This window comes from Siniperca chuatsi, linkage group LG10 (assembly GCF_020085105.1).
Source record: "Siniperca chuatsi isolate FFG_IHB_CAS linkage group LG10, ASM2008510v1, whole genome shotgun sequence".
NCBI classification, from domain to species: domain Eukaryota; kingdom Metazoa; phylum Chordata; class Actinopteri; order Centrarchiformes; family Sinipercidae; genus Siniperca; species Siniperca chuatsi.
In genome coordinates, this window is record NC_058051.1 from 8,237,660 (window position 1) to 8,350,727 (window position 113,068).

Genomic DNA, 113,068 nt, shown 5'->3' on the forward strand with positions numbered 1-113,068 from the left:
AAGTAAATACTCCTTAAAATTTCATACCAGAGTTGAGGAGCGTTGACTGTGAGTGCTGCTTCTGCCTTGGTGCATTCTGTTTGATGCTGATGGAATACCTGTAAAACATAAAAAAGTTACATGGATAACCACCTACAATGTATAAGATTTTTCCAACTATAGAGTGCATATTTTAAATATTGATGTAATGCTGCTGTTACTTTGGAAGTCCACAGTGTCAATACTTGATGCGGCAACTGCAAAACAAAGACAATGAAAAAAATGTTTTTCTCATAGGTCAAATATATGCATTATATTTTCTTTTGGTACAACTATAGTTACATTGTGGAGCCCTTGGTTAGAGCAAAGGTCTTTTGAAGGGGGGCTACAAGTCCATCCAAACCCTGCACTATAACTGTAAATGAATCAACACATATACAGCCGTGTGGTCTTTCAAACATGAAGCAATAAAAGACAATAAAGTGACTTCCCAGCAATGAGGAGTGTGCCTACAAGGTACTTAAAATGCATTTATTCAGGTCAGTTTAAGCTTTTTACTTGTTGTTCAAACACAGAAGGTCCTTGTCTGGCAATGCACATTTTTTGGCCAAAGTGCCAGCATTGTTTTGTGGCCAATAGCAAAACAGAACCTGTAACACAGTGAGATAAGTATATGGAGTTGATATCATAAAAAATCTGAATTGCTCAAAATCTTCAAAAACATCTCACCTCATCGCTCTACTCCAGCCATTTTGAGGGTGTTGCCTCCACTTAATTTTCAGTAATGAAGTGCAGTACATACTGCATCCTGCTTTGTGGCCTGAAAAAAATAAAAATGAATAATAACAATCCCATTTTCCCTGTTGATGTGAATGTCGTAGAAGTTAATAGTTCAAAAGTCACAGTTTTGTCAGGAGGGACAAAATCAGAATAAAGGGGATAAGTGATAACAGGGTGCAAAGTCCCAAATCTGTTCTGTTGACCTAAAAGACTATAAACACTGGAGACATTTTTTCCACTCACTTGACTAACAGCAGCAATTCAATGTGTCTTAGGTCAGTGATTATGGCAGGAGAGAGCTGAGCAGATGGCTGCTGAGATACAGGACAGCTGAGAAACTAGTCTGGCAGACAAGAGGGCTGAGACTGGCAGGAGGTTTGAGGCTGAGGGAGAGCTGAGGGTGAGACCTGGACTGGCATGAGGGCAGAAGGACTGAGACCTGGACTAGCAGCAGGATTGAGGGTGAGACTTGAACTAAGCACAACCCTAGATCTATGAGCTTCCTCCACCATGAATGGCCTCCTCTCAAGGATGCTCTCATCAACAAGCCGCATTCTCAATGTTCTGATGTTGGTACGGAAAGTACACGGGAGTCACAGGGTGTCATCATATATGGCTGCAGGTAGGTGTAAACTCTACACAGGACAGTCCTCTCATTTTCACCACTCACAGACACAACCTCACAGCCTTCCTCACCACTGAGCATGAAGACTATTTTCCTTCCTTTGATTGCTGACCCCTGCATCTCATTTTTTATTTTTACTTTTATGGTTTCCTCCAGGCAGTTGGCAACTTGCATCAGTGGATTTTTCCCTGATAGCACCATTCCCTTGATTTGCTGCAACAATGAGTGGACATTGTAGACAAGAAATCTTTGGCCATACAAAATCCCTCCTTGTTCCACGAAGTACCTCAGGAGACCATGTGCATATGAACTGTGGGTCACAGCCAGTTGCGGTGACACTAAAATGCACATTGCTGTGCTGAAGGCACAGGCACATGAAATGTTCAAAAAGGTCTTCCTGAAGCACACCTTTCAACACACTACACTCTTCCCAGTGTAGAGAGCAAACTATGAGAGTTCTGTTGCTTTCCAGTCACCTTGGCTTTCTGGCAAAACAATCAAGAATTACGGTTTTCAGTGCCTCCAGACACTCGCCGACACTAGTCATTTGGCCTCTTGACATCCAAGTTCCCGTCCTGCCCCTTGTCCACAGAAGCAGCAACGTCCTCATCACCCCAAGGCAGCATTGGTGTATATAGTCAGCTGCAACCTTTGGTGATCTGCCTGACCACTCCAGACCATCCTGCATCACTTTGGTTAATTCCCTCATTATCTCAGTGATGAAACTGGTATCCCTCTGTTTGAAAGAGGCAATGGAGAGGCAGAGGGGGAAAATGCACTTTTGTGTTAACACAGAATTGGCCAGAGCGATTTGTTCGAAGACCTGAAAAGAGGTAAGCCATCAATATTCAGGGAAATATTAATTGATTGTAGGTCTTGTGATGATTCTGGGGGATATTTGTTAAGGTGCAGAGAGAGAGTTGGTCAGCCACATTGTATGTTATGGTCTCCACACCTTCTACTGTTTCGACCTTGAATTTTCTGGCAGTGGGGGGGGGAGCTCCTCATGGCCCTGTTGTTGTTGTTGTTGTTTACGCAGAGCATCCAGTGTGCTATGCTTTACACAAAAGGTAACTCTAACAGCTCTTCTCTCTGTGTTGGCCCAGCCACTTCCTCATTGTCATCCGTTTCTGTATGTGATACCATTTCTGGTCTGTCCTAAAATGTGGTGTTGATGTCAACAACCACATGAGTGCCACCAGAAATTTCTCTGACTGATTTTTCAGTGGTGTGGGATTCTATGTCTCTTTTGTGCTCTTGACAACCTTGCCCACATTCTATTGTACTGTTTATGTCTGTCAATGGGTGTCATGCAGTTACTTTAAAGGGCATTGTATTGGTGTCTCTACAACAAATGGATAATAAATATTAAAATGTAAACATTGAGTTAAATTATTGTAGACTTACCTGTCTCGATAACATCTTGCACAAAGCTCAAAATATTCCTAAAAGACAACAAGCATTGTTAAATTAATTGTGATTAATGACTCATGCAAATTGTGACTGAAATTCTAACTGATAAGACATGCCATTGTTATTGTCAGATAATACAATTTATTGTAACACTATTTTTTGGCTTCAACATGGTGTTTGTACATATTTAAAACATTGCACTTAGAATTTTATTCATTTGCTTATTGCACTGATTCTGGACACAATACAGTGCCATGAGAGTTTTCACCCCCCTTGATTCTATGCACATTTTGTTACTTTTATTTATTTTATCTTAAAATAAAATTCTAATGACAGCATAACAAATGTATTTCACCCCCCTTTCTGGGGTGTATTCCAGAAAGGGGGTTTAGTGAAGTGAGTTAGTTAACCCCGAGGGAAACTGGATTTTCAGTTCCAGAAAGAGAGGTAAACTCAAGTCAGTTACCATGGTAACAGATTTTGTGAGACCTAACCTGCTCACTGGTAGGTTTTTTTTTTTTCAACAAACCCTGAGTTTCTCTGTGTCTCCTCCCTCTTACATTTCCTCATTGCATGTATAGAAACGCATTTGTTAGTGGAGGTTTATAGTCAGGATCAAAATCTTGGATATTAGTTTGTTGCTCAAGACTATCTAAAGTTACCGATTTTATGTGCTGTCAGTAATTTCTTTGAACAGAGGTTTTTGCCCTCACATTTAAATATTACACAGCATCAAGTCACTCAGCTCCAAATAAAACCTCTGCGTGTGTTTTTATAACACTGTGATTGTGCACACAAGACAGCTTTCAGTTTGTTAGAGCAGTTCCCCTGCTACATGTTTATTGCACATAATGTGTAATCTCAGTTTAAATTGTGAAAATCGGAACCCTGAACCCCAAATTGCTCTTGAGAGCTGTGCCTTTGGTGTGTCAGTGTTGTGAGTTTCTTTGTACTGATGAGCAGTTCTGCCATCAGTGTGTGAATGTGATATGTAGTGTGTGAAGTGCTTTGAACACTAGAAAGGCGCTATACAAGAACAGTCCGACAGTCCATTTACTGTCATTTTCCATCTCAGGGTCCATCAGCTCAGAGTTCAGGGTTAGGCTCAGAGTTTGTTAAACCTGCTTTCTGTAATAGACCCCTGTACTTCATTTGGGTTGTAAGAAGAAAAATGTCATGATTTTCATAAATAAACGCATTTTTCAGACCACTATATCAGACTACTATATCCTTTTTGTAAACATTATGAAATTCATGAATCTGATGAAGTTTGCAAAATTTAGCAGAAATTGCATTTAGAGGTTGTGCCACTTAAAGCAGCAGTGTGTAGGATTTAGTGGCACAAAAAATGCGAAAGGCACTATCTACAGCCAGTGTTTGGTTTGTCCGTTCTGGGCTACTGTAGAAACATGGCGATTCAACATGTCGGACTCCGTGGAAGAGGACCTGCGCTTTCTGTAGATATAAAGAGAGGTAATGAAAACAACGATTGTTATTTTCAGATGACTATTGTGGTTGTTTATGGTTTTGTCACTTCCTGTTTTATTTTGTAGTGTGTTCCTTCTCTTGTGTGTCTTGTGACACTAGATTTCTATAATTATTACATTTTATTTATTATACTTTATATGTGTGTGTGTGTGTGTATATATGTGTATGTGTGTATATATATATGTGTGTGTGTGTGTGTAAAGACGCATTGAGCATTGACCATCATCCAGTGTGGATGGCTCAATTGGTAAGTCACAGGACATTCACAACAGGGTTCGAATCCCCCTCGGAGCACAATGAGCAATGACCCATCATCCAGTATGGGTCCTTAGGCAAGACCCTTCACGCTACTGCCTACCTCATGATGATGAGTGACAATGAAATATATGACATGCCGGCTCAGACGTCGCCCGGCCAAACAAGGTCTGCGTCAGGTGTTGGGGAACCAGAGCATCAAGATGACAAATGGGCTACTGGAACAAGACGGAGATGGGCGAGATGCAATAACAAGGCTCTGTTGGAATGCTACTACTCCAGTAACCCTAGTCAGAGGGGTTACATGCAAAGGATGCGGGATGAATGGTTACTTCGAAACCCACAATCAAGGCTTACAGCAAAGCAACTAGTAGTACAGTGTTCCAACATCCTCAAGCGGCAACTGCTATCACAACTTGAGATTGACAAGATACAACACAAATGCTACGGCAAGGGGGAGCCAGGACAACAGGTCGGAGAGGAGCCAGCTCCCCAACCAGAGATACGAAGCCCCAAGTGCAATCACGCTGAACGAGGCAGCGACTGACCTGAAAGATAAGATCATGGCGAGGATGAATGCAAGGCAACCCCGACACCAATTACAACGGCTAAGTGTCAGAACCATCAGAAAGTCTCCTAGAAGATGTGAATGCAGCATTGAGGGCGATCCCTACCACAACCATCACTGAGCAATGAGCTGATATACGCCTTATATACGCTATAAGAGCAACCATGGGTCACAGTACCCACCATGGAAACAAAGGCTGGAGGCAAAAATCAAGGAGGCCCAGAGAGAAGTGAGCCAACTGACAGAGGCTGAGAGAGGTGCAATGAGTACCCAAGAAGTACAACCAGATGCCCTTACCTGAAGCACTCGAAACTGCCAAACAAAGGCTCCAAGTTGCCTAAAGAGGTACACGAAAGATAATGAAGCCAGAACCAGCTGTTCGCAACTCAACCTGCGAAAGTGTACGGTCAATGGCAGGGTAATAACAGCAGAGTAGACCCACCAAAGCTGGAAACTGAACAATACTGGAAAAGTATATGGGAGAGGGAGGCATCACACAACAGTGGCCACAGCAACCTCCCTGAACAGCGGCAGACATCCTAGAAAGAGTCTCAGGTATGAAGAACTGGACAGCACCGGGCCCTGACAGGATCCACACCTACTGGCTAAAGAAGCTCACTGCACTCCACGAGCGCCTAGCAGCACAAATGAACCAGCTGCTAAGAGATGGGACGCACCCTGAATGGCTTACCGAAGGGCGTACAGGGTACAGTCCCATCCAACTATCGACCAATAACCTGTCTCTCCACAACATGGAAGCTCATGTCAGGCATCATCGCGGCTAAGATAAGTGGACACATGGTTCAATACATGAGCAAAGCACAGAAGGGCATTGGCAAAGGGACCAGAGGAGCCAAACACCAACTCCTGGTGGACAGAACAGTCACCCAAGACTGCAGAACCCGACACACCAACCTGTGCATTGCCTGGATTGATTACAAGAAAGCATATGACTCAATGCCACACATGGATCACTGAATGCTTGGAGATGTACAACATCAACAGGACTCTAAGAGACTTCGTTGCAAACTCAATGAGGCTGTGGAAAACCACCCTTGAGGCCAATGGCAAGCCACTTGCAGAAGTGTCCATCAAATGTGGCTTATACCAAGGAGTTGCAAATGGCAACCTCGAAGAGGTAACAAGGAAAACAGCAACTGCCAAATATCTCCAACGAGTAAGGCAAGTCCTAAGAAGTCAGCTCAATGGCAAGAACAAGGCCCAGGAGAGAGAGATAAACAATACCTTCTGTCACTTTTTAATTGATGGATGACTGATGGTGACTTTTGACCTTTGACCCCCGGATATCCTCCCACAGGATCTCCGGAAGTGCGTCACGCCGGAAGTGCGTGGCGTTATGCGTGGACCAATGAGCGTGAAGCAGGTGTGGTTAGCAGGAGCCAATGAGCGTGAAGCATGCATGGTGAGCAGGAGTGAATGGGAGTAAAGTAGGCATGGGACTGAAAAACCCTGTAAATTAAATAATATGATTAAATAATTCAATCATTTAAGTGAAATCAATAGTATCAAAAGTATAAAAATAATTGACAAATTTACCATCTGTAAAATCTAATCTTTCAGGAGCAAAAGACACGTCCTTCTCTGTTGTCTGTCCTGTGCAGAGTGAGGTGTGAATGAATTGGAAAGATGTGGGAGGGTAGCCAATGGTTAAATAGGTTAGGAGGAGCTTGCGTGAGGCGATGATTTTGTGAAAATGTAAACTAAAAAATAAGTGATTAAAGTTTTGAAGCTGAAAAAATGTCCAGATATCCGTTGATGAATGTCTACATGCAGCATCTCTTGCAACTCCTGTGCAGATTGTGTGAAGATCAAGGAATGAGGACAGTTCTCAATCATCTATACATCCTGTGTCCCTAAAAGGACCAATGTTTCCTGCTCTTTCTGAAGGCCCTTTGTATGAGGACAGATCAAGAAAAAAACATTTGTAAGTTTCTGTGTGAAGCTCCGTGTTGGAGGTCTGGATAATAAACATCTCAAATGAGAAGAAAGTAAAATAAATGTTAAATCTCAGAGGCTAATCTCTGCATCAAACAGACACACACAGACACACACACACACACACACAGGAACCAGAGAAGATCAAGAGATTATGTGTTGGCAGGCCGGAGCCGGCACCCTGTTGATATGGGTTGCTTGATCATTGCATTGTTTTCACACAGGACCTTATAAAGACAGGGGTACCTAGTGACTGTGGATATGAAAACTTGGGCTGTGTTGTTATGATTGATAGCTTGTGCTGCGTACACCCTGTATGTAAGATGTTTGTCTCTGTACAGGTCTAACTCATGCATCATCTCAGGCCAGCAGCTGTTCTGCACCATAGACTGCGACTAATTAGGGCTAATTTAGTTAGATAAGAGAAAGTGGGGGGAAATGTATATACATGTGTTGGCAGGCCTGAGCCAGCACCCTGTTGATATGGGTTGTTTGATCATTGCATGGGGGTGACTCGCATGTCCTCACTGACCAGCCGCTCTGATAGCACCCGAGAATGGAATGCAGCGCCTGGAGAGGTCTCTGTGCTGTGTCTCCAGATATATCTGTATTGTTTCATTGTTTGTATTGTTTGTAATATTTGTGGGGATATAAATACTAGTTAAAGACATTTGTAGGTCTCGTATGGATCCCCTCTCATCAACCAACTCGCCTGAGTTAGAGGTTAGCTTACCTCGACATGACGTAGACAGATAACAAAGGGAGGCACAGAGAACAGGACTTCTGAATCTGACAACGGAGAATGGCTCAAGCATCCGGTAAATTACCTATATCTTTAAAGCTAAATTTTACGCGTTTCTACCTTTAGGCAGAAACATAGGGACTTTTTTCATTCTTTGCAGTGACTCTAAACAGAGGGCTGAACCTTCAAGCAGAGGAGTTTGGTAAGTACAGGTCTACATTATGTATTTTTAATACTGAAATATCTAAAAGACTTTTATTTCCTGATTATAAGTTATATCTTTCAGAGTCATCAACTGATACCTCAACATCCGAGACCTCATCTGATACTGACTCCTCATCTGTGCTTTCAGAGGACGTGGTATTACCCGGTGAGTTGCTAAATTTTTTTTTACCATTTTTTTTTTTTACCTAAAACTTACACAGAATATTTATCAAAAACTTTTTTCTCATGCTAGATCTGTGGGGCGATTTGGACCAATATTTCCAAGAAGGACTATGCCATGATCACCGCCACAGGATGACACAACCGGGCATGCCTCAGACCGTCAAAACATTATACATTCTTTAGAGGCTGCCCGGTTAACCGGAGGAGATCCAGGGGATGCGATACTGCATCAAAATTTTGAAGAACAACCGGCATTTCACCAGGAGTCTGTCTCAACCGTTAATCAACCGCTGATGGCCGCAGAGAGGTCTAGGCCTCAACCAGCGGACAGAGATCCAGGATTCTCATCGGGTCGCAACCACAGGTTCACAGAACAGAACAGTTCCAGTTCTGAGAATACACACCTGAGATCCCGCAGGGCTTCCAGCGAAGGATTTCCATCGCTGTAAGTCTATTTGCTTTTTTAAATTGTTTTACAGTGGATTGTGAGACGAATCAATCACGCTGTATAAATGTAATAATTACCCAGAAGGGAACACAATGTACGTTCCTTTTCTCTCATTTTACATCATAAGCATACACGGAAGGTTCTGTATGTGTGACATTAAATAGGCCATGCTTAAAAATGAATTTTCTACAAAGCTGAGTCTCATAAGGTATATTTGACTGTGTGTTGTTATAACCTATTAATGACGTTGGTTGAGTTATAGTATTATCTTGGTGTTTTTTAATATACGAATAAGATGCTATAAATATGACATTCTGGGGTTTTAGCATTTGTTATTCTCATCAGTCTCTCTTAAAGTAAAAACAGCTGTTTTTGGTCCTTACCCTTGTCTTCACAACAACTTGTGACATACTCTGTCTCTCACTCACTCACTCACTCACACACTCCTGTATATGCACCGAAGTGAGGTCCAAATAAATTCACATAGGAGGTGAGGACCACCCTTTCTGCTATAATTGGAGACAAATGAATGCTGCATTTCAGCATTAGGTGGCTCCCTGACCCCAGTTTCCACCTCAGCTTCTTAAAAAAAACAAATAATTTTTTTAAGCATTTTACCACTGTAGTGAGGACCTTTTCATGGGTGTGCTATTGGGTTCGTTTCAGAATAGACTAGTTTATAGTATATAAAATGGACACAATGTCTTTAGCTTGTAATTATTCTTTGCTACCATTTTATTTTTTAGTACAGACAAATAATGTAATAATAAATCAGTCTTGAAGTCTTCCACAATTAATGTTGTGACCATTGATTAGACTGCTGTACAAAAATACACATGTACTTTTAAAATACAATTACTGCTTTACCAAATTGAACCAAACTTTAGCAATTAACATCAGTATCATACAACTTCCAATAAAGCTGCAATGAATGCCATCTCCAGTGTACACAATGTCTTTAGCTTGTAGTTATTCTTTGCTACCATTTTATGTTATAGTACAGACAAAAAATGTAATAATAAATCAGTCTTGAAGTCTTCCACAATTAATGTTGTGACCATTGATTAGACTGCTGTACAAAAATACACATGTACTTTTAAAATACAATTACTGCTTTACCAAAGTGAACCAAACTTTAGCAATAAACATCAGTATCATACAACTTCCAATAAAGCTGCAATGAATGCCATCTCCAGTGTACACAACTAGATTTATTTTGATTTGTTAACTGAGACACAACTCAGGATGTGCACAAAACAACAATGGTAGAAGAAGTTTTACTTAAGAAAAAGTACTAATACCACACTCTGAAAATACTCCACTACAAGTCCTGCATTCAAAACCTTAAGTAACGTATAGAAATATTATTAGCAAAATGTACTTAAGGTATCAAAAGTAAAAGTACTCATTCTGAGGAAAAATGGCTGTGCTAATTGTTAACTACTACTGCTCAGAAAAACACGTAATCCTCCAGTTTATCGGAAAAATTCACATTCCAAATCAACACATCTGGAGACACATGCTGGACAAGAAGTGTATGAAAAATTCTAATCTGCAAAGTAAGTTTCCGTGACGTTGATCTTCGATTAAGAGTCACAATTGTGTTATACACAAAGTTTTTAACATCCTTCCAGGATCTTTGATCCAAGGATTTCTCTTGTGTTATGTATTTGACGCAGTCCTCTTTACCTGGAAACTGCAATAAACTTTCCCAACTGTTTGTTGACAGCAGTCCTCTCTGCGTCACTCCATGGCCTCTTCAACTGTACTTTGGGTCCTTCTACAGATGACAAAAAAGAAAATGTAGATTCTTTAACATCCAGTACATAGACCACAATGTAGATTTCTTGACTTGGCTCATGCATAGCTGGCACACAGTCACAGAAAGCACCTACCTTTAGCTTTGAAGTTCATGCATTTTTTGCCCATTTTAAAGAACTTACCTCTTTCTTTCACCACTGCCTTCTTTTTTCCTCTTTTCTTCTGTGGTAGTCTTTTAGCCAGGCTTGGTCCTGTGCTCTGATCTACAACAATAACAGACAAACATTAGTTCCTGTTAGTTGGTGAAACCTCAGGTATAATGGTTATGAAGGTTCATGTGTATTCAAGCGCTGACATTCAAATCTGACCACCAAGACCTGACAGCTAGCTGCTAACTCTAAATTTTCTGAGATCAAAACTGTAAGTTTACAAACGTTACATGGTTTTCATGTGGCTGTTTTCTTGCTACTATGGGGTATATTCCAGAAAGCAGGTTTAGTGAAAACTATATATCGACGCCATTTGAAATGTTTTCTGTACGGTTTGTGTTGTCATTAGTTGCACTAAACATATGTTTCGTTAAATAGCCAATGTTAGATGTTCCTTACCCATCTAAAAGATAGTTCAGCAAGTTCAGCATCCAACCGCATCTCTTTACTCTCCAAGAGCTGTCTCCAGCGGTGGAAAGCTACGCCAATATTTACTCATTTTTATATAATTTCTTTTCTTTGCCATCTTGGTTTTTCTGTGACACTAACCAGGGGCTGTACCTGTGGGATTTTTTAGCAGGAAGTAGTGCATATTTCATGGACACCACTTTTTCTTTCTTTCAATTGTGGAATTTTCATGGCTCCTCATACAGCATAAATTACTATTTATATTTTGGACGCTTAGATAAAATGGTGCAACATAGAATAAATAGGGAGAGATTTTCTTACACAGCCTTAGACTTTTCTGTCTTCATGGACACCTCATTTATGGAGATCTTTTAATCAATAGTAGTCTTCGTATTTGAGGATTTTAGCACTAACATTTGACGTTTGTTGTCTTTCACAGGTGAAAGTCCCACATCGACTTCTGCTCGTGTCCCACAGAGGGGAAGGAAACAAGGCAGGGAGGTGGATGAGGGTATGTTTTTAAAAATAAGGGTGCAGGCCATTTTAAATATCTATATTAACACACAGTTGCTTTCATTAACCTATACTACACTGCATAGTATGAGGTGTCACTTTTGTCACTCTTTTGACTCTGTTCTTGTTTTTCAGATGGAGGTTCTGAACCCCGTGAGGATTGGAGTTCAGATATAGATGGTGCGTTAAATCGCTTTTATTATTATACTATTGCCTTTTGCCGAAAAAAAAAAACCAATCCCCTCCTGGTTGTTTTTCATATTTTAATAATTCATCAGTAGTAGTTTCAGTGCAATTTGTAGCTCTTTTGAGATGGGTAATCCATCACAGTACATATTTAGTGTTCTTTTGTGGCAGTTTAATTATTGGCACCCATACATTTGTGAACAAGAACTATTTTGTAATGTTTGTAAACTTACAATTTTGATCTCAGAAAATTAAAGAGTTAGCAGCTAGCTGTCAGGTCTTGGTGGTCAGATTTGAATGTCAGCGCGTGAATACACACGAACCTTCATAACCATTATACCTGAGGTTTCACCGACTAACAGGAACTAATGTTGTTATTGTTGTAGATCAGAGCACAGGACCAAGCCTGGCTAAAAGACTCCCACAGAAGAAAAGAGGAAAAAAGAAGGCAGTGGTGAAAGAAAGAGGTAAGTTCTTTAAAATGGGCAAAAAATGCATAAACTTCAAAGCTAAAGGTAGGTGCTTTCTGTGACTGTGTGCCAGCTATGCATGAGCCAAGTCAAGAAATCTACATTGTGGTCTATGTACTAGATGTTAAAGAATCTACATTTTCTTCTTTGTCATCTGTAGAAGGACCCAAAGTACAGTTGAAGAGGCCATGGAGTGAAGCAGAGAGGACTGCTGACAACAAACAGTTGGGAAAGTTTATGGCAGAGCGGCGAGTTCCAGGTAAAGAGGACTGCGTCAAATACATAACACAAGAGAAATCCTTGGATCAAAGATCCTGGAAGGATGTTAAAAACTTTGTGTATAACACAATTGTGACTCTTAATTGAAGATCAGCGTCACGGAAACTTCAGTTCTGAAGACTTCATTTTGCATTATAATTTCTGTGTTCTACTTTTAATGTCTGGTTGAGCCAGTAGTTGGCATGGTTGAACATTGTTAGTTTTCTAATGCCGTTTGGTTAACAGTGGTGAAATGTAACTATGCACATATGTTCAAGTACTTTAATTGAGTATTTCCATTTTTTATGGAATTTCTACTTCTACACCGTTACATTTCAGAGGCAAATATTATACTTTTTACTTCACTACATTTGTCTGACAGTTTTAGTTACTTTGCAGATTAGAATTTTTCATACACTTCTTGTCCAGTGAAAAGTATGTCTCCAGATGTGTTGATTTGGAATGTGAATTTTTCCGATAAACTGGAGGATTACGTGTTTTTCTGAGCAGTAGTAGTTAACAATTAGCACAGCCATTTTTCCTCAGAATGAGTACTTTTACTTTTGATACCTTAAGTACATTTTGCTAATAATATTTCTATACTTTACTTAAGGTTTTGAATGCAGGACTTGTAGTGGAGTATTTTCAGAGTGTGGTATTAATACTTTTTCTTAAGTAAAACTTCTTCCACCATTGTTGGTTTGTGCACATCCTGAGTTGTGTCTCAGATAACAAATCAAAATAAATCTAGTTGTGTACACTGGAGATGGCATTCATTGAATCTTTATTGGAAGTTGTATGATACTGATGTTTATTGCTAAAGTTTGGTTCACTTTGGTAAAGCAGTAATTGTATTTTAAAAGTACATATGTATTTTTGTACAGCAGTCTAATCAATGGTCACAACATTAATTGTGGAAGACTTCAAGACTGATTTATTATTACATTATTTGTCTGTACTATAACATAAAATGGTAGCAAAGAATAATTACAAGCTAAAGACATTGTGTCCATTTTATATACTATAAACTAGTCTATTCTGAAACAAACCCAATAGCACACCCATGAAAAGGTCCTCACTACAGTGGTAAAATGCTTTAAAAAATTATTTGGTTTTTTTAAGAAGCTGAGGTGGAAACTGGGGTCAGGGAGCCACCTAATGCTGAAATGCAGCATTCATTTGTCTCCAAGTATAGCAGAAAGGGTGGTCCTCACCTCCTATGTGAATTTATTTGGACCTCAATTCGGTGCATATACAGGAGTGTGTGTGTGAGTGAGTGAGTGAGAGAGAGAGAGAGAGAGAGAGAGAGTTGTGAAGACAAGGGTAAGGACCAAAAACAGCTGTTTTTACTTTAAGAGAGACTGATGAGAATAACAAATGCTAAAACCCCAGAATGTCATATTTATAGCATCTTATTCGTATATTAAAAAACACCAAGATAATACTATAACTCAACCAACGTCATTAATAGGTTATAACAACACACAGTCAAATATACCTTATGAGACTCAGCTTTGTAAAAAATTCATTTTTAAACACGGCCTATTTAATTTCACACATACAAAGCCTTCCGTGTATGCTTATGATGTAAAATGAGAGAAAAGGAACGTACATTGTGTTCCCTTCTGGGTAATTATTACATTTATACAGCGTGATTGAATCGTCTCACAATGCACTGTAAAACAATTTAAAAAAGCAAATAGACTTACAGCAATGGAAATCCTTCGCTGGAAGCCCTGCGGGATCTCAGGTGTGTATTCTCAGAACTGGAACTGGTTCTCCTGTGGTTGCGACCCGATGAGAATCCTGGATATCTGTCCGCTGGCTGAGGCCTAGACCTCTCTGCGGCCATCAGCGGTTGATTAACGGTTGAGACAGACTCCTGGTGAAATGCCGGTTGTTCTTCGGGTAATACTACATCCTCTGAAAGCACAGATGAGGAGTCAGTATCAGATGAGGTCTCGGATGTTGAGGTATCAGTTGATGACTCTGAAAGATATAACTTATAATCAGGAAATAAAAGTCTTTTAGATATTTCAGTATTAAAAATACATAATGTAGACCTGTACTTACCAAACTCCTCTGCTTGAAGGTTCAGCCCTCTGTTTAGAGTCACTGCAAAGAATGAAAAAAGTCCCTATGTTTCTGCCTAAAGGTAGAAACGCGTAAAATTTAGCTTTAAAGATATAGGTAATTTACCGGATGCTTGAGCCATTCTCCGTTGTCAGATTCAGAAGTCCTGTTCTCTGTGCCTCCCTTTGTTATCTGTCTACGTCATGTCGAGGTAAGCTAACCTCTAACTCAGGCGAGTTGGTTGATGAGAGGGGATCCACACGAGACCTACAAATGTCTTTAACTAGTATTTATATCCCCACAAATATTACAAACAATACAGATATATCTGGAGACACAGCACAGAGACCTCTCCAGGTGCTGCATTCCATTCTCGGGTGCTATCAGAGCAGCTGGTCAGTGAGGACATGCGAGTCACCCCCATGCAATGATCAAACAACCTATATCAACAGGGTGCTGGCTCAGGCCTGCCAACACATGTATATACATTTCCCCCCACTTTCTCTTATCTAACTAAATTAGCCCTAATTAGTCGCAGTCTATGGTGCAGAACAGCTGCTGGCCTGAGATGATGCATGAGTTAGACCTGTACAGAGACAAACATCTTACATACAGGGTGTACGCAGCACAAGCTATCAATCATAACAACACAGCCCAAGTTTTCATATCCACAGTCACTAGGTACCCCTGTCTTTATAAGGTCCTGTGTAAAAACAATGCAATGATCAAGCAACCCATATCAACAGGGTGCCGGCTCCAGTCTGCCAACACATAACCTCTAGATCTTCCCTGGTTCCTGTGTGTGTGTGTGTGTGTGTGTGTGTGTGTGTGTGTGTGTGTGTGTGTGTGTGTGTGTGTGTGTTTGATGCAGAGATTAGCCTCTGAGATTTAACATTTATTTTACTTTCTTGTCATTTGAGATGTTTATTATCCAGACCTCCAACACGGAGCTTCACACAGAAACTTACAAATGTCAAAGTACATTTGACATCAGGCTCAGTGTTAAAGACACTAATTGTAATTTCCTATTATGATATTGTGAAACTTTAAAGTATAATCTTTTTTCAATATGCCTTAAGACCATAAAAGAGACATTTCTTGATCTGTCTTCATACAAAGGGCCTTCTAAAAAAGCAGGAAACATTGATCCTTTTAGGGACACAGGATGTATAGATGATTGAGAATTGCCTTATGCAGCTGTATGGTTTTATTTACTCTGTGTGTGAGGAGATTCACATGCCGATTTCAAACTGTCTTTTGGGGTGATGGTATTACAGAGGAAAATCTGACGCCCTCATTCCTTGATCTTCACACAATCTGCACAGGAGTTGCAAGAGATGCTGCATGTAGACATTCATCAACGGATATCTGGACATTTTTTCAGCTTCAAAACTTTAATCACTTATTTTTTAGTTTACATTTTCACAAAATCATCGCCTCACGCAAGCTCCTCCTAACCTATTTAACCATTGGCTAACCCTCCCTTTGGTTCACGCAAACCCCTCCTACCCTCCCACATCTTTCCAATTCATTCACACCTCACTCTGCGCAGGACAGACAACAGAGAAGGATGTGTCTTTTGCTCCTGAAAGATTAGATTTTACAGATAGTAAATTTGTCAATTATTTTTATACTTTTGATACTATTGATTTCATTTAAATGATTGAATTATCTAATCATATTATTTAATTTACAGGGTTTTTCAGTTCCACGCCTACTTTACTCCCATTCACTCCTGCTCACCATGCATGCTTCACGCTCATTGGCTCCTGCTAACCACGCCTGCTTCACGCTCATTGGTCCACGCATAACGCCACGCACTTCCGGCGTGATCGAGCCAAGATCCTGTGGGACTTCCAGATTCAGACTGACAGAATGGTAATGGAGAACCAACCAGACATTGTGGTGGTGGACAAACAGCAGAGGAAAGCCGTTGTGGTTGATGTGGCAATACCAAGTGATGGCAACATCAGGAGAAAGGAACATGAGAAACTAGAGAAATACCAAGGGCTCAGAGAAGAGCTGGAGAAGGCCTGGAAGGTGAAGGCAACAGTGGTGCCCGTGGTCAGCGGAGCACTCGGGGCAGTGACCCCCAAACTGGAGGAATGGCTACAGCAGATCCCTGGAAGAACACCAGACATCTCGGTCCAGAAAAGTGCAATAATAGGAACAGCAAAGATACTGCGCAGAACCCTCAAGCTCCCAGGCCTCTGGTTCAGAGGGATGAGACCACCCGCGGAGGTATATATATATATATATATATATATATATGTGTGTGTATATATATATGTATATATATATATATATGTATATATGTATATGTATATATATGTATATGTATATATATGTATATATGTATATACATATATATATGTATATATGTATGTATATATGTGTGTGTGTATATATATATATAATGTGTGTGTGTATATATATGTGTGTGCATTATTTATTGATCTCCGAAGGGAAATTCTTTGTTACAGCAGCTAGTAAAAAATATAATACAATACACTATAATACAGGTCATACATATATGTATGTGTATATATGTGTGTGTGTGTGTGTGTGTGTGTATCAATTACATCCCGGTACATTCTCACAGAGAACATTGTGGTGGGGAACAGTCACGAACGTCAAAAATGTCCCGTAAACATTCGGGGGAAGAAACTTTGAATCCTGCATCTCCCAGTTCTCTGGGAGCAGCGACTTGGACCAGACCTTTGCCGTCAGCCCTGAAACGAGACCGCCAGACCGGCCAGGAGACCTCATCAGCTCTGCCTTCACGGAGTCACCTGGGAGCAGCCTCTGGCAGACACGCTGGCACCTTCCTCTGCACAGCGGATTCACCTCGGAGAGCCGGCGGAAATGCCTCATCTTTGCCAGCGCTTCAAAACAATAGGCTAAACCACGGTTTTGCTGTGATAAAGAGTTGATGTCAAATAAAATATATTAATTCCTATTTAGATAAGCTAATTGCCCTAGCTTTACATTAGTGTCTAGTAGTTGTTTGTTTAATCAGCTCACATACCTCTCTTCACTAGGATTGCCAATAAGATCAGGTTTATTTCACCACTCAACAGCTGCTATTTCATCTGTTGTGTTTGTTATTTTCTTTATACCTTATTAACCCTTCATTTATTCAGTTATTAGGCATTTAATAAATACATGTCTCTTAGAGACTGATCAACTTAATGATCCAAGTTTAATTAATTTGATTAATAAACTTAATTTTCCAGATTATATCGGGTGGTGCCCCAACAAGTGAATTAAAGTGTAATTATTTGATTAAAGTGGGTGATTCTCCTATACTTATATGAAATCTGTTTTATAGATTCAACACCAAACAGGTGAAATATTGTGTCCACTGCGTAGCATGTTTTGTATTTGCCGTTCAAACATGAAAACTCATGAATAGAGTCATTCGGTGTTTCCATTACAAAGGGGATTGCACATGCTTTGATGGAGAAGGTACTCTCTCTCTCCCTCTCTAAAACCATAATCATATCTGGTCCCAAGCCTATTTCTGGGACATCAAAGGATCATCTAGCCTAAGTGCTCATGCCACAGTGTGAGGGTACATATTAAAGCCTGTATTTGGAAACTCCCATCATTATCATACTAATGTAAGGAGAGTTATTTTTCCTTATGTGCTGCAAAGAGGTTCACCTGTGAGAGGCTCCGGCGACAAGGACGTCTCTAATGTGAAGCAATGGCGCCATCTTATGGACAGCAGAGGTATAGACCAAGCTGTTAAGGGTTGATTATCTGTTTGAATAAACGATTAAACCACAGGAGACAGAGGAAAGTAAGGCTGATGGAATTAATGCATGGCTGTAGTTAGAAATAGATTTTTGACATGAAATAAATGAGTAATGAGTAAATGAGTCTAGGCAATAACCATCCTTCTCTGACAATGAAATCCTCCCTGCTCTTTGAAAGTCTGAAGAGGACACACTTTCACCTGTTCCACATTTACAACAATATACTGCTGTTGACCTCTGACCTTTTAAGGCATATTTCTCACAGGAATCAATAAAGTGTCATATTTTTGTTGACTGAAGAGAACTAATCAGAGTCATGTCAACTTGTGTTTTTCTGTCATGGGTGGAAAAACATCCTCCAACATCTGCTGCTGGAGGAAGACCAGCATGATCTGTTGCCAAGCAACCACTTTGACTCTTATTTTGTTGTGCAGGACCTCCAACTAGATTTTCAGTCAAGGTTGCACTGGTATGGTTTGATTCCTTTGCAACACTGGAAACATGCAGAAATCAAAGATACATCTGTTTATTATTGATGTGTCTATGTTAGCTTTCATTACCATGACATTATTGATAAGCCTAAAATGTGGAAATGGTCAGTAAGTTAAACTCTCTGTTCTATAATGATGTTTGGTGCAGACTGCTAAACAAAACTGAGTTCTTAACATCATATATCATCACAGAAATCCTAAAGCAGAGGTTTTCAAAGAAGAAGAATTGAAGGGGGACAAGAAGGGAGTGATGTCAGGCAAAGATAATGTGTGAGGTGAAAGGGACAGGTGAATGCATGCGTTCTAAAAACAGGAAGTTAGTTATTGTAGTTTGTCCCACTTACCAAAACAGTCAGTAGTTGGAGCTGGAGTAGTGGCTGTGATACACACGTCATGGAGGCAATTAAGGTACTTTAAAACCCTTAGCGCCCGATTGCCGCAGTTTGCATCATAAAATCGCATTCCTTCTTCTCTGAGTGTGACTTACACTTTCCAAGGATATCATTATCTCAGATGTTCATCGAAAATAAACGTCTATAAGTCCACATAGAAAAAAGACACTCCTTATAACTCCAGAATTTACCCGAGAAAAATAACAAAATAATCCAGTAACAAAATAATCCAGTGATAGTTGTCTGTACATGGGTACATTGCAAACAGGAACTACTAATAGCTAATTCTGCATACTTTTAATGGTGCCAATTTGCCAAAAATGTAAACAAATATATAGTTGTAGCCCACAGCTAACTCACAGAATCCATTGCAACCTTATGCAGTTGTCCCTTAGTGCAGTGGGGTGTCCCACAGTGTCAGACTTTGAAAACTCCTGTCCTAGATCCAATCACTGATGGGGCCTGGAGCAACAGTTTTCCAAAAAGCAGACACAAGTGTTTGCCATCAGTTACTGAAAAGCTTCAGCACAACCTCAAATTCAGAAGTTAAATCCATTTTACAGTATTTTTAATGAAGAACCCCTAACAAGTGGGTGTTTTTATGACCCTACTTATCCTGTCTTTATATTTAAAAATAAAGGTGAAAAATTAATAAAGTAATGGAATTGGTTTTAATCATCTTAATGTGAAATATGTGTGAAATGTGTCATTTTTAGTACTACTACAATACTGCAAGGCTGCTCCAAAGCAGCAGTCATTCTTTCTGAAGATTTTCTGAGGATGAAGATGCCAAAAAGTAGGTTTCACAAATTTGCTTTGTTAGATCTCACAGGCATTACAATTTGGCCTTCTATTTCTGTATGTGGAATTGTCTGACCTCAAACATTTAAAGTATACTTTAAAGCAAGACAGTGGAACTTTTGCTGAACAGCGGCCACTGTGGCCACATGTATCAATTACAGAATAATGGTACACTGAATTTCTCATTTCCCAAGATTCTGTGAGTTAAGTTGCTTTAAAGACATCATCATTAGTGAGTGAAATGGCAGTGAGTGAAAGGAAATAACAAACATGTCCTCTATACAGTGGGTTTACTTCTTGTTTGTAATAAAGCCATTGAAATGTTTATCTGTGACATGTTAAAACCTAGTGTAAAGGTAGCACAAGTAGAGAAATGTCATGCCAGTCAGCAACTGGTCATACTAGACCAAGTAAGGTTGTAGCAGCAAAACCTCTGAGTGCACTGAATTAACCAACGGTGTGTTTTCATTTTCAAGATAAATAATGTGTTATTTCTTCTTTCAAAAGTTGCTTAGTCTTGCTTAAAAAAGATGGTCAAACTCTTGCATGACTTGTGACACCGTATGGATGTGTAAAATTAATTTCAACTTAGTTAATTTATGCTTCTTAATGTAAAACAATAGATAAGCAACAGTGGGATCTATGTGGGATATTATAAGAATGTGAATCAACCCATATTTAAAAGACTGGAGTTTGTCGCAGTTAACACTGATTAACTATTCACTTTCCATCAATGACTACCAGAGTCACAGTTAGCTACTTCTGCAGCTGTGGAATAATCTGGTAAACCTTTGAGCTTCTTCAGGCATTGCAAAGTCTTTATACAGAAAAGAACTGAGTCGAGAATACCATATCTTATGAAGCTGCTGTATGCTGGCTCAGTAAAATGCCCTGGTATAGCCACCCAGAGTATAATCAGAGAACACTAAGAAAGGCAAGTTGTTGATCTTGCACTGTTTACTGTTGCTCTAATTGCTTTGGTCCTTTTTCCAAGTGCTTCTCTCAGTTTTCTTCCACGCACTTTGAGTTTCTTATATCTTCAAACTACAATAAAAAATTAATCACTAAAAGTGGCGTGTACAACAACAGCAAACAAAGGCGCAAAGCCAGTTTTGGGGTCCCCACCTATGTCATCTTTGCTTGCATCTTAGGCTGTCGTGGAACAAAGGACACAGGCACAGAAATAAAGTCTGTATCCACAAAAATAAGTTATATATAAAAACATCCATCTTTACATATAATGTAATCTAATTCTTGTAAAATGCAACATAGCAAAGGTCAATACAATATTTCCAAAAACAGAGACATCTCATAACTGGAGAGCTGTAACATTCTATTATGCTAAGCATGGAAATAAAAATTTCATTTTCAGCATGTTGTTGTTATGTCATAAGACATTAGAACTTTGGTGGCAGGTGTACCAACAAGCCATCGATTGCCGGCCCATTCTACTCTCGTATCTGTTCCTTCATCCCTGACAGACATGCTACCCTGGCACTTTTGCTCGAGGGATTTGGCTCTCAAGCAGCAGAGGTAGTTAGTCACGTCTCTAAAAAGGGATTGTTTGGACAAACCCAGTGTATGTCCTTCGTTTTAGTGCACATGTTTAAGTTAGCGATGAGGTAGAGCGAGGGGTTATCATTGTGGTAGGCAATGGTTGGTGATGTCTTATTACTACAACTAATGTTATAGTCTCCCTGGGAATTACAGCCTGGAGGAGGCCTTGTAAGGCTGGCTTTGGAAGACCCAAGGACCTGGGGGATGGAGGAGACCCAGCTGCAGGGGGACTTGTAGGGGGCCACCCAGTTATGGAGTACCAGGGGCACCAAGTGTCCCATGGAGTACTAGGGGCAAGAACATGTTGTGGGTGCAGCTTTGTAAGGACACGGGGGGTGCTTAAGTGTGGGTCCGTGGTTGTCTCCCCAGGAATGAGAGCCCATCTTGGGGCATGGAGATCCAGCTGGAGGGGAATGACAATTCAGCTGTAGGGGACTCTGGATCCTGGAGGACTCCCAGGAATGAGAGCCATTTCTTGGGCATGGAGAGGCTGCTGAAGACGGCCTGTATCCTGGAGGTCCCAGGGGCATAGTGAGCCTGCTTTCCCAGGAATGTGAGCCTGTCCTTGGGCATTTAGACCCAGCCTGTGGGGGCCCTGGTTGTTGGAGGTCTCCCCAGGAATAGGAGCCTGGCCTGGGGGATGGAGTTCCAACCCTAACCCTAACCAAGCCATATTTACAAGGTCCACTTAGACCTCGGGCATGGAGAGCCTGCTTCCCCTGGAATAAGAGCCCTTAGTCTTGGGCTAAAAAATAAAAGACACAAATCAGGCATTATGGCCATTCTCACTAACAAACTATAGCCATGAACAAGTATAAGACTTGCCCCTGTGTGTACAACAAAAAGAGATGGTTGTGGTTGCTCCACTCTCATCTCTTCATCAGGAGGAGGAACCACATCATCAAGGTGCTTGACTAGAAGAATATAGAGCTTTTAACTTTCAAATTATGTAATGAATGTAATAAATCCAGCACAGTTCAACAAGAAAATTAAAAACTTAAGATATTGGTCTTACAAGGCAAGCCTGAACTTGTGGCTGATCTCCACCTGGAAGCCCCACCAGCCTGGTGGAGATCCAGCTGGTGGGGCCCCTGGTTCCTGGAGATCCCAGAGGCATAGAGAGCCTGCTTCCCCAGGAATGACAGTCTATTCTGGGGCATGTAGAGGTTGATGGATGGGGCTAAGAGCCAGAAATCATAATCGCTGGAATCCTGTTCCAGAAACCTTACTAACAGAGGCTCTCCACAGGCAGGAGAGAAAGTCCTGGGGAATGGATACCCAGCTGGAGGGGGCCTTGTAAAGCTGGCTTTAGAAGACCCAAGGGCCTATGGTGAGCGTCCTTACACAGGGATGAGAGCCTGTTCTGGGGCATTTAGAGGGTGCTTGAGGAGGGCTGGTTTCTGGAGGTCCCAGGGGCGTGGTGAGGCTGCTTCCCCAGGAATTAGAGGTTGTCCTGGTGTATGGAGACCCAGCTAGTTCGAGCTCTGATTCATGGTGGTCTCCCCAGGTATGAGGGCATGGGACATGGAGACCAAGCTGGTGGGGGACCCGGGAGCATAGAACAAATGCTTCCCCAGGTATGACAGCTTGTTCTGGGGCATGGTTGCTAAAAAAGTAACCCTATAGAAGCCCAAACTATTAGATGAGGGAAACTGTTATGCCTAGGGAAGCCATTATTGTTAGTGCACACTTTAAAGCAACCTTTCAATTGCGTACAATGGATCTTGACTCCCCTTGCTGGCAGAACTGCAGAATAGTCGGCTTTCCCTATTAGATAGCAAGGTTCTGGGTTTGATACCGCTTCAGGGCAGTCCATATATTATTGCAGTTAAAGTTGTTTTATACTGTATATTAATCATGTACCATCATTAAATTCAACTCTCTCACTCTTTAACATTATTATTTAGCATTTAAATTGATATGCATTTAAAAAAATAGTCATCTTATACTGCATGCTCAATACAGTGGTTTAAAATATTGCCACTGTCAGATTCCAAGGTTGTGATTTCCAATCCTGCTAAGGGCATGGTAACCAAATTCAGTAAAGTTGTACAGATGGCAGTGCCTAACATGTCTGTAGCAATTGATATAATTTTACCTGTAGGTGGCACTGAAGGTTTTGAAAAATTGCTGCTGGAGCAGCAGCTTGCAGCAGCGCTAGCAGGTGAACCTAACAGCTTCCAGTACTCACACACAATTTCTCCAGAAATTGCACATTCTAGTTATATATTATATATTATTTTGACGTTTTTTGGCGTCTAACTACTCCTGAATTTACTGTTTAGAGTGTTGTTAGGTGATGGGAAACGTTAATTCTGAAATCCATGAGTTAACAGTTTCCCCGGTAAACACACCGATCACCTGACCGAGCTCTGGGTCTGTGCCTGGACCCTTTACCTGCCGCGGTGGTGCTGACCTTTTCTGCCAGGCCTGTGAGCTGGCAGAAGCTCTATCAAGTGACCTATCTCATTGACAAGCGGCTTTTATTTTCCTGTTGACAGATGGTTTAAATTGCTAGCCACCTGAGTGGGCACCAACCTGTCAATCAAAGCGGCCACGTCTTTAATTATGCATAACTTTAAGCCTTAATATAATTTAAACGGGTGAGTTATAAAAAAAATCACCCCCATCACAGTTGTCATGAAGGGGGAAATTAGCTATAGAGACTAAAACCTTTTTTGTAACAGGCTGTAAACATGTTTATTTGTGCTGTAAAGTGGGCATTTTAACATGGGGCTTTTGGAGCCAGCCTCAAGTTCGAGGAACTGCAGTTTTGGCACTTCCGCGGTGGCTTCATTTTTCAGCCCAGGAGGCTGCGGCAAGGCTGTACCTCAGCCTCACAACAAATTGAAATCTCTGTGAACGACTGTAATGCTGCCTTCGAGTTCTTCTCGTAAGCCCATTCTTCTCAGATCGAAAGTCATACGTAATGGAAATGTAGTGGGCGCATGGTAACTTTTGATCATTAGACTGAATCTTGACTTCATTTTCTTTTAACCACAAACTGATGACACATCTTGCTTGTGCTATACATGCTATACATAACATCTGACAGCTGAACATACATCACATGGAAATCCGACTTTCTGACTGTAGTTTTAAAATTTCCGGCACTACCTGAAGACAGCATAACAGCCAATGAATCGGGTAGAGGGCTCGAAAGAGAGGGGTGGGTGTGACGTCATGGCATGGTGCCCCGTCCATGTTTGGCGAAGAAGAAGTTTGTACCTTTAGTGAAACTCTGGACACCATTCGTTTAGGTGACAGCTAGAGCTTAGGAGAAGCCAAAGTATTTATTCAGAACTTTTCATTTTGCTTTAGGGCTTGTCATATCAACGCAGCATTAAATAATGTTTTATGTAAGGTGACCTTGCTTAATTTGTCAGCATTATTAAGTAAACGTCATCTAAAAAACCTGGCAAAGACCAGAGCGGACGGTTCTGAATTAATGTCCCACTCATGTTAAAATGAACCGCGAATTACTGTGTCGCTCAGTAGCCTAGCTAACGTTCCTGGATGGCTTGTTTATTTTTCGTTTCCCACAATTAATAAATCGCCTCCTAATTTTTGGGAGAGACTCGCATCCTCCGCCGGGTGGTCTCGTATGAACCGCGTCGAAGCAGCGACGAGTGGTCGGGGGCTCCGCCAGCAGAGCCGGGCTTCAGGATGAGGATGCCCAGAGGAGGACGCCTGTTCCTGGCGACGTGCCTCGGCTCGCTCTTCGTTCTCGTGCTTTACTTTCAGAGCATCACCAAGTCAGGTAAGACCCCACTCATACTCTACCTCTTGACAAAAAATACTACACTAACCGTATTGTGATATTATTTAAATAACGCTTTTATATTTAAATACAACAGCGATACTGCTTTAGATATACCTTGGAGTGACCATACAGAAAGTAAAACTATAGAGTTTGTAGTACACACAAGTCTGCATTAGATTTACGTTAGCTACACTTGAAAATGGCACACTGGATTTATGGTTAGCAAAAAAGTACAGTATATGAATATTACAGGCTACATAGGCCTACATACAATATACTGTATACATACAATATAGAAGTAAGAACTAGAAGATAATAGAGTATGGTGGTCTTGCATGAAATTTTAATGCAGCATTCGGGCTTTTAAATTGGGCTGTGTGATCTTGCAAGGGTTGTGCATCTTTGGTAAACAATATGTTTGACACAATAGCAACACTGGCACACCTGTGTGTGTGTGTGTGTGTGTGTGTGTTAATGTGCATGTGTGAAACAGAGGGTATGTGCAGAGACAGCATGAAATGTTAATGCAATTAAGTATGAATAAGCTCACTCTGAACAGTGTACTGTTTTGAAAGCCCTCCTCTTAGAGAACCCCTGCATTCCTCTGCTTTAACCTTCCTCTCCTCTTCTTACCTCTCCTCTCCTCTCCTCTCCCTTTGTTTCCTGGGCAGGGCCTATTCTGGACATTGAAAGACAGATTGGCCCCCAGGGGACTGCAGGCTCCCAGGGAGAGGAGTTAGAGAGAAAGAGGTAGAGATAATTTATTTATGCTCACCATACATGCCGAAGAAAATGGCACATAAGCATAGAGGAGAGGGTGGAAGAGGGAGGGCAGGGAGCTCGATCAATGTGGGTTTTTGTTGAAATGAAAAAGTATTGAGATTAACTCTGCACAGCGTGCTTTGGGTGATGTTTCACAGCTTTGGTGAGACACATGTCAAGGCACATCATCTGCAGTTGTCATATGTGTCATAACATATAAAATATAATGATTAAGAGATAGATAGATAGATCATTACACCCATAATTTCACCCGAACTGTCTCAGCACACACCCGATGATGGAACAGTTCAAAAACACACAGCATTAAATCCCCTTTTATAGACCACCACACATTGAATATACGCTATGCATAGCTGTCAGTGGCACAAACCACATGTAGCCAAACGTACAAGCAACACACTTTAGCACTCCCATTGACCCCACCTCCACCAACTACTCAATTTATTTATTTATATAGCGCCAATTCATAACAGAAGTTATCTCATTGCACTTTTCCTATAGGTGCAGGTCTAGATTGTACTCTTTATAATATTATTTACAGAGACCCAACAAATCCCACCATGAGCATGTGTATATACCCTTACTGCTTGACTTGTTTAAGCTTGTCTGCTTTACAGCCCCTCCAGTAGACATACAGGTCACATGAAAATCATGTTGGAGCCACATCAGAGTGGACTAATTCACAGGATGTCAACAAATCACACGGCGTCCTTAATTACTGTGTATCTAGTCAGAGACATACAAAACCAACACCAATTTCTTGTTTAGTTCCGTATTAGCCGAGTCATTTCCATTCCTTTTCATTTCTCACTTCTACTCTGTTTTAATCTGACTGGAGCACAGTGAAGTGAAACAAGATAGAAGGAACCAGCCAGTCGTCCTTAACCAGAATAATCTGTTGAAGTATGTAGCCATATGTTATAGTATTTATGTTTTATTACTTTAAATAATGAAAAAAGAATGCCTAATTGACAAAAATGTGATTTATTCCTTGTTTATTAGTTATTCATGAAATATCAAATTTTTTATGTTTGAGATCCACATCAGTTTGTCAAAATCTCCTGTATAAAGTTATATCTAGTATAAGGATAGATATTGTGATGAATACAGTTTAAGAAGAACTTCTCCCTCATACTTAAGGAACAAAACATTACAACCCCGGGACTACTTTTAAAAGAGGACTTTTAAACACCAGTAGTTTTTAAAATGTATCTTCACAGCGTGTTCATATGCCAAATTTCCATACAGTTAGGATATTTGCACAACTGTGATTAGACAGCGTGATTTAGCATGGTTCAAGTGCTTTTCTTTATTGAGGTGTTGGAGGTTTGATGTTCACCCAACCACCAGAATATAGAGGATGAGAAATGTGAGTTTTATTCCAGTAATGTTGCCTGGTTGTTGATGGAGAGGTGGGTGCTTGGTTGGTGGGTGGGTGCATGACTTAGCCAAACAAAATTAAACTGTTGGCTGTTATCTGGTAAACCAAAATCTGTAACCTTAGCCAAATGTGATTTTTTGGAGAGGGAAACCCCCCTATGAACCATTTCGCTTTTTTAAAAAGTTACAGAGGATTGCAACTTTTTGGTTTTCAAAGAGTGATGGTTGGTTGGTCAATAAACCATCTTGCATTAGCTGTAGGGGTGGGGGGATTTCTTTTCTTAGATGCATCGCGATTCTCTATTGAAAGATTATGTCTTGATGCAGAAAAGTCAATAATCGGAAATTTAACCCCCCCCCCGCCACAGCGACCACTGCTGAGCTGTCATTATGTTACGAGGCAGAGCTCTCAGGATGTCTACTAATAAACCTGAGTTGCAGATCCCCCGGCACATTCAAGTCAGCAGTGATACACTTAAAAACAAACATTCCATTTACGACGGCATCACCTGAATGTGCAAGTTAGCGGAACACTCACATACAGTGACGACACTCGCATATACTGTACGTCATAGAGAATACCAAATTAAAGTATATGTTCAAAGTGCTTAAACCCCACTACAATGTGCCTTCACGTGTGCATTTTAGTCAGTTCGTTGTGTCTGCTCTGTATAACCGAGCGCAAGCTTAAATTAAAAAAAAAAATCTTTTTTTCTGCATTTTTTCTGCATTTACACCCCCAATGCAAGTTGCCTAACTTAACTAAAAGATAATGGAAGTAAATCCATCTGTTTATCTTAATTATGGATTGTTACAAATATGCTATGTTTTAAAAGTAGCAAGTAGTCACACAGTGAGAAAAAACAAATCATGTATAGAAATAAAAAATTTTGATGCATCGATAATTGTTTTATCATCGCATTGTAGCCCTCTGAATCGGAATCGAATCGTGAGATGCCTAGAGATTCCCACCCCTAACTGACTGTACGTGTCATTTTCCAGCCCGGTATGTTATGTTTACCTACTTCATCTACATTTTCTTTTCCTTGAAAGATATATGAGTAAGCTCATTTTCTCAAAAATTGTGCCATTAGATCAGAATCAGAATCAGAATCAGAAATACTTTATTGATCCCCGTAGGGAAACTCTTTCTTACAGTAGCTCGTCTTTACGTCAGTGCACACAGGAGAAAACGATATTATACACTATAAACAGGTCAGAAATAAATTAAGTAACATGTTGGTATAAGTATAAGATAAACTAAGTGTCGAGTACCAAGTGGGTTTACTGGTAGATGGTGAAGTACAGTATAAATACAATGTCACTAATTATGTAATAAATAATAGTAAAAGCGGAGGTGCATGTACTGTCGAGAGTAATTGAGGTATATCTGTAACAGTAAATAAGAAAAACTAACAAGGGAAAACTAATATTGCACTTGAGTAGTAAACAGAATATTGCACAATTATTATTAATTATGGCGGAGATGTAATGCTCAATGTCCAGTTTAGTGACCTAGGGTCAAACAGACTAATCCTTAGAGGGAGGAGTTAAATAGTTTGATGGCCACAGGCAGGAATGACTTCCTGTGGCGCTCTGTGGTGCTCTTTGGTGGGATGAGTCTTCCGCTGAAGGTGCTCCTTTGTTTAGCCAGCACGTCATGGAGCGGGTGGGAGACACTGTCCAAGATGGCGTGTAGTTTGGCCAGCATCCTCCTCTCTGACACCACCGCCAGAGAGTCCAGCTCCACCCCACAATGTTACTGGCCTTACGGATCAGTTTGTTCAGTCTGTTTGCGCCCGCTACCTTTAACCTGCTGCCCCAGCATGCAACAGCATACAGGATAGCACTGGCCACCACAGACTCATAGAACATCTTCAGCATTGTCCGGCAGATGTTGAAGGACCTCAGCCTCCTCAGAAAATAGAGGCGGCTCTGGCCCTTCCTGTAAACAGCCTGAGTGTTCTTGGTCCAGTCCAGTTTATTATCCAAGTGTACTCCCAGGTACTTGTAGTCCTCCACAATGTCCACACTGACCCCTGGATGGAAACCGGGGTCACTGGTGCCTTGGCCTCCGTAGATCCACAATCAGCTCCTTTGACTTTGTCGCATTGAGCTGCAGATGGTTCTGCTCGCACCATGAAACAAAGTTACCCACCACAGCCCTGTACTCCGTCTCATCACCACCGCTGATACATCCCACCACAGCAGAGTCATCAGAAAACTTCTGAAGGTGGCAGGACTCTGTGTGGTAGCTGAAGTCTGTGGTGTAGATGGTGAAGAGGAAGGGAGAGAGGACAGTCCCTGAGGGGCCCCAGTGTTGCTGACCACGCTGTCTGACACACAGTGCTGCAGCCGCACATGCTGTGGTCTGCCAGTCAGGTAGTCCACAATCCAGGACACAAGGGGGCGCCCACCTGCATCGCTGCCAGCTTTCTCCCAGCAGGGCAGGCCGGATGGTGTTGAAAGCACTGGAGAAGTCAAAAAACATGATCCTCACTGTGCTTGCCGGCCTGTCCAGGTGGGTGTGGATGCGGTTAAGCAGGTAGATGATGGCGTCCTCAACTCCCAGTCGGGGCTGGTAGGCGAACTGAAGGGGGTCCAGGAGGGGTCTGACGATGGGCCGCAGCTGTTCCAGCACTAGTCTCTCCAGGGTCTTCATTATGTGGGAGGTCAGTGCCACCGGTCTGTAGTCCTTGGAGCCACTGGGACGTGGCGTCTTCGGCACAGGAACGAGGCAAGATGTCTTCCACAGAATGGGGACCCTTTGAAGACTCAGACTCAGGTTAAAGACGTGTTGAAGGACTCCACAAAGCTGGGGGGCACAGGCTTTTAGCACCCCGGGGCTAACGCCATCGGGGCCTGCAGCCTTGTTCGAGTGGAGCCTCATCAGCTGTCCTCTCACCTGGTCAGCAGTCAGGCACACAGCAGAAGTTACAGGTGGGGAGGGGGAGTCGTCGGTCTGGAGAGGGCCGTTAGCCTGATGGGGAGGGGGAGCAGAGTACTCAGAGGAGATTGAGGGCCGACAGCAGCTGAGTTAGAGGGGGGATGACCAGGAGCCGGTGTGTCGAATCTGTTAAAGAACAGATTCAGTTCGTTGGCCCTGTCCAAGCTGCCTTCAACTCCTCTGCTGCCAGCCGGTCTGAAGCCAGTGATGGTCTTCATGACGCTCCAGACCTCCCTCATATTGTTCTGCTGGAGTTTCCGCTCCAGCTTCCTCCTGTACTTCTCTTTGGCCTCCTGATTTTCACCTTCAGGTCGGCCTGGATTGCCCTCACCTCCTCCCTATTACCATCAGTAAAGGCCCTCCTCTTGGCATTTAGAATGTCCTTGATGTCCTTTGTTACCCACGGTTTGTTATTTGGGTAACAATGGACCGTCTTGGCTGGGACATTGCAGTCCACACAGAAGTTAATGTAGCCAGTGATGCACTCAGTGAGCCCGTCAATGTCCTCTCCATGAGGCTCACAGAGTGCATCCCAGTTTGTCACTTGAAACATTCCTGCAGTGTCTCATAGGCCTCCCCTGACCATCTCCTCACTGTCCTTGTGGTCGCAGGCTGCCTTTTAACTAGAGGCACATAGCAGGGTTTAAGGTGAACCAGGTTGTGGTCTGACCTACCCAGAGGGGGAAGGGGGGAAGAGCTGTATGCGTCCTTAACGTTGGCATACAGCAGGTCCAGTGTCCTCTCCTCCCTAGTAGGACAGCTCACATACTGGGTGAAATTAGTCAGTGTTGTTGAAACACTGACATGGTTGAAGTCACCCGAGATTAAAATGAGTGCACTCGGGTGTTGAGTCTGTAGATGTGCTATGGCGGTGTGAATGGCGTTGCACGCCGATGCCGGGTTAGCAGAGGGGGGGATGTAAACAGCCACAACAATGGCATGTGAAAATTCACGTGGCAGATAACATGGCCGGAGTCCCACAGCTAACAGTTCAATGTCCGGGGTACAGATACTCTGCTTGATGGTAACGTGACCAGGGTTACACCATCTGTTGTTAACTAGAACAGCAAGCCCGCCGCCTTTCCGCTTACCGCTCCCGGTGTGATCCCTGTCGGCCCGAACAGTCTGAAAGCCGTCGATGGAAACGTTATGATCCGGATGAGATGTAAGATGAGCTAACTGGATTTTGTAATGCGTGCATGGGGGAATTGGGTTTCGCGATGGGCAACAACAACAACCGCGTATGTATTGAGGAAGTGGATCAGATGGTTGATCGCGGAATGTTTTGTTTTGTTTTGTGATTTATTTATTATTTTTGCTGTAGCTGCAACAATTTTGCCATGGCTGCCAATTACCAGCAGAAACACTGATATAGTATGAAGAATGTCCTGTACTTGTAAGTTGAACACAAGCATTCTAGATGTAATTTTAAAATACCCTGATGTTTCCAGTCTACTTGTCAGACAGAACCACATCTTCCAATTAAGCCTAGTGTTTAACACCGGACAGGAAGCGCATATTAGCTTCCATTTTCTGACTTCCTTTGCCAACACCCTGGGGTTGGCACTCAGGAAAAAAAATATAAGTCCTATTCAGCGTGTTATTTTAAACTCATTAGTTAAAGCTAGGGTAGGTGACATTGTAGAAACTAGCAAGAGACAGCTAGATTTTGAAAGTATCCAACCAAAAAAATCCCACCCCTTCCCTTCAGGCCTCCCTCCAAAGCCACTCCACCAAAACACATTTTCATTGGTAATGAGTGCATGGGCGGAGTGCATGCAGGTAGGTAGGTAGACAGGTAGGTAGGCCAGCCAAGAAATGATTGGATGGGCTTATTACAGGCCTGCGACAGACACAGATACTGGATTTTTTTCATTATTTTTTTCAGAGCGTTTGGTTTATTTATTGTTGATGTAAAGAGAATTTCAACAAATATAACAAAAAATATGCTTCTGAAATACATTACCTACTAGGGTTTTGCCAATGGCCGATACTGAAAGTGCAATAAAAGCTTCACAAGTAAAAAGCCAATAAGAGTACTTTATCACTATGACTAGTAGGCTATTTAAAATATTTTTTACAATCATACTATCTGCTCAATGAGGTAGCTTAAGCCTAGTGTTAACCGTTCCTGCTGCAGCTTCCAGGCCGTGGTCGTGAAGCATAGGTCTCTTAAAATGAACAACTAATTGGTTTCCTTTTTAGAAAAAGCTACATTTTTATTGTTTAAATTGCATACAATAATATTATCTGTCAAAACTAAACCCATTTAGTGCATCTAAGTGCCATATTACATTCTGGTACATTCTGCAAAAACAAACACCTTTTGCTTCAAAAAAGGTATATTTACTTAAGTTTCAGAACTACAAGTTCAACCTAACTACAGCTCAGACATAAGCCTTTAATGTCTTTATGGCATTTGTAGGAGGCAAAAACGAGTGGACAGGAACTGTGACTATCATAATAATAATAATAATAATAATAATAATAATGAAGCTCAGGCTTTCACAAATTGACCGCAGCATTTTATTTCCTGTGGTCAATATCTTGAACAAAACCTGGCTAACTTTGGGACATCATAACTGGCCACAATATTGATTTACGTTGTTAACCAGCTATTACATATAGCCATATTAACATAGCCTACATTCTTTACTAGCCTTCGTATGCCTTGTGTCGGGTCTGCTCTGTGGAATGGATGCGTAGACTGGATGCTTTCTGCTGAGATGCTGAAGCATAAACGTCGTGCTATTGTGGTAGGCTAGTTCAGTTTTACAATAGACAAACTGTACAGAGTTTTCGTGGACACTTCCTGTCGCTTTCTCTGGCCTGTCTCTTCTCTGTGCCCCTCGCTATTTTCTCACTGTATGTAATTATATAGATTATATGAAGCTCGATGATTTTTAGTAATCAAGTTATTTGAGGAATTGTTTCAGCCACCTACCACTAACCTTTTCCTCTGCTCTGATCACCAACACCTGTCTGCTCTGAGCGCAGCCATCGTCACTTGCTTGCTCACCCACACACTCACTAAGCACTGCCCTATTCCTTAAAGGAGCCACGCTACACTTATAACAATAGGCTATAGGGAAGAAAAGTAAAGAAAGACCAGGCGAGTAGGTGAGGATGAGCTGTGAATCGGCTCAAAAGTGCAAAAAATAGAAATAGTAATTAATATCCAACATACATACATATAAAAAGTATAAAAGAAAGTATATAAAAAAAAATGCCAATTCGGTAGACATTGCCCAACCCTATTACCTACCCTAGCTTTAAGTCATGTCATATTTGTTGCTCTATTAACTGTTATCTTTGGATTTTGGACTATTGGTTGGACAAAAAGACATTTGAAGACATCACCTTGGACTTTGGGAAACCGTGGTGGACATTTTTCACATTTTATAGACTAAACAATTAATCAATTAATCAATAAAATAATCAACAGATTAAACGACAAAGAAAATAACCGGGCCGAGTTTTGTTTGAGTTGAGTTTTGAAGGATTTTGAAGGAAGTTTCATCAGTCATATTGGCCAACATATCACCCAGTAAAGGATCGGTCAGCATCTCATGCATGGATTTAAAGTCATGAATTTAGATCATTGCTGTGCTTTGCGCTGTGTGCATTGTACTGTGCATCGTCATTGTGTGTATCGTTTGAGTGAATGTATATGCTACTATGCAGAGTATCTTAGCTCGGCATGGAAGGGTGGTGCACTTGTCAAAGGTGGAGGGAACTAGTCAGCACTTACAACATAAGTGAAATCGACACTTGTGTCAACAGTGCTAATTTGACAAGTCTTCAGCTCTGCTGTTTTGACACAGGAAACCATTTTCTATCATCACCCTGAGTAGCAAAAACAAACGAATTTTGGTAAGAACATGAGTGATGGTACCACTGAATTTAAAATGTACAACATTCTTAAATCAACCCTTGTTATGGTTATACTTGACGTGTTGTCCTTGAGCAGAACCAGGTTTGTGTCTGAGGTTTAGTCTTGGTAGAATCATAATTTCTGAACCATGAACATACTCTGTTCATGGTGCATTTTGCTCTACAATCACCTTTTCCACTTCACTTGCTAGGCAGTTGTACATAGCTTCACATACTAGAGGGTGGGACACCTCTTTTCTCTCTTTCCAAGCTATGGGAGTCAATAGTGAATAGGGGTGTAAGAAAATATTGATACATTTGAGTATCGTGATATTGTGATACTGTATCGATTCTCAAAAACACTATCCATTTTTAACCTCTTAAACCCGAGCACCCTTGGTACCGGGGGCAGCGAGTGCATCTCGCAACAAACACCATATAAGGGCATGCTAACCATGTAGCAACATATTCATGCTGCACACCCACTTAACGGAACAAAGCTCAGCTAAAAGCTCATGCTAACCATTTTTAGCTAAACGAAACACAAGTCAAACACCAAGCAACTGAGTGTGTAGCAAAAAGCATTCTCTGTCTGACACAGCACTCCTGATATCTTTCATTTCATCCATACAAACAACACCTCAAATAAATACTGACACTCCACAGATTCCAGCAGTATAAAATATGACCATAACTCACCAAATAAACCATTGAAGAACCATAAAAACAAACTTCTGTTTGTACATTTACAACTACGAATTGTGTCTTTCCTTTGCTGTTTTTGTAAGTTGTGTACTACTACTCCAATGTCTGGGGGTCATTTTGGATCCATTCCAGCCAGGCTGTATTTACTTGCATTGCACAGGGAAGGAATAGCAGTCAGAGGTCAGAGACACGACCGCGAGAGGACCAGCAGGCTGAACTGCCAAGTCCGGCAAATACACCGTGCTTGATTTCACCACCACCACCACCACCACAGACTGTATGTAGCTGCTAGCTGTACACACTTGCGGTGATCAAAACCGTACAAATAGTCATATTTTTCTAGATCTGGGTACAAAAAGGATCGAACGCAGGTATCATTTGACTGGAGACGTTTCGATACTACTTGGTACTGGGTTATTTCAGTTGATACCTTAAAGGTGTCGAGTACCGATACCCAGCCGTAGTCATTAGAGACCTTCACAAGGGCTGTGTCTGTGCTATGATGAGCTTTAAAACCTGACTGAAAACTATTGAAAATATTATTATATATCATTATTATTGAAATTACTTTCTCCAGCACTATTAAATATAAATGATCATTTAGAAATTGGTCTGTAATTACTGAGTAATAGAGGATCCAGATTAGGTTTTTTTCAGAAGCGGCTGAATAATTGCATGTTCGAAACAGTTAAGAAAATTGGCAGTCAGAGAACTGTTAATAATCAATAAAATAAAAGGACCAACAGGGAAAACCTCTTTTAAAAACTTAGCTGGAATAACGTCTAAAACACAGGTAGAGGATTTCATTTGAGAAATTATTTTACCTAATGCTGAGGTGTTAAGAGTTTGAAACTAGGTGAGGGAAACAAGATTATTGTTGACGGTGAGTAGATTTCGTGGATCAGATGAAATTTGAGACAGAATGCTCTCAATCTTTCTAATAAAATGGGCTGCAAATTTCTCTGTCCAATCATTACCTTCTATATCTATACTGGATAGTCCATTGAGAACAGAACTGATAACCTTGAATAAGACTTTGGGGATATGGTTATTTTTGGATATTATGTCAGAAAAGCAGGCAGATCGTGCCTCTTTTGCTGCTGTCTGGTAGTTTGCCATATATTCTTATCGTGAAGTATCGTGGATAGTTGCTGACTTAGTTATCTTCCATTTGTGTTTAAATATTCTGCATGGTCGTTTCAGGGATCTGGTGTGATCATTAAGCCATGGGGGTGGGGGATGTTTGATTTAAGCTTTCTGGTTTTCATTGGAGCAGTGTGATTGAGAGTGGAAAGACAGTGAATGTTAAAAGAGGTTAAAAATTTATCCGGATTTTCTGGAATTTTTGCAGTGGGAATACCCACAAACACGCTTATTCACCCCCATATACACCCATTCATACACATACACAGTGTAATCCTGTAATTGAACACACCAGCGCTACTTTATGCGCATGCATGCACGCTGCCACTTATTATCTGACTTTGACATCAGTGCGGCTCCAGCACTTTGACCATATGCTTAAATTCTGTATTCTATAAGATATAAGTGATAAACACTCCTATAGCATTAGTGCCTAATGCTTTGGCATGGTCCGAATCTGCAGCGAGAGGCTGCCTGAACGCTGTGGGGAGAAGGCCTCGCCTTCCAGTCTGTTTTTGTCTCGTTCTGCTAATCGACACATTCAGGTGATGCCATCACAAATGACATGTTTGAAGTGTATCAACAGACATACCCGACTTCAGTTGAACAATATCAGCATACAGTTTGACACTAACTGTTGCCCATTTTCACTGTAACTACCTGGGAAACCATAATGCTCCCATACAGTGGATTACATTTCACTGTGATTGTACCTTAATTGATTACATGTGACAAATAAACTAGATTGATTGATAGATTCATTGAATATCATAGGAGAATCCTTCAACTCTGGTCTCTCCATTCAAATGGCAGCGACACTACATGAGCTTGACTAACCTGGCTAACCAGGGTAAGCTTACTAGCTTGCTACAGCTCATAGACAACAACTGGTGCACTGCCAAAACTGTTCTGCGCATACGAGTAGTAGACATAAATACACTATTTTGACAGTAATGGCAGCGAGCTACCACGCAGGGTGCTGGCCTGCTGGAGCAATTTGTTTTGCCCAAGGACACTCACACATGTGGATAGGAGGAGGTAGGGATCAAACCACCAACCCTGTGATCAGTGGACAACCTGCTCTACCTCCTGAGCCACAGCTGCCCCCTGAGGTAGTAATTTAATCCAGAAATCTGTTACAGGAATGTTTCTGTTGCATTCTTGATTTGAAAGAACTGTGCAAGTGATCATAAGGAGGGTAAGAGTAAGATTACAAGGAACTGCCTGCCCCACTACAAAGGATATCACTTATCATAAAGTCATCTCATCTTGTTGGTCTAAATATCACCATCTGTAGCACTTAGCATGTGGATGGTGTGACACCTTTAAATCAAGCTACGCTCCAAACAAACACAAAAAGTCTATCGGCCTGTTACTCCTGATAACCCCATTGTCTCTTTCTGCCTTTAATTTATTTTCATTTGTGACATCCTATTTTCTCTTTCAGTCACTTTTAGTTGTACTGTGAAACAGACTTTTATATACGTCAATCAAATTACTTTGTGGTTTTCTTGCAGCTCATGGAAACTTCCATTACATGGCCCTCATGAAGACAATCCTCCATTTCAAGTGCAATTATGTGTAATTTTACCTCTTTAAGTAAATATTTACATTATCGAATTATCCATGCTATTTATCATGATCACAGAAGGGAAGAGGATTTTTTTTAAAAAGGGAAGCTTATTTGCCAGCAGAGGAGTGTAAAGATTTGTCTTGATTAAAAAAAAAAAAGATTAAATAACATTAACAACAATTTTTTTTTATGTATTGGGCCCACACACAGTGATAGCATTTTAGTATACTTCTTAACAAACTTTGTCACTAGCTTTCTGTCAGCTGATCAGTCATAAGATAGTGCTGTCTGTTTATAATGATCCAGACCAGTATACAGGCTTTATAGAACCTTGTTTGTTTGAGAATATAACATCACCATGGCTTCACATGCCTGATAGACTAGAACTAGACAGACCCAGGTTCAACGTGGACCCATTGTGTGTATCGTAAGACTGGGGCTTCTTCTGCTCTTTTTCAACTGTCTGTATTGTGTCACTTCCTGGGTCTGAGAGGAAGTGGTGGTTTTCTGGTGCATGTGATAGAACACATGACAGAAAAAGATGTGGTTTATGATGATCAGAATGGAGTGGCCTCTGAAATGTACTTTTGAATTTCACAGAGAAAGCTTTGATGCATTATAAAAGGATATTAAAAGCATTCCTGAGTTATGCTAAACTTTTTATACACAACAAAAGATAGCACTGCTAATGGAAGAGAACCTCTAGGCTGGCTGATGTCTTGTGCTGTCAGTAGTCTTAGAGATCTTTATATATAGACTCGTAGAACTTAAGAAAGAATGATTTTAGCTGGATTTTATAGTAAAGTTTATAGAGTTACATATCTACAAATCAAGTGGAAAAATCCTATTTCTTTAAAACAGAGCAACACACAATTGGTATCGATCATAAGTATAGATACTGCAGCCATGCTACTCTCTGTGAGACTGTGCTACAATGTGGTGGTTTGAGCTAAATGCAAATATCAGCATGCTAACATGTTAGGGGTAGGTGAATATTTATATCACTGTATATTTTTTCTTTTTTTGCGGTGACAGTATTACAAAATTTAAAAGGGATACTCCACTCAAAACATGATTCTACCTCTTTTCACTCTATTGGCAATGTAAGGGAAAATGTCTTAAGATTTTTTTTTTTTTTAGAAAAAATGTAATGTCATTCATTCTCAGATTTAGTACAGTAGTAAATGCTTATTTTGAGTTATGATTTAACTGTATTGCTGAGCTACCTGGATCTGAGCAAAAAAGAATATCTGGGAAAAAAATGCTTTGAGTTTTTTTCACCTCTGAATTAAAAGGTGCCACATAATTTAATCTGAGCTACCACAAATACACCAGCCAAACTGGGAATTATACTACACTTAATTTAAATCTCTGAAGAAACTGGAAGTTGATATATCCTTTTACATCTCAACTAGATTACACAATTTGAAAAACTTTGAGTTCAAACTGAGTAAAAAAAAATTGTGAAAATTATCCTACACACTATAGCAATTTATACAGAAACTGCAAAATGCGATTGTCAAACAAGAAAAATACAACTTCAAGTTGTGTATGCTGCAGAGTGCAAACATAATCAGTATTTGTTATTTATAGTGTTATTTTTGTAAAAGCTGCAATCCCGCTCCATCTCCTCCAGGTTGCTCCAGAAAAGTAAAGCACTCCAGATGAAAAGAAACCTTTTCACATGTGTGTGGCTTAAGGGTTAGAAATAAAAATAAATACATAAAGGAATACTAATACTATACTAAATATTAGTCATTAGCCTCTCATTATTACTATTTTTATTAATTCTCTCTCTTTCTCTCGCCACTCACCCTGAGTCTGGTTCTGCCTCTTAAAAGAGAGTTGGCTGAATGGCTGAAGAAGAACAAAATGAAGACTTTGGAGTGACCTAGTCAAAGTCCTGACCTGAATCCTATTGAGATGCTGTGGCATGACCTTAAAATGTCAGTTCATGCTCGAAAAACCTCCAATGTGGCTGAATTACAACAATTCTGCAAAGATGAGTGGGCCAAAATTCCTCCACAGCGCTATAAAAGACTCATTGCAAGTTATCGCAAACACTTGATTGCAGTTGTTGCTTCTAAGGGGGCCCAACCAGTTATTATGTTTAGGTGGCAATCACTATTTCACACAGGACCATGTAGGTTTGGATTTTGTTTTCCCTTAATAATAACAACCTTCATTTAAAAACTGCATTTTGTGTTTACTTGTTTTATCTTTGACTAATATTTAAATTTGTTTGATGATCTGAAACATTTATTATCATCAACAGGTAAACCCACTTGGTACTTCACACTTATTTTATTTTATACTTATACCCACTTTGTACTTAATTTATTTTCTGACCTGTATTATAGTGTATTATATTTTTTTGCTAGTACTTCTATTCTTGTGTGCACTGACGTAAAGGCGAGCTACTGTGACAAAAGAGTTTCCCCTTGGGAATCAATAAAGTATTTCTGATTCTGATTTAAGTGTGACAAACACGCAAAAAAATAAGAAATCAGGAAGGGGTCAAACACTTTTTCACACCACTGTAGTTATCACAAAAGGTCTCAGTATTTCTAACGTTGTGGTGACTGATGTTGCTCTCTCTGATCACTCCTGTGTTTTTTTCAAGATCAAAAAGTGGATGATGGGATCCCTCTGTTGTTCTAGTGGCATGTGTCTATTCTGAGTGGTATGTCTCTGTTGGTTTGTGATAGGTCGTTCTACCGGCTTATGGCACTTAAACAGTATGTCACTCACGTTCCACTGTCATGACACTTCTCACCAGCATGTACCGAATCTTATCGACATATGCCGCTGCTTATTATGATATGCAAATGCTGTGTGCAACTTATAAACGGCTTATCGCTCCAATTTCACTTGCATATCAGTCAATCAAGTTTATTTGTCATATGCTGTGTCATCAGCAAGAGGTGTGTCTGCCCACCCTCACCACCTTTGGTCTGCCCATCAGGAAGTCAAGGATCAACATTGTTGGTCTTATTTCTTTGGTCCTGTCTTCTGTTCCTCTCTTGTTTATCTTGTTTGTCTTGTCTGTCTAATGTCTTTATTCTTTATATGGTATTATGCTTATATAAACAATGATGTATGTGTACTGTGTAATTCTGTATAAATACATTATTGAAGAAAAAAAAAAACGGTTGATTGGTTAGACAGTAGGCAAACTGTTGTGGGTCCAGTGTGCTGGGTAGTGAGGAGCAGATGTAATCCTTGACCAGCCGTTCAAAACACTTCATCACCACAGAGTTGAGTGCCACTGGGCGGTAGTCATTCAGGCAGGCTGGTCTTGTTTTCTTGGGCACAGGAATGATGATGGCCTTCTTGAAGCACGTGGGTATGACAGACTGAGCCAGGGACAGGTTGAATATCATTGTGAACACTGGCACTAGTTGGTCAGCACATAGTTTGAAGACCCGCCCACTGATACATCTGGTCCTGCTGCTTTCTTGGTGTTCACATGTTTAAAAGCCCTCCTGACGTCATGCTCAGAAAGGGTGACAGGTGTGAAAAAAGTTGTTTAGCTCACTTGCTAGAGACGCATCAGCACTTGACAAGGAGGGTAGGTAGGTGGGTGGGCTTGTAATCTGTCATAGTTGTTAGCCCTTTCCACATGCTTCTGGGATTGCCCGCCCGGAATTGTAATTCCACTTTTGCCATTTTTGAATGGCGTGTAGCAGTGATCCTCGATGATCTCGAGGAGTTAACGGAGATGCGACTAGGTCAGTGCCTTCTAGATATATACCACTTATTATGATAAGCAGATGCTGTGTGCGACTTATAAATGGCTTATCACTGCCATTTTTTTCTCCTGTGTGCACTGACGTATAGGCAAGCTACTGTAACAAAGAGTTTCCCTACGGGGATCAATAAAGTATTTCTGATTCTGATTTCACTGGCCTGTTACACCTTTTACAGTTTGCTCCTGAGTCCTTCCCTCCAGCCGCATTCCCACTTCCTTAAACACATTCATTGCCATTCTTGTCCTGTCCACCGAATGCCCTCTGACTTTTTCTCCTGTCCTAATCATCTCACTCCAACATCCAGCCACTTTCTCCTGCCCTGCAATAACCTCTTTCCCTCCAGTCCTAGTCACCTGACCTTCCACCTATTTCCACTCTCCCTCATCTGCCCTGCAATCACTGCATTCGCCTCATTTCCCTCACCTGAGCTTCCCCGCCTACCTCCTCACCTGCATCTCATTCCCTCATCAGCCACTCACCATATATACCAGTCCAGATCCTTTTGTTCCTTTGCCAGTTTAGTCCTAGTTGCCATGTGCCTTGCACTTTGGTTTTTAAGCAACCTCAACCTGACTTTGCTGCTTGCCTGGACCTGAATCTGTCTGCTTGTCAACCAGTACCAGAACCTGCCTACCTGTACTTGCCTGCAAGCTCATTCATATACAATAAATCATTGATCTGCACCAGTCTGCCTGATCTGTCAGGGTCCAATCCCCATTGCCTTGCACAACCCACAGTGACAATACCACTGTCCACCTGCATACCAGTGGTGTGCCACTCTTGTTTGTGTCATATGCTGATTCTTATTATAGCACTTTGAGTAGTGGTCAAAATTGCTGCTATTCGACTGCCATTATTATTTACTGGTATGGTCTGCTGCTGACTATTGGTATGTCGCTGCTGTTTGCCACATGAAAATAGTATCCACCAGTAGAAATGCAACTCTCCGCCCCAGTAGGTACTGTGTAAAAACTTGTATATAATGCCACAACACTGGAAGATATCCACTTATTGAAGACAACTGTCACTTTTCTGATGGCTAAACCAGTGGAGCTAGCCGTATGGCTAAGATAACAACAGCAAGCATTGAGTGCAGTCTTGGATAAAGGTTTGTTTGTTTGTTTTGTTTAATGTAAGAAGTGGTATGTCAGTAGAACATAAAGTCAATGGCCAGTGGCATATCTGCTGGTGGAACAACAGAGACATATCTTTTTCATGTAACACACAGGAGCGACATACCAATAGTCAGCAGCGGTCCCAGTAAAGAATTGACATAAGCCACTGGGGAGTAGTATATTGCAGTGGAAGAGGAGTGAAATACCGTTTTCTTGTGCCATAAATTGGTCAACAGCAACGACACAGCACTAGTCAAAGTTGCATACCACTAAGAATAAATGGCACTTAAACAGTTGCACACCACCGGTATGCCGGTGGACAATGGTATCTGCTAGTGAAATGGGAATTATAAACCATTTATCGTCGCTCACAGTATCAAACTCAAAACAGGAGCTTGATCATTTTTGCTGACAAATTAGCTCTATATTTGACATTTACTTTACCATTTTCCTGTCTTCCTGTCGAGATATCAGTATGGATGAAACACTTAAGTGTTTCTTCTCCATCATGTAGTGTTTATGCTTAAAAACAGCCAATAAACCATTAATATGAGTAGAACCTCCACACATGTCTCTTGACCTACTTTCCAGCTTCCTGAGGAAGCATCCTGAGTTTGCGGAAGGCTTAGCTGCTTAAAATGTCAACTGCAGTGCTGTTGACTGAGAGCTTAGACACCTCATTCATTATATTCAGTTCTACCTGGAACATATATTTCTATGCTCAATGGGCTTTTCTGATTCTGAACCTCTAGGATGTAGTATACTTCTTTCTGTGACATCTTAACCTTTCCTCTTCCTTTCTCTTCAACATTTTATCCTAACAGGAATGCACTGTAACTTTGATTCTGAGTGCTGTGTAAAACATTTTATCATTTACCAAACGTTGTTTTGCTGACATATAAAACACAACATGTAACAGATTTACTGTTATGTTATCCATTTCGCATTTTCACATAAATCCTGTGAAAGTGAGAAATGAACTGGAACAGTGGGAAGTAGAACTCTCCTATTAATGGTGGGGTGTTTTTTTTTCTTTTTCCTGCTGCATAGGCAACTGAAAAAATGGAGAGCAGCTGTAATCACATCGATGTTTGTTTGGTCTTTCTAACTGTAGAACCTTGTGTGAAGACAGGCAGCAGACGAGGGAAAAGCAGGAGAAGTCCACTGCAGACCCTCTACAATGGAGACCAGGTGAGAACACACACATAAAACATCTATTTGTCAATCCCTTAGAGGCTTTGCCAGCTTTGTAATGATTCATTGTGAGCTCAATACACCGCTGTGCCTAAGTACAGCATCACAGAGGCGCTAGCATGGCTGTAGACTCGTAGTCTTTCTTTAATTTAATGGGTTTTCCAAATCTTAAGTTTACTTTACTTTTACTTTACTTGAGCTCCAACACAAAATCTACCACAAAATTGTGTATTTGTTGTGATCGCAGATATCTGCTGTATGTCTGGGTTTATCTAATTCAAGGTCACATTTACTGAAATTGCATTTCACTTTTTACATCTTAAAAATATAGTGTAGAAGCAGCTTGTTTGTCCAGGTTTTAGGTCTTTGCAGATGTGAACCACAAACATTACATTAGCTATGGAAAAGTTACTGACATTGGAGAACAAGTTTAGTAATATTCCCAAATTTCTCAGAAAATCTAATTTCATGACAGTTTTGTCATGTCAGTTTAAGGCTGGCCTGTAGTGTAGTAACTTTTAGGGTTACGGCAGCGGCGGATGGCCGCCCACCATTGAGTCTGGTTCTGTCCAAGGTTTCTGCCTCTTAAAGGAAGTTTTTCCTTGCCACTGTTGCCAAATGCTTGCTCATGGTGGGATTTGTTGGGTCTCTGTAATTAATATTATAAAGAGTACGGTCTAGACCTGCTCTATAGGAAAAGTGCAATGAGATAACTTATGTTATGAATTGGCGCTATATATATAAATAAATAAATAAATTGAATTGAAGTTACATTAACCTGAACACTGAACTATCTTATGTTGCTTATTGTCACATACCGTTTAAGGCTTGTATATGATTAGGAGAATTGATTTAAGGCCATTGTTGAGTTCACCTTGCAGCCAGAGTAATTTTGGATTAGCCTATGCAATGCAGTAGCCATTACACGTATCCATTACAGAATTTCCACTCATACTACTAGAAGCAGACATTTCATGTCAGCACAAATACCAAACCTCCTACAACCAGGTGGCAGGATTGAAGGGGTATTCCAGTGATTTAGTATTACAATTGCATAAAGTTGGGGGGCTTAGAGTCCATTGGAGCTTGGTGAAAATAACCCTGATAATGTCATCAGGGTAATTGAAGTGTTATATTGATTATTGAAATTTTTATGATAACAAAGTATCTAATGACAATGTGACAACAATGCAACAATGTGAAAGGGGTCGCTCGTAGTGATGACTGTACAGAGAATTATCACCTGAATCTGCAGCTCACCTCAGCTTTACTTTATAGCGAGTTTCAACTCATTGTTTCGAATGGCCTGCAGCTTTAACGTTTTTGGCTGTACCAGGCAGTTGTTTTCAGCGAAAAAGCTATAAAAAAACAACTGAACACTATATGATTAGCACCAAATGGCAGACAGACACAGTTAGCAAATACATAGGGAATGTAGTGGAAGATTTAGTAGCTAAAGAGCCAGATATTTCCTTCAAGCATTGGTAGAGACCAAAAACAGAGCTAGAAGAAAGTGAATATTGGACTTCCATTTGCCAGGTGGCCAGAAACACAGATTCAAATGAATGATGATGTTGTTATGAAACTGCTGTTATTTTGTAAAATATAAGATAAATGAGAAATACACTCTTCTCAAAATATTAAAACTCACCTGAATTTGGCTTGTGATTACTAAACAGTCATATATGTGTTGCTCTGGTTACACAACTTGCCTTCAACAAATGTCAAAAGGTTTTTCTATTTCTGCTTCTTCCTCCCTCATTCGCACATTTGGGCCCTCTTTCATTGGTCCTGCATCGTCTTGATCACATCCCTACAAGCAGCTGGAGCTGTTGGCAGCTCAGAGGTCCCTCCAAGGCCGCAGGGAGCTGTTGGGGCAGGCATGTCTAAACCACATGAGGAAGCGGCAGGTTCTTTCGCCTGAGAATCTCAAACACCTCATTGTGGATGATAAACACAACCTTGTTTACTGCTACGTACCCAAGGTTGGTTACCATGAGTTTAAGCAGTGCAGCTGGAATTCTAGAACAGAGGTTTTCAAACTGAGATGCGCCTTCTTTGGGGGGTAATGATAATGTGTGAGATGAAAGAGGCCGGTGCATGCCGGTGTTCTAAAAACAACTGGAAGTTAAATATTGTAGTTTGGCCTGCTGATTTGGCTCGCAGTTTGCGATTTTTTAGATTCAGTGTGACTACACTTTCCAAGAATATCATTATCTCAGATGTCCTTTACGTATAAACAAAACATTGTAGCCCATAGTGTAAGTCACTGAATCCATGGCAACATTATACCTCGTGTTGACAAGGAGGAGGGTTGAGAGGGTGCAGTTGTCCTGATTTTGTGTTGGTGGGCCCCACAGTGTGAGACTGAAAACCCCTGTTCCAGACTACAAAATATTTTGCCATAAGTGGTTTTTAAAATGTTATTCAGTTGATGTATTTATAGTTCAGATTGTTGAGATGCAAATTTGTTGTAGTGTATAAACACTGCCTCTCTCACTTTTCTCCATGTATGCATGTGTATTTTGGTTTGAAAGAAATCGTCCTCCTTTTTTTTTTTTTTTCTTTTTCTTCCAGGTAGCCTGCACCAATTGGAAGCGTGTTCTTATGGTCCTCACCAGTGACGGCCGCTATACTGACCCCCTTGCCATCCCTGCAAATGAGGCCCATGTGGCAGGTAACCTCCGCACACTTTCTGAGTTCTCAGTCCCTGAGATTAACCAACGCCTTCGCAACTACCTCAAGTTCATCTTCGTGCGGGAGCCCTTTGAGCGCCTGGTGTCTGCCTACCGGAACAAATTCACTCGAAGCTACAACACCGCTTTCCACAAGCGCTACGGAACCAAGATCATCCGCCAGCACCGGCCCGATCCGGAGCCTGAAGCGCTAGAGAAAGGGAATGACGTTTCTTTCCACGAGTTTGTCAAGTACCTCGTGGACCCTCGGACCCAGCGGGAGGAACCTTTTAATGAGCACTGGGAGCGGGTTCACTCCCTCTGCCACCCCTGCCTGATCCATTATGACGTAGTGGGGAAGTACGAGACTTTGGCACCAGATGCTCAGGCTGTGCTCAGGTTGGCTGGAGTGGAGGGGACGCTTCAATTTCCAATGTCTGGTAAGAGCACCAGGACTGATGGCAACATGGCAGCACGCTTCTTTAAGCATATCAGTCCCTTCTACCAGAAGAAACTGTTCAACCTATATCGAATGGACTTCCTGCTCTTCAACTACTCCACACCAGAGTACCTCAGGACTCGCTGAGGGGCAGAGATAAGAGGATTGCCATCAGTGCACTGTTTTCCTTTTTAAATCCCCTTCAGACTTTATGTTAGTGATGATCCATGGACTCATCCCTGCCTAGAGTGGTCAATCACAAGCACTGACTTGTTACTATGACTCCAACAAAAACGAAGGTCTGTGGCGAAGGACTTGATTTTCTGGTTTCAGTGAATGAAACTGTCTAAATGAAACCACATTTCTTCCTGAGAAGAAAAGTCAGTTTGTGCTGTAATCTGAGAAGCATCTGTCCTATGTTGGTTTGCTTTCCAGTTTGTAAACGATGTGTTATTTTGATGTTTAACAGAATGCAGAGGGGTTGTTCCCAAAATTTTAATTTTGTTGTGTGGTCATGTAGTATGCCGTACCAGCATCCCTGCAGTGCCCACTACCGTAAAAATTCTCCCATGGCTTGTTTTTCTGAGAATTAATGAGCCATAAATTTAATCCCACTTCAGAGGAGCAGGTTCTCCTCTTGTATGGGTATACAGGTGAATGTGCTGACTGTGAAACTGAACACAGCTGATTCAATCAAAGCACCTACAGTACAATATCTGTGTGTGGTAGTAAGGATTAGGGCTCATGATTTTGTGAAAATCTTATGAAAGAAAGGAGGGGTTTCTCTTGTTCGGTGAAATTTTATTTATTTTTCTTTTCTTTTTAATCCACCTACAGTCATCTCCACTACAGGGCATTGTTCAGAAAATGTGACGGAATTTATGGTAATAATATGGAGGTTAATGTCAGAAAATGTTTATTAATGGCCTGTACTGTGAAAATATTAGTTTTAACAAATGTCTTCATACAGTCTTAAATGTTTAAAGGGGAATTCCACCTATTTTACACATCGAAGTCCGTTTACAGGTGTACTGCAAATGTGATAAAGAGCCTTTTGTGGCTCCAGAGCATAAAAATCACATAGTCTGATAAATAAATTGCACTTAAGTCAGTGTCAGTTGAGGCTGAAGACTCAAATTAGAAAATGAAAAAAATCTGGGCGTGTGGAGTTAGAATTGAGCCTACCAGACCACTGTTGCCCGCTCCTCAGAACATCTTGGGACTACCCTGTTTAACAAGATACCAATCTAGCCTGGGTGAATTTGAAACATTTAATGATGGGATTCATCTGGACCTGCCACCTAGTTATCCCTGAGAATAACAAGAATTCACCACAACACACAAAATATTTCCATTAAAAAACACATGCCCCGCAGTCAGGATATTAGTTCCAGTTTTGCTCAAAAAGCGTGCTAGCGCATGTTAAGACAAGTTGGCATTGAACTAGTAGGAAACTGTTTAATTCCATCTCTTTATCTTCCAGATTTCTTTAATAAAATATTTATCTTGCTGAAGAACACTGTTAGGGAGGCCCACTCTGGAAAGATTGATTTTTCTTTTTATGCCTGCAGTCATGCTTTGAAAAGTGCAATATCTGTGTGAGTATCTGTAATGTGTTATAAGCTGTCTTTATCAATTACTTCCTCTTATTCAGTCTGTAAATTTGTGCTATAATACTTGCCACATTTTATTTTTCTGTCTGGCTGTGATTGCAGCCATAGGTTACAAGATTGTGTGTAGCAGTGTGATTTTAAGCCATAATTTGCAAGATGTGACTTGCTAAAACCCAAACACCCTTCATGTTTTGTCTTCCTAATGGCTCAATGAAATGCTGCACAAAATGTTTTACTTTTAATTTCCTTTTTTCCTGGGAAATACAGAATACATATAACAAGTAACTTGTACTTTCAAAGGGATAAAACATACTGTATATCCATATAAAATGACCAGACGCTGCTGTGTTTGAACACAGCTAGTCAGACATCTCCAGTCATTTCTGTAGAAATGTTCCTTTAGTCATACCTGAGACTTGGTGAGTTATTGTGAAATAGTAAACAGAGCACAATCTGAAAGAATCTCTCATGTTCCAGTTTACTTGTGCCATAAAACTGTGAATGTGATGACTGAAGTGCACTTGCTGATTTGACGGTTGACTGGCTGGTTACCTTGAAGTTTAAACAAATACATTCCCTTAACAGCATCACTGGGTGTGTGTGTTTATGTTTTGTTTGTTTGTTTGTTTGTTGTTGTTTTTGTTTGTCATCACAGACAAAGTTGAAGTCAGTCTCAGAGATATTCTCCCAAAGGCAGTTTTTTTCCTGTGATGGTATGGTAAGCCAGTAAACTGCTTATGGGTAGCCGCACAATCTGTCCAAAAGCAGCATTTCAAGAGTCATGTAGCTGACAAAGGATTTTTAAAAACATCCATAATTTAACGTTTTTTTTTAAAGCTACCTTGTATCGAATTTTAGGTGATCATAGCATCTTTCAAATTATTGTTTATAAAAAATGAAAATATCTCAGGAAGAAAATTATATAGTGCAACTGGTGCATACCACAGTCTGTGTTTCCATCCACCTGTTTTTATGTGCATTGTCAATTCAACCTGAGTGCCCATTAAGATGAATTTTCTTTAGATTTTCTGGGAAATATGGTTGACATTGTCATTATTAATACTTCCACCTGATGGCCCCAAAGTAAGAAATTATAAAATCATATACATACTGTATTTTTTTGACTGATTTAGGTGATGGTGGCAAAGTAACATGGATTTAATTACAATGTTGGTTTTTATTAAAATATAACCATTGATAGCCACAAAATCACATAAAACACACACCAAACATTTGTCACATTTTTGATTCCACACTTCATCTTTGTGCACACATAAGACAACATACTGTAGGTGTGGAAGCTCAGGTGACAATGAACACAGCAAGATTAGAAAATAAGGCATTTTAAAAGCCTAAAGTCATAATGTGGAAGTGTTAACATTGAAGTTTAGTACACAATTTTACCTACAGAAAGCAAAAGACAACGCTACTAGCAAAGCTACTATTTTATGACATTGACGTAGTTGTAGATGAGGTTTTAGATAAGACACAGTTGACATTAACTTTGTTTTCCTTAGACTGCTATTAAAACAAAAGTGCAAGTTTGCAATCAGGTATTTTGCCATACTTCATTAAAAGTGTAATTAACAATAATAATAATAATAATAATAATAATTTTTTTTACATTTTGGGCAATACGCTTATTCACTGTCTTGCCAAGAGTTAGATGAGAAGATTGATACCACTCATATCTGTACGCTAAATATAAAGCTACAGCCAGCAGGCAGTTATCTTAGCTTAGCATAAGGACTGGTTGCAGGTAGCCTGGCTTCGTCCAAAGTTTAAAGATCTGCCTTCCAGCACCTCTAAATTTTACTAATTAATGTGATGTATTAATTAGTAAAAATGTAAACATGTTGAGGTTTCATCAGTTACGTGCTGGAACTATTGCCAGACAACGAGTGGTGACTCCTAAAGTCACTGGCCTGTGCAAGAAATAGTTACAGCATGAAACTACTCGCAAATCCACAACTTTTTTTATTTATTTATTACTATTTATTTATTTATTTTACATTGAATAGAGCCACACTAGATGTTTTCTACTGCTTCCAGTCTTTATGCTAAGTTAATTGCCAGCTGGCGCTAACTTCATTTAGCATAAAGACATAAGAGTGGTATAGAAAGCCCAAGTCCAGACATCACATCCAGACTAGCCTCTGTTCCACTGGCGTCTATAACTCAGTGTAATCTCACATTCAGCATTTCTTTCATCTGTCTTTCTGAAAACATGAAATGTGTTCCTGGGGATTACTGTCCATATTATGACACATTGGCATCCACTACAGCAGTTACTATTAGAAGTTAAACAAGTAATTTGTTAGCATACAAAAAAACTACACGTGAGTACTTACATCACCACAACACTGTCTTCTTAAGTCATTTTTCCTTAAGTCAACTTTCGAGCTGTAATCTCTGCTGTCTTAAAATGTCTACATTGTTTGCTCCTCTTTGTCCTGCTTTTATTAAAGACATGTCTGAACTGATACTGGACTCAGTCATAATAAAATATTATTAATTATTCTAGACATATGGAGTGAACCACACAACATACTGTTGTGTGATGTTATTTCAAGGCTGTATTTTTTGTTATTTGCGTTATTATCAATGTCAGTGGGATTTTGAATGAGGTTTTCTTACTTCTAGAACAGAACCCGAAGTTCTGGTTTCATTGTAGCTCTCTATCAATCTTCTCACGTTATTATTGCTTTTGTTGTTATCTATGTAAATGTGGCATAAAGCGAAGAGTATTTCCAAAAATGTCGAACAATTTCAAAAGGTTTTAGTGGATTTTGATTTTATTAAACCTTCCATTCTAAACATGTATGTACATGTAGGTGCCATCAGAGTAGGGATTATGGATACAAACACATAATTTATAGCTGTCAAGAACTTGCTGGTGGATACCCTCCTACAGTCAAACTGTGTTTGTGGTCAGTTCTGCTTGGCTCTTAACCTCATTTCACTAAAACATTGGTTAATGGTTCTCCAACAAACACAACAACCAAATATGTTATCTCCCATTATTTTTTTCAGGTGCAGTATACCAACTGATGATGAACCTTCACCTTCTACACAAAATCAGTTTCCACTTATGTGAAGTTTGATCTGCACTGTTCTCTGCATCATGACACTGTCAGAACATAGGTGTGTGTTACAGGTATGTGATTTGCATGAAAACTAAATCTGTCCCATTCATTCTTAATTTATTCTAAATAAACTGTGATTTCAAACTCATATACATCATACAATCACTGAAAATTAAAGTTAGTATACTACATATGTCATCCTCCACAACCTTTAGCATTAATGCATAGTACAGCCCATCCAAACATGGACTGCTTTAAGTCTGTTTATTCAATCCACAAGTTCAAACAAATCCACAAACAGACCAATTATTCAGTCTTGCTGCTATGATGTAAAATTGCTACATATTCCTCGGATCAAGCCAAAGAGAGGAGCTGAGAGACTAGGTGAGCACAGAGCCACCAAACTCATATTTAGTTGTGCAGGAAAAAAAAAAAACTGACAGATAAAAAGGAATGATTACAAAATTAAAAATCTGTATACTGAAGTAGATACTCTAAAGGACAGAGAACTAAAATGCCTTAATACCTTGAAGTATTTTGCCCTCAAATAAAATAATTAGATTGGCTGGATGTGTTCAGGTAGCAAACCCTTCACCCAGATCGATGGGTGTAAATGGGCGGCTGTCACCTGTGCCGTCTCTCCATTGTTGTAAAGGTTTGAATTTGTGACAAAGACAGATTACTCTGTATGAACTGGCCCAGTGATAACCATCAGATTGTCCAATCAAAAGCATCTCTGTGTAAATGTAACAAAAATGGTGCAAACAAGAGAGGCTGGCTAAAAGTTCTGGGGTAAAGGGGAAAAATTCAGAGACCCAGGCTCTGAACCAGTGAGATGCAGCGGAAGCAGAGGGCCAGAAAGCCAGTGCCCAGCAGGTCCCCCAGGGCAGTCAGGTAGGGGATGGCGAAGTTGTCAGGGTCCAAACTCCGTCTCCACATCACACGGATGACGAGGTCAGCAACGTAAAGGAGGATGGCCACCTAGAGGGAGAAGAAAACTGAGCTGAAAAGGCTGCGATTAGAGAGAGAGAGAAAAAACATGGCTATAATGGGGAAAAAATGAAATTTACATTTTTAAAGTTGCAATCCCCAGCATGTTCATATATGTAAGCAATGAGCACCAAATCCCAAGCCTTGTGCCATGATTTCCCAATAGTTAGCTAAAAGTGATGGATAACCAGTTTAAATAGACAGTTAAAAGTAATGGCTAAATGGCTGTAATGTCCAGCTTCTGTCATTCCAAATAGTACAAACATAAACTTGACCAAACCAACCTAAATAGTGACAACAATTCAATTCTATGAAAAATGTATTGTAACAATATCCACTTCTGTATAATCAATAGTGTTTAATTCCAGTTTAAAATCCATAAAGAACATATTTGGAACATGATGGGTCTTGTCAATCAAGGTTAGTTCAGTTCACCTGATACGGCTGTGGGGGTACGTCAGACAAACAAGGTTGATGAACCACTGGACTGGTGAACCTCAACTGCTTATAATGAATATGTATGTTTATTTTTTATTTATTTTACCTTTATTTACCCAGATAAGTCAATTGAGAACCAGTTCTGATTTACAATGGCGACCAGGCAGGCAGAGGCAGCGACAGGAGGCAAGTCGATACAAGACATTAAAACATAAGCGTGTTTCTCTTTGAAACTGCGTATGTTTTTTGTTATTTTATCACATCAGCCAGGTGAGTGATCTCAATAGCAGCTTCCTATGAATCTTCCAGGCAGTGAAATCATTCAAGGTCTAACTCAGCTTTTCTGCTTTTCTGGACTCAGGCAGATATGAAATCCTGAGGTTTATTTGAACCTCCAAGAGATTATGGCGATTGCCAGGCAGTCATTGACTTGGTACCAAAGGACACAACATCTAATTTTGGGCAATAATACTAACAACACCGTCAAACATTACATGTTTAATGAGTCTTTTACAAACACTTAACAGCTGAGATGACGTTATGTGGAGGAGGTCAGAAAGGTGACCGTGGCGTGGTGTACTTTTGGTTCTGTCCTGGAACAAATTTTTATCTCACTGAGCTGCTGAAACACCAACACCTGGCATGGGTCATTTCACAGTTAGGTAACAGGTGGCAGCAGTCATTTTTATCAGACTGATACAAACTGTGGACACCAGTCATCAGACTTTGTACAGAGTGGCATGTGAGTGAGTTCATGAGAAACCACTCAATGTTAACTACCATTGACAGGAATATATAAATTATTTATTTTCTTCTATTTCTTGTAGTAAATAGAGAATATGAAAAACATCTCACAAAATGTGTGTATGAAACTCCTTCAGTTTACCTGCAGCAGAGCAGCACACAGGTATAAGATGGTGAAGGCTATAGTGATAGGCGCCTCCTCTCCTTGCAGCAGAGAGATGGCATAGAGGAAGGCTAGGTGACCAGGGATAACCAACATCAGAAGTACTCGTGCTGACTTGGAGTTCACCCCTGGGAGACATGGAGAAGAGAGTACATCATTCAGACTGCTAAACAGATACGCTACTTTAATTTAGTAGTATGATCACTTGATGCATGGGTTTTCCTCACTTAAGTCAGTCCTGTCTGCTGTGTTTAAAAAAAATTACACTGTCAAGAGCCAGCCCAGCTCCTATTTAACAAGCTCCACCAGATGTTCTACTCTGGGTCAGATCCATCCAATCAGTTCTTAAGAGGGAGATCAACTCCAGAAAAAGGTCTCTTTGGTTATCAAAAATTATACCCACTGTTCCAGTACCAAAAGAGGAATTCATATGCTTACTTTAAGGGATGACTAAACCATGATACTGTAAATGTATGTGTTTTCTCCAAACTAATTACTATCATATAATCAAAGATAACAGTAAATCTGCATTATTTATATTATTATTATTATTACATTTTTGGCCACTTGGGGGCAGCAGAACAAGCTGAAAGCATTGCATCTGTCATATTAAATGTACAAAGTTTTGTACAAATGTTTGTACATTTCATTCTCTTTATTTAGTGTACAGCTCGCACTATAGAATATATATTGTACATATTTTTATTGTAAATTTTAGATTACTTTTGCAGTACTTGTATTTTCTCCTACTTTGTATATTTTGACCACCACCACAACACAGAGGCAAATTATGTGAAAATTTACTTGATACTTAAACTGATTCTGATTTTGATTCTGATTATCAACTTATAAAGTTGTTTTAGCAGATGTGTTAGCAAACAGTTGCCTATTTACACATCCAGCAGACAGAGATCAACATTAGCATTTATTTGGAGTTGTCTTACGAATGCAAGTCCATATTCACTCTCCTTTTAGCTCTGCTTTGGTCTCCACAAACACTTGAGAAAAATATCTGGGTCAATATCTGGGTCTTTAGCTGCTATATGCTCCATTAAGTCCATTAAGTTCACCAGCTAGTGGCTAACTTTGTCTGTCTTCCGTTTGGGTTTGTAGTGTAGAGTGGGTTTGTCAAGCTTTTTGCTGAAAATGACCCTGATGAGAGTGGTAAGAAGGAATCAAAACAGTAAAGTTGCAGAGAGTAAATCCAAAACAATGTTGAAAGGTGCTAAAAAGCTCCGTAGTGCTGAGGGGAACTTCAGTCAGGTGATCATTTTCTGTGAGTTTGTGACCACAAGCAACCCTTTTCACATTACACACAGTCATTGATAATATAAAAACACTGATTAGAGCAGCTTTAAAGCGTTACCTTAACATGCAGCAGAATGTGTGCATGTATTATGAATTCATAATGCAAGTAACTGAATCTCTTTTTGGAGATGAATGAGTTTGCTTTAGAAAGTCAAATTTCAACATCCCACTGTCAGTTGCTTTAAACACCTGCTATCTAGGAATTCAAATTGTTCTACAGTTGCACTTATTTTGTAAGTTACACTTTGGTTAAATACCTAAGATTTTATGTATATAGATGCCAAGGTATGCATTCAAGTGTGGCAGTGTTACCTGAGGAGTAGAAGGTAATGCAGGGATTGGGCCAGTGCTGTCTCATCTTGTAGGGCAGCACCCCTGGGATGCTCCAGAAGTGCAGGTAGGTGGAGATCCTACTGGCTTGGATGGCCACCAAGTTACCACCCACCCCTACATAGCGGGAGGAAAGACAGAGTACACACACTGACTGAGTAGGTGAGTGAATAAGTGAACATCTGAAGGAGAAATAAGCCAGAGCAACCACTTTACTGGTTGCAACTTCATTTTGACCAAAAAACATCACAATTTATTATGTGTGTGTTCAACAAAGTTCCCCAACAAATGTCAGACAAAGACTTATTGTTTTCCCCACACAGATTGATTTGAAAAGCTGATATTGTTTTTGTATCATCATAATCAACTAAAACAGAAAGTTCTTTCCCATAAGGGACAGTAAACAGCTTTAGAATCAGCAACACTATCTCTTTCATCATCGCCTGCACAGAAATTAAGCCAAGTAGTGACACAAGCTTGGCTCAGCCATGATCCGGCCCCGGTTTACAGAGAGCAGAGTCCATCTTAATAAGCCACACAGGCCAAAGCAGAGTTAAAATCTGGCCAGTGGAGTCACAGCATTTGAAAAAAATGCTAGAGATGAACACATACAAAAGTTCCACCCGATATCTCAGCAAGGCCCGAGAGCAAAACCATGCACTTATGTAAAGAAAATCAACCGCATGCAGCCGTATGGTTCCGACAGTGAAATGTGACTCTGGTTGTGCAAAAACCATTATGTGCCTTTTTTGAAATTCTGATAGATAACTTGTTTCTGACTGACTTTGTGTCTAGAAGTTTGATCTGTTTGATAAGTCATTTGTAAATTTAAATCAGTCCCAGATGTGACATGCTTCAAAGCAACAAAAAAGCTCACCAGGGTTAAACATGAGAGATATAAGATTTTATCCTTTCATTCTGGTATGAGTTGAGCCTTTTTATTCACTTCTTCAAAGCTGCATTTCTGCTGAATGCAAAACAACTTTTCCAGATCCCACCAGTTTTCAAATCCATTTTAATTTTGGTGTTGATAAGGGTGTCTGTGCCTAATTCAGTTACATCAAACACCTTTCCAAGTAATTACCCCAAAACACGGTACAGATGTTCTTTTGTGAGATGGAAAAAACTTCAGGGAACTTCTAGTAAAACATAATACTGGTTTTTATGCAAGCCTGTGAGGGAAAATGGGAAATTTAAACCAGATTGGTGTATTTAGAATTTAGCATCGAGTGATGCAATGAGAGAAAAACAGAGAGAGGTTGAGAAACAGCAGTAAGATGGCCAGAAACAAAATGAGAAACAGTGACAGTGAGAGTCAATGGTTATTAATTATTATTAGCTGGCGGGGCAGTCAGCTGTGCCAGGACACTGGGTGTGCACCATTTGTGGTTTATATCGACTTGTGTCCTATACTCAGTGGATCCCTGCATGCATCACCTTACAGCCAAACCACTTATTCTGAAGGCTGCTTCTTTTTTGCCTCCACTTCTCTATGTCTCAGTGCATTTTTCATCATTCTAAAATGGCTTTACAGAGTTTTCTATGTGTATAAAGTAACCTTCAGACATGATTTAATTATCTGATTTCTATAGTTGATTGGAAGAAAAGCCAAATGAAACTGTTAGAGATTGCACATGGGTCAGTTTCCAAAATCAGTACACACTGCAAAATGTTGTTTTCTCTCTCTTTGCCCTTCCCTCTTCTCCTGATTATTTCTTCTGCTCCATACATCCCTCCATTTAGGTCTTGTAGTGAATCACTCAAGTGAGATGATCTTTCTTCTCTTTCTTGAGGTTCTAACGCACTTAATGTGACTTCTGACACACATCACCCTATGACACTGTTTGACTTCAGTGGTGTACTTAAAACAGAGTACCATGCGTAACCACCACAGTATCGTAGTTGCATTTGCACCACTGTGATGGGTAATACATTTGATGTAATGTATTAAATTGTTTGCTAAGCCCCCATATAGTTACTGTTGTTATGCTTTACCACTCCAAAGTTTTAGTAATTTTTGAAACAATGGGTCATTCATTTCAGACAGAGGAAGACAAAAGCTTCTCATTTCTAACCATCGACCGTCGGCTCAAATGACAACTGTCGCTGGCAGAATTTATCAGCTGTAGCTACCTAGCTAATTAAGCTAATGTTAGCTCCATGAGTTGCAAACACAAGTCTACAGCCTTTTTAATGTTCCAAGCTGACTCGTTTTAAAACAAGAACCCCATAAAGGCGATCTTAGATATGGACTTCATGGCTACATACATGAAATAATTATAATAATAAGACTGAGGCTAATGCTAAATGTCCCAGACAAAAAGTCAGCATCCTCACCAGTTAAGTAGAAACTAGCACTAAATAGCAAAACAGCTTTCTTCTTTTTTTGCAGTGTAGAGCTAATTAGTCCTACTATTACATGTATGATAAGGAAAAATGTACGATCAGACTTGTATTTCATTCTAACATAACCCTGTTTGCTTGTTTATCTTACATAATTGGACAAATAAGACGGATTAGAATAATGCTTCATTGTTTGTATTTTCAAACAATATGTTTTACTTTGAAAGTCTCAAGAAAAAGGGCTTTTAGGATGAGGACTAACCAATGTGTTTGGTGAATATATGTTTGGCTGGGGCGACTGAAGTGTAAACTTCCCCAAATCCAATAAAAGGACAGAGTCGTGAACCTGTAGCCACACCAAATAGAGTAGTATGAAATGCTCCTTGGCTGTGAAGGTAAAGGGTTTGGTTACTACTGTAGGTAGTGAGCTAGTTATCCGGACACGCTAACGTTTGCAGCTAACATATTGCTCTTCCTACAGCCCCATGCACACCATTTAGGCATGTGGAGAAATCAAAATCTTGACAGACCAGTCCTAGTTACAGTTGCTAAGCTATTATTGGACAATCGCTGTATGGGTGAGGAGTTTAGCAGTCAATTAAGTCCTTAAACTGGTATATCAAACATGCTCTGCTGATGAGCTCCAATGGGGGTATGTACTGTAGAGGCAACGCATACATTTTGCAAAACTGTTCTGAACTTCGCCTGTTGAGATTACATCACGGCCTTGGTGCATCTGAAATAGCTGGTCCTTCTGAAAATGTTCCAGTGGTTTGAAGGCTTCATTTACAGGACATTTTGGCAGCTCTGTATATTTTAGCCCATGAACTGTAGATCATATACACTTACATATTAGAACCAAACATTTTCCAAAGTATCGCATATGATTTTAGACTGGTTTCCGTCCTTCCAGACTGCCAGTGGTTTCAGTTAATTTCATAATCGTAATTCAAATCAACTTGAAAAATAAGAAAAAGAAAACTGATTGAGATAGGTCATCATGTATGGTAAATGAGTTTTGAGCAAGGAACGTTCTGATCACTACCCTTTCAAAAACTGTCTAGTGCAGAGAGCTTGCACCAAATTCATAGACTTGTTTACTGATTACTAAGTACACAGTTCTTGATTTAAATGATAATTGTGCCTATTTCAGTCTGTATTTTATTTAAGCAAAGTTTTTGTACAGCTGCTTATATCTGACAACATTTAACATTTGAGAAAAGTGTCTTCTGTTGTGCAAATAAGAACTTCTTTGTGCCTCAAACCAAGGTATTGATACCTATATTGACTCACTTACTGGACAGGACACTTTTCAGTACAAGAAATAACCAAATTTACATTATCCTTTTAGTTATATTATTATATGTCTTCTGTGTTCTATTTTCTGATTACACCGTTCCTGAAAGCAATGCTTTATAGCATTTAACTTTCTAATATAACATGTCGGCCGTCCTTAAACTCACCTACTGTAAGTGTTTTTAAATAAGTCACGTCATTGCATACGACTGCACAACCATGCAATATAACTTGTGAGTGAGAAAAGAAGATTAAGGTAGATGCCTGTAAGGAAAGAAATCAATCAAAAAAGTCATTTGATGAAGCCTAGGTATGTTGTTGGGCATTAGTGATGCACTCAACTTTAAATCTCAGTGAACTCTCAGTAAGAAGCATTACTATTCTTTTCTGAGATTTGGGCTGCGCTGTCAACTTAGTATTTGGTATGCTGCTCAGATTCATACAAGAAGCACCCAAAAAGCACAATCTGTACGTCGAAATGTAACTGTATAACTTTACAGACAGGAACAGGTTTGACTATATTATCAAGTGTATCTGACTGATATTGTTATTGTTGTTATTTCAAAGTGGACATGCCACATCAGCTGACCATCAGAGGATCCAATCAGTAATCCAGGGTATCTGCACATTTTTAAGTACAAATTTAATGATTTAAGATCTTTTTAATACTTCTAAAATGGAAAAATAATACCATTACCACAGCAAAAGAAATCGACAAACTACACTACAGTATACACCGTCATTGAGTTTCATTGAATTTGAATAACTGAAACATTCAGTGCACATTAGCTAACATAGCTACCTTCTCATTAAAGAAAATAAAACTGTATGGCGGTAGTTTGATGAATGGTAGCAGGGTCTGAAGGTGGTGGAAGAATTATTCAGATCCTTTTAAGTAAAAAAGTACTAATACCACACTGTGAAAATACTCAACTACAAGTAAAAGTCCTGTATTCAAAACCTTACTTAAGTTATAAGTATTATCAGCTAAATGTACTTAAAAGTTTCAAAAGTGAAAGTACTCATTCTGCAGTAAAATGGTCCTGTCAGTGTTTTATTATTATATATGATGTTTCTGGATTAATATTACTGCTGCATTAATGTGTATGTTGCATTTTACTGCTGGAGATGTTTAAGGTTGAGCTAATTTTAACTACTTTATATACTGTTGTGTAGTTTAATCTACAGCAGTGCATCATGGTCTATAAGATCAGCATGTGTTTGTAGCGTCGCTGTCCTGTGAGAACCAGAGCTCAGAGAAACAGGCCTGTTTTCAGCTTTGTGACGATGCATTTTCCAGCTAATTCAAGGGGGGTTTAAAATTGTTTATTCATCTTAAAAGAAGTAGGATAATTTTCTCAACCCATAAAGGAACACTTCATCTTTCAGTTTATCACAAACATTCAAAATCACCACATCTGGAGATACATGGTTTTACACTGGACATGATGGGTATGAAAAACTGTCATCTGAAAAATAGTAACTAAAGCTGTCAGACAAAGTGGAGGGCGTGGAGTAAAAAGTACACTATTTGACGCTGAGATGTAACGTTAGTGGAGTAGAAGTAGAAAGAGGCATGTAAAGAAAAGACTCAAGCGAAGTAGAAGTACCTCGAATTTGTACTTAAGTACAATACTTAGTAGGAGTAGCCTAAATGTACTTATTTACATTCCACCACTGCAGAGCGGCCATATTCGCAGTAGACAAATCATCTCTAATATGTACAGCCAAACTACCAGTAACGTTAAGAATGTACGACTTGATAGGTACGACTCGATTTGAGATTTCATGTGAGAATCCGTGCTTACCATTATCCCAAGTCTGAATGTTTTGCAACAAAGTTCACATCGCGCCTCTTACGAATCTCTGGAACTTCTTATTGAATTTGCATTTACCCATTGCTGAGCCTGCATTGCTTGCTCGCAGAATCGTGTTCTTGGTGTTTCCCTTTCCCCTCCGCTGCAGCCCTCAAATCGTAAGCTGGATAAACATGTTCTTCTTCTAGGTTAAAATGCGGATCACAGCCTGTACACAAGGAGTACTACCACAACCTACCAAGCAGAGTGTACACTACCTATTTAACGTAGAAACAAATAGACATTAGATGTTGCGGAAATGGTCATTGTTGTGATATATAAAATACCGGTAAAATAAAACATAAAAACTGAAGAAAAATATATAGAAACGCTCATTCATTCTGCTTCAGATCAAATTGAATGACTCCCTTCTTACAATTCCAGACATTTTAAGACATTTTCATGACCTTGAGTATCAAAAACTAAATTTAAGACATTTTAAGACTTTTAAGGATCCGCAGGGACCCTGGTAATCATGTATATTTTGTTTGATTTGAACTGCTAATTTTTCCCTGCATGACTCCTACCTGCTGCCTCTGCTGCCTTCCCCTTTACCACCCTGACCGCATTCACTCCAGTTTTTGTATCAATATAATATCGATACAATTGTGATTACATCTCTGGCCATGTTCATTACATACTCTCTACATATCAGTGATATGTTTGTTTAGATAGTAGAACCTGTACTGCCAAACACTGCTGTATAAACATCTGTGCAATAATGGCTTAATTTTAATGATGCAAGTGTTTTTGAATTGTCATTCTGGACAAAAACATCCAATAAACGGCTAAAATGCAAATTTAACTCAATCTGATTACTCCTTGTGGCATCATTTAGCTTTAAAGACCTATCAGCTTACCGTTAATGACGGGCGTAAAGACAGCCATGCCCTCAAAGTTGGGATCACTCACTGTCTTATCCAGTATAAGACCTCCAAAACTGGAAATCACAAACACAGAGGCAATCAGAACCACATGCAGTCACTGCCAGGGTTTCCCTAATGTCAGAATGGAATAAACCTTTCAGATAAAAGGTAATCCTATTTTCATGTATTTAATTACCCATTCAGAGGGCTGATTAATTTTTCTCATTGAACATCTTACTACCAGGATGGATTACATTAACCTACACAGATAACTTAGACTGCATTTAATTACATACTGCTTGATAAATAATTGATTAGGTTTGTCTAAAATTATTTTACCATTACTGAACACCATTTAGTTCTATAGCTGTGTATAGCTCAGCTATACACAGTTCAAGTGTTTTACTTTTTATTAACTGTTCTTTTTCAATTTGAAGTTCACTTTACACTCTTCTTTTCCTTTCGGCTGTTCCCTTTCAGGGGTCGCCACAGCGAATCATGTGCCTCCATCTAACCCTGTCCTCTGCATCTTCTTCACTCACACCAATTAACTTCATGTCCTCTCTCACTACATCCATAAATCTCCTCTTTGGTCTTCCTCTAGACCTCCTGCCTGGCAGCTCCAACCTCAGCATCCTTCTACCAATATATTCACAGTCTCTCCTCTGAACATGTCCAAACCACCTCAATCTGGCCTCTCTGACTTGAGCTGCCCCCCTGATGTACTCATTCCTGATCCTGTCCATCCTCGTCACTCCCAAAGAGAACCTCAACATCTTAAGCTCTGCTACCTCCAGCTCTGCCTCTTGTCTTTTCTTCAGTGCCACTGTCTCTAAGCTGTACAACATCGCTGGTCTCACCACCGTCTTGAACACCTTTCCTTTCATTCTTGCCGATACTCTTTTATCACACAACACACCTGACACTTTTCTCCACCCGTTCCAACCTGCTTACACTCGCCTCTTCACCTCTTTTCCACAGTCTCCATTGCTCTGAACCGTTGACCCTAAGTTCTTAAAGTCCTGCACCTTCTTCACCTCTGCTCCCTGTAACCTCACCGTTCCACCTGAGTCCCTCTCATTGATGCACATGTATTCTGTCTTGAAGTTCACTTTACACATCAGTTATAAATTGTGCTAAATACAATTGTGTTTTAATTAATAATTAAATAAATGAACTAAAACTGTTTGTGTGTATACCTGCTAATGGACATGGCAACTATAACAGGCTGCCACCCTGAGCGGAGAACCTCCTTGATCTGAGGGCTCTGTTGGGCCACCATCACCCACAGTGGGATCAGAGCCAGGAAGATCAGACACACCAGGGGGGACAGGTACCATATATCTGTGGGACAGGAACAGGCATGAAAAGGTAAAGAAATAAACTGACATCCTCTTATATCCTACTTATATTGATGGCCACCAAAAAATGAATATAAATAAAAAACAGGTATGCATTCAGAGAGGCCATGAATGATGGAATAATCAGTGTCACTATTAACAGTTGAGACGTAACTATGCAATGATGACAAGATGCTGTATATGTGTAGTTATATCACAGTATTACTATGGCCTCCAAAAGTAATGTTAATTCAACAACTTTTTGATACAGTCTCAAACATCATCATAAGCTTTACAAATGTACTATTTATAGCTGGGATATTGTATTGGCTTACATTTTGTTATACAGGTGACACTGTCATTTTATCCACCTTGTGGATAAGGTAGGTTTTTATGAAAAGTCACTAATATTTATGTCAAGTTAAAAAAAAATGGTGATTAACTCTGGCTCCAGGTCAAGTTTTATCGTACACCTGACTATGAAGTATATATGCAAGATAGGCCACTTACATAAAGTAGCTTGAAAAATTTAAACAGAGAGAGGAACTGTGAACACAGGAGATACAGTATGAACACACACATACAAGCAAGCTACATTGCTATACTTCAGTGCATACACACACACCATGATGAGCTGTCTGAGAAAATAAACATGACTTTTACTGCCATCTTGTGTTCTGGTTAACAGCATGGCAAACTCAAAAAAGGACATTGTTTAACTATCAAAATGTTACCTCTCATATGACTTATCAATAATAAAATCACATTATAACATTGTTCTCGTTACTACAAAAGAAAGACATTCAAAATGTCCGCTTACTGGGAGAAAACCAGATGTGAGTTGTTGTCATATTCAATTGGTGTACATAATCTACAAGGAGGCACTGCTCTCACTACTGATAACCTTAACATACCAGAGCAGCACAGACAAGTGTGACACACTAGCTAGCTCATCTACCTCATGACTCCACCTCCAGTATTACTGTATTTCCTCACCTATATATTCATAGAGTGTGCTGCTGACCCCAGCCAGCAGGGACAGGGTGATCAAATCACCCAGACTGGCAGCTATGGGGGTGGCCACATTGTCAGGGTTGATCCCCACCTTCCTGGAACCAATGATCACTCCAATCATCACCAGGCCTACAGGGAAGGAATGGACCACAGAGAGTGAAAGACAGAGAGAAAAAGTAAAACTGTCACTTTCAACCCAGCTGACTGGAAAGGAAAGATGTATAAAGAAAGAAATAATTGAGTTTATTCTGGGAGAGAACTTTCATCAGGGTTGCAAGACAACATAATGGTGATAAAACCTTTCAGCTGAAATATGTTGGTCAATAAAGAACATTTTCAGAACATCAACCAGCCTCACAGAGTGAGAGCTTGCTGGAAAAGAAAAAACAAGACTTAAACCAGCTGGATTTAGAACTGAGCAAAATATGAAATGTAACAAAACTGATTTATAGAGAAATTAAAAATGGCATTGTATGGAGAGGAAAACTGGAAAGAAGTTACTCCCCACTGAAAATCAAGACATTAGCAAAATGTGTGGCGTTCCCTCACTCATCACGCCTGCTAAAAAGTAGAACATTTATGGTAAGGATAAATTATGGATAATGCAGTAATTACATGAGGGGAAAGGGTGATATAGGGATAGATGCACCTGCTGCTTGCTGGAAAACTTGCTAGGTCTGTATGCTGAACTGGACTGATTGATGGTGTCGGGTTTAACATTGTGAGTAAACTTATCATGTATCTTTTTTTTATTTTGCAGTATTATTGTGAGAGTTAGATTAGAAGATTGATACCACTCTCGTATCTGTTCGTTAATATGAAGCTGGAGCCAGGAGACAGTTAGCTTGTTTTAGCATAAAGATTGGCAGCAGGTGGAAACAGCTAGCCTGACTAAGTCAGGTAAAAAAAAAAAAAAAAAGAGCCACCTTTAAAGCTCACTAATGATGGAGTCTTATCGTGACCGTGAGGTTGCTGGCAACCAGCAGAGACTCCAGGAGGTCAGTGCGCCCAGCCAAGAATGAGTCCAGCACATAACCCCCAGTAAAACCACTTGTTATTTTTATACTTCAGTTTTTGTATGTATTTAACGTTTAATGTGTTAATTAGTGAGGTTTAGAAGTGCTGGTAGGCAGATTTTGTTACCATTGGACAGAGTAAGGCTAGCAGTTTCCCCCTGTTTCCAGTCTTTACGCTAAGCTAACTGTCTATTGGCTGTAGCTTCATGCAGTATGAACAGATAAGAGACTGGTATTAACCTTGTCATCTAAATCTCTGCAATAAAGCGTTTCAATTAAATTTATTTACATAGCACAAATTCATAACAGAAGTTATCTCATTGCACTTTTCATATAGAGCAGGTCTAGACTGTACTGTTTTTAATATTATTTACAGAGACCCAACAATTCCATGAGCAAGCACTTCGCGACAGTGGAAAGGAAAAACTTCCTTTTAAGAGGCAGAACCAGACTCAGGGTGGGCGGCCATCTGCCACTGCCAGATGGGTAGAGAGAGAGAGAGAGAGAGAGAGAGAGAGAGAGAGAGAGAGAGAGAGAGAGAGAGAGAGAATTTTAATACACCTTTATTAAAACAAATAAGGTTTCACAATATTACAAAATCACAAAACAAAAAGAATGAATTAATTAATTAATTAATCAAAAAGCAAGCATTAATTCTTCAACATCATCAACTGTACAAAGGACCTCATTTATCCCCCAAATGTACATAAAAGACTTCACACATTTAATCATTTTATAATAGGCATGCTCTATTCTAAGCCGAGCTGCGACCAAGCCTTTAAAAATCTTCAACACATCCAGAGAACCCTGTCCAGACAACTTATTTTTTTTATTGCCAGATAGCAAGTTTTGCTGTACCAGACAAAAAATTCAATAAAATCAACTGACTTTTCCTTTTTTCTGTATATTTTGGACCATATATAAACATTTCAAAAGAGAAAGCTTCACCAATTTCAATAAACCATTGAGATAAAAGTGAAAACAATTAATTTAGCCGAGTACACTGTACAAATAAATGAAAAACTGTTTCAACATCTGTACAGAAGGGACAATTTTTCTTTTGAAAATCATTTGACCCCAAAAAAAACTCCTAACAATTTAAGTCCCTCCTTAGCCCGCTTAAGGCCCCCAGGTAGTTTTGGGAGATTCTCAGATTCCCCTTTACCAGCCCAAAAAGCTTCACTCTTAGCCCAGTTCACTTTAGCTGATGAAGCTTTCTCATAAAGATCGAGTACCTCAGATAAACACTTAATATCTTGAGTATGATTCACAAAGACTGTAATGTCATCAGCATAAGCAGAGAGAAAAAAATTTGAGTCTAAAGGAAAACCAGGCACTTTAAAACCTGACAGTCCTTCTCTAAGTTTAATAAGCAATGGCTCAATTGCTAAACTATATAGCTGACCAGACAATGGACAGCCTTGTCTAATACCCCTTAAAATAGGAATTGGCCGACTCAAAGTGCCCCCTATCTTAACCATACATGATGCACCGTTATATAATAACTGTATCAAATTTAAAAAAGTTTCACCACAACCAAAAACCTTCAATACATTAAAAAGATAATTGTGATCAACACGATCAAAAGCCTTCTCTTGATACAGAGCAATTAGTCCAACATCCATATTAAACCCATTGCAAATGTCTATAATGTTTCGTACTAAAAACAAATTGTCCATAATAAACCTCTTTTGAATATAATATGATTGATCCTTATGTACAACCAGACCCAAATAATTTTTTAATCTATTTGCCAGACATTTTGAAAACATTTTATATTCTGTTGTAAGAAGAGCAACAGGATGCCAATTCTTCAATAAGGCTAAATCTCCTTTTTTTGGCAATAATGATAAAACAGCATATTGACAGGTAGTAGGTAAAACACCCTCTTTTATAGATTCACATAAAACATCAAAATAATCATGTCCAATGCAATTACAAAACTTTTTAAAAAAGTCTGCTGGCAGTCAATCTATTCCAGGGGATATTCCAGAACTAAGTTGTCCCACAGCAGCAGTAATTTCCTTAAATGTTATACTAGCATCCAAGACACTTTTAGATTCAGATTCCAGTTGAGGAAGACCTTGAAGATATTGTGTCATCAATTCGTCATTTTCACAGTTTTCTGCAGCATAAAGACTTGAATAAAAATCCACAGCATGGTTTCTCATTTCTATAGTCTTATATGTTATCCTCCCATCAGGGAGTTTAAGACATGGCATTTGTTTTTGTTGAGCCACCTTATATTCCAAGTTAAAAAAGAAAGAACTTGGTGCATCCATCTCTGCTAAAGACATGAAACGGGACCTTATCAAAGCTCCCTTTACTTTTTCATTTAGGACTAGACTTAGCTCTCTTTTTTTCTTTTGTAAATCTTCATATAGTACAGAATTATGTGCATCAACAAGCTGCAATTCCATCAATTGAATTTGCTTTTCAAGTGATTCAATCGCATTCTTTATTCTACTACTACAGTTGGCTGAATACTGCTGACAAAAGGTTTTAATCTGAGTCTTACCTACATCCCACCACTGTTTCAAGTTTTCAAAGGAACTTTTTTCTTTTTTCTAATTTTCCCAAAAGAAAACAAAATGATCACAAAAAACAGCATCCTGAAGCAATTTAACATTAAAATGCCAATAAACATATTTTCTAGGAACATTTGACATTGTCATAATAATTAGATGATGATCAGAAAAACCTACAGGACAAATGCAACATTCAATTACTCTACTACTGAAATATTTAGACACATAAAATCTATCTAGTCTGGCAGCACTAACTCTATTATTAAAAGTCTTAATCCATGTATACTGTCTATCATCAGGGTGTTTTATTCTCCACATATCCAATAATTGGAATTCTTTTATATGTTTTGTCAATGCACTTGAAGACTGTATATGAGGTTCTTCAGTATTACGATCTATAGTAAAATTTATTGTGCAGTTCCAGTCTCCACCAATGATAACACATCCTTCACTGGAATACTTTTTTAGACTCTCATTGAGTATACTTAGAAAATGTAAGCGTTCCTGTCCCACTGTTGGTGCATAAATATTAATTAGAAAAACAAGCATTCCCTCAATCTTAGCTTTAACTACCAATAAACAACCCTTTACTGGTTCCTCTGTACTTATAATATCTACCCTTATGATTGGAGAGAAAAAGATTCCTACCCCTCTACTTAAATTTGTACCATGACTAAGTATTTTATGTCCCTTCCACCACAAATTCCACTCAATTTCATTCTTTATATCACTATGAGTTTCTTGCAGGAAGACAATATCAAGTTTTTTTTTTTTCAATTGCTTCATAGACTATAATTCTATATAATATTATATAATATATACAATAACTCCTCTTGTGGAGATGGACAGAGCAGTGAAAGAGGTGCAACAGGGAAAGACCATATGTCAGGTGGCAAGGGAGATGAAGATCTGCAGGATGACCTTGAAATAGGAGAAGGAGAAGATAGATAGGATAGGAGAAAAAAGACAGGGTATAAGAGAACAGGACTTGCCAACCAAGTCTTCAAAGAAAACATGGAGACAGAGCTGGCAGACCATATAAAGGCATTAGCAGCAATGTTTCACAGCATAAGTGCCATGAAATGCTGTGAGCTGGCTTTTGAGTATGCACGAAGAAATGGCATTGACATCCCTGCCAGCTGGATCAGAGAGAAAAAAGCAGGTTAGGTTAAGTGTGCATTTATTAAGGAAAAGTTATAGGGAACATTGATAATTATTTTCCCAGGACATGCTCATTATCAGTTATCACCATACACATCCTACAGAGAAGATACCCTTTATGCTAATAAACTATTAACCTTTTCTAGGTCCTGATTGGTTCACAGCTTTTAAAGCACGCCACCACTTGTCATGCCGCACTCCTGAAGCAACCTCTCTTGGAAGAGCTACTGCCTTTAATAGGCACAACGTGGGGGAGTTCTTTGATAACCTCTCTAAAGTGATGGACAGGTAATCATCAATCATCAATCATAGGATCACATATCTCTCTCTCTCACTCACTCACTCATACACACGAGGCAGCCAGGAAAGGAAAAAGTGCACATCGTCTTCTGCCCTGAGTAGCAGAATTGACATTTACACACATAACCACCTTCATAATCTCATTTCAGGTATAACTTCCCTCCACACATGATGTACAACATGGACGAAACTGGTATGACTACAGTGCAGACACCCAAGCAGATTGTCACAGAGAAAGGGAAGAAACAAGTGGGTTCAGTTACATCAGCTGAAAGAGGAGAGCTCGTCACTGTGGCCTGTGCAGTAAATGCCACTGGAAATGCAATCCCACCCATGTTTATTTTCCCTCGTGTTCGTTTCAAAGAATCCTTCATGAATGGATCACCTGCAGGGTCTATAGGTCATGCTACAAAGTCTGGATGGATGAATGAAGAAGTCTTCACCACCTTCCTGGAGCACTTCATCCGACACACCAACTGCTCCATCGATCATCCAGTCCTGCTCATTCTGGACAACCATAAATCTCACATCTCACTGAAGGCAGTGACAACTGCTAAAGAAAATGGTGTCGTTATGCTCACCCTGCCACCTCACACCGATTGCAACCATTGGACAAAACAGTCTATGGACCACTGAAAACCTACTTCTTCAGAGCAACGGACGGTTGGATGCGCACACATCCTGGTCGAACCGTATCGATTTACGAGGTCGCAGAACTTGTGAAGCAAGCATTTATGTCTGCAATGACCCCTACAAACATCACATCAGGTTTCAGAGATACGGGCATATACCCATACAACAGGGATATCTTCCCAGATGAAGATTATGCCCCATCAATGGTAACAGACAGGCCAAACCCAGAAGAGCCGTCCACCAGGGCTGCTGCTGCTGACCCGCCTGGACCATCACATGAGGAGCCAACCCATGCCAAAGGTCTTGAAACAGGTCCAGACCCAGGGGTGCCATCTGCCACTCTTCCAGAACCAAATCCTGAGCACTCATCAAGTGATGAAACTGGTTCTGGTGTCCATGGGAATTATGTGTCCCCAAAAGTCATACTTCCCTTGCCAAAAGCCACAGCAAGAAGGCCCAGAATGATGAGAAAGAAAGTAAAAACAAGAATCTTGACCGACACACCTGAGAAGATGGAGCTGGAGAAAGCACACAAAGAAAAACAAGATAAAAAGGCTAAAAAGGAAAAGAAAAAGAATAAAAGGCAGAAGAAATGGGTAAGAAGTCTGTGGATGGAAAGCCCATCTTTACATTTAAAGAAAATGATGAAGGAGTCATCTCTAGAGGTGATGTGCTCAAGAAACTACCCACACCCCAATAACTTGGTGGTATATCCAGAAGAGAGCAGATGTTTATATTCCCCTGCAGCATTGACAAGTGGGATGTTAAGTAGTAGGCCAGATCCAGACCACCTTGACCTACATACCCACAGGGGATAATCTGGAGAAGTGAGGAGATGGGCATGCCTCATCAGTGTTTGACTTACCTGCCATTTGTTTAATTTAGCTAACACTGATTTCAGTTATGTTATTAGAGAAGTTTTGTTCAGTTTTTAAGTAGCACAATAGGATGTTTAGAAATTAGCCTAGTCACTTTATTCTTATATGTTACATAATTGACAGATAGCGTTCTATGTATGTCAACAGGCATCTATTGCCAAAGCCTTTTTGCCTGAAATGATTCACAAATATCATATTGTGTATTTAAGTTTTTTGTGTTTTCCCCAAAACTACAAAATATGACTTATTCCAACAGTTTAATATGGTGACAATATCTAAATAAACCTTAAATAAGTAATGTTGTATTGAATTTGTCTTGCTTTCATATAGCATTACAGTTCATAATATTAAAATGTTCCGTTTTACTTCAGAAATCACTGGCACAATTTACCCCAACATATTCTCCCCAAAGGCACAACTAACCCCGCACCAGGGGCAAGTTGTGCCACGAGACCACTTTTTTTCCCAAAAGCTATATTTCTGAAACTATTTATTTCAGATCCAAAGTTATTGTTCTCAGGGATGCACCACATCCTGAAATATATGTCCATTCTTAAGTTGAAGGCATTACTGTCATGGCCTCACATTAAAGTCACTTTGAGTAAAAACTGGCACAACTCACCCCACTTTCCCCTATCCAGTGTTTTCTCAGGTGATTCTAGCACCATGTAGACATACAGTCTGAAAGATGCAACGTGCTTCAGAGCCAGATGTTTACTAGGGCTGTAGTCAACCAAAGAAATGCTTAGTTGACCAAAGTCCTGTCCTGCGCAACGATCAGTCGACTAAAAAAAAAAAAAGACGCGATGTCTTTTTTGATTGAACATTTATTAAACAATTATAATAGAGCATTTATAAAAACAACGAAAAACATCAATAATACATAAAACTATAATAATAATACAATTCTTTGAAAATTAGGTTATTTTTTAAACTGCAAAGTAAACTGTCCTAGGTCTATAGTGACCGTCACAATCGTGCACCTGACCACACCACACGCTACAAAAAATATAACTGCTAAAACTGCCAAATAATGAAAAATCCTAACAAAAGCTCTCGATTATACAGGCTGTATATTCTTCTTTACTTTCAAAGCTATGGGTTAACTTTTGTCCAACCGATCTAGGCGTTTTAAAACAAACACAAACAAACCCAAAATAGCCTAAAAAACACTAATAATAATAGGCTGTATAGTAGGAAGGCCTATAGATTTATTTTCGTTTTGTTACATTATATAGGCTATTTTCAAACGCGTCAAGTGTACAAATAAATTGAGTCAAAATCTATTGAGTCAGCATAATAAAGCCGTTAAGGCTACTTACAGATCTGCAGGCCTAGTACACCTTTTTTATGTTGTGGGCCAAAAACACTAACATGTCCACATTCTTGGGTAAAAGACAGCTCCTCGACTTGTTAACAATAAATCCTGCTTTGGAAAATATGCGCTCTGCAGGAGTGGAGGTTGCAGGGATGCAGAGCAGGCGTTTGGCTGCCCGAGCAAGTCGTGGATATCTCTCCTCATTATTTTTCCACCACGCAAGTGGCCCAGCAGTGTCCACTTTACTTCTGTCCTGAAGATAATCTTTCATTTCGTCGCAAGAGGATCTTTGTGCGCTTGGCTCATCAGGGTCATCCTCTGCACCATGTCCACAAAGAAGCATCGCTATCTCCTTCTCTTTTGCCGTTTTCTGTTTTTTTGCCAACGGGTCCTCATCATCCCCTGTCTGCTCTGCGCTGTCTCCCGAGAGGCTTAGCCTTTGTGCTAGTTTTACGACTTCAGAATAGGCCTCATCCCGTTTCTCATCATTAAGAAAAGGTAGCTGTTTGAAGCACGGGTCCAGTACTGCAGTTAAAATGTACAGGCTGCTTGTCATCACAACTCGGTCTTTGAGTTTCCATCGACTATCTATTTCCTGCACAAGCTTAAGTTTCAACTTCTTCTTTGTTGGACTATCGTTATCTGTGATGGCAAGATGACATTTTTTTAGATTCTCAAGCATTGGGAAGGCCGCTGACAGGGATGTGTTAGCCTCCTCCGACAACAGCTCGGTCAGTGTAATAAAGGGCTTAAGAACGTCTGTGATGTCTTCAGCCATATTCCACTGCTCTGTTGTCATGTCCAAAGCTGTCTGACACATTTATATCTCGCTTACCGCTTTTAGGTGATTGGTCATATTGGTCGTTGAGCTATGGTAAGTTAGCTTTAGGCCGCATAGCTTGCACTCCACAGTCTTGTCGTCTTTTTTGTAAAATGCAGCCAAACAAAAGATTTAGATTTCTTGGACATTTTTTCGACTAAAGCCCAAAACAAGTAGCGTTCTAACTGAATGAATACAGCAAAACTACCTATATTCCTTACTGGAGCGAAGCAGCAGTGCAGCCAGCCACAGGTGCGGTTCCCGAGTGTTCATGTGGTGCGCTAAACTGTGGCGCCGTTATAAAATAGCCTAAATTAAAGCATTTAAAGTTTGGTATAAAACATAGGCTAATTATTTTTAGAATACAGTAATATATACCTGCTAATAAAGGAATAAATATCAAGGAGTAAATCAATGAAAATTTCTTTATTGGTAAAAAAAAAAAAAAATTTTGCAACTGGTCGACCAATGAGAATGTCAGTCGACCAAAACGGCATCGACCGATTAGTCGACTAAACGACTAAAGTTGACAGCCCTAATGTTTACATCCAAGCGTAACAGTTTTAAAGGGACTAACAACTTTTCCAAAACGCACTAACTCACGTTGCAAAACATCATTAGATATGAAAGGCGGGATATTTGAAACTGTAACTTTTGTTGTCACAGTATACAGCGGAGAAAGTTGCACAAACGCCTCATTAATAGTAAGACCAGTTACTATTAAACGACTAACTAGATTTTGTTCCTTCAAGAAAACAACAACAGCCTGATTCATGCGTGATGCCGATACAATATTCTCATGACCAATCTGATCACCAACTGCAATTAAAACATCCTCCACAGTAGAATTATCCTCAGGAATGCACCTGAAACCATTACGGAGTGATAATGGCAGCGTCTCATCAAGAGACGCCATTCTGCCAAACACTCACCAGTATTCATCTATTTTACAGTTTCCTTTTTAAATCATGTATTTTCTATATAGAAAAGAAACAAAGAAAAGAGAAAAAAAAAACTAGATTTAGAAATTCTCACCACCACCACCACCACTCTCACTCCCAGCATGCAACAGAGAGAGAGAGAGTGAGAGAGAGAGAGAGAGAGAGAGAGAGGAGGTAAGAGAGCATACAGCTATATACATATTATAATAATAATGTAATAGTAGTATTAATATTAATCAAATAATAATAGTAATAATAATGATAATAATAGTAAGACTAATAATAATAATTCTAGTAGCAGTTATCGAGCAGGAACATGGGGGCAGTAGGAGGCCTGCAATCATAGGTCCAAACTCTGCAGCTCCGGAGGCAGAAGTACCTGCTGAAAGCGACAGGAGGAGACAGGAGAATGGTTCAGGACTTACCTGAGCCAGCCCTAACTATAAGCTTTATCAAAGAGGAAAGTCTTAAGCCTACTCTTAAACGTGGAGATGGTGTCTGCCTCCCGAACCCAAAATGGGATCTGATTTCACAGGAGAGGAGCTTGATAACTGAAGGATCTGGCTCCCATTCTACTTTTGGAGACCCTAAGAACCACAAGTAACCCTGCATTCTGGGAGCACAGTGTTCTAGTCAGGTAATAGGGCACTACGAGCTCTTTAAGATACGATGGTGCCTGACCATTAAGAGCTTTGTAGGTGAGAAGGATTTTAAATTCTGTTCAGGATTTTACAGGGAGCCAGTGCAGAAAAGCTAATATTGGAGAGATTGGAGAAATATGATCACTTTTCCTAGTTCTTGTCAGTACACATGCTGCAGCATTCTGGATCAACTGGAGAGTCTTAAGGGACTTATTCGGGCAGCGTGATAATAAGGAATTGCAATAATCCAGCCTAGAAGTAACAAATGCTTTTTTGACATCATTTTGAGACAGGATGTGCCTGATTTTTGCAATGTTACGTAGGTGATAAAAGGCAGTGCTTGAAGTTTGTTTCATGTGGGAGTTAAAGGACAAATCCTGATCAAAGATAACTCTGAGGTTCCTTACAGTGGTGCTGGAGGCCAGGGCAATGTCATCTTAAGATAACATGTCACAGAGGTGTTTTGGGCCAAGTACAATAACTTCAGTTTTGACAGAGTTTAATATCAGAAAATTGCAGGTGATCCAGGTTTTTATGTCTTTAAGGCATGCTTGAAGTTTAGCTAGCTGATTAGTTTCATCTGGCTTGATCGATAGATATAACTGGGTATTATCTGCATAACAATGAAAGCTTATGGAGTGTTTCCTAAAAATATTGCCTAGAGGAAGCATATATAAAAGGTGAATAGAATTGGTCCAAGCACAGAACATTGCGGAACTCCGTGACTAACTTTGGCGTGCATAGAAGATTCATCCTCTATACACGCCAAAGTTAGGCAAACTGAGATCGATCATGTACAAACTAAGATCAATCCGATAGATTCAATTTCAATTAAATTTTATTTATATAGCGCCAATTCATAACAGAAGTTATCTCATTGCGCTTTTCCTATAGAGCAGGTCTAGACCGTACTCTTTATAATATTGGATAGAATTTAAACCAGCTTGGTGCGGTTCCTTTAATGCCAATTAAATGTTTCAGTCTCTATAATAAGATCAATGGTGTCGAATGCAGCACTAAGATCTAACAAGATAAGTACAGAGACCATTGTCTGATGCAATTAGGTCATTTGTAATTTTCACCAGTGCTGTCTTTGTGCTATGATGCACTCTAAATCCTGCCTGAAAATCCTCAAATAAACTACTGTTATTTAGAAAGTCACACAACCGATTGGCGACTGCTTTCTCAAGGATCTTAGTAAGAAAGGGATGGTTAGATATAGGTCTATAGTTGGCTAAAACCCCTGGATCATAGCCTGTTAATAAAGAAAGTTGATCATATCTAGTAAAGAATTGCTAAGGGTAAAACTTTATTAAGCAGCCTAGTTGGGGACTAAGAGACAGGTTGATGGCTTAGATGAAGACATTTTTTAAGTTAGCTGTTGAATGTCGAATGTCGAAGAACATTCGACTGGAGAAAAGAAATATAGATCAGATTTTACATCTTTTTCTAAGGTTCCTGTCTTTAAGGATAAATCGTTGCCTGTTGGGGGCAGGACATGATGAATTTTGTCTCTAATAATTAAAATTTTATCATTAAAGAAGCTCATGAAATTATTACTTCTGAGGGATATAGGAATACATGGCTCATTAGAGCTGTGACTCTCTGTCAGCCTGGCTACAGTGCTGAATAGAAACATGGGGTTGTTCTTATTTTCCTCTATTAATGATGAGTTGATGATGAATTACGGAGGGTTTTCCTATGTGTTTTAAAATTATCTTGCCAGATTTAAAGAGATTCTTCCAGATTGGTGGCACGGTATTTCAATGATGATAAAATTCAGTGATAAACATAAAATTTGTTGTGAAGTTTTAATAAACCTTCTGCGTGATGTATTACCTAATTTGATACATGTTTTTATTTTGTGTGTTATGTGAAATTTTGAGGCCAAATTTAGGAGTATAACATTTTGTGTTAAGGGTTTGGAAATTGAAACTTGGTTGCCAAAACTATTGGAAAATACTGTAAAAGATGTTCAGTTTTATTCAACTTCTGACAATGAAAGTATTCTTGGTTACTCACCTAAAGAAAGAGCAGCTACAAAGGCAGTGGTGATGCTGCTAGCACAGAGAACAGCTGCCTGGTCAAGTTCAAACCCCCCTCTAGAAATTGCCCCTAAACACACGGCTGCCACTGCTGCGAGGAAGCCCACCACAGTCGCCTGAACCTGCAGAAAATTAAGAGACAGGACATTATTATAAGATTCAACTAGAGTACAACATGTGTGCAATAGGTTTTTGTTGTATTTCTCCAAATTCAATTAAATTGTTGCATCAGTTACAAATATTATTTTCACAAACCTGATTTCACAGTGCTGACTAATTTTCAGTTCAAAACATGTGAGACTGTGTGTCACTAATAGCTGAGATACTATGTATAACACCTATAACACTATACACAAAATAAATTAGACCACAGGGTACCACAGGTACCTAAACAAAGTATCTCAATGGTTAATTTGATTCTTCTTTTTGCCTAAACTGGTATGTTGTACCTGTATAAGTGCCAGATTGCTGCACATCATGGTCCATTGGTTACCAGAGTCATCCATTTGGCCTGTGTTGGCCTAAAAACATGGAGATACCACCAGTCATTTTAATTATAATGTGGGGGAAAAGGCAATTTCAATCAAGTTATATAGATGTTACAAAATTAAGTGTTACAATTACATGTCATCTCAAAGGGGCAGACAAGTAGACAATAGGTCTAAGTTAGGAGTTAAGAGCTGAGCAAATAATCAATTACGTACCACTGAAACGCCACCAGGTAAAGACAATGTTTTGTTTTTACAACCTGGGGTTTGGGTAACGTTTTAGATTATAGTCCATAAATTATAGTGTAATTATTTTGTACATATGGGTACCAATGAAGTACAGGAAATAAGGAAGTAACATACAATATTTGCATTTAGGAGAGACCTAGTAATAAATTACACTGTAAGTATTTATTTAATTACCCAGTACACATTAAATAATTACAGAATGCACAGTGGACCAACAGACTTATATGACCTTTTACAATAGCTATGGCATGAAAAGAAATCAAACTACGAGTGGCAGTAGGTTCTTCTCCTTTTTGATTGTCAGATGGACCTTACACTGGACCCCTAAACATCATTACTGTTCCTCAGTATGTTATTATCATTTTAAAACATAACTATCATTACACATAACTATTTTATAGCTGTATCTATAATGGTACTACAAATAATAACAAATACTGTCAAACAAACATAGGGCTTAAAGAAAGTTGTCAAGTTCTGGATCAAATATGATTTTGCATGAGGAGCTAAAAAATTTTACACCTAGCCCTTCTTACAGCAGTGGAGAGGCGAGCAGCCAGGGTCATTTCCAGGTTTCCTTTGAGTCCAACCAATGCAGGCACCAGGATGAATACCTCTGTTATCACCTTAAACACCTCCCAGTGCTGGAACACACACATTGGAAATTAAATATTGTATAAACACTTAAAGAGCACTGCACAATACAAAGCACACACATATAAATTCACTTCCATCTTAATACTGACATATTTCAATTCTAAAAAAAAAACATCTCCACCTCCACAGATGAACCCTTACTGATGCAGTTAAATAAACACATTACATATTCTAGACTTACCCAGTAGCCTACTTTTCTTTTTCTACATCTCTGAGCATTGTCTGACGCCACATCATACCGTACAGGTTCAGTTCACAGAGTCTGCCTCATATTTTCTGACTACAACTCCAGTTGGCAGGCCCAAGACAGTTTAGATCTTTAAATAGATGCACATATAAAAGAACAACACAGCTGCAAAGAGCAGACTGATGTGGAGCAGGGGTAGGGAAGTAATTAAAGATGAGAGGTGGGACTGACAGAAAAGGTTGGAAATGGAGCATGGAAAGATGGAAAAGGAATGGAAAAGAGTCAGATAAGAAGTTTTGTTATAAAAACATTTCTGGGAGGAGAAAATGTTCTGGAAGCACAAAAATTATCAGTGATTCAGTTAAACTTAAATGGGTGCAATAAAGAAAGGACATATTTTGCTGGTGGAGCAATGACAGAAATTGGCCAACATACAAACATGGTCACAGACCAGAACGTGCAAAGAATTTTACTTGCACTGTAGAATCCTAAATTTTGATGGGAGCGACAGTTTTTTGGTATGCTAACAAATGTATTTAGCTTTGTTAAGATCACAATAGCTTCAACTTCTAACAGCAAGTACTGTAGTGGATACTCATTTCTAAGAATATGGATAGTAAACGACAGATGAAATAAACTCAATTAGTACTACATTGAGTTACAGAAGCTAGCGGAGCAGTGGCTAGCTCGGAGGTTACATTAGGACTTTGGCTCTTTATACAGCTGCCATAGAGTGAAGCACAATGAAAAAAAGGAATTTACTACAGCTAATGAATGCCAAGTTCAAGAATATGTTTAAAAAACAAAATTATTGAATGCCGTTTATATATTTTTAAATATTTTGACTTGAGCTCCTCCTTGGCCATTTATCTATTGTGCACTTGTGCTTTAGCTCCACCCACCAATGAGATTATTTCTGCCTACTGAATTGTTTATATAACAGCAACTAGGGAGGGGAGGTGGTGATGAGGTTTAAGGGGGCTAAACAAGGCCACGTGGGCGTACAGAGGAATAAATGAGAGTATAGGGGATGGTAGAGGAGATTCATACAGTCAGGTTCTGGAAATGATAGATGTTGGGAGGCTATCTTGGGACATGGCCCACTTCTGCTGTAATACTGATGGGGCTGTTGCTCAAGTGTGATGGGCTAGAAGCCAAGATAACAAAGCACTGTATTATTCTAGATCTCTCAGACGAAAAAACAATGTCTATAATATTTTGTCATTATAAATACTCATATTAATACTCCATATCTCTCTAGAGATATGGAGTATTGTATCATCAGCATGTGCACTTAGTTATTTTCAGAACAGTTCAAGCTACATTTTAGGATAACACTAATGTTAAGAAACACTAATGTAAGAAATTCTTTCTTTCATCCTCCAACCACTTATTAAATTAACTGTTCACTTTTATCCCTAGGCTTTCCTCTCCCTCCCGCATCTAAATCTGATTTGAAAAGCTCAGAAAGGTGGATGTTACACAAGGCTCCATCTGTTGAACAGAAATCAGCGGAGATGCAGGACTGTTAAAACTCGGCAGCAACTGCACTACTGGACTACAACTACTGTGCATACAGTAGTTGCATTAAAATTTCCATCCATCCAGTTCTCTTTGCAAGGAAACACTGCCCCCCGTCCTCTGCCCATCTATGCAATTATTTCAGAATTCTACCTTTGTCCACCAATTTAACCATCAACCATTTTTTTCTCGTCACTCTCTCCACGCTCCAACAAATGCTTCTATGGTACCAACCAAAATGTGTCCAGAGTACCGAGTATTAAAAACTGTCAAGGACCAAAAGTTGGCAACAAGTTGGCTTGCTCAGATTAATACTCTTCTTTACATTCTTTAATCAGTCTTATTCAAATAAAAATGTTGTCAATTTTAGACTTTTTTTATTTAATAAAAATTCTTGTAGGTCTTGTAGGAATTAAATCCATATTGGACAATTCCGCACCTTTCAGTTCCTCGAATGGCCACTTGAGGCTGGCTCCAAAAGCGAGTCAATCTCCATAAGCCCCCATGTTAAAATGCCCAACTTCACAGCAGAAATAAACATGTGTACAGCCTGGTACAAAATCGGTCTCTCTCTCTCTCTCTCGCTCTCTCTCTCAACCCAACATGGCAGAGGTGGATGGCTGCCCACCATTGAGTCTGGTTCTGCTCGAGGTGTCTGTCTCTTAAAAGGAGGTTTTTCCTTGCCACATTATAAAGAGTACGGTCTAATTTCTATTATAAATTGCCGCTATATAAATAAAACTGAATTGAATATAGCTAACTTACCCCTTCATGACAACTGTACGAGGGGTGAATTTTTATCTAACTCACCTGTTTAAATTACATTAAAGCTTAAAATTATGCATAATTAAGGACATGGCCGCTTTGAATGACAGGTGGGTGCCGTCACAGGTGGCTGGTTTCAGCAACCAAGCTTCATTCAGCGAGCACACCGAGCTTCACGCTGGCTCTTTAGAAACCTATGGGTGACATCACGGAGACTACGTCCATATTTTATACAGTTTATGACCTTAACCAAATGTTTTAGTTGTTTAGCCCTAACAATACCATAACCATAGCTAACTTGCCATAACCACAATCTTTCTCTAACCTTAACATACTGTATTTGCCATGTGCAAATATTGCAGAAAGCGAGAATTTCAAAAACGTTCACATTGGCTGTAAAAAAAATTGTCACTAAAGCTGAGGTTTAGCAGAATCGTCCAAAATCAAATTTTTTGTCTGGTGATAGGTTTGTGACAGAATTTAACACTTGAGAACTTTGGCTTCTTTTATTTAATGAAAAAAGTGATTTTGTAGAAAACTAGTTTGTATTTGTTAAAGTAAGGTATCAAAAAAGTATTGTTTTGTATCAGTACTGAAACTCAGTTATGGTATTAGCACTGATATCGAACCATTTCAGATAGCACCCAACCCTATTCATCTAGCTCTCAATCAATCTCTCAAAGAATTTTACAAATTATTTTTCTTAGATTTTCATACTTGTATAAGGTCCATAACAATACCAGCTGAGACCATTCCGAGCCCTGACACCAGGTACGGCACTATAACCTGGGCAGCAATGATCCAGGAGCTCTCTGGTAGGAAACCATGTTCTGATCGAGTCAACTTCCATGTCACGCCACGTAACTTCTTGCCCTGGTAGCGTAGCTCCAGCTCCAGACGAGTCACGGCCATGTTGAACGAGGGGTTACTTAAGCAGTTAGTTCAACGTATAGTGATCCCATGGTAAATGTAACTGCAATCCAAACTTAAAGGAAAAAACAACTTCTGATATGTCCAAATAAACGGTTTGTGTTTCACCTGTCCTAAGAAGTGAGCAGGGTGAATGCTGAAGAAGAAACCAATCAATGTTGTTGTCCTTGGTTTAAAAAGGGCAAGGGCAAATGATTCAAGCAGTCACTAAAGCCTTTCTTGAAGTACTGAGAGACAGGATTTGTGAATACATGGTTGTTCTGCACTCAATGGATTACATAGAAATGAGAGAAATGCTTTTCTTCAATAATTCTTGACAGTGAACAAGTAAAACAGTCATCATATATTAACCCCTTTCTACCACTGAATAAAATTGAAGAATAAAGTAATCAACTACTGACATGTCTTCGGACGTTCAGAAGTGAAAATCAAGTGAAACAAGTAAGAGATTGTCACTTAATTTTCCATTTGTTCCAATTAATTATCTTTTTTCCATGGTAAAATCAAAGTTAAAGGCTTTCACTCTAACTTGAGAGCAATGGAGTGTGGCATCTTTGGCCTAGTGGTGAGTCAGCAGTGATGAGGTATCCATTTGTCAGGACCACTGGAGAACGCAATCATTAACACTATTTCTTACTCTTAGGTCACAATGTTCATCTACAAGTACAAATGCTCCACATCTGCAGTCAAAGTCTGAGTTTGTCTTTAACCAGCCTTTTTATGTAAAGGTTAGTATGATGACACACACACGGGTTAAAGAGAATGAACATGACAATGGAGATTTTAAGGAGTCCTGATTAAGTCCAGTTTCTCTGATCAACTCCAGAAACCATTTGATGTAGTTCAAAGTCTTGAACAGAGTTTAGTATTTGTTGGATCTAATCCATTTGATCCAGTCTGAAATCTGCTTGACCCCCAGTGTAAATGCACAACTGTATCCTGCAAATGATGTCATGCTCGCTGTGACAGCTGAATGATTGACAGCGGCCAGAAGATGAAGAATAGTCCAGAAGGTCTTGAGAGTAAGAAGCAGCAGGATTCCTTAATGTCTTTGTAAATCAAGCTCCTCTCTTTTGGTAGACTCACAATGAGGGTGAAAGGAAAACAAAATGAGCTCTATAATGTCAATAAGACACCTAAGAGGTCCACTGCCAAAATGCAGCACCCGGCTTCTGGCAGGCTGGAGTGCTCCTTTCCTCCTGTCAGCATCAGGGTAGTCCTGCTCCCTCTACTCTGCTTTGCTGTGACGTAGCAGAGAAAGAGGCAGGGCCATCTGCACTGTCCAACATGTAAACTCATGAGGGAAACAACCGGCTTACCGCCTCACAGTCACTCTCGCTATTTCTTGCTGCGTGTCTGCCTCTCATCCTACCTCCCTCTTTCCATGTGACATCGCTCTTTCTACGTCGCCCGTCTCGCTGCGTTTCTCCCTCTCTCATACCTGTTTTTCTTATCTCTCTGTCTACATTGTGACTCATTCTTTCTCTCCGTCCATTCTATCCATCTCTACCTCCAGTCCACTTGCTATATTTGCACTGTGATCCTGTCATACGCCCTGGTACTGTGTTTCCTGTTCTGTAACACCACATGTAAGACCAAACAAGCACTTACTGCACTGTGTGACAAAACATTGCCCTGCTTTCAAGAAGCTTCCCTGAACTAAAATATTAATTTCAGGGCACTTTTCAGGTCACAATAATTTATAAATAACTTTTCTCTTCACCATTTTCTCTTACATGCAAACATGCTTTTAAAATAGTGTTACTTTCTCTTTTGAATGGAGGTAAAGGTTATTATTTTACTTATCATTATCAAATCATTAATTTGATTTCCAATCCACTAGAAAAAGGTCTTTTGCATCTTAATTGATTTTACTTTTTTCCTTTACTCATGAAAGCATTAAGAATTGGAATGGCAAGAACAAACGGACTGCACGATTGTATAACATACACATGACTTTCTGATAAAATAACATACAGATGCTATACATAACTGTTTGACATCAATACTTGATCTGTGTATGATTGTTTGGACTGCGTAATGAGAACAGTACATTGATAATGATGAGATGGAACTACAAAACATGCTATTGACTGTTATGTCCAGACTTCAGGGACACTTTTCTCCTCAGGCTGAGGAGCCTGACCCTGAAGACTGGATAAATAACTGATGCTCTTTTCCCTCTGTACTCATTCAGAGCAGATTATACTGATGTATGTTTTGCTGCTGTGAGTCCGTCTGCAGACGCTTGAAGTAAACCTACAGAAAGACGCCATGGTTGCCTTGAATGTTTCTTTATTCCGCAGAATTGCCACTACAGAATCAAACTCAGGTCACTAGACTGTTATGGGTGAAACATTTGACACAATTATTTCTGTAAACTCAAACTATAAAATCAAAATTTGTAGTTTATCAAAGTTTGTGGTTATCAAATCAGTAAATTAAGATGAAGTTAGATTATAGTAAACCATTTAAAAATTGTGTTTTAGTACTACTTCCATTTATCTACCTTTCAGTGTCTCTCATTAGCTTCAAATATGGATGTATCATACCTTTTCTTTCTTAGAATAACCAGGGCTACTCAAAGGGCCACTCCAGCAATTTAGTATTGCTATTATTCATAAAGTTTGGGGACTCACAAGAAACAGGTTAAAAAACGAATGGTCAAAGCAGGTTGAAGCAGCAGAGACATACTGACTTTTAGTTCCTAGTATTGAATCCTACATTTCCCATAACGCAACTAAATAGCGTCTTTTCTTTAGACCACCCTATTTTTCAGACTTGACAAAGCTCCTCTAGAACCACAGAAGACATTACACACCTGTTTTCACAGACTAATTAGTGCTAAACTTAAAATCAGTCAAGTGCCCCTTTAGAAAGTAATAAACATGTGATGTGAATAGTAGTATTCAAGACTTTTGATGAATTAAGTAGACAAATCCAGGTTAAAGACAGAAGTAAACAAGCCACCATCCCCGCACTGGCACCTCATTTTTAAACCTGTGCAATAACACTGATGGAAGGACTTTACTGTTTTAACGCATTTATCAAGATATCGGTTCAGAAGATCCTGTAGAACCTATTACATGTTATAAATATGGTCATCGATATGCTGCTGAAATAAAGGTTATAAACTAAAACCCTTTGTTTTTAATTAAATGTAGTCCAGTTTGAATAGATGGGTAGATGTCTTTTCACCTGCAAATCACCCAAACCACACTGACCGTTCTGTGCCGTTATCAGCTGAAAAACAAAATCCACAAGCCTCTGCTACATGAAGTTTATTTCACTTTAATTCAACTTCATTGAATCCTTACATTTGCATTGCACACCAGGGACCAATAAGACTGGTATCTGCCCACAAATCTCTTGCTGGCTGGGTTGCTTTTAATGCCTTAAAATTATAAACTAGGCTCCCTGAGTTATACCCCCTTTCCATTCAGATAGGTTTCTCTCCATGTCCTTCTATGTCCCCTGAGCATTGAGACACAGCACTCAGCCAAACCTATGACTAGTTATCCTCCATCAGACGCAATGAGCAACAGATGGAAGGGGAAGGGAATAAGCCACATGAGGACACAGACTTGCGTTTATCAGTGGAGGACCAAGAGGAAGAAAGAGGTAACAGCTGATCATAAAGTAGACAGCAGTGTGTCTGATTTCCCTCAGCCCAGTTGGCTGCAGACCAAATGCAAGGCAGACCTGGCAGATAAAGACACAACGGGACTACACACACACACACACACACACACACACACACACACAGGTACCCACGCCACATCAATTCAAAGGGAAGACACAGACTGACGACTACACAAACACACTCACACAATAGAGGGTGCTGTCTAGTTGCATAGAACAGAGGACCTTTTTAACAGTAGTACAACAGTAAACTTGAAAACACTTGAAAAAACATTATTCAAATATATTACCTGCTACAAATGTTCCTACCTCGCATTGTGATTGGCTGACTGGCATTCTAGTGAGTGCCAATTTGTCAAGTTGTGTAGGTACAAAAAATTAATTATGGCAGAACTATCAAAGATAATCATAAATAATAACTTTAATTAATAAAGTTCCTTGGGGCACCACTCTTCTTAAAGAAGAGAAACGATAGCCAATCAATTGATTGAGTCTCATATAATATACTAAACTTTCAATTTGGAACTGATTAATAATTAAATGAATAACTAAAACCATAGTAGCTAGTAGGTTTGGAGTTCTACATAGAAGAGGTTGATAAATTATTCATTCTTGTGCAACATTAAAGAAACCAGCATAATTATACACAAGCATTTATTAAAAGATAAACAAAGCAAAAACAAACAATATGAAGTATAACTTTAAATGCAAGGGTGTGTGTGTGTGTGTGTGTGTGTGTGATCCAAAATGGCTGCTTGGATTCAAAAGATACAAAAAAAAAACTAATTCAGAATGGCAGCCAAGGCCATGTTTGATAAAGAGTGCGGCTATGGCAAATCAAGGTAAATCTGTGTGATCTGTGTAGGCTAAATGATGCCAGGTTAGAAAAGAGGATAGTTAGTTTGCATGCAAGACCCTGTGTCTGTGTGAAACATCACTAACATCAACTTAGCATGTAGCTACCAAACAGTGAAAACACATCGGAACAATAAAACTCAATTAACCAAATCAATACATATACATTCACAAAAGTAACACAGTCCTGTGCTTAGCCATGTACTCTGCTATGCTATGTTATGCCCAGTTACGTTACCAGTCCATGGAAGGAAAAGAGGCTGCTTTGGCATGCTGCTGTTAGCTGGCCATGTTGATAAGCCAGGCGGTAAAGAACTTTGGTTCTGATTAAAGAACCAAAGTTATTTTATTTTGCTGAGCTGGTCGCTCCGTTCTTTGTTCTCCTTACAGTTAGCTGAGTTAGTTAACTTCCTTAGTTGCTTGTTAAAGTTAGCTGTCAGTATGTGTAGTAGCTGTTGGCACTAACTAAGCTTTGTTGCAGAAATCTTATGCAGGCCCACATGTTGCTGCTGCAAGAGAGAGGTTGTTCTGCTGTGTGTCTACTCCAAGCAGATTACATTATGGTGGCAGCTACTGCAAATTCATCTGTGGAGTCCCAGTGGTCCCAACAATAGTCTATTCACCTTACTGTACGGTGCCCACCAACAAGGAAGCGCTCATCTGCAACATTTTGTCTTTTATCTTTCTGTCTACACTTGAAGTGGGAATATGTCTTGTAGTGTAGGTTGATATCTGCTGCTTGTGACAAACTTAGGCCTGCACTTTAGCAAATATTTGACCAATTTTATAAACTAATGTAGATCATTAAGGACGAACATAACTGGAAGACATTCTTCCACTGCAGTCTTACAAACATCAACAGCTACTGGCAGTTGTAGCAGCAATAATTACATAAGTTCTATATAGTCATGTTATAATTGTTAATACTCATGGTTATACTTATAACATATGGGGAGGAAAAGTAAAGAAAGACCAGGTGAGTCTTTCTTTAAGAGTAGGCTAAGAGTAGCGTGGCTCCTTTTAAGGACCAGGGTAGTGCGTAGTGAGTGTGTGGTTGAGCAAGAGAGAGTGATGGGGACTGCACTCACAGCAGACAGGTGTTGGCGATCGGAGCAGAGGGAAAGGTTAGTAGTGAAGTTGTCTAATAGCAGTAAATGTACAGTGTAGGTTACAATTTGCCCATGAATAAACGCTGCAGCTCCTCAATACCCAAGACATTCCCATGTCTTGCTTCCCAGCTGCTGGCTAATAGTGAAGGGGTTAGTCAAAAGGGTTAGTCAACTTCAGCCCCAGAGAAAAACAAAGTCTTCCCTGTGTTTCCCGACCACGGTCTGAAAGCTGCAGCAGGAACGGTTAAACCTATGCTTAAGTTACCTCATTAAGCAGATCATATGATAATAAAAAATATTTTAAATACTAGTCACTACTCTTATTAGCTTTTTACTTGCGAAGGGGGTGGGGGGGCTTTTAAATCACAATGTTACAATGGTAAAGGGCTCAGTGGTTGATGGCTGTCAGCGATGGACGATGGCATCGTTCAACCCTACTGAGCCCTACCGGCCCAAGTTCAGAATGCATTGGGGATTGTGTTTTTATAATGTGTAAATACTGTATATGACAACATGATAAGGACAGACAGAAAGTGTGGCTGGTCAAAAAGTGTGCTAATACAATATTCCTTCATCCAACACACAGAATGTACATTGGAGTTTTGGTTCCTAGAGTCTCCAAAAGTAGAATGGGAGCCAGAGCCTTCAGCTATCAAGCTCTTCTCCTGTGGAATCAGGTCCCAGTTTGGGTTCGAGAGACAGACACCATCTCCACATTTAAGAGTAGGCTAAGACTTTAAGACTTACCTCTTCGATAATTATTAGGGCTGCACCTTACAATTATTTTTTAATCGATTAATCTAACAATAATTTCGATTAGTTGACTAATCTAACTAATTTATCGATTATTCTAAAGATAATTTTTTATTATTCAATTAATATTAATATAAAAATAATTTACCCAAAATAAATATCAAAAACTTGTCTCATTAATATTTCAATATTTTATTCAATTTTTTTCTCTTAAAAACAAACAAAGTATGCACTGCAGGGTATTATTCTGCAACAAAAATATATTTGCCGTGGCACCGAATGACATTGGCACTAACAAGCTTTTACATACAGTGGGTACGGAAAATATTCAGACCCCTTTAAATTTTTCACTCTTTGTTTCATTGCAGCCATTTGCTAAAATCAAAAAAGTTCATTTTATTTCTCATTAATGTAGACTCAGCACCCCATCTTCACAGAAAAAAAAACCAGAAATGTAGAAATTTTTGCAAATTTATTAAAAAAGAAAAACTGAAATATCACATGGTCATAAGTATTCAGACCCTTTGCTCAGTATTGAGTAGAAGCACCCTTTTGAGCTAGTACAACCATGAGTCTTCTTGGGAATGATGCAACAAGCTTTTCACACCTAGATTTGGGGATCCTCTGCCATTCTTCCTTGCAGATCCTTTCCAGTTCTGTGAGGTTAGATGGTGAACGTTGGTGGACAGCCATTTTCAGGTCTCTCCAGAGATGCTCAATTGAGTTTAGGTCAGGGCTCTGGCTGGGCCAGTCAAGAATGGTCACAAAGTTGTTCCGAAGCCACTCCTTTGTTATTTTAGCTGTGTTCTTAGGGTCATTGTCTTGTTGGAAGGTGAACCTTCGGCCCAATCTGAGGTCCTGAGCACTCTGGAAGAGGTTTTCTTCCAGGATATCTCTCTACTTGGTCACATTCATCTTTCCTTCAATTGCAACAAGTCGTCCAGTCCCTGCAGCTGAAAAACACCCCTAAAGCATGATGCTGCCACCACGTTTCACTGTTCAGATTGCATTGGGCAGGTGATGAGCAGTGCCTGGTTTTCTCCACACATACCGCTTAGAATGAACGCCAAAAAGTTCAATCTTGGTCTCATCAGACCAGAGGATCTTATTTCTCATAGTATGGGAGTCCTTCATGTGTTTTTTGGCAAACTCTATGCGGGCTTTCATATGTCTTGTACTGAGGAGAGGCTTCCGTCAGGCCACTCTGCCATAAAGCCCCGACTGGTGGAGGGCTGCAGTGATAGTTGACTTTCTGGAACTTTCTCCCATCTCCCTACTGCATCTCTGGAGCCACAGTGATCTTTGGGTTCTTCTTTACCTCTCTCACCAAGGCTCTTCTCGAGTTGAGTTCCACGATTGCTCAGTTTGGCTGGACGGCCAGGTCTAGGAAGAGTTCTGGTCGTCCCAAACTTCTTCCATTTAAGGATTATGGAGGCCACTGTGCTCTTAGGAACCTTGAGTGCTGCAGAAATTCTTTTGTAACCTTGGCCAGATCCGTGCCTTGCCACAATTCTGTCTCTGAGCTCCTTGGGCAGTTCCTTCGACCTTATGATTCTCATTTGCTCTGACATGCACTGTGAGCTGTAAGGTCTTATATAGACAGGGGTGTCCCTTTCCTAATCAAGTCCAATCAGTTTAATTAAACACAGCTGGACTCCAATGAAGGAGTAGAATCATCTCAAGGAGGATCAGAAGAAATGGACAGCATGTGAGTTAAATATGAGTGTCAAAGCAAAGGGTCTGAATACTTATGACCATGTGATATTTCAGTTTTTCTTTTTTAATAAATTTGCAAAAATTTCTACATTTCTGTTTTTTTCTCTGTGAAGATGGGGTGCTGAGTGTACATTAATGAGAAATAAAATGAACTTTTTTGATTTTAGCAAATGGCTGCAATGAAACAAAGAGTGAAAAATTTAAAGGTGTCTGAATACTTTCCATACCCACTGTAACAACGGCATGAGTGTGTTTCTCTGCAGAGCATGTGCGACTGTCAGTAGAGCGAAGGGAGATTGTGGGCAAGGTTTTAATGCTGCAGCTTATTCTCTGGGGAAATCCATGCTTTGACCGGGTGCAGCAATACTTCATTGCAACACGCCGACGCACGATATGCAAATCAACATATTTCCATAATCGATGCTGTCGATTACGTCAATGAATCGTCCCAGCCCTAAAGCTTATAGCAAGGGCCGGCTCAGGTGAGTCCTGAACCATCCCTTAGTTATGCTGCTATAGGCCTAGACTGCCAGGAGACTTCCCATGATTCACCTCTCTTTCTCCCTCTCCATCTGGACGCATTCTTATTCCATTAATGCATGTTACTAACTTGACATCTTCTCTCTCCCATAGTTTTGTGCTTTCTCATCTCTCCTTCTGTCACTTTCAGCAGGTACTTATGCCTCTGGAGCTGTAGAGTCTGGCTCTATGACTGCAGGCCACCTACTACCCCCATGTTCCTGCTCAACACCTTTTGCTACAATTATTATTATTATTATGATTCATATTATTACTTTATTAATATTACCACTACCATTACATTATTATTATTTTTAAATTCTATTTGGAATTTGCATTGTGCTACTGTATGCTCTCTTTTTCCTACTGCTCTCTGTCTTTCCCAGCAGTGTCAGATGGCCGCCCACCCAGTCTGGTTTATAAGAGTACGGTCTAGACCTGCTCTATAAGAAAAGTGCAATGAAATAACTTTGGTTTTTCTGAAAACTATATAAATAAAACTGAATTGAATTTAACTTAATTGGGTAATCCAACCAAACCTTTTCCACACTTGATTGAGGGAAGGCTCATTTAATGTCTGTATGAGGTTCAACAAATCTGATCACTACCAGTTTTCCATGACATGGACATTGTCTAACAACCTAATTATTCCAAATTACATATATGTATACAACAGCGGAAATTGAACAGACCAAAAAATGGGCACATAATGTCGATTAACTAGCAATTTATCAATGGCAGTCAAATACAACACACTAACATAAAAACTAAGCATCACTACTGGGTCAAAATAAATTATAACAACTTTGCTTTACAAGTTATTGAAGATGTAATAACAAATATCCATATATCCACTATCAAGCTGACAGGGTGTAATGTGCACACTGTCGGTTCATGAATAAACCTTGAAATTTGTGACGCCACTGTGTCAAAACCAGCTTCATGACCATGCACTCACCTGTACACTATCCAGCACCATGCCGGCCATCACCATACCCATCCCAGCCAGCAGGAAGGGAAAAAGCACCTGAAGACATATAGCAACGGATGACTCCTCCTCCACTTTGGCAACAGACACTTTCGGCCTCTCCTCCGCTGGCTTTTTAGGTGTAGGCTGGAGTACTGGGGGTAAGATAAGGTCATCCTGGCTGTCTATGGTGTCTCCCAGGCAGGCACTGGGACTCCCACCCGGGCTCTTCCCCTTGGAGCGAGACTTTTTGTTCTTTTTCCTCTGGCGAGTATGTTGTAGTGGTTTATCCTCACCAGGCATAATAGCAGTGGTAGCTGTGGCGAGTGGGGCGGTATTGGCTTAATCTGGGGATACAGAATAAAATGGGACATTTGGTGGGTCACCCAGGTGTTGCTTTATTACACTTGTACCCAAAATTTTCCTTTATATAAATATGGAGCCCATAAACTGACAAAAAGCAGTAAAAGGTTATCAGATGAGACAAAAATAAAACTAGATATACATCAATAAATAGTACAGTCAGTTAAATAGTTCAAATGGAATGTACATTTTTACAAACATTTTTATTATTTCCTTTACTTCCAGTTAGTTGATGAAATAAATTAAAACATCAGCTTATTTTAACTTTATTTTACTCTACTTAACCTAGCTACCTAGCTGCAGCTTACAAAGCTAGCATTAGCCTTCCATTTAAAACGCTTCTACTTTTACAAGAATTTATACAGTGAAGCTTCAGCAGTACACTGTATATGAATGATTAACATTACCTTATTATTTTATGATGAAAGTTAGCTTCAGCTAGGTAGCTAGCTGAAAAGGCTGGTGCTCGGTGTGTTTAGCTACAAGTGTTTTGGGAAAGCTAGCTAGCCACACGCTCCTCTTGATTGTTCCACTGATGTTCAAGGTTCATTTAATTGTCATTTTACAACACAGGGTTGTTGTTGTTAGAATAGAAAAATATATATACAGTAGGCTACATGTATACACACAGAAAGTATGTACAGTATGTGCAAAATCAGTGTAATATGAGTATTTGAAATTATAGTGCAAAAAGAGAGACTGGTTTTAGTGGGAATGAGGGTAGTGCAAAAGGTAGTGGTATGGTAATGTGCAAAACCAGGATAACAGAAAGTTCCATGTCATTTATTTATGGTGGAGTGCGGAGGATGAGGTGGAGTTGAGAAGTCTGGTGGTACGGCAGTGGAAACTTCTGTATCGCTTGCCAGACAGCAGCAGGGTGAACAGGCTGTTGCTGAGGAGGGTATTTTCTTTTACTATGCTTTGGATGATGTTAAACAAACACAATGCTGCGTGGTAAAAATATGGAATAGATAACTGTTTAAGTGTGTGCCAAGATTAAGGCACTAAAGAGCTTAAAAATAAAATGAGCTAGGGAAAGATAAACAGAAGAGTAAGATAAATTAAGTTTTGATTTATTTTATCAACAAACTGGAGGTTAAAGGAAAAGTATAAAGCTTTATATTACTATTTAGACTCCATTTTAATTATTTACCTGCATTATTTATTGATTTATTCAGTTGTATTTTCAACTCATCTGATAACCTTTTACTGCCGTTTGTAAGTTTCAGGGCTCCAAATATGAGAGGTAAAATGTACTCCCCTCCTCTCTGTCTCCCCAGCACACAACATGAAAATAAATCATTCACATCAATGATATTTTCAATTAATGTGACCATTTATCATCTTCCTACTCCATTTATTAGCATGGTAACTGTCCAACATAGATCTATTCTTATATTTCAATTAAAAAATTCTGTGGTGTCACTGGTACCTCAATATACAATATGTGTTATGTGTAACATCTTTCTTTCTGGTATCATATATATATATATATATATATATATATATATATATATATATATATGTGTGTGTGTGTGTGTGTAAAATTTTCACTTTGAACATTTGCAAAGCCTTTCTTCTCAGTGTCCCACTGGTAGAGCTAATAATCCTCTTGTTTGTCTACATTAATGCTTCATTGAATTACACCATTTTACTACTTCTTTGACTGAAATGTGAAAAACTCGTAATGCAAAGAGACAAACTGGCCTTGCTAAGACAAGAATGCTGTCCACACAAACAAAATACAAATGCTCAAAAAAAAAAGCCACATAATTTTAGCAGTGTTCAAATGCAAATTATCATTAATCATTATCATTAACACGTTTTGCTAATCACTTTCCCACTACATAGAAGGCTGTTAGAAACATTGGGCAACTTATCTGTGACTGTTTTGTCTTTGCTAGCATTACATTATTCATGTCATAAAAATATCCAATGTCTAACAATTGTGTAAACACAAACTTTGTGGTGCAGAACAGAAAATGAACATTGATATAATCAATCTCCAGTTTGTCTTGTTCACTGTAGGATTAACTGTAAGAAAGTCAGCCTCAACGGCCCACATTATCTAGTAATACTGTATATTCAAGTGGATGAATGTCACAAGCATCATTTCAAATAGGCAAAATGTAAGTTGCAAGTATTAGGCTAACTGTATAGTCTAAAAATGAATGAAAAACGATTAACTAGTCTTTTTAATAAACTTGATGCATGGCATTATCTCATTTGACTGCTGTTTTTTTTCTTGCATGCTATAGACGAGTTTTGCACACTGAATCTCTGTTGAGAAAACGGAACCCATGCGTGGCTGTAAAACCCGACAGGTAACTGATAGCTGCCCATTAAGCACTCATGCATGTGTTTACATGCTAGGAGTGTTGATGGTCCATTCAGTGTCAATTCTATCCGACCCAAATAAAATAACATTAGACTACTGATTCTTGAAACGAGAAATAAAAATATTGATACACACAATATCGACGACAGAGACCCGGAAATCTCGCGAAATGTCCACATTTATCTGCAGGTCCATTAGATGCGCTTCAAACCTGTCTTCTATTAACATGCATTCCTCCACTGGAGGCTGCCATATGCACATACCATAATACCACTGCCCCGGTAACCTAGGTTACACAACTAGGCGCTTCCTTATTGGATAAACACTTGAGTAAAATAGTGGCAACGTGTAGCCCACCCCCTTGTGGAGAAAGTGAGCAGTTGCATACATTTGGGAAATAGTGAGTTTCATAGAATGAATCTCAATGTTACATCAGGTATTGACAGTGTAAATAGCCAACTGTGTTTTATTACAATTAAGTAGTAAAAGATAGACATCTGATAAAATCTGTAATAATATAAACTCATAGGGCAATGGGTCCAAATCTTTTCATGTCACCCAAAACAGATCATATTTACAGTTTGATAGCTGTATTGTAGAATATGTGACAATTACAATGAAAGGGACGGAATCAAAACATGTGAAAAACAATCATGATGAATCACTTTGCTGGGGACCCCCTGGTAGTCCCCAGACCCCACTAGGGAAACCATTGTAGGTATTACTGAGAGTACATGAATGAAATCAGCAATGACTGGCCCACTCCTAAGTTTAAGGCATCTATAACTAAAGCTACATACACTGCATAGCCACAGTTGCTGCACTGTTACTGCAATTAAGAGAAAATCTGTGGCAGGCATTACTGATAATGAAGATGGTTAAAAAGCACATTACTGCTGTATTTCTTAGGCTACAGACAACTGAATGAAGCTTATAACACACACACAGTGGAGATAAGTTTCTGTATTAGAAGCTGAGATTTGATTTATCGCCCTTACCTTTGTCTGCAGAGCTTGTGAGGGTGCAGTGTGTGCGCAGCTGAGATGAATGCAAGCTCCCAAGAATAACTGTGTATGCTGTGTGTAGGCTATGTGAGTGTTGATGTCTGTCTATATTAAGGGTATGTGTATTTTCCGCTTTCCATTTGCTTGTGCATTTTTGGACACATACTGTGTGTGTGTGTGTGTGTGTGTGTGTGTGTGTGTGTGTGTGTATGCAGTGTGTGAGCTAGTGTGCATGCATCATGGGGCACCGTCTTGAATTTCATGGCATTGGCAAATAACGATATCCCCACCTGTCTCTTTCCATCTCTGGTAGGCTGGTGACAGCAGCAGACATTTACAACACCTTCATTTTTTCATTCATGGAAAGAATATATTTTACAACACAATAGATAACTCATTGCCCTATCCTGATTTATAATCTATGCAGGTTGGTGTTTAAAACTAGCATTACACTAGTCTCATTTTCAGTATACTTTTGTTATAAGAAGTAGATAACTGAAGTTGATAGCTCAATTTTTAACAAAATTACTGGTTTGGATATTTTCTGCTGTTTAGTAGCCGACTAGTAGGTGAAAACAGAATTTCAATATCTTTCATCAAGAATGTCTTTTGGATTCATGGCATGTCTTTTATGTCACTCAGGTCGGATTTGTTGTCGTCCATTAACCTGCATGTGTAACATAGAACAGCACGGTGGTCTTTTACAGGACCTCACTGTTGCTTGTAATATGACACCACTCATGTGCACATGCTGTGACATTTAATGGTTATGTCATGGTGATGTTATTAATACTTTAGTGGTCTGTGTCTAAATACAATCCTCAATTATGTATCTCATTCATGTGGGTGACAGAGTGAGGATGTCTATTTTTACTTCTACACTGAAAACATATCAGATATCTAGTTGCTTTAACTCCTGGCTACAACTCATAACTATACCAGTAATGTGTAATGTATTGTGTCAGACATTTACCCAATTGTTATGTAGTTAAGCAATAATAAGCAAGGTGTCTTGTGTATTATTTGCTATACCTTAGAGTATTATTGTGGATGTATAACCCATAGTACACTACTTCTTTAATATATCTACTGAAGGGCCTTGTGTAGCACATTTTATTCACCTGCATATCTATCCATTTTGTACAATAATAATAATAATCTCTTCATGTAAAATAATATAGCCTCTTGAAAATGTTGATATTTGTGTGTTTACAAAGTGTGTCATTATAGATCATTGAGTGTGCTTAAATGCACAATACTACCCTAGTTATGATCAGGTTTTGCAGTATCCTGGTTATGTGTTTGCTCATGAAAACATCATATCCTTGTTTCAGTTATCCCCGTTTTGTGAACCTGAATATGCTATGCTATGAAGTTATGGTACTTGGCCCTCCGAGACACATTATCTTAAGATATAGTTACTCTAGATGGCATTGCCCTGGCCACCAGCAGCACTGTAAGTAACCTCAGAATTATCTTTGATCAGGATTTATCCTTTAACTCCCACATGAAACAAACATCAAGGACTGCCTTTTTTCACCCTCATTAAATTGCAAAATCTAATGAGACTTTCCTCTTTGATAAAGCTTGTAGTTAGGGCTGGCTTGGTTAAGCCCTGAACCATCCCTCAGCTATGCTGCTATAGGCCGAGACTACCGGGAGACTTCCCACGATGCGCCTCTTTCCTCTCACCTTCTCTCCCTCTCCATCTGTATGTATTTTTATCCCATTACTGCATGCTACTAACTCAACATCTTCTCTCTCCCGTAATTTTGTGCTTTCTTTTTCTCTCTCTCTCCTTCTGTCGCTTTCAGCAGGTATTTTTGCCTTCGGAGCTGCAGAGACTGGATCTGTGGTTGTGGGCCACCTGCTGCCCCCTGTGTTCCTGCTCGACAACTGCTACTACAGTTATTGGCTCTGTTACTGATGCTGACATTATTTTTCCTATACCAGTCATTCCTATTATTAATTTATTAATATTAACACTAGAATTATTATTCTACTTTATAAAAAAAAAATTCTACATGGTCTTTGCATTGTACCTCCCTTTCCCCCCACCCAAACATCTCTCTCTCTCTCTCTGCGAATGCGTGGGTGTTTGTGGAGTGTGTGTGAGCTTAGTGAGTGTGAACGCGTGTATTCGCTTTTTTGTGTGTTTCCTGTCTTTTTTTTCCCCTTCTCTTTACTTCTGGGTTTGTTTGATTTGGTGTGTGTCTTGTGTGTGTGTTTTGTTCGAAGGCATGGCAGCTCAGGGTGGGAATGGACTTGATTTCCTCACACGGCGTCACAGAGTTAAAATAGTATCCGTGGCGAGTGTGGAGGCTTGCTGTCTGGGTGTGGGAGAAGTTGTTGGCCATCAAAACATTCTCTCTGCATCCAGAATGAATGGCGCGACCGTGATTTTTTTGAATACGGTGGAAAGAGCTAACGAGGTGTTTGTAACAACTGACAAGATGAAATGCTTCGAATGTGGTAAATCGGGCCACTTAATCAGTTCATGCCCTGACAAGAGTAACGCAGCTGGAGGTAGTAAGGACAGTGCTGCAAATGAGGAAGACAGGCCTACTGTAAAACCGTCTGAGGTCGGTCCGGCCGAAGCAGTGGCGACCGCGGATGAACCTGCTGGGGAAGGAACATCTGTCTTGGGGCCTGTGGAAGCCGGATCGACCTCAGCGGAATCAACGAATGAAGATAGGGATACTTCAGAAACTTCTCCAAATGCAGAAACTGGATTGTTGAACAGTGATGTAGAAAACGTGAGGGAAGAAGATGTGTCTGAGTTAGAAATAGAGAATAAGATGTTCAAAGTGCCGACAAAAAGGAAAAACGTGGAAAAGATCAGTAGTGCAAAGTGTTTTAAAAAAGGAGATGTGGCTGAAGAGCAGAAGGAGTCAGAAAGTGAAAGTGAAATGTCTGATTCAAGTATAGTGTTGTCGCAGGTTGAAGGTATAAGCAGAAGCTATGATGTTGATGACATAAAACGTTTTCTTAGTAGCACAAAAAACAGAAGGGGTGTGATTGTAAAGAAATATTTCCCTGATCTAAAACAGTTTTATGACAAAGCCAAAAGTCTACTAGCAGAAGGGTGCCTTTCAAACAAGGAAGTTTACCGTCTGAAGAAGATTGTGAGGAAAGTTGGTCTGGATTTAAATGAAAATGAGGATTAAGAACAGTAGTAATTTGGGTTTGCTTGTGTTTTTTTGTTTCATTTATTTCAGTATGGCTGAAGTGCAGATTGCCTCCTTGAATGTTAATGGTGCTAGAGATTATAGAAAAAGAGCTGAGCTGTATGAATAAATAAGCAGAAAAAAATGTTACTCTGTGATGTTACTCTGGTTCAAGAAACGCATAGTGATGTGCATAATGTTAATGACTGGATGAAGGAATGGGAAGGGTTATCTTTTTTTAGCCACAACACCACATTAAGTGGAGGAGTAGCAATTTTGTTTGCAAAAACCTTTAATCCGATCTCGTACCAAGTTGAGGAATTTTTGAAGGGCAGACTTTTAAAAGTGACAGCACAAGTGGAGAATCATAATTTTGTTTTTATTTGTGTGTATGTCCCCTACTCAACCATTGACAGGATGTTGTTTTTAGATACACTATGTTCTGTGTTACAAGATGTTTCTAATGATGAGTATTTATTTTTGGGAGGTGATTTTAATTGTACAGTGAGTAATTGTGACAGAAATCATATTGAACCCCATATGCCTTCAAGAAAACGTCTCATTCAAATACTTAATAAGCATGAGATACTTGATGTATGGAGTTTTTTTCATGAGGACAAAAGACAATATACTTGGTCACATGCACGTGATAATGTTTTATCTCTGGCAAGACTGGATAGATTTTATGTGTTTAAGCATCATGCTGGTATTTTTAAAAACTGTTGTATTTTTCCTGTTGGTTTTTCAGACCATTGTATAGTACAATGTTCCTTTATTTTGAGTTCTGTCAAGTCTAAAAGTGCTTATTGGCATTTTAATTTAACTTTGTTAGATAACAAGGATTTTATACGCACTTTTAAATTATTTTGGGCTGATTACAGAACAAAAAAGCATCTTTTCAATCAGTACAAAAATGGTGGGATTTTGGTAAGATACAGATTAAACAGTATTGTCAGCAGTATGCTCACAACAACACCAAAGCTTTAAATCAGTCAATGAAAGACCTAGAGATTGACATAATTAAGATACAAGGATTGGCAGAATTAACAAAACAACAAAGTTATTTGAAAATTCTTTCCAAAAAAAGAGTCAATTGGCAGAACTATTAGGGGTTAAAACACAGGGGCTTTGGTCCGATCAAGATTTGTAAGTCTTGACCAGATGGATGCACCTTCAAAGTTTTTTTAATCTTGAGAGGAAAAATGGACAAAAAAGAATCATTCATGCTTTGCGATCTGAGGAAGGTGTTCTGTTGTCCAACCCTGTAGCGATTAGAAGGAGGGCAATTGGTTTTTATGAGAAACTGTACAGAAGTGAATTAGGACCAGACAATATCAGTGAGAGTGTCTTCTTCACGGATTTACCAAAGGTGTCTGATGAAGCTAATGCAGAGATTTCAGGTGCGCTCAGCCTGGGAGAACTGCATAAGGCTGTTCAGAGCAAGGAATCCGGAAGGGTGCCTGGAATCGATGGCATACCAACAGACTTTTACAAATGTTTTTGGGATGTCTTAGGAGAGGATCTCTTAGAAGTACTCAATGGTAGTTTGGATGAAGGTCTTCTACCTTTGAGTTGCCGGAGAGCAGTCCTAACCCTCCTTCCCAAAAAGGAGACCTCACAGAGATCAAAACCTGGAGACCTGTTTCACTTCTGTGTAGTGACTATAAACTTCTTTCAAAGATTTTAGCAAACAGATTATCAAACATTATGAATAAGGTGATCCATCCGGACCAAACCTACTGTGTCCCCAAAAGGTCAATTTTTGATAATATTTCCCTTATTAGGGATATTTATGATGTCTCTAAGTTATCAAGTAGTGACGTTGGATTGATTTCGCTAGACCAAGAAAAAGCATTCGACAGAGTTGAACACTTATACCTATGGGAAACGTTAAAAGCTTTTGGTTTTAGTAAAAGTTTTATAAGTAAAATCAAAGTTTTGTACAGTAATGTTGAGAGCATACTCAAAATTAATGGTGGCTTATGCACTCCTTTTAAAGTTTTTAGAGGGTGAGGCAGGGATACCCGCTCTCTGGAATGTTATATTCGTTAGCAATTGAACCTTTTTAGAGCAATTAAGAAAAAAAGTGTACAAGGTTTTAATGTGCCAATTTTTGGAAAAAGTATAAGTCTTTCTGCATATGCTGATGATGTTTTGGTGTTTGTTAGTCAACAGAGTGATGTAGAGGCTTTAATGAGTGTACTTGATGATTTTAAAAACTGTCTTCTGCCAAATAAAATAACATTAGACTACTGATTCTTGAAACGAGAAATAAAAATATTGATACACACAATATCGACGACAGAGACCCGGAAATCTCATGAAATGTCCACATTTATCTGCAGGTCCATTAGATGCGCTTCAAACCTGTCTTCTATTAACATGCATTCCTCCACTGGAGGCTGCCATATGCACATACCATAATACCACTGCCCGGTAACCTAGGTTACACAACTAGGCGCTTCCTTATTGGATAAACACTTGAGTAAAATAGTGGCAACGTGTAGCCCACCCCTTGTGGAGAAAGTGAGCAGTTGCATACATTTGGGAAATAGTGAGTTTCATAGAATGAATCTCAATGTTACATCAGGTATTGACAGTGTAAATAGCCAACTGTGTTTTATTACAATTAAGTAGTAAAAGTTAAGCAATAATAAGCAAGGTGTCTTGTGTATTATTTGCTATACCTTAGAGTATTATTGTGGATGTATAACCCATAGTACACTACTTCTTTAATATATCTACTGAAGGGCCTTGTGTAGCACATTTTATTCACCTGCATATCTATCCATTTTGTACAATAATAATAATAATCTCTTCATGTAAAATAATATAGCCTCTTGAAAATGTTGATATTTGTGTGTTTACAAAGTGTGTCATTATAGATCATTGAGTGTGCTTAAATGCACAATACTACCCTAGTTATGATCAGGTTTTTGCAGTATCCTGGTTATGTGTTTGCTCATGAAAACATCATATCCTTGTTTCAGTTATCCCGTTTTGTGAACCTGAATATGCTATGCTATGAAGTTATGGTACTTGGCCCTCCGAGACACATTATCTTAAGATATAGTTACTCTAGATGGCATTGCCCTGGCCACCAGCAGCACTGTAAGTAACCTCAGAATTATCTTTGATCAGGATTTATCCTTTAACTCCCACATGAAACAAACATCAAGGACTGCCTTTTTTCACCCTCATTAAATTGCAAAATCTAATGAGACTTTCCTCTTTGATAAAGCTTGTAGTTAGGGCTGGCTTGGTTAAGCCCTGAACCATCCCTCAGCTATGCTGCTATAGGCCGAGACTACCGGGAGACTTCCCACGATGCGCCTCTTTCCTCTCACCTTCTCTCCCTCTCCATCTGTATGTATTTTTATCCCATTACTGCATGCTACTAACTCAACATCTTCTCTCTCCCGTAATTTTGTGCTTTCTTTTTTCTCTCCTCTCTCCTTCTGTCGCTTTCAGCAGGTATTTTTGCCTTCGGAGCTGCAGAGACTGGATCTGTGGTTGTGGGCCACCTGCTGCCCCCTGTGTTCCTGCTCGACAACTGCTACTACAGTTATTGGCTCTGTTACTGATGCTGACATTATTTTTCCTATACCAGTCATTCCTATTATTAATTTATTAATATTAACACTAGAATTATTATTCTACTTTATAAAAAAAAAATTCTACATGGTCTTTGCATTGTACCTCCCTTTCCCCCCACCCAAACATCTCTCTCTCTCTCTCTGCGAATGCGTGGGTGTTTGTGGAGTGTGTGTGAGCTTAGTGAGTGTGAACGCGTGTATTCGCTTTTTGTGTGTTTCCTGTCTTTTTTTCCCCTTCTCTTTACTTCTGGGTTTGTTTGATTTGGTGTGTGTCTTGTGTGTGTGTTTTGTTCGAAGGCATGGCAGCTCAGGGTGGGAATGGACTTGATTTCCTCACACGGCGTCACAGAGTTAAAATAGTATCCGTGGCGAGTGTGGAGGCTTGCTGTCTGGGTGTGGGAGAAGTTGTTGGCCATCAAAACATTCTCTCTGCATCCAGAATGAATGGCGCGACCGTGATTTTTTTGAATACGGTGGAAAGAGCTAACGAGGTGTTTGTAACAACTGACAAGATGAAATGCTTCGAATGTGGTAAATCGGGCCACTTAATCAGTTCATGCCCTGACAAGAGTAACGCAGCTGGAGGTAGTAAGGACAGTGCTGCAAATGAGGAAGACAGGCCTACTGTAAAACCGTCTGAGGTCGGTCCGGCCGAAGCAGTGGCGACAGCGGATGAACCTGCTGGGAAGGAACATCTGTCTTGGGGCCTGTGGAAGCCGGATCGACCTCAGCGGAATCAACGAATGAAGATAGGGATACTTCAGAAACTTCTCCAAATGCAGAAACTGGATTGTTGAACAGTGATGTAGAAAACGTGAGGGAAGAAGATGTGTCTGAGTTAGAAATAGAGAATAAGATGTTCAAAGTGCCGACAAAAAGGAAAAACGTGGAAAAGATCAGTAGTGCAAAGTGTTTTAAAAAAGGAGATGTGGCTGAAGAGCAGAAGGAGTCAGAAAGTGAAAGTGAAATGTCTGATTCAAGTATAGTGTTGTCGCAGGTTGAAGGTATAAGCAGAAGCTATGATGTTGATGACATAAAACGTTTTCTTAGTAGCACAAAAAACAGAAGGGGTGTGATTGTAAAGAAATATTTCCCTGATCTAAAACAGTTTTATGACAAAGCCAAAAGTCTACTAGCAGAAGGGTGCCTTTCAAACAAGGAAGTTTACCGTCTGAAGAAGATTGTGAGGAAAGTTGGTCTGGATTTAAATGAAAATGAGGATTAAGAACAGTAGTAATTTGGGTTTGCTTGTGTTTTTTTGTTTCATTTATTTCAGTATGGCTGAAGTGCAGATTGCCTCCTTGAATGTTAATGGTGCTAGAGATTATAGAAAAGAGCTGAGCTGTATGAATAAATAAGCAGAAAAAATGTTACTCTGTGATGTTACTCTGGTTCAAGAAACGCATAGTGATGTGCATAATGTTAATGACTGGATGAAGGAATGGGAAGGGTTATCTTTTTTTAGCCACAACACCACATTAAGTGGAGGAGTAGCAATTTTGTTTGCAAAAACCTTTAATCCGATCTCGTACCAAGTTGAGGAATTTTTGAAGGGCAGACTTTTAAAAGTGACAGCACAAGTGGAGAATCATAATTTTGTTTTTATTTGTGTGTATGTCCCCTACTCAACCATTGACAGGATGTTGTTTTTAGATACACTATGTTCTGTGTTACAAGATGTTTCTAATGATGAGTATTTATTTTTGGGAGGTGATTTTAATTGTACAGTGAGTAATTGTGACAGAAATCATATTGAACCCCATATGCCTTCAAGAAAACGTCTCATTCAAATACTTAATAAGCATGAGATACTTGATGTATGGAGGTTTTTTCATGAGGACAAAAGACAATATACTTGGTCACATGCACGTGATAATGTTTTATCTCTGGCAAGACTGGATAGATTTTATGTGTTTAAGCATCATGCTGGTATTTTTAAAAACTGTTGTATTTTTCCTGTTGGTTTTTCAGACCATTGTATAGTACAATGTTCCTTTATTTTGAGTTCTGTCAAGTCTAAAAGTGCTTATTGGCATTTTAATTTAACTTTGTTAGATAACAAGGATTTTATACGCACTTTTAAATTATTTTGGGCTGATTACAGAACAAAAAAGCATCTTTTCAATCAGTACAAAAATGGTGGGATTTTGGTAAGATACAGATTAAACAGTATTGTCAGCAGTATGCTCACAACAACACCAAAGCTTTAAATCAGTCAATGAAAGACCTAGAGACTGACATAATTAAGATACAAGGATTGGCAGAATTAACAAAACAACAAAGTTATTTGAAAATTCTTTCCAAAAAAAAGAGTCAATTGGCAGAACTATTAGGGGTTAAAACACAGGGGGCTTTGGTCCGATCAAGATTTGTAAGTCTTGACCAGATGGATGCACCTTCAAAGTTTTTTTTTAATCTTGAGAGGAAAAATGGACAAAAAAGAATCATTCATGCTTTGCGATCTGAGGAAGGTGTTCTGTTGTCCAACCCTGTAGCGATTAGAAGGAGGGCAATTGGTTTTTATGAGAAACTGTACAGAAGTGAATTAGGACCAGACAATATCAGTGAGAGTGTCTTCTTCACGGATTTACCAAAGGTGTCTGATGAAGCTAATGCAGAGATTTCAGGTGCGCTCAGCCTGGGAGAACTGCATAAGGCTGTTCAGAGCAAGGAATCCGGAAGGGTGCCTGGAATCGATGGCATACCAACAGACTTTTACAAATGTTTTTGGGATGTCTTAGGAGAGGATCACTTAGAAGTACTCAATGGTAGTTTGGATGAAGGTCTTCTACCTTTGAGTTGCCGGAGAGCAGTCCTAACCCTCCTTCCCAAAAAGGAGACCTCACAGAGATCAAAACCTGGAGACCTGTTTCACTTCTGTGTAGTGACTATAAACTTCTTTCAAAGATTTTAGCAAACAGATTATCAAACATTATGAATAAGGTGATCCATCCGGACCAAACCTACTGTGTCCCAAAAGGTCAATTTTTGATAATATTTCCCTTATTAGGGATATTTATGATGTCTCTAAGTTATCAAGTAGTGACGTTGGATTGATTTCGCTAGACCAAGAAAAAGCATTCGACAGAGTTGAACACTTATACCTATGGGAAACGTTAAAAGCTTTTGGTTTTAGTAAAAGTTTTATAAGTAAAATCAAAGTTTTGTACAGTAATGTTGAGAGCATACTCAAAATTAATGGTGGCTTATGCACTCCTTTTAAAGTTTTTAGAGGGGTGAGGCAGGGATACCCGCTCTCTGGAATGTTATATTCGTTAGCAATTGAACCTTTTTTAGAGCAATTAAGAAAAAGTGTACAAGGTTTTAATGTGCCAATTTTTGGAAAAAGTATAAGTCTTTCTGCATATGCTGATGATGTTTTGGTGTTTGTTAGTCAACAGAGTGATGTAGAGGCTTTAATGAGTGTACTTGATGATTTTAAAAAACTGTCTTCTGCCAAATAAAATAACATTAGACTACTGATTCTTGAAACGAGAAATAAAAATATTGATACACACAATATCGACGACAGAGACCCGGAAATCTCGCGAAATGTCCACATTTATCTGCAGGTCCATTAGATGCGCTTCAAACCTGTCTTCTATTAACATGCATTCCTCCACTGGAGGCTGCCATATGCACATACCATAATACCACTGCCCCGGTAACCTAGGTTACACAACTAGGCGCTTCCTTATTGGATAAACACTTGAGTAAAATAGTGGCAACGTGTAGCCCACCCCCTTGTGGAGAAAGTGAGCAGTTGCATACATTTGGGAAATAGTGAGTTTCATAGAATGAATCTCAATGTTACATCAGGTATTGACAGTGTAAATAGCCAACTGTGTTTTATTACAATTAAGTAGTAAAAGTTAAGCAATAATAAGCAAGGTGTCTTGTGTATTATTTGCTATACCTTAGAGTATTATTGTGGATGTATAACCCATAGTACACTACTTCTTTAATATATCTACTGAAGGGCCTTGTGTAGCACATTTTATTCACCTGCATATCTATCCATTTTGTACAATAATAATAATAATCTCTTCATGTAAAATAATATAGCCTCTTGAAAATGTTGATATTTGTGTGTTTACAAAGTGTGTCATTATAGATCATTGAGTGTGCTTAAATGCACAATACTACCCTAGTTATGATCAGGTTTTTGCAGTATCCTGGTTATGTGTTTGCTCATGAAAACATCATATCCTTGTTTCAGTTATCCCCGTTTTGACGAACCTGAATATGCTATGCTATGAAGTTATGGTACTTGGCCCTCCGAGACACATTATCTTAAGATATAGTTACTCTAGATGGCATTGCCCTGGCCACCAGCAGCACTGTAAGTAACCTCAGAATTATCTTTGATCAGGATTTATCCTTTAACTCCCACATGAAACAAACATCAAGGACTGCCTTTTTTCACCCTCATTAAATTGCAAAATCTAATGAGACTTTCCTCTTTGATAAAGCTTGTAGTTAGGGCTGGCTTGGTTAAGCCCTGAACCATCCCTCAGCTATGCTGCTATAGGCCGAGACTACCGGGAGACTTCCCACGATGCGCCTCTTTCCTCTCACCTTCTCTCCCTCTCCATCTGTATGTATTTTTATCCCATTACTGCATGCTACTAACTCAACATCTTCTCTCTCCCGTAATTTTGTGCTTTCTTTTTTCTCTCCTCTCTCCTTCTGTCGCTTTCAGCAGGTATTTTTGCCTTCGGAGCTGCAGAGACTGGATCTGTGGTTGTGGGCCACCTGCTGCCCCCTGTGTTCCTGCTCGACAACTGCTACTACAGTTATTGGCTCTGTTACTGATGCTGACATTATTTTTCCTATACCAGTCATTCCTATTATTAATTTATTAATATTAACACTAGAATTATTATTCTACTTTATAAAAAAAAAAAAATTCTACATGGTCTTTGCATTGTACCTCCTTTCCCCCACCCAAACATCTCTCTCTCTCTCTCTCTCTGCGAATGCGTGGGTGTTTGTGGAGTGTGTGTGAGCTTAGTGAGTGTGAACGCGTGTATTCGCTTTTTGTGTGTTTCCTGTCTTTTTTTTTCCCCTTCTCTTTACTTCTGGGTTTGTTTGATTTGGTGTGTGTCTTGTGTGTGTGTTTTGTTTGAAGGCATGGCAGCTCAGGGTGGGAATGGACTTGATTTCCTCACACGGCGTCACAGAGTTAAAATAGTATCCGTGGCGAGTGTGGAGGCTTGCTGTCTGGGTGTGGGAGAAGTTGTTGGCCATCAAAACATTCTCTCTGCATCCAGAATGAATGGCGCGACCGTGATTTTTTTTTGAATACGGTGGAAAGAGCTAACGAGGTGTTTGTAACAACTGACAAGATGAAATGCTTCGAATGTGGTAAATCGGGCCACTTAATCAGTTCATGCCCTGACAAGAGTAACGCAGCTGGAGGTAGTAAGGACAGTGCTGCAAATGAGGAAGACAGGCCTACTGTAAAACCGTCTGAGGTCGGTCCGGCCGAAGCAGTGGCGACAGCGGATGAACCTGCTGGGAAGGAACATCTGTCTTGGGGCCTGTGGAAGCCGGATCGACCTCAGCGGAATCAACGAATGAAGATAGGGATACTTCAGAAACTTCTCCAAATGCAGAAACTGGATTGTTGAACAGTGATGTAGAAAACGTGAGGGAAGAAGATGTGTCTGAGTTAGAAATAGAGAATAAGATGTTCAAAGTGCCGACAAAAAGGAAAAACGTGGAAAAGATCAGTAGTGCAAAGTGTTTTAAAAAAGGAGATGTGGCTGAAGAGCAGGAGTCAGAAAGTGAAAGTGAAATGTCTGATTCAAGTATAGTGTTGTCGCAGGTTGAAGGTATAAGCAGAAGCTATGATGTTGATGACATAAAACGTTTTCTTAGTAGCACAAAAAACAGAAGGGGTGTGATTGTAAAGAAATATTTCCCTGATCTAAAACAGTTTTATGACAAAGCCAAAAGTCTACTAGCAGAAGGGTGCCTTTCAAACAAGGAAGTTTACCGTCTGAAGAAGATTGTGAGGAAAGTTGGTCTGGATTTAAATGAAAATGAGGATTAAGAACAGTAGTAATTTGGGTTTTGCTTGTTTTTTTGTTTCATTTATTTCAGTATGGCTGAAGTGCAGATTGCCTCCTTGAATGTTAATGGTGCTAGAGATTATAGAAAAAGAGCTGAGCTGTATGAATAAATAAGCAGAAAAAAATGTTACTCTGTGATGTTACTCTGGTTCAAGAAACGCATAGTGATGTGCATAATGTTAATGACTGGATGAAGGAATGGGAAGGGTTATCTTTTTTTAGCCACAACACCACATTAAGTGGAGGAGTAGCAATTTTGTTTGCAAAAACCTTTAATCCGATCTCGTACCAAGTTGAGGAATTTTTGAAGGGCAGACTTTTAAAAGTGACAGCACAAGTGGAGAATCATAATTTTGTTTTTATTTGTGTGTATGTCCCCTACTCAACCATTGACAGGATGTTGTTTTTAGATACACTATGTTCTGTGTTACAAGATGTTTCTAATGATGAGTATTTATTTTTGGGAGGTGATTTTAATTGTACAGTGAGTAATTGTGACAGAAATCATATTGAACCCCATATGCCTTCAAGAAAACGTCTCATTCAAATACTTAATAAGCATGAGATACTTGATGTATGGAGGTTTTTTCATGAGGACAAAGACAATATACTTGGTCACATGCACGTGATAATGTTTTATCTCTGGCAAGACTGGATAGATTTTATGTGTTTAAGCATCATGCTGGTATTTTTAAAAACTGTTGTATTTTTTTCCTGTTGGTTTTTCAGACCATTGTATAGTACAATGTTCCTTTATTTTGAGTTCTGTCAAGTCTAAAAGTGCTTATTGGCATTTTAATTTAACTTTGTTAGATAACAAGGATTTTATACGCACTTTTAAATTATTTTGGGCTGATTACAGAACAAAAAAGCATCTTTTCAATCAGTACAAAAATGGTGGGATTTTGGTAAGATACAGATTAAACAGTATTGTCAGCAGTATGCTCACAACAACACCAAAGCTTTAAATCAGTCAATGAAAGACCTAGAGACTGACATAATTAAGATACAAGGATTGGCAGAATTAACAAAACAACAAAGTTATTTGAAAATTCTTTCCAAAAAAAGAGTCAATTGGCAGAACTATTAGGGGTTAAAACACAGGGGCTTTGGTCCGATCAAGATTTGTAAGTCTTGACCAGATGGATGCACCTTCAAAGTTTTTTTAATCTTGAGAGGAAAAATGGACAAAAAGAATCATTCATGCTTTGCGATCTGAGGAAGGTGTTCTGTTGTCCAACCCTGTAGCGATTAGAAGGAGGGCAATTGGTTTTTATGAGAAACTGTACAGAAGTGAATTAGGACCAGACAATATCAGTGAGAGTGTCTTCTTCACGGATTTACCAAAGGTGTCTGATGAAGCTAATGCAGAGATTTCAGGTGCGCTCAGCCTGGGAGAACTGCATAAGGCTGTTCAGAGCAAGGAATCCGGAAGGGTGCCTGGAATTGATGGCATACCAACAGACTTTTACAAATGTTTTTGGGATGTCTTAGGAGAGGATCTCTTAGAAGTACTCAATGGTAGTTTGGATGAAGGTCTTCTACCTTTGAGTTGCCGGAGAGCAGTCCTAACCCTCCTTCCCAAAAAAGGAGACCTCACAGAGATCAAAACCTGGAGACCTGTTTCACTTCTGTGTAGTGACTATAAACTTCTTTCAAAGATTTTAGCAAACAGATTATCAAACATTATGAATAAGGTGATCCATCCGGACCAAACCTACTGTGTCCCCAAAAGGTCAATTTTTGATAATATTTCCCTTATTAGGGATATTTATGATGTCTCTAAGTTATCAAGTAGTGACGTTGGATTGATTTCGCTAGACCAAGAAAAAGCATTCGACAGAGTTGAACACTTATACCTATGGGAAACGTTAAAAGCTTTTGGTTTTAGTAAAAGTTTTATAAGTAAAATCAAAGTTTTGTACAGTAATGTTGAGAGCATACTCAAAATTAATGGTGGCTTATGCACTCCTTTTAAAGTTTTTAGAGGGGTGAGGCAGGGATACCCGCTCTCTGGAATGTTATATTCGTTAGCAATTGAACCTTTTTTAGAGCAATTAAGAAAAAGTGTACAAGGTTTTAATGTGCCAATTTTTGGAAAAAGTATAAGTCTTTCTGCATATGCTGATGATGTTTTGGTGTTTGTTAGTCAACAGAGTGATGTAGAGGCTTTAATGAGTGTACTTGATGATTTTAAAAACTGTCTTCTGCCAAATAAAATAACATTAGACTACTGATTCTTGAAACGAGAAATAAAAATATTGATACACACAATATCGGCGACAGAGACCGGAAATCTCGCGAAATGTCCACATTTATCTGCAGGTCCATTAGATGCGCTTCAAACCTGTCTTCTATTAACATGCATTCCTCCACTGGAGGCTGCCATATGCACATACCATAATACCACTGCCCGGTAACCTAGGTTACACAACTAGGCGCTTCCTTATTGGATAAACACTTGGGTAAAATAGTGGCGGCGTGTAGCCCACCCCCTTGTGGAGAAAGTGAGCAGTTGCATACATTTGGGAAATAGTGAGTTTCATAGAATGAATCTCAATGTTACATCAGGTATTGACAGTGTAAATAGCCAACTGTGTTTTATTACAATTAAGTAGTAAAAAGTTAAGCAATAATAAGCAAGGTGTCTTGTGTATTATTTGCTATACCTTAAGTATTATTGTGGATGTATAACCCATAGTACACTACTTCTTTAATATATCTACTGAAGGGCCTTGTGTAGCACATTTTATTCACCTGCATATCTATCCATTTTGTACAATAATAATAATAATCTCTTCATGTAAAATAATATAGCCTCTTGAAAATGTTGATATTTGTGTGTTTACAAAGTGTGTCATTATAGATCATTGAGTGTGCTTAAATGCACAATACTACCTAGTTATGATCAGGTTTTTGCAGTATCCTGGTTATGTGTTTGCTCATGAAAACATCATATCCTTGTTTCAGTTATCCCCGTTTTTGTGAACCTGAATATGCTATGCTATGAAGTTATGGTACTTGGCCCTCCGAGACACATTATCTTAAGATATAGTTACTCTAGATGGCATTGCCCTGGCCACCAGCAGCACTGTAAGTAACCTCAGAATTATCTTTGATCAGGATTTATCCTTTAACTCCCACATGAAACAAACATCAAGGACTGCCTTTTTCACCCTCATTAAATTGCAAAATCTAATGAGACTTTCCTCTTTGATAAAGCTTGTAGTTAGGGCTGGCTTGGTTAAGCCCTGAACCATCCCTCAGCTATGCTGCTATAGGCGAGACTACCGGGAGACTTCCCACGATGCGCCTCTTTCCTCTCACCTTCTCTCCCTCTCCATCTGTATGTATTTTTATCCCATTACTGCATGCTACTAACTCAACATCTTCTCTCTCCGTAATTTTGTGCTTTCTTTTTCTCTCCTCTCTCCTTCTGTCGCTTTCAGCAGGTATTTTTGCCTTGGAGCTGCAGAGACTGGATCTGTGGTTGTGGGCCACCTGCTGCCCCCTGTGTTCCTGCTCGACAACTGCTACTACAGTTATTGGCTCTGTTACTGATGCTGACATTATTTTCCTATACCAGTCATTCCTATTATTAATTTATTAATATTAACACTAAATTATTATTCTACTTTATAAAAAAAAAATTCTACATGGTCTTTGCATTGTACCTCCCTTTCCCCCCACCCAAACATCTCTCTCTCTCTCTCTGCGAATGCGTGGGTGTTTGTGGAGTGTGTGTGAGCTTAGTGAGTGTGAACGCGTGTATTCGCTTTTTTGTGTGTTTCCTGTCTTTTTTTTCCCCTTCTCTTTACTTCTGGGTTTGTTTGATTTGGTGTGTGTCTTGTGTGTGTGTTTTGTTCGAAGGCATGGCAGCTCAGGGTGGGAATGGACTTGATTTCCTCACACGGCGTCACAGAGTTAAAATAGTATCCGTGGCGAGTGTGGAGGCTTGCTGTCTGGGTGTGGGAGAAGTTGTTGGCCATCAAAACATTTCTCTGCATCCAGAATGAATGGCGCGACCGTGATTTTTTGAATACGGTGGAAAGAGCTAACGAGGTGTTTGTAACAACTGACAAGATGAAATGCTTGAATGTGGTAAATCGGGCCCTTAATCAGTTCATGCCCTGACAAAAGTAACGCAGGCTGGAGGTAGTAAGGACAGTGCTGCAAATGAGGAAGACAGGCCTACTGTAAAACCGTCACTTATACCTATGGGAAACGTTAAAAGCTTTTGGTTTTAGTAAAAGTTTTATAAGTAAAATCAAAGTTTTGTACAGTAATGTTGAGAGCATACTCAAAATTAATGGTGGCTTATGCACTCCTTTTAAAGTTTTTAGAGGGTGAGGCAGGGATACCCGCTCTCTGGAATGTTATATTCGTTAGCAATTGAACCTTTTTTAGAGCAATTAAGAAAAAGTGTACAAGGTTTTAATGTGCCAATTTTTGGAAAAAGTATAAGTCTTTCTGCATATGCTGATGATGTTTTGGTGTTTGTTAGTCAACAGAGTGATGTAGAGGCTTTAATGAGTGTACTTGATGATTTTAAAAAACTGTCTTCTGCTAAAGTTAATTTGGAAAAAAGCGAAGCGTTGCTTATAGGAGATTGGAAAAAGGGTGTTTTCCCTTCCTCCTGGTTTAGTATGGAAAAAGGAGGTTTTAAATATTTGGGGTTTTCTAGGAGATGAAGCAACTGTACAAAAAATTGGGAAGGAACTATTGAAAAAAGTTAAAGGTCGACTTGAGAAATGGAAGTGGTTAATCCCAAATATGTCATATAGAGGTCGGACCTTAGTTATAAATAATTTAGTAGCTTCCTCTTTATGGCATAAATTAACCTGCATAGATCCTCCTTTACGTCTGTTAGCAGAGATTCAAGCGATCTTAGTTGATTTTTTCTGGGATAAGTTACATTGGGTTCCACAGAGTATATTGTTTTTACCTAAAAAGTAGGAGGACAAGGATTGGTGCATCTTCAAAGTAGAACAGCAGCTTTCCGTTTACAATTTTTGCAAAGACTTCTTAGTGGTTCAATAAATTCAAGCTGGAAAGTAGTTGCATGTAAAATACTACAAAATCTTGGGAATTTGAAAATGGACAGGAATCTTTTTTTATAGACTTATCTAAATTGAACATCAATGGAATGCCTATTTTTATCGGAATGTTTTTAAAGTGTGGAAAATGTTCAAAATACAAAGGAAGGACATTTTAGATCTCTTCACTGGCTCCTTGAAGAACCACTTATATATGGAGCACGCTTTGATTTAACACACAAGGACTGTACAATTCCTGGACTCACTGAAACACTTGTGGCTTCCAAAATATGTACAATGGGAGTCTAGTTAAGTTGACAGGACCAGATTTTGAAAATATGGAAAGAGTTGCTATGAGTCTGAAGATTAAGTCAAGACGATTTGTTTTTCATTTATTAGAAAAATGGAAAAAAGACTCACTTCTGATGAACTGAAACTTTTAGCAGACTACTGTGGAAGCAAAATGGTGCCTAATGAAAGAGATGTCTTATCTGACTTTTTCTTTTACCTGTTTTAGATGATGTTTCAGGAATATTTCTAAGCTCTGGAAAATCCTATGTCTTAATTTTTTTTCAAGTACTGGTAAATCTTTTTATAA

General features: G+C 39.4%; 3 protein-coding genes across 9 annotated transcripts; 2 read left to right on the forward strand and 1 right to left on the reverse strand.

The window, feature by feature from the left end:
- The first annotated feature begins 24,401 nt into the window (after positions 1–24,401).
- LOC122882381 (carbohydrate sulfotransferase 11-like) lies at positions 24,402–49,063 on the forward strand. 5 transcript variants are annotated; one of them, XM_044209698.1, is made up of 4 exons: positions 24,402–25,281; positions 43,606–43,746; positions 45,570–45,734; positions 46,327–49,063. In XM_044209698.1, the coding sequence occupies exons 2-4, from the start codon at positions 43,618–43,620 to the stop codon at positions 47,008–47,010; spliced, it is 978 nt and encodes a 325-aa protein (XP_044065633.1). In that variant the 5' UTR covers positions 24,402–25,281; positions 43,606–43,617; the 3' UTR covers positions 47,011–49,063. The 5 variants fall into 5 exon arrangements, with proteins under 5 accessions (XP_044065633.1, XP_044065631.1, XP_044065632.1 ...); XM_044209696.1 differs by having other exon boundaries at positions 43,688–43,746; XM_044209697.1 differs by having other exon boundaries at positions 24,403–25,281; positions 43,688–43,746; positions 45,573–45,734.
- A 404-nt stretch (positions 49,064–49,467) lies between these two features.
- On the reverse strand, positions 49,468–94,733 carry LOC122882378 (solute carrier family 41 member 3). Of its 3 annotated transcripts, none has more exons than XM_044209685.1 (11): positions 94,589–94,733; positions 90,881–91,236; positions 77,805–77,912; positions 76,981–77,052; positions 76,509–76,653; positions 64,233–64,379; positions 63,096–63,240; positions 61,891–61,970; positions 55,518–55,652; positions 53,877–54,025; positions 49,630–52,543 (listed from the first exon to the last, which is right to left on the reverse strand). In XM_044209685.1, exons 2-11 carry the CDS (start codon positions 91,190–91,192, stop codon positions 52,370–52,372), a joined length of 1,467 nt encoding a protein of 488 aa, XP_044065620.1. In that variant the 5' UTR covers positions 91,193–91,236; positions 94,589–94,733; the 3' UTR covers positions 49,630–52,369. The 3 variants fall into 3 exon arrangements, with proteins under 3 accessions (XP_044065621.1, XP_044065620.1, XP_044065619.1); XM_044209684.1 differs by lacking the exon at positions 94,589–94,733 and adding an exon at positions 93,726–93,883; XM_044209686.1 differs by lacking the exons at positions 90,881–91,236; positions 94,589–94,733 and adding an exon at positions 81,116–81,588 and having other exon boundaries at positions 49,468–52,543.
- Positions 69,094–72,295, forward strand: LOC122882386 (MFS-type transporter clz9-like). Its single transcript, XM_044209701.1, has 2 exons — positions 69,094–69,243; positions 69,405–72,295. Exons 1-2 carry the CDS (start codon positions 69,236–69,238, stop codon positions 69,889–69,891), a joined length of 495 nt encoding a protein of 164 aa, XP_044065636.1. The 5' UTR covers positions 69,094–69,235; the 3' UTR covers positions 69,892–72,295.
- Positions 94,734–113,068: the final 18,335 nt, after the last annotated feature.

Excerpts from the sequence above, each read along its gene's own strand:
- LOC122882381 (XM_044209694.1), top strand. The coding sequence starts at position 25,188 with ATGAGGATGCCCAGAGGAGGACGCCTGTTCCTGGCGACGTGCCTCGGC. Across the intron at positions 43,747-45,569 it reads CCCTCTACAATGGAGACCAG|CAGCTGGAGCTGTTGGCAGC; the intron begins GTGAGAACACAC and ends CATCCCTACAAG. Across the intron at positions 45,735-46,326 it reads TTTACTGCTACGTACCCAAG|GTAGCCTGCACCAATTGGAA; the intron begins GTTGGTTACCAT and ends TTTTTCTTCCAG.
- LOC122882378 (XM_044209685.1), bottom strand. The coding sequence starts at position 91,192 with ATGCCTGGTGAGGATAAACCACTACAACATACTCGCCAGAGGAAAAAG. Across the intron at positions 76,654-76,980 it reads GCAATCTGGCACTTATACAG|GTTCAGGCGACTGTGGTGGG; the intron begins GTACAACATACC and ends AATTTTCTGCAG. Across the intron at positions 64,380-76,508 it reads TGTAGCTGCTCTTTCTTTAG|GCCTGGTGATGATTGGAGTG; the intron begins GTGAGTAACCAA and ends CCTTCCCTGTAG.